The 123,903-nt window shown below is 38.4% G+C and overlaps 1 protein-coding gene, 1 long non-coding RNA gene and 1 pseudogene across 3 annotated transcripts; 2 read left to right on the forward strand and 1 right to left on the reverse strand.

The window, feature by feature from the left end:
- Window positions 1–3,921: 3,921 nt before the first annotated feature.
- LOC123616712 (uncharacterized) lies at window positions 3,922–71,197 on the reverse strand. The gene is made up of 3 exons (XR_006724717.2): window positions 70,969–71,197; window positions 28,617–28,716; window positions 3,922–3,970 (listed from the first exon to the last, which is right to left on the reverse strand). It is a non-coding gene; the product is annotated as an uncharacterized LOC123616712 (long non-coding RNA).
- Window positions 35,579–63,307, forward strand: LOC123616713 (uncharacterized). Of its 2 annotated transcripts, none has more exons than XM_074377897.1 (7): window positions 35,579–35,733; window positions 39,119–39,169; window positions 53,104–53,166; window positions 55,109–55,144; window positions 56,845–56,927; window positions 58,680–58,760; window positions 62,009–63,307. In XM_074377897.1, the coding sequence occupies exons 1-6, from the start codon at window positions 35,697–35,699 to the stop codon at window positions 58,719–58,721; spliced, it is 312 nt and encodes a 103-aa protein (XP_074233998.1). In that variant the 5' UTR covers window positions 35,579–35,696; the 3' UTR covers window positions 58,722–58,760; window positions 62,009–63,307. The 2 variants fall into 2 exon arrangements, with proteins under 2 accessions (XP_074233998.1, XP_074234007.1); XM_074377906.1 differs by having other exon boundaries at window positions 53,107–53,166.
- Window positions 71,198–106,688: 35,491 nt separating the features above from the next.
- Window positions 106,689–107,192, forward strand: LOC105068738 (retinol-binding protein 2 pseudogene; annotated as a pseudogene).
- The last annotated feature ends 16,711 nt before the right edge of the window (window positions 107,193–123,903 follow it).

Below are 123,903 nucleotides of genomic sequence, written 5' to 3' on the forward strand. Positions count from 1 at the left end.
CCCTTTCATTAGACACAGTCAGATTTACCACTACATTCTGGAAAGCACGGAAGAGAAACAGAGACTCCCAGCCTAGAAGTCAAGGGACACACAGACCATTCCTAGCCTACTGACTCAGTATTTAACTGGGGACAAGTGGCTTAACTGTACTCAGATTCCTCAACCCTAAATTCAGATGAAAATAGCAATTAACATGTTTTCATGCCTTAAGCATCTCATCTAATAAGTTAGTGTCTTTCTGACCTAGAGAAGTGAAGTGACTTGTCCAAAGTCAAAAGTTCCTTAATGCCCAGGCAGGGAAGGCTTCTCAGCGTTTCTGCCTTGTAGCGCGGTGCTCTGTTTACTGACTGTCACCACGGCACTGCCCTGGTTGGAGGACAAGTTTTGAAGGAGTTGAAGTTTGCTTTTGTTGAGTATTCAGCTCAGCATTTTATGAAGTTATAGACCAATGTTTCTTTTTAAGGCAAATGTTAAAAATATATAAATAAGCTGCTTCAGGCTTGCAAGTAAGCTTTGTAAACTTGAATTTCATCCTTGTTTAGAGGCTGACTCAGGCTGGATTTTATTCAAACTCCTGTTCTAGCGCCAAAGAAAAATGGCTCCCAAATGTTAGCCTCTCAACACTGGTGCTTCATCCTTGCCAAAAGGTCCTGAGATTTCAAAGATCCATTCAGCTCTGAAGCGGAGAACAGTGACCTAGATACAGGAAAGCTCATGTTAAGTTCTCAAAGCCCATTTGCCCCTTTGTTTGTAAATCTCTTTGGAAGTTCAAGCTGTCTAAAATAGGTTTAAGTGTGTAGCCATCGATGTATGTGTATTTCCACCAAACAGCAATAGGAATCTATCTTCAGCATCTTCAAGACCAAGTACACGTTTCTCCTCTTTGCTGCTACAGGATCTAGCAGGCATCAGTCTTTAAAAGTCTAGTATTGTCTACACTGACAATCGGGAAATCCACTCCTCCTGGTATTCTCCACAAGCTGGTAGGCAACACCTTGGCCACTTTGGTGTCTACACTGGTTGACTTGCCCCCCAGTGTTGTACAGAATCCAATCAGCACTCTCAACATGCTTGTTCCTTCAGTCTTGGACTCAATGCCTAGTCATCTCTCAAATTAATATTAGGCTCAGAGGTGTGTGCCACTGATAACTGATCTGTTGGCCACATGCTTCAAGTTTTCCGTATTTTTCCTCTGTAGTGAACATAATTGGCTGCGTCAACTCCCCACTTCTTCCTCCACAACAGAATCGTAATTGTCCCCAGCAATTCACCCCTATGTCATGTAGCCAAGTGTCTTCCAGGAAGATAACCCCTTGCCTCACCCCGCTACGCCAGTTTCAAGAATGGGACTGATTCATAAATTCAAACTCTCCAGTTGCAGTGGACCAATTCAGAAATACACGTGGACATAAAGCACACACCTTACAGGCCAATGGGTAGGTCAGAAGTCAAGAATTAAATACCTGCACAACTGCTAACAACAGGTGTTGATCAACATTAACACTCCATTCCTCTAGAGAGGCTTTTGTTCCTGACTTGAAAGGTCCTAAGAGGCCTCTACAGATTGTTCTCAGCCTGTCAGTAAATTTTTATGGGGAATTCAAAGAATTTTTATTCTTGGATAACTCACTTTGCCCAATTAGGTTTATATTTCATTTGTGAGCCGTGAAGAGGATGAAGATCTGAGCTGTTTGATGATACACGGTATGAGATCGGCAGGAGAGACTGCACTACAGATTCTGATACACTTCGAAAGGTAGGGGTTCCTGTACCTTAAAATTGCTGGAATCTGTCCAGGATATTGGGTCCATTAAATGGGAAAAAATGTACAAAATAAATTAAATTGTAGAAAATTTAAAAATAAAAATAAAGAAAGAGAGATAAAAATACCCATAGAAAGAGCCCAGTACAAACAGGAATAGTGATAGCAAAGCTATCAGAGAAGAGCAAGGTTTTTTTGTGTACTTGTTTTGTTTTGTTGCATGTTTGGTGGAATGACATTTAAATGTTAAATATATAAAAGAAAACTCCATTTAATAGTATTAAGTGTTCTTTTTCCCCTGACAGTATTCCCCTCACCCCTCTGGTCCTCCACCCCTTCCGGTTGTCCCGTTTGTCTGTAGGACTTTTTACCTCAGGGTAGGAATGTGACAACAAAAGGCAGAGTGTTCTTTTTGCCTCTTTCTGGCTTTTGAGTTTCAAAACACTCAGGCTTTCAGTGAATGGAAAGGACTCACGGAGTGGATAAAATATTTTGGAGACGACATCGTGAGTCAGAGCAAATATTCCTTGTCCCTTATTTCTCACCCCACCCTGGGCCTCAGACTGATGGCAAACAAAATCCTCAGGTGGAAAGGGAAAATGAGCATCAGAGATAAGCTGTGAGGAAAAGTTGGGTGGTTTTGAAACATGGCTCCAAAATTCTTCGACACTTCTCCCATGGACAGGTTGGGGTCTGTGTCTCCTTGCCTTGAGTCTGTATGGCCTCTGGTTTCTTTAACCAGCAGGGTAGGGCAGGAGTGACTTGTATGAGTTCTAAGACAGGCCATAAGAGGTAATGCAGCTTCTACTTTATTTTCTAGAACATTGACTCTTAGTGCCAGGAACTGCCATGTAAGAATTCTGGCTACCCTGAGGTGGCCATGCTCTGAGGAAGCCAAGCCACACAGAGAGGCCATGGTGGAAGCTCCAGTCAGAGGCTTTGTCTTTAAGTCAACCCAGCCTGGGCTCCAGACGGGAGTGAGTCTCCCCAGCTGAGGACCAGACAACATGGCGCAGAGCCAGCATACCTGCTGTGCCCTGTCTGAATTCCTGACCCACCAAATTCTGTGAGATAATAAAAGCTTGTTTCAGCTGCTAAATTTTAAGCAAATTTGATATGAAGCAATAGTAATTGGAACAGAGGAGGCTGCTTCCCTGTCTCCCCTATCTAGACTGTCCTTCCTCCTCTCACAATTGTACCCAGCACTTCTGGTCCTCCTAACAAAATCCGACTCATCTATCAAGACCCAGCACCCAAATTATCTCATCTGTGAAAGTTTTGCCATCATGCCCAGGCCAGACAGAGGTAGCTAGTTCCTATTCAGTGCCCCAATAGCATTGTTTTCATGCTTCAGTTCTAATATGTCTCATAAAGTGCTGTAATCATTTCTTGATATGCCTCTCAGAATTCTGAGCTCCTTCGGAGCAATACATCCATCCAGTGTGGTGTGGTGGTTGTTACAATACTAGTTATCAATGAATCATGCCTCTCCATCTCCATGATCATGGGCAGTTCTCCTGTAAGCTTGGCTATACGATTTGTTTGGGGTGATGGAACACTGGTAAATGTGATGCATGCAGAGGCTTTAAAAAGGCTTATGAAGTGGAGCTTGCCTTTCTTCTTGAAGAAGTCCAGGCTAGCATGCAGGAGACACGGGTCAGTGAGCCGTCAACACCAACTGTCAGACTTGTGAGAGAGGCCACCTGGTACTGGCCAGCTTCCACTGGACTTCCAGACTGACCCTGGAGACATGGATGAGCCTAGCCAGTGTCTCGAGGAGAAGAGAAGAGCCATCTTAGCTGAGCCCTGTCCAATGTGCCAACACCCAGAGTGGCCTTTGTCCTAAGACACTGACACAGCTGACTAATTGCTCCAACAAGCAGTTAATGCATCTTAGTGACCCAACACAGTGAAATTTACTTCTTGTTTAAGTCATAGTCCAATGTGGGCTGATGGTGATGGGAAGAATCTCCGTTCTACCCAGCCACTTGGGAACCCAGGCTCCCGTCTGCTTATGATTCCCCTCTCTCTGCTAGGTCCTTCGAGTCCCCTTCATTTATGTGGCAGATGGGAAAGAGAGAGATGTGGGAATCGTACAAGGGATATATTTATAGGGCAGGTCTGAAAGAGGCACATAACACTTACCCTTTCATTCTGTTGGCCAGGACGTGGTAACGGAGAGTGGAAAATGCAGTCTAGCTGTGTGCCCTGAACAAAGAGGAGAACACAAATATTGGTAAGGATTCATGGTCACTGACGCTGGCAGAAATGTTTTATTCCACTCTGTGTGTCCCTCAGTGCCTGGCACAATACCTGGCTTATAATAAATACTTCATAAACACCAACAGAATGAGTGGACAAATGAAATAGTCAGGGCTGCCGTAGTGCCTCACTTAGGACATGGACTGAGAATGATACGTGAAAGGAACGTCTGTCTCATTTGGGCCTACCTTCTCCTAAATCTTGGCATTCGTACCTGGTTTTATGCTAGAGCCTTCATCAACCTAAAAAGCACGGCAAGAAATGGATGTAGATGTGTTACTGTGGCTGGATTCCTAATACTGAGATGATGCCAGAATAGCCTTCTCTTATCCTGCAATTTGTAAGACTATCAAATTTAAAAGAACAAATGGAAAGTGTACTTCAAGTTAAGTCTCTGATTCCCCAAATCTCTATGTGTGTGTGCATCATTAGTATACTATTCAATCAAGCTACCAGTAACCTAAGCCCTTTTACGTGCAATAGGGTACAAATAATATAGTTTTTAAAATTTACACAATATAATTTTCGCTGTATTGTATGATACCATATAAACACACTGAACTGAAAAGCTAAAGAGAACTGCCTTCTAGTCTCTATTCTGTTATTAATCATTTAAATTTCTCTGGCTTAGTTCCTTGAGTCCCTACCAGCTATAAAATTCAAGAATTCTTTAAGTCTCTATCATAACACATATGTGAGAGGCACCCTTTATTTTTCTCTATACAGTGATCAAATCAAATAAATATAGATCAAGCTTCTTCAATCAAACTTCAAAGAAGAGTCCCTTTTTTGTTTTCTTTTACCTGAGAAATCAGAATGCAGGGAAATAGACTACAAGGTGTAATCTCTGAACACCAAGCATTCAGGTAGAGAAGATTAAATAGGCTCCAAGAAGCATTTAACAGATCATTAGGGCAGTTACTCAGTCACGGGGTGGGACATGAGAGGATAACTGGCCGTCTTCTTTTGCTCCTTAATATCATCTTCAATGGTTGCCAGTTACTACTCACTCAAGTGTTTTAAGGCATGGTCTTTTCAAGTGCTCTATTTTGAAATACACACCTTCAGAGGGCTTGACTTAATCATTACCACCTTGGCCTGAGCATCTTTAGATGATCAAGTCCACCAGCAGGGGCTTTAGAGAAAGTGACAGCAAGTGGGAAGGTTACTAACAGCGGTGGTTGTCTGCTTTGCAGCTAAGGGTCCTAAAGGGCCACCTGAGAGCTGGAGGCAGATCCTGGGTACCAAAACGATGGCACCAGGACCATGCTTCTGGCTGTGCTATCCTCCAGAGAAAATTAAAACAGCAAGGATCACTGAGGCAAGTAGGAAGACCACACAGGTCACAGGCGAGCTTACTGGGCAAGCGGAAGGCAGAATACGGAGGCTATGCTTTTGGTTGGAATAAGGTATCATGGAATAGAGAGCAGAAAAGAAACCAAGAGTGGTACAAAGTGTGAGTGAAGGTGGCTGGACTTATTCATTGATGCACTTGTCCTTCAGTGCATGTCCTAGATGTTTCCTCTTCAATGCTGCCCTTAAGCTATCTTAGAGCGCACTCTCTCAGCTTGCTTTTCAACACTATGACATTCACTTAGCAATTCAGTGGAAGGAGAGCGACCCAGTTAATTCAGGGAAAAGAATAATTTACAACATGGACGTGTGGTTTGTCTAAAGTTTTCACCTTTGGTGGGCTACTCTGATGTTGTTAGAGACAGGAGAATCCACCCCTGGGAATACGTGACGTTAGGGACTCTTTGGACCATGCTGGTATCACTCTGAAATGAGAGTTCTTCCCTCACTTCCTCACTACTCAATTGCTTTTCAAAAGAATGCTACAGAACAGATTAATGGTACATTGTTCTTCTGTAATTCTCTGGTTACTCTAACAGAGTCAGGGTAGATTTGAAGAGAAGAAATGCAAACCAGCTTGAGGCTGCACTGCCCAATTTGATCAAAACGAAATGCAACCATCGTGGGTTCGAGTTTGGTGGTCCAAAACACTGGAATGTTTCAAAGACATCTAAAATGCGATGCCAGTGTTGTTTTATTTGGTTTGGGGTTTGCTATCCCTTTATGTTAAACAGGAGTTTGGAAAAATTACACAAAAGACTCACTGTCTATTTTCATGCAGGCCTACATACTAAGTAGCCAGTGTAACTGATAAAGGAAAACATCAAATACGGTGAACAAAGTCTCCACTCACCTACCCCAGGAACTTAGAGGAAGCTGAAGATGAATCAGATCTGATCTTTATTTAGCAACCTACCTCACAGCAGCAACTCTCTCTGAGGCACTAGGTTCTGAGCCTTAGAACTGCACATAAAACAGATATTCGCCTGGACCTCCCTGCAGCGACCCAGGTAATACCTGTGTTGAGTCCTTTGTGCATCAAGGGAACTCTCTTTGAGACTGGACCAAGGGTTGAATAACACCGTCCCGATCTTCCTAAGGAAGATACAGGAACTAGACGCTGTCTTTGAACTCTGGAGAAATATTCCACTCTAATCCAGGTTTGGAGGAGGAGGAGAAGTTAAGTCCAGCATCTAGAGTGGCAAATTATACCTTTGTAATTCACCAAAACATATTCTTCTAAGAGACTATTTTAAAAAGTTTTGTTTTGTTTGTGTAGCCCAGAGAGCAAAATACAGCATTGTCAGTCAAGACAGACTTCAAACTGCCTGTGCCCGTTAGAAACGTTTCATTAATAACATGTGTTTACCATTGAGAGAAGTAGACTTTGTGTGCTAAGATTTTGTTTGTCAGTCATTCACTGGAACCCCACTGTTAATAGCATACAATGGTTTGTGGTTATGCCACAATTTAACCCAGGTTTAAAAATACAAACTAGAGCCCTGGTGGTCTAGAAGAAACAGGGAGTGAGTGAAGGTATTGGCTCAACCTGCTTTGTGGGCTGGTGGCTTGGAATGCTTTACAAACTAATCAAATTTATTGACTATGATCCTGAGTTAAAAAAAAAATCACATGCTGGGGTGTGCATCCTGGTTTGACTGCAGTTTGGTGAGGTTCTGAATGTCTGAAGGGGGAAACAAGGCAACTATTTGGCATTCCTTTCCCCAAAGACAAATTAGAAACAGATATCACAGAATATGAGAAGGTTTTTTTTTTTCCAGCAGTCTAATAAGAAAAAGAGATTTTGCTCTATAGTTTTAATTCTACTGTATGTTAAGGATAAGTAAACAGAATTAATATTGTACTAGGCTGAACAGGCAATGAAATTTCTATTAATTCAGTAGTTGGAGTGGCAAGTGATCTAAAGGCAGCCCAGGAAAAAAGAATGGACTTTACATGTGATTTCAGTTTACCTACCGAGGACTGGCTGCAGGTAAGCTGGGATTAAACACTGCTTGCTTCATATGCACTTACAGCAGATATATAACCCAAAGGGAGGAAATTTTACATTTTGCACAGATCTACGTGTAAAATGTCCATTTAAAATACAGCAAGACATAGCTATCTACAGTAATGGATAGAAAATGCCTTTGTGTTTAATGAGCCACCTCAGTTATGCAGAAGCACATGAACTATAAAGAGTTGTTACATGATGTGTTTATGAAATCTCATAGTCATGGAAATAGCACCATGATCCTAAACATTTGTGAAATCTTATATCACATGGGCTTAAAACCAATTTTCCAGTTGCTTACAATGTATCCTTTTAAAAATATTTGCATTTCAAAAATAAAACAAGATCACATTGAGAGAAAATTAAACCCATAAAAAAATTAGAGGAGGCCGTCCTTCAGTTATCTGTTTACACATTCTGAGAGGAGAGATTTGGTACTTTAAAACTTTTTAATGTCTTGAGTTTGTTTTCCTTTCTTTTATCACTTTTTTTTTAAAGAAAAAGAACATATCTAAAGGGAAGTTTTTACTACAAAAAGATTCATTTTCCAAGTTCCAAGTGCATAGAAAATGAAGAATAAGAGGCAACATCTATTAAACTCACACTTCACATTTTCAAAAACCGAAGTCCACAAGTACAGATAGCACATGTGCTACACGTGCAGCAATATTCTAGGAACAACGAAGGCCGGTCAAGATCAACACAACTGGATCTACGTTTAAGGAGCTGACGATTAGCCGAGGATACAAACACCTAATGGTTCATAAAACAAATCTTTCCCCGTCTGTCAGCGTAACACTGGGATCTCTTATTTTTACTCCTATAGGATTCTTGGAGGTATTTTCTTTGATAACGTGTTTGTTTATTTGTTTTTACAAACACTTTGTGTATAACAAAGTTTTTCTGTAATTAACTGTGACGGAAACACAAAAAGAGCACAAATAATGTTTAGGGTCATAAGCCCTTTCTCCAGGGACGCGAGGAGGCAGCAGGTACAGATGATGAAGCAGAGGTCTGCTCAGAGTGAAGCGCAATCTAGCTGCACGATCCCCAACATCAGACGGAAGGAACATCTTTTAGAAACCAAGTCCTCTGCCTAAACCCTGCCCAGACCACAATACAGTCAGCTTTCAGCCTAAAGCTGGTCTGCCAGGAAACAGCATTTTGAGGTTATAAAATGGTTAATAATATGAGAATAATCTATTCATACAACTCAATAGAAAAAACAAACAACCCAGTCAAAAAAAGGGCAGAAGACCTGAAAAGACATTTTTCCAAATAAGACATACAGATGGTTAATAGGCACATGAAAATATGCTCTACACTGGTAATTATTAGAGAAATGCTCCAAACAACAGTGAGATAATCACTTCACACTAGTCAGAATGGCCATCATCAAAAAGTCTACAAATAACAAATGTTGGTGAGGATGTGGAGAAAAAGGAACTCTTGTACATCATTGACAGGAATGTAAATTGGTGCAGCCATGGTGGAAAACAGTATAGAGGTTCCTCAAAAAACTAAAAACTACCACATAATCCAGCAATTCCACTCCTGGGCATATATCTAGAAAAATGAAAACACTCATTTGAAAAGATATATACACCCCCAATGTTCATAGCAGTGCTATTTATAATAGCCAAGATATGGAAGCAGCCTAAATGTCCAATGACAGATAACTGGATAAAGAAGATGTGGTGTATATACATATACAATGGGACATTACTCAGCCATAAAAAAGAATGAAATTCTGCCATTTGCAGCAACATGGATGGATCTACAAAAAATTATGCTTAGTGAATTAAGTCAGACAGAGAAAGACAAGTACTGTATGTTATCACTTAAATGTGGAACCTAAAAATTAAAACAAATAAATATATGTAGCAAAACAGAAACAGACTCACAGATATAGAAAACAAACTAGTGCCTACCAATGGGGAGAGAGAAGGGAAGAGGGGCAAGATAGGAGTGGGTGATTAAGAGTTACAAATTACTATGTATAAAATAGACAAGCCACAATGATCTACTGTACAACACAGGGAATTATAGCTATTTTTTGCAGAATGGAGAATAATCTATAAAATCTCTTTTAATGGAGAATAATCTATAAAAATATGGAATCACTCTGCTGTACACCTGAAATAAATATAATATTGCAAATCAACTATACTTCAATAAAAAATTTTAAAATCAAATTAAGAACTTCTGTTCCTCAGAAGACAACATTAAGATAGTGAAAGAGTGGGAGAAGATAATTATCTAGAGCATATAAAGAACTCCTAAAAATAAGTAAGAAAAATGCAGACAACTCAGTAGAGAAATGGCTTAAAAGACTTGAACAGGTACTTCATAAAGGGGGTATCAACATACTCAAACATGCTTTACTCATTAGTCACCAAGAAAATGAAAAGTAAACCACAACGTAATACCATTAAACACCCAACAGACTAAACTCTCTCTCTCTCTCTCTCAAAAACACATACTTGAATTTGCCGAAAGACTTAACTGGAATGTTCATAGCAGTGCTATTTGTAATAGCCCCAAACCAAACTGGATGTTATCCAGATGTCTATCAGCGGTAGAGTGTATACATAAATTGTGACATATTTACTCAATGGAATTTTATACAGCATTGAGAATGAACGGTCTACAGGTGTATGCAACAATAGGGTAAATCTTGCAAAAAAAAAACTCAGGAAAAATGCTGGATACAAAAAGTACCTACTGTACAATTCCATTTGTATAAATTACAAGAAGAGGGAAAAGTAAGCTATGCTGTTAGAATTCAGGATAGTGGTTAATCTCATGACTAGAAAGGAAGATGGGAGGGTTTCTAGGGTGGTGGCTAGGTTTGTTTTTGATCTGGGTGCTAGTTTAACAAGTCTGTTCAGTTTGTGAAAAATTCATCAAGGGATATGCATTAAGATAAACACACATTTCCCTATACGTATTTTATATCCATAAGAAGTTTTAGAAATAGCTCTGTCTTTTCAGTTCATGTTGCTTAGGAAAACGGTTTTGATACAGCTTCTATATTATCAAAGTAATAATCATGAAAGATAAGCCTGATGTTTGACAGAGTCAGACATACGGACTTCCGGTTCATTTCTTCCCTAACCAGCATCCTTCCTTCCTTCCTTCCTTCCTTCCTTCCTTCCTTTCTTCCCTCCTTCCTCCCTCCTTGTCTCCCTCCTTCCCTTCTTTCTTTCATTTATTTACTCAATGAGAGAGCAACAGTAAACAAATTTTGTCTAATTCTGGGAAACAACATTGCACCAGCTTCCTATGTAGCTCAGTGTAACTCATTAGTCTTTCATTTACTAGCTGCTGTTTTAAGCCATGAAGAAGCGAAGGTTAAGCCCTATGGTGAGCCATAGGACAGAGAAGCAGGGCTGGAGTATAAACATTTTCTGCCTGTCTCTACAACTCAGTGAGGAGACCAGGAGAATACCGTTGTCCCATAAGGAGCCCTCGACACATTAACGCAGGGAATCTACCAAGTTCATGCTTTCTTTCTCAACAGACCTACTTAATCTGCACAAAGATGAGTCATAATTCCTTTCAATGAAAGGCATGGCCTGAGTATCAGAAAATGAATACACTTCTTTTCAAGGTTTGTAACAAGTAGCCATGAAACAAACTGGACAGAGTGTCTACTACACTATCATTACTTAACCTGACAGCCTGGCTCTAGGGGGCACCCCGAATAGCTAAGCCCAGTGAGCTCAACCACATTTCAAGGAAAGGCGTTCCTATGTCCTTAATCCCTGAAAGCACAAGACATAATAGCAAGGGGGCAGAGTCAGTTTGGCCTGATTGGGGATTTCCTACTACCTGTAAAAGTTTTTACTCACAAATTCTTCCCACTTGGCTTTTTTGAGTGAGTAAGTAGGGACCAGTTTACACATACAAAAGGCAAAAGAGTTCTATTGATTTCTTTTGGGAGATTACTCTTTAAAGAGTTCTATAAAACTAGACATTGGAAATTTGAAAAATTAGAAATATCTTTGACATTTCCTCTAGTCCAAAATGACTGCAAAACTGTTTCAAGATTTCCATCAAATCCTTATTACCTAAAGTTTCACTCAGCTATTTACAAATACAGGTAATACAGATATGAAAGCAAACCCTAAATTCACAGTGATTTAATCTAACAGAAGTTTATTTTCACTCATTTGAAATGCTGGTGTTCCACCTTGGTGTAGTGGTGTCTTTCCTCCACACTGTGATTCAGAGACTCCAACTCCTTCCACCTTTTAGACCCACCACGCCCAGGACCTTATCACCATTACCCACACTGAGCTGAAGGAAAGGGGAGAAGTGTAGAAGGCATACCTGCTATTTAAAAAGCCAACTCTGTTTTGTTCCATTGTATATATATTACCACATCTTCTTTATCCAACCTGTCGACGGACGTTTAGATTGTTTCCATGTTTTCGCTGTTGTAAATAGTGCTTCTATGAACACTGGGGTGCATGTATCTTTTCCAATTAGAGTTTTCTCCAGATATATGCAGAACTACATTCAATATCTTGTAATAACCTATAATGGAAAAAAACTAAAAAGTATACACACACACACACACACACACACACAACTGAATCACTATGCTGTACACCAAAAACTAACACAAATTATAAATCAACTAAACTTTAACAACAACAAAAAAAGCCAACTCTGAAATAACTTCTGTTCATATTCCATCATTGGAAACAAATTGCATGGCTGCCCCAAGACGCAAGGAGAAAGTTTCAGGAACTAAAGTTCCTGACAGTTACCTCTGAGTGATCACGCCTCACTGTGGAAGAGGAAATGTGGGTTTTGGTGGCCACATGGCCACCTTCACCTCCATTGGTAGTGAACTGTACCATCAGACAGATGAAGAGTAAACTGAGGCTTGATTTTTCAGTTAAACTTGGAAGAGCAAGTAGAGTAGGGAAGGGTAGAGGTTAGAATAAGAGATTTGAGGCTGATCATGATTTTTCTTCTCTGCTTAAGAAATATTCATAACAATACACTTATTTATTCATTGACCAAACAAGTATGTATAGAACATCTCATAAGTTACAGATCTAGGTTCTATGGATCCAGCAGTAAACAAAACAAAGTTTCTGCCTCCCTGAAGCATACCTTCTAATGTAAGAGTCAAAAAAACAAGCAAATACTCAAATAGATACAGAATGTCTTGTTGGAATGAGTGCTGTGAAGGGAAGTTGGGGAGGTAAGGGGATTGAGGATGACAAAAGGGAAGATGTCTCTACGGAGGTGACAGCTGAGCAGAGGACAGAATGATGGGAGGAGGTGGCTGTTTAGGACACCTGAGCATAAAAAGCAAGCTTGACCTTTCCAAGGAACAGCAGAATAGCCACCTCCATTTCAGTGGTGCTGCATGGGTTTAATTTATGCCATTCATGATGGGCTGCTTAGGAAAGAAGTACTGAGGACTGGAAAGAAGATCAACCTTGGAGCAAAACAGCATGGTTCAGAAACGGAGTCTGCCACCTAGAGCTGGTATTATTTTTTTGCAAATCATTAATGTATTTGCTCCTCTGATTTTTTTTCACTAGCAAAACAATGAGACCTATCTCACTGAATTATGACAAGATATATGTACAAAATAATGCACATAAATTATTCCTGCTACACAGCACACTGCAAACATGCAGTAAATATTCATTACTCCTCCTTTCACATTGGACCTAGGGGTGGTGAGTGGGAGATGATCTCTTTCCCTTCTTTCCATTCTTCCTCAAGCTGGACAACTTTCACGCCTTGTCCGTTTCCTAAGTCCTGACATTCTTTTCTCGTCTCAGACAGCTGGCCTTGCTTTGCAAAGATGAGGATGAGGAGAAGGACAGAATGGCAGTCATTCTACAAGGAGACGGACATTGGCATAGTCATCCCTCCATCTGTGAACCCCTCCTCTATAATTCACATCATGTTTCTAGAGTTAAGGACTTGGTTGGGAGAAGCCAGACGTTCATGGCTCTGCACCACAGTGTGAAAGTAGAACTTCTAAGCAGGCCTCCTCCCCATTTTCACTCTGTGTTCATTATTCATTCATTTCATTTAAGCTCTGGGACAGGCTCTTGTCCTTTGGAAAAGTGTTGGGGAAAGATGAGACCAGTGTGGGTTTTTTTCCTCAGACTCATCTTTGTGGATTCTCCATCAGCCTTGTGAATTGATCATGGCCAAGAAGCATTCATTGTCACACTGATTTGGTTTGGTTTGACACAGATATGTATCTAGAAGTCCTACTGTGCTTCCACTGGAACAGGTGTGTATTAGACCACAAGCTACAGTCTGAATTACTCTGTAACGCATTGCTTTACATGCCATTTTGAGAGTACAGTCCCCCTCTTCTTTCCGAATGTGTTTATCATCACAGTGTATACTTGTACCTCTAAATTTGTCTCTTTGACTTAGTCGTTTGACAGCAATATCCTCCAGGCATTTCTCCCCCTCCCTTCCCACCAAACCAGTAAGTCTGCAGCTCCCTGGGGCAGATCTCAGGGCTCTCCATCTCCTAGGAAGCACCTCGTACGAGAGTACAATACACCACAGGTCGTTAAACATTTAACTATTTATTTGCAGTTGTGGCTACCGACACCCGAGAGTCCTGGTTGTGAAGCCCTTTTTCTCAGTTTTAGCTCAGTTCTCAAGCTTTACCACATGACTAGCACTTAAAGATATGTTTACAGAGCCCTTTTGACTAGATTTTGTAACCATTCTTTTCACTTGCTTGGAGTCAAATCAAGTCTTCCTTTTTCCTTGGACTGGCCTATCCTATCTCCAAGACTCCTCTATCTCAGATACTGGGAAATACTTCAGTCATTTCATTTTTTAGAACACTCACCAATTGAAACACACTGAATTGCAATCTCAGGACCTCAATGAGACCAACAGAACATCCAAAAGCATCATCATAATGGGGCTATGTGAACTCTGAAAATGTGAAAGAGTACTAGAACATCTCTGGCCTCTGTAACAGCAAGAGCCCATTCTCATGAAACAAGAAGGGCAGTCATTTCCTAGAGAACAGCTTACGTTACCGTAGCCGGGAAAGCCCGGCCCAGTGCCGTCCTCTCTGGCCCCTCCACCTCCCTCAGAGCTTCACCTCTTCTCTCAACATCTTGCTTCAAGTAAACCCACGCAAAGATGCTTTCAGAAACATCTGTACTCTCTCATGCGGGAAGACAAGCAGAGGGGATATCCTGCAGGAGGAAATACCAGTAAACAGTAACACACCAGGAAGGACGTTCGTGGGGGGTATCTGCAGACACTCCTCAGGACTAAACAAGTCCACAGATACGCCCCACTCCATGCAGCAAGCCATTGAAGCTTTGTAAATGCTGCAGAAAACATCTGTATTCCTTTACATCTCCAAATGCCAGCCTCTGGTGTGTCGGGGTAAGGATGCGATTTCATGGTGCAAGTGAAAAATACACATTTGCCTCAACTTTTCTTTCCAAAAAACACCTTCAAATCCTTCATGAATCTTGGACTGTGGTACAGTTGACTAGGAAAGCTCTGTGCCTTGTACTCATTAAGTTTTTTTAAATAAATAACTGCTAAAAATCAATGAATTGGAGGATGGGAAGTTCCCTTAGCGATTGTCTAGCCTAGGCACATGGTACCTTTGATAAAGTGGGAAAACTGAAAAGCAAAAACATCTTCATGGTCGTCAACATAGGAGCCACTTATTACATTTGAATTTCTACAGAATAGTCTAGGAAATACAGAGAGCTGTTCAATAAGAAATCAAAGTATAATCTCTTGATCCTAAGCTTAACTAATTGTACTAAATTAGAGGAATGAGTCAGTATTTTTTTCCTTTTAGTAAATAAATTGAGTTTTATTGGGACAACTTTGAGTCAATGTAAAAACATTAAAAGTTCAATATATTTTCTGAGGTTCTTTGGCATTTATGAAGAATCTAATGAATAAAATACATGCTAACTATAAACATTTTGTGTGATAACAAAGATGATAAGGAAGACAATAAAACTGTTGTAGTCTTGCAACAGAGATAGGCAGTTAATATTCTGATATCTCCATATTGTTGACTATCATTATTTGAATAATTAAGTCTCTTTAATAGTCTTTATTTCACTCAGTTATTTTACCATCAGCATTGTCCTACTGTGGTAGCCAGTGTCCAAGCCATCCTTCATTGATCCTTACCTCCTGCTATGCACACCTGGTGCAGTCCCTGCTCACTGCACCAAGACTGGACTGTGCCATCAACCTAAACAAGCAATTCTCCAGGGAATACATACAAATGATCAATAGGCACATGAAAAAATGCTCAATCACCAATTATCAGAGAAATGCAAATCAAAACTACAATGAGGTATCACCTCACACCAGTCAGAATGGTCATCATTCAAAAATCCACAAATGACAAATGCTGGAGAGGCTGTGGAGAAAAGGGAACACTCCTACACTGCTGGTGGGAATGCAGTTTGGTGCAGCCACTGTGGAAAACAGTGTGGAGATTCCTCAAAAGACTAGGAATAGACTTACCGTATGACCCAGGAATCCCACTCCTGGGCTTGTATCCAGAAGGAACCCTACTTCAGGATGACACCTGCACCCCAATGTTCATAGCAGCACTATTTACAATAGCCAAGACACAGAAACAGCCTAAATGTCCATCAACAGATGACTGGATAAAGAAGAGGTGGTATATTTATACAATGGAATACTACTCAGCCATAAAAACCGACAACATAATGCCATTTGCAGCAACATGGATGCTCCTGGAGAATGTCATTCTAAGTGAAGTAAGCCAGAAAGAGAAAGAAAAATACCATATGAGATCACTTGTATGTGGAATCTAAAAAAAAAAAAAAAAAAGCATAAATACAAAACAGAAATAGACTCATAGACATAGAATAAAACTTGTGGTTGCCAAGGGGGCAGAGGGTGGGAAGGGATAGATGGGATTTCAAAATTGTAGAATAGATAAACAAGATTATACTGTATAGCACAGGGACATATATACAAGATCTTGTGGTAGCTCACAGAGGAAAAAAATGTGACAATGAATATATGTATGTTCACGTATAACTGAAAAATTGTGCTCTACACTGGAATTTGACACAACATTGTAAAATGATTATAAATCAATAAAAAATGTGAAAAAAAGAAAGAAAACTATTTTTAAGGGCTACCTAATATTCTGTCCTATAAAATGTACCATGATTTAATTGACTACATTATTCTTGGATTTTCAGGTTGGTCTTAATTTTCTGCTCCTTTATTTATTGCAGTATCCATCTTTTTGCAATTGTCTGTATCTGTGATTAGTTTCTTAGCACAGACTCAGAAATAAAATAAATAAAACTATTAACATTTTCAACACTTTTGACATTTATATATTATTTTCCAAATTTATGGTACTGAGTAGTCTCATCAATTTAAATTTTTGACTCACAAAAGGCAGATCTGTGATGTGACTGAATTGTATCTGTTTCTAGCACCAAATATTTCTGATGTATATTTAGCTGTTTGCCGTTTATTTTAAATGCTAGTCTAGAAAAATTAAATCTTAATATCCATTTGCATTTTGATTATATCTGATGCTGCAACTATCCAATGCAAATACATCATCTTTCCCACCATACTTGTTCTCTTTCTGTTTTTTTTTTTCATCTCAAGGAATAGCTCCACCATCCTCATAGTCTACCAATCAGAAACCAGAGAGTCAGCTTAGTCTATTACCTGTATCTCATCCCTTCCATACACTCTGTCCCTTATTTTTATACCTCCCTCTCCTTCCAGCCCCACTGCTGCTGCCTCAGTGCAAACCTTATTCAGCTCTCTTCCAGACTGATCCTCCCCTTCGATTTTCAGTCTTCTCTTACCCATGGCTCTACTTTGTGATAATGAATTTGTTACTCTTGGAAGCACTAATGATAACTTGATGTTATTCAGCTATAATCTCCTACAATTATCTTCTATTTTTAGGACTGTATTCCAGCACACCAGGATGCTAGTATTTCATGTATAAAAGACTGTACCTGCTTTCATGAAAAGACACCTGAACAAATTATACCTGCTGACCGTAGCAAGGCATGGCTTTCAATGACCATGTCAGTGAATCGTCCCTGAGGATTTAAGGATTGCAGATGCAAGTCTCAGCAGCATCAAGGCAAAATCTACCCTGAGTGAGCATCATTCCTTTTTCCACCTCTCTCAGAACTTTCACTCTAGTTGGGGTTTTGTTGCACAACTGATTTGGCACAGACTGCAGGCAGCACCAGACAAAGTGTAGACAATGAGGAAACGTCACATGTTAAAGATGATGCATCATTTTCCCTGTGTCTTTCAACAGTTACCTACATTGGAGAATTTTCATGTTCAGAGGAAGAAAGATTGTAGTTCTTCCAAGTAATAAAGTTAATTTTTGTTAATTATCATAAAACTTTTCTCACAGAAAAAAAAAATGAATGCGGTATTAAATTTGGCTTTGGATTATCTGGTAATATTCTCATGTCAATTCTGGGCCATCTATTTTGTTGGCTGTAGTGACCAAAGAGATGGAGTAAACACAGATGGAGTACAAGTTTGGATGTACCTTACAGCTATTGACCAGAATGTGGGATTTTTCATGTAGTCCCTCTAGCTGACTAGTATATAATAGAGCATATTTTAAAATGACGCCTTAACCAGAGCTAAAAACAAGTGTGTGCTTTAATTTCTATGGGCACAGAGATAATTTCCATGGTTCAAGAGATGCATCTTCTAAGTTGAGGCGGTTTCTACTGAGACTAATGTAACTACAATTTGAAGAGACGTTCAAAGAATATATTTGAACGAGTCCCATTTTGTTTGGTTCCTGTTATCTAAGCAGTCATTTTTCACTTTCAGTTAAAATTAGCCCAGAACATTCTTCAGGACAGCCCCCTGCATTCCTGACATATTTCCGCAAAGGGCCCTTGGTTGGAGGCCCCTATCCCCACAATAGATTATTTTTGGTCAGTTTTTTATTAATAATATTATTCATAGTTGTAGCTACTTTTTATTTGACGAACCCAGTGCCAAAACCCATATGCACATTTCCTCATTTAATCCTCACACCAACACTGCAATGTATTTATTATTAATTTTTCCATCTTCTAAATGGAGAACCTGAAGCTCGGAGCTGAGCGCGTTGACCACAGTCACAGAGTTAGAGGCAGTCACAAGCCGGCCTGGTGCCAAAGCAAGTTGTCTCAGTCCTGACGCTGGTTCTCCTGGTGTGACTCGCTGCACGGTAACTTCATATCAGACTGACTTAGGACCTTGATTCTTCTAAGGTAACTCCTAAGACTTTGAACAAGTCACTGTACATTAGGGCCCTGATTTATGAAGAAACATCCCTGCAGGGTATTAACGTGGATTTAACAAATTCCAATTCCTTCCTGCTCACAGGAGAGGCCTGTATATATTCTGTGCTCTGCTGACTTACACACTTGAGTCCTATTTTTAGTGCCTCCTCGGGGGTACACAATAATATTTCTCCCAGGGCACTGCTTTCTCAGGGTCTAACTCTCAAGTGAGGTCAGCTTTTGCCGGGATGGACTTGTGACTCGGTCTGCACAATTTAAGCTTTTCCTACACACACAGGAACTTCCGGAAGGGTCCCCTGCTCCTAGAAAGTCTATCATGAGCCTAAAACAACTAGCCTTTCCCAGACCAGTTTAGTGATATCTAATTGTCAAATAAATGTGTCTTTAAAAATAAAATGACATTTTAAAATGGTTTTCCATTCTTTAGAGTAATTAGGATCACAGGCCGTATTCAATCAGCCCCATGGTAGAATGTCCCATGGCCCCTGTTTTCCATCTTGTCTTTCTCTTGTCCTTTTCCCTCCCACCCTATGTATTCTCTTACCGACCTTTGGAGTATTTTGGTGTTCAGAAGACGAGAGATGGTAGTTATTCCAAAAAAAATTAAGTTAGCTCTTTGTTAAATCATTATATGATTTTTCTTGGGAGGAAATGAATATTCTCTTCAATTTGGCTTTGGATTCTCTGGTAGAATTCCTGTATCAGTTCTGGGCCATTTATTTGTTGCCTCAAGTTCCCCAAAAGAACTAAGTGCACACTAAACACAGGTTAAAGGTAACATTAATAATGACTGATGTGTGATCAGCACTTTGTAGCTTACAAAGTACTTTTACAAATATTAAGTCATTTAACCCTACAACAACTTTCAATGAAAGGAAACAAAACTTTCCTTAAATGTTTATTACAAGCTAGGCATGTTAGTGTTTTATATTTAGATGCTCCTTTAATCTTCACAAAAGTCCTTCAAGGCATGTATTATCTCTGTTTTACTGACAATGAAACTGAGGTTCAGAGAGGTTAACTAACTTACCTAGCGTCAGACAGCTCTAGGATTCAAGCCAGGGTGTTGAGATGCAAAATCTGGTGCCTGCCCCTGTGCTGTTTCTGACATCCCAGCCTACTAAGGTGGTCCGCAGATTCATCCCAAAGGACACAATCAAAGCCATGGGAGCCACAGCGTCTACCATATGCCTCATTCCATAGTAACAATTTTTACTATGTTAAGTAGAGAGGCTTACATGTCTATCCACATCCCCATTAGAGCTCTAAATTCTCTTCTCTGATGTTTCTTCCGTAAACTTCTTAATTTCAGATAAGTAAATTAATTCCTTCCTGGCTTTCCTTCCTATGCCACGGGAAGGTAAAAGACTGGTACAGGACGAAGATATATGAGTTTTCATTCCACTTCTAAATGTTTCTCAAGTTCATGGGTAACTCAATTGTACCAAGTTCTCATGTGCATCACTGCCCAGATTATGTATGTCCACTAACCACCTCAGATGTGTACTCTGACTGGATCTGACTTACCCAAAAGAGGACTGAGCACTTCTGGATGACCAAACTCATACTTTTTGCTACTTGCCGGAAGAGTACTGAAATAGTAACCTGAAATGGCCTCAGAACACACTCTGCTAATGAGCTGGTATAACATCAATTTTCTGTTTTCTTTAATAGACAGAAGTCCTACTTTGTGATTTAGACAAAGGAGGGTGACTAGGTGAGTGAGGCACTTGGGTGGGATGAACTTTAAAATTGCTTGAATCCAGAAATCCCTGGAATAAATCCCACCTGATAGTGGTGTATGATCCTTTTTTTAAATAATAATAATAATAATAGTAAAATATATCACTCGAAAAGAAATTTTCTCTCTTAATACCTTCTAAGACAAATTTTAGAAACAATACATAACTGATTTTGTCCCAAATGATAAGTTTATACACACAAATGCATGTATATGTGTGTGATTGTGTATATATACTTCATTATCAAGTAAAATCGCCTTTATGATAATGAGGAAAATAGTCCCATAAGTCTGAAGTGTAATAAGAGTGAAATAAACTTAATGAGTGTTTTGAAGTATCTGAATCACTATAAATACAAATGCAAACCCAAGTTTCCAGTAGACTTTAGAATACATGGCCTATGAAATTCCATAAAAGACCAGCTTTCAGATATGAGATCTTCAATATGAGACTTTCTATATAAATATTTCCTTTAAGTTAACAGCTATTGCATGGTAATAGTTTCTAGGACAGCATGACCTGCAGTCGGTAGTTTTGCATTTAACTAAACTTTTCACACGAATCATACAGCAGGTTCCCGACAACATGTTTCCAAATGTGTCTCCTAAGATACAGTGGAAAATGTGACTTTTATTTACAACTTAATAAATAACTCAATGATGTGAAGTGTTTTAAGTACAGCAATGTGCTACTTTAAACAAAGTACTGAAAATATATAACTGACTGTGTCTCGTTGTTTTCACTTCTTTTAAGGTTTAGATTTCCTTTGCCCGCCTGTCTGATTTAACTTGAAAAAAAAAAAAAACTTATGGAAAGTGGGAACCTTGGATACTTCAAAGTTAACCAAGATCAAAGTCCAATGAGGTCCCCTGAAGAAGGAACAAACCAGCCTGAAAAATGTGTCGCGTTGATACTGGCTTGAAGTCTCTTAGTTTACAGTTTTGTACCAGAGCCTCGACCTTGGATTTATCAGTTATCTAAGCGCTGGGCTTTCTTATGGAAAAGAACGGTTGGCACAGTTTTCCCGGGAATTCAAGCACAGACTCATCCACATGAGCAGGTAACTAATTTCTCACTTGGTAAGTGAAACACTGACAAGGTGAGAGGCTTCTTACCTACTGCATCTTTGTCCACCATGGATAACTCCTGACAAATGGACACCTTCCACACACTGCACCTTGTTTAACCATGGAAACCTCGTCTTTTACTATGAATTCTGCCTTCCTGAAATGGGCCCACATAAGAACACTGAAATCAGTTACTCTACCTTACTCTCTCTGCTTGATGACCCTTAGGAGTGAGACAGTTTCCTTAAGGTTTTGCAGGATTCCAAAGTAGTTTCTCAATCTTCCCCGTCTCTCCATCATTTTAGGGTCTGGGGATTTGGGCTTTTGCTGAATTCAAAAAATGCAGAATCATTAACATGCGAAAAGGTAGTGTGGTCTGTTATTCAGAAGATGCCATGGGTGTTCTTGAATGTTCTGCTTCATTGAAGCCCTCCTACACCACACATGTTACCAGTAAAGGCACAACGTTTTTTCCTTGAAATGGTCCATGCTGTTTCATTTGAAACGGTGTGTGCTGCTGCTGGGTGTTCTGTGGTTCTGTCTCAACAGCAGCGCTCAGAACTCACATTCAGCAGGTATCAGCCAATAGGCCCTTTGGTATCAGAGGAGGAAATAAATCACATTCTCCAGAAACACCCATCTGTTTTGAATAGTCCCATAGATAGATGGCTGTCTGTTTCAAGGAATATTTAATGTTAAAAAAAAAAAAAAACTAGTCCAAACAGTTTACTCTCCTTAACTCTACGCAGCAAGAGGTCTTCCAGTAAATGCTTCAAAACTGCCTAACAGGAGAGGCCAGAAACATCCCTCTGTGATTCAAAATGAAAACGGAAAGCGAAACAAGTTACCAATAATCTTTATGACTTTGGTGACCTCTAGTGATCAAAACAGAGAACAAACGTACCAGCTTTGTTTTCCTTGTGGAGAAGAGGGGTCTTCCAAAGTCAGGAAGTGTAGATTCGTTTTCATTTTTCGACTCAGTCTTTAAATAATGGGTTTTTTATTAGTAAACAGAAATGTATTCTCATGGTAGAACATTTAATAAGCAAAAGGAGAAAAAAAATCTCAATATTTGAGAGTATTTTTTTCGGTCTTTTTTCTATATATTTACATACAGGTTCCCACCAACTCACAAAAATAGGTAATTCTCTACAAAAGGATCATACAGGACAATTATTTTGCAATGTATATTTTTTTACAGTATATGGAAATGTTAATATACTCTTTCAAATTGTAGTTTTAATAGTATGTTGTGACTGTCTTCCCATGTCATTAACTATCCTTCTACACATTATTTGTATTGATTATAGTATTTCATGATAATTTGTGTAAGCATTTCTCTATTACTGGCTATTTAAACTGGTTTTTTTTTTCTATTATCCCTGGAGCTAATTCTTTGCACTCTGCCAGCATTAGAGCATAAAGCCTTTTTTTCTTTCTTTTTTTTTATTTTTTAAAAACATTTTGTTATTGAAGTATAGTTGATATACAATGTTGTGTTAGTTTCTAGTGTACAGCAAAGTGATTCGGTTATACATGTATATATCCTTTTTCATACTCTCATTCATTATAGATTAGTACAAGATACTGAATGTAGTTCCTGGTGCTATACAGTAAGATCTTGTTTATTCATTTTATATAAGATAAAGTCTTAGAAATGAAGTCTCTGATTTTAAAAATGTGCAAACAGGTTTTTGACACATAATATCTAATTGCCAGATAATTCTAAGAAAGAAATGGTCACCTAGACACAATAATAGTGCCCTCCAATGGGAGCATGTGGTGAGCTGGGAACTCCTTGGCAGCCAGTCTGCATGCAGAGCTGCCACCCAAGCATGAAGGGCCTGTGGCTGAAGAAGAAACCAAGAATAAGCAAGATGCTGCGTGTGAGCTGTGGAACAGCACTTGCCCATCAATGCAAGGTTATGCCACTTGGAAAAAAAGGAATAAATAGAGACTTATCAGATTCCGAGGAACTCTGTTTTGTAAACACCTTTAAACATAGGGTTCCCACATCAGCAAAAATCCTCTAATTTGACACAAGGTATCCATTCACCAGCTATCAGCTGAAGGTTATATGTAGAAAGTGTTTGCTAAAGGCTTAATTTGTTTTCATGGTTTTTGCATTCACGGGGTAAATACAAAGTTCTCTTTTTCATCTCTATGGAGATGCATAGGTTAGGGAAATTTTGCCATATAGGGGTAAGTAGGGAGAACAGAGTATCTGAACAACTTTTTTGGCAATTATCAGAGTAAGGGTAGCACCCTGTGAAATATTTTCTAAATGTGTAAATTAAACTTGCTGACCATACTACTCTGAGTTTACAATGTCAAAGACACGTACTGTATTCAGCAACCACACTACATGTCATCTCCCTCCCAGGAGGACGTACTAGAATATCACAGCGCTGTGTCATTTTTAAAAACCATAGTCATGTCCCCTTACTATCAAAGACAGAGAGTAAGAAGCAGGCAAGTCTTCTGGGTTGGTTAGCACTGAGGGAAGATGGAAGGCATGGCCAGCATGAGCTGTAAAGTTCGAGAGGCCCTGCCTCAGAGCAAACGACGTGTACCAGGTCCCTGCGGTAGAAGCCTCATTTGGTGAAACTGAAGGATGTGTTACAAGATCCAGCCAACTTGCCCTTGCTCTCAAGCCACACCCTCGGGCCATGGCTGGTCTCCCACTTTGGCTTCTCCCTGAGATTAAATAACCGTAGCAGAAGCACAACCTCCACAAGAGAGGGGCTTCTCACGCTGGGCCCTTGACCTTCTCCCAGCATGAAGATACAGGTGCCACGAAGATGTCGATGCTTTTTGATTCCAGGCTAAATCTGTGCATCATGGGTCCCAGGCGTGGCATCGTCTCAGATTCTGAATTTCAGGCTACTTCTCTCTGATAATATATGCCTTCCTCTATTAGTTAGAGCTATATGAGTCCACGCAAAATAAATCAATGCTGGCTAATGGAGACCAGAATAAATGAAAAAAAACAAACAAAAAAAACCAAAGTGTAGCTCAGGGGATCCAGAAGAAAGGTACTAAAGGTAGTTTCTTCTGAGCCTGGTTAAGAAGAACCAGCGCAAACAACCCAAATGCCCATCAACAGATGCCTTGATAAAGAAGCTGTGGTATATTTATACTATGGAATACTATTCAGCCACAAAAAAAGAATAAAATAATGCCATTTGCAGCAACATGGATGGACCTGGAGATCAACATTCTAAGTGAAGTAAGCCAGAAATTGAAAGAAAAATACTATAAATCACTCATATGTGGAATCAAAAAAAGAAAAAAGAAGACACTAATAAACTTATGTACAAAACAGAAATAGACTCACCGATATAGAAAACAAACTTATGGTTACTGTGGGGGAAAGGAGGTGGGAAGGGATAAATTGGGACTTGTAGATTTACAAATATTAACTATTATTTATAAAATAAACAAGTTTCTTCTGTATAGCACAGGGAACTATATTCTATATCTTGTAGTAACCCATAATGAAAAAGAATATGGAAATGAATATATGTTTGTATATGAATGATTGAAACATTATGCTGTGTACCAGAAATTGACACACTGTAAACTGACTATACTTCAATAAAAAAAAAAAAAAAAAGAAGAAGAAGAACCAGCTCAAAGTATGTTCTGTATTTGAGTCCTTCTACTCAAAACACCCTAGGTATCTCCTCAACCGTGCTCACCCAAGGCAAAGACTCTACAAAGAGCCCAAGTCATCTTTCTTTACTGAATGATACATACTACCTGAGTGAGACATTTACTTTGTACTGTAAACAGTCTCCTCAGATAAGTAATGATGTCAAATGGGTGTCTCACTGACAGTCTTGCACCTTTTTAAGGAATTCCTCTTCGGTTATTTCTGGGTTCTAATTTTTATCTAGCTATGGCATTTTGCAGAATCATTATAATCTATAAAATTTAAACATAAATCTCTAAAATCACTACCAAAGCTATTGAGCTATTGCATTATTGAAACCTTTTTTCTTTCTTGAGACATGGCATTTTCTTGAATATTCTTTTAAACTCTAACCCCAGTCAAAAATTTCCTATTGAAGGCAGTGCATTAGAACCATCACGACCTGACTCCTTTGTTAAATCATACCAGCTGAGAGTACGTAAGTCTAGTCACAGACATTAGCAGAGTTTTTGAAAATACCTTCTTTCCTCATCTCTTCTTCTGAGACCATTTTTTGTCCTGTAAAGATACACATCCCAATTTTCCAGCAATTTCTTCTTCTTCCCCACTGTGTCCAGGATCTGAGTAGAACACCCAAATAAAAAAGATGCTGGCCTTCTGTCCGGCCACATTCTATGAGGTGGGAAATAAAAAACCAACCCTGGCGATTCGGCTGAACCACATAAATGAGAAACAGATTTATGCAATGTGTGTTTGCTCCAAGCCACAGAAGGCCAATACCATCCTCTGGCATATTTTGAAGGCTAAAGGGTAATTGGATCCTTTCTACACTAGACAGATAGTAAAAAAACCCAGCAGGGTTTGTCTGGGAGAGACAGTGCAGGCTCACATCTCACTCATGGGAGTGCCGTGACAGGACGAAGGGGCATGTTTAGATGGTGCTGCACAGCCCCACAGGATTAGCCAGCACACAAGGCCCCTCAGTCATCTGAAGCCCAGTGATCTGCAGTGACTTTCAGGAGTGCCGTCACCGCTGTCTTCCCTCCTGTCCTGGAGATTTATAAAGCCTCCTGTCTTGGTCCCTGGCCAGTCCAGCTGAGCCTCGGCCTTGGCTTCCTTCTGTTCATGATTCCCTAATTAGACACTTGAAGGCCTGTCCTAATTAAGAATCTTTTGGTTACAAGTGTCCCATACCCACTTCAAAATAGCTTCTCCTAAGACAAGAGAATTTATTGGAAGGATGCTGTGCTACCTCACAGACTCCAGGCGTCAGAAAGGGTGGGAACCCGGGCAGTTCAGTGGAGCTCAGGAAATTCTGGTTGGTATTCACCTGAGAAATCCATCATCAATGGAGCTTCGCTTCTAACTCCCAGTCCTCTGTGTTGTTCTATAAAATATTCTCCAGCGGGGGAATCAGAAGGGCTCAAGTTCTCATCAGCCATTGTCAAGATTAATGGTCCCGTAAGAAACTATTGTCTACTATGAGCTCACCTCTGAAGGGGAAGGAGGCACTCCAAGAAAATGGTGAATTCTGGACAGAGAGTATTTTTATAAGACTCCAGCTGGATGCTGGAACTGAGTTGAGATGATATGGCCTATGTCTCGTTCATGTCCCCAGGTCCCCAGGCTAGGCTTAGAGGCATTCTGGGAACTGTCCATCCAGCCTGAAGACATTACAAACTTTTACTTGTCTTCTGTCCATCAGTACCTCCATCCTCTCCATGGACAGGCTGATGACGGCCACGCCTCTATCTCCAGTCCAGATTCCTCTTCCGAATGCCAAATTCAATCATCCATCTTCCTACCTGAACTCTCCACGAGGGTCTTCCAGAGAAATCTCAAATTCAGTGCACCCAAATGAAACTCACACTCTTCCATCACAAACCTCATTTGCCTCCAGAGTTTCCTATCTCTGTAAACAGGACCACAATTTACCCAGTCGTGCAAGCTGCAAAGTTTGGAAACACCCTTTCATCTGCCTCTCTCATCCGCCTTATCCAATTAAACACAAGACCATTCCATGTGAAGTTCCAAAGTTGTTGAATCAGTTCAACTAATTCCGTAACAGCCACCTTATTTAGTCATCTGATTTAGCTCTCACTTCAGTGTCTGCTAAGGCCTTCTTACTGTTCTCCTTGTCAGCTGTGTTATGTTTCTAGAATCTGTTCTCCAGCCTGCGGACAATATGGCGTACTTGACTGCACAGCTTTAAGTGGCTTTGCCAATTGTCCATAGGACAGAACCCCAAACCCTGCCTGATATAGTTTATGATCCCACCAACCAGTCTTTGTTCATATCACCTGCTACCACCCTCACCTCTCACCCTCTATTCCCCAGTCATAAGGAGTCAAGTTCACTCCTCTGAACAGTACACACCTGCCTCAGGGCACAGAGAGAACTCTATTTAAAGCCTCTATACCTACTCCTGTGGGCAACTAGGAAACAATGTCCTTATCTTAGTATCTGAGTTGTCCCTGCCCCTCCAGACCAAGCTAACTGACTTTTCACTATGTGGTCTGGTGTAGCAGGAGGGAGTGTAATACTGAATATCAACCTGGGCCTTGGGGACATACTGCTTGGGTTCAAATCCTGGCTCTACCACATGCTAGGGGAATGGTGCTTACTTTGTAGAATCACGGTGAGGATTAATACATCACCCAAGAAAATGCCTGATACTTGGTTAGCAGTCAATAACTTCTCATTAATATTCTAGATTTGTCAGAAGCAAGAATAACAGAGCCAACAGAGTAACAATGTAATAGGCATCTCGTGGTATTATAAGCTGAAAAGAAATCTACTGTTTTGGGTTCAGGTGGCTCTCAGGGCCCAGAGAAGCTCACTTATATTTGCACCTACAGCAAACCACTCAATTTCTGTCTTCTGATCCCAAGAATACAGCCAAGAAAGAGAAAAATAGAAGAGATACTGGGATCTATAATCCCTGAATTTTATAAAATACCACCTGTTTGTATTTTATAAAATACCATCGTTTTTAAGAAATTGGAGGTCTGTCACTAAAAGTGATCCTTGACTGCTCACTGACACTTGAGACATATGATACAATTACTCTTCCAAATTTGGCACACTGGGGAAAAGATGGACATATCAGGAAAATTCTCTTGTTGGCATCATAATTGTGTTCAGATACGAGAGGTAAGAGGGGGCTACACAGTCACACAGAGGGGATCTTTTCTTTCGCTAGCAGAGTTTACCCATTTGTTGATTTCTTCCATGGGGACATTACGTTGTGAACAGGGGAGAAAAAAACTACCAGAGCTTTTGGTGGTTAATCAGAGCTGGCATAACAGATTAGAAACTAGATGAGCCCAACCACAAATCTGCTTTCTCTCACAGGACACTTGCTGAGTTCTAGAACGGCACAGGAGTCTGGGGAGTTAAGTTGGAAAAACAGAACAAAACCCTACCGGAGGGAAGGGGCTTGCAACAAACCATGATGAATCTCTTCCTCAAGACACCTCCACTGAAGCTACAGGGATGGGAAGCTTCAAAGTTAAGGTCAATGCCCTGCACAAAAGAAAAAAAAAATTATTAGGCGTGCAAAGAGGCAGGAAAATGTGGCAAATAATCAACATTTAAAAAAATAAGAGCTGATGGTTGTACAACAATGTGAATGCACCTAATTATGCCATTCAAATGTAAACTTAAAAATTACTAAAATGGTAAATTTTATGTTGTGCATATTTTATCATAATAAAAATAGGTAATGTCTAGATACTACAGTCAGCAGACAAGGACATTAGAATAACTATGATTAGTACATTCAAGAAATCAGAGTAAAAGGTACACAGGACACATGAAAATAAGCAGAATTTCAACTGTGAATTGGGATCTATAAAAGAATTAAACGTGCATTCTGAATTAAAAATGCAAAATCACCATCAAAGAACTCATGATACAGGACTATATATAGGACTAAAGTTAACAACAGATTAAACATAGCAGATGAAGGATTATCCAAGGTCATTAGATAGAATCCAATACTGAAGCATGGTACGAAAAAAGGGAATGGGGAAAAACTCACATGTGTGAGTAATAGTTTAAAAGTCTAATGTATGCATAATCAAAACCCTAGAGGGAACAGAGAAACAATATTTGAAAGATAATGGTCAGGATTTTCTGAAACTGCTAAAAATATCAACTGACAAATTTAAGAAGCTCGGATCCCTAAGAAAATCACAGAGACACATATAATAAAATTCTTGAAAATCTAACGCAAAGAGAAAACCTTTAAAGGAGCCAAAGGACAAAAACACACATTACCCTCAATAAAGAAACGCCAAGCTGAGAAAAAATGGTCTTTTCAATAAAGGGTGCTGAATCAGCTGGATAATCACAGTGCTATAGAAGATCTACTTTTCCATGCAAAATCAGCCTGAGTCAACCTTTCAGACTTCAGGTTAAAGGGGAAAATTCCAGACACAAAAGAGTTCATACTATGTCATTTAACTTCTATGAAGTGCAGGACCAGACGGAACTAATCAACAGTGTTAGAAATCAGGGGGAGGGTATAGCTCAGCGGTAGAGCGCATGCCTAGCACGCATGAGGTCCTGGATGGCATCCCCAGTGCCTCCATTAAAACAAACAAACAAATAAAATTTAAAAAAAAAACAGTGTTGGAAATCAGAGTAGTTGTTACCTCAACGCAGGATAGGTATTGACTGGAATAAGCAAGAAAGAAACAGTGGGAGTGTTGAAAAGTTTCCATGTCTTGAATTGAGTAGTGGTTACACACACGCACACACACACGTGTGTATGTGTGTGTGTGTGCGTGTATGTGTATAACTGTTCCATCAAACTGCACACTTCAAATGTATGTGTTACATTTCAATAAAAAATAAATGTAAGAGGATCACTGTTCTGTACATCAGAAACGAACACAACCCTGTAAATCAACTATACTTCAACTTTTTTAAATGTAAGAATTTACTGTATATTTATCCTTTATCTTTTGCGGATAAGCTACCCCCAGTATTTCTTCATGTAGAGAACCAGGGCCAACTGCATGTTTACAAAGGTAACGGGCAGAGTGAACCGACCTCCTAGACACTGCAAAGTGCAAACGTGCACATCGTGTGTCCTTAGAATTTCAAACAGTTGTGCAAACTACTACAGTGCTGTCTCTCAATTCCAGACCATTACTCCTGCTGCCTTCTCTGCCTGGAATGTGCCCTCTTCTCCCTTGACCTGGTTACTCACTCTCCAGGTCTCATTGCTCTCTCTGGAAAGCCTTTCCAGAACGCTGTATTTGAGTTAAGAGCCTCTCATGTACTCCCAGAGTGCCCTTTGCCCACTATCACACAGCCCTGGACACTCCATAGTGTCCAGAACTGCCTTCTTTCGTGTTTGTTTCCCAGGTAAGCTGTAAGTTCCTGCAGGGAAACTCGAACTTCGGAAGGTTGTATCCCCAGCACTTGGCAGGAGTTCACTAATCATTTGCTGCATCATTAAACGGATGCAGAACAAAATAGACCTGTTTAATCCTTAGCTGAAAGACGACACATGATTCCTGATTCCAGGAGGATAATACAATGGGCTTAGAGGCAGCCTGGAGCCGTTGTTCACTGCCTACTCACCACGTAGTGAGAGTTTCCAACTTCTTCAGTGTTATTTAGCATGCCTCCAAAACACAGCACATTATGTTAAAATTGTAAAGAAAGGAAACCAGGACCTGGGTGAAATCTCATAGCTAAAGGATCTTGAACAGTCTCCTAACTGTCTAAACTGGATTTGCAAGCCCAAATGCAGAAAGGAGCTAGACAGAGAGTATCAATGAATGTGGTTGATTGTATTACTGTTCTCAGTTATCACTGGCCCTCCTATAAGTGTTTTATACATCCTCACCATTGCCATACGACTTGCAGGCTTTTCCTTTGGAGGAGGTATACTTCCTTGCCCCATTGATGGCAGCTTGGCCTCTGATTTGCTGTGGCCAGTAGAACATGAGCAAAAGCGGCATATGCGGTGTCTGAGCATTAAAAGCCATTGTCCCATCCGGCCATTCTTCCTTTCCCTCAGCAACAAGGACAGCATATTCCACACAGGGGCTGCTCTTTCTTCCTGAGACCTGCAGCCATCGCACGCAAAAAGGACTGTGAGCAGGAAATGAGCCAATGCTGCTGCAAGACAGTGTGGTTCTGAGGTTTTGGCAGAGGATAACGTAGTCTAAGCTGTGTGCAGCAACCGCAGCAAGCATCAGGTGTAGGACTTTAATGAGAAAGCTTAACTGTCCCACAGGATGGCCAATCCCCAGCTCCAGTGGACCATCACCATGCAGAAATGCAAGCTCACTCTTGACAGATCTTCCTCTGGTTTAAGAGGGGCCAGATTTTTTAATCAAATCTCGTCCTGATGTTTAATTAAAATATATTTCCTTTTAAATATTGGCAACTAAATCAATACATTTAAAAAACACTTGGGGCCTCATCAAATCAATGAATATATTTGCCATTTCTCATCCACCCTTAGTTTTCTAACCTATCAGAGAAAAATGATAATATCATTCTGCCTCCCTAATAGGGTTGTTTTGAGGGTCAGATTTGTCTAAATTTATGTTTATTTTGTTTTAATTTTGAAATGATAAGATAACAAAAGAAGGTCAAGTTAAGAAGTTAAACCACCCTGGCGAAGTAGACTGGCGATTCCAAGGTGACAAGATACCAAAGGGGCCAACAGTGCAAGTACCATGTCTCAACTTTCCTGAGCCTCCATACGAAACGTGAAAAGCAGACTTCTCCACAGACTGACCAGACTAGCCTGCAACCATCTTCAGGAATAAGGTGATCCTAAACTAGATGGAGCATAAATAATTGACAAAAAGTAACAGCTCTGTCATGAAACAAGTCTGAGCGAGGCCGATAGATCAAGTTGACTTTCCTAGTTTGCAACATTTAATTCATTCTTCTCCTTGACCAATGGTGTCCTTCTCCTTGACAAATGACAATAAGAAAAAATTGCCTAAGAACATCCAGTACCAAGAATGGGATAAGGTTTTTATGTTTGAAGGCATAAAATCAAAATTCTCAAAAGATAGGTAGATTTGTCTGACACATTTGCATGATATATCTCACAGGTAGGATTTTATGGCAATCTTGAACATGTATCTTCAGTAAGAATATAAAGACTGGAGACATGCCTGAAAGGGAAAAGCATACTCCAATGTCTTACTACATTTTCGTTTCATTTTCAGGTTTCACATTTTTCCTTCCATTATGCAGATCCACCACTAGAGGGCACCATACAGTTCTGCTTCCACACACCCTGTGTGTAATGCTGGGTCTGACCTCCAGTTTCTATGCTCAGAGCCTTACAGATTTTGTCTGTCTAATCAGACCAGGTAGTGTCAACCTGAAGGGAGCTGCAAACCCATCCTTGATCCCAGGTCAGTTGCCACTCCCCAGGTATTAGGACCTACCTAGTCCTTCCAGGTAACCAAGAGCAAAGCCTCTCTTCCTTTCCTGTGGCCTCATTTTCACTTAGGGGTCATCCAGGGTACTCTGCCAGATGCTGGAACTAGAACAATGGACACAGGACCTACAGATCCAAGAAAAGGGACCGTGCAGGATAACAAATGAACCAGTGTGTGTAAATACTTCAGGAGCTTCAAGGATGATGAATGAAGAGATTGTCCAGGAAAGCACGAGGTGTCATGAAGAAAAGTGTTCTCAGAGGCTGATCAATTCAGGCTAAAGAGCATATGAAGCTGGATTTTAGGCTGAGTTTCCTTTTCTCCTTCCTGCCCTTAGCAAGGGACTTCCATACAGGGGGTAACCTGAAGCTAAGATATGATATAGGAGATTATCTATCTATCTATCTATCTATCTATCTATCTATCTATCTATCTATCTATCTATATCTAAAAAGTGGCTTCTGTTCCCCAAGACTGCCTGAGAGAGGTTACTTTCCTCTGCACTGCAATATTCACTTGGTACTTATTGATCTGACAAATATTTATTGTCAACCGTGCCCCAAGCACTCAGTGGCAAATGAGATAGCCACAGACAGGGCAGGCCTGCTTAGCACTTATAGTCCAGTGGGGACACAAAAATGACTGCAATGCAATATGCTAAGTCTTATGACAAGGGAGGAACAGTGTACACTGTGAGAGCAGAGCAGGGACCTCTGATGTAGATAGAGGAAGTCAGGGAAGGCTTCCTGGAGGAAGTACTATTAAACTGAGATCCTAAGCAGAATAGAAGTAGGCCACGTACTTCACACAAGTGTGTCCCAGGCAGTGGTAACACAGCACAGAGGAAAAAAGATTCAAACAGGAGTTCATTTTTGTATATACAATTTTGGAGCTTGCTGTTTTCCACTTACCTATTTTCTCCTGAGTCTCCATATCAACTCTTTTTGAAATCATGATTTTAATAGCTGCCTAAAAGTCCATTGTGAGGATAATGCCTAATTTATTTACCCATTTTCAAAGGGAAATTGCATTTTTAAGGCTCATGCTAGTTGCTGTCCCATTAAAATATAAAATCATGTGGAATATTCTTTATTGCTCATATTAATATCCCAAAGATCTCCTTTATTTGGCTATCTGTTGAGAAAAATGTCTGCAGCCCAAGCTGATATCCCCCTGCAGCAAATACTGAATTTAAGCAAGCTGTTGGTTTACTAAATATTGGTTAAATTTGACTATCTGTAAATTTTGCTACAGTTACCTTGCATGCATTGGCAGGACCTTCAGAGGGGCTCCAGGATTCTGAGGCTTGACGATCTTGCACTGTCTCTCAAAATGCCCCTCTGTGACCCCTCAGTCTCTTCCAAGTCTGCATCTCAGCTCCCCATCCAGCCTTCCATCTCAGGCCCCCCTTCTCTGACATGTTAACCAACATTTATCTCCATCTTTTCCCTAGTAAATTTTTTTTCCTCTGTGGCTCAACTTCCTAAAGCTGCAAAGATCATTTTCAGAAACGGTTCTTTTTAAAACCATATTTGGGTAAAAATATAAATACAGCATATTTCACAAATAAGCTAACATCGCAAATTGATTTTCTGGGCCAAGCAGGGAAGACTTTTAAAAACAAATCTTAGAAAAGTAAGAAGTTTTAGGTGGAGTAGCCAAACACCATTTGAGCTGTTTGAGGTAGAATTCAGTTGTTTTTCCTCTGCCTCCCTTTCAAACTGATCTTCCTCAGATGCCCATACCTCTCATCTTAACCTGCTTTGCAACAAAGTTTTGAGTTTGTCTGTCTGTTTGGTGTTTTGAGTGTTCACCTGTATTGCCTTGGCGTTCATTCCCACTTACGTAGTGAGGTGTGTTTGGAGAGAAACCACTCTGTAGCTGTGTGGGCACTAGCTTTTCAGTTCAAACTCTAACTTGGGTTAAAGATTTCTTGTGTCTCGTGAATTCTTACATCGCTGCATGACTTGCCATGAGGTGGAGAGTGTCTTCAGCCCTTAGAGCCCTCTGATGGTAATTACAGTTCTCACATACATTTATTTCTTATGGAGGAAGTCACGTTCACCCTGGCCAAGGATCTCCACGTGAAAAACGAGAAGGTTCCTAGTTCCGCAATAGCGCCCTCAGCCTGGCCCTCATCCCAGGCCTTCAGTCTGTCTCTTGGCTGTCCAGCCGGGCGGCTCCTGGCTGCTGCTGGGAGAGGTGATTAGACAGGCTGACTGGCCCTGGCTGGTTATCAACAAGGGAAAGAAGATGCCAGGCTGCTGAAAAACAGGACACTTCCTCTTATCCGGCAGCTGGCCCCTTGGTTCCCAGGACACAGCCATACAATAAGACGTTTTATCTTCCACAACTGCTGCATAATCCCAAGGACATACCCCAGTATCTCTTTCTTTCTTCTCTCTTTTCCCGCCAAAGTTTCTGTCTTAGGGCTGAGCTCCGTGGGAGGAAGAGCCCGTAGCAGAAGATGGCTGGCAGCATCAGAAGGGAGATCACAGTGTCAGAGCCTTCCAGTAAAAGAACCAACTGGGAGCTGGAGCTGTCTCAACCCGCTCCCTGGCTGATGGCTCCCTACTCGAGTGTTTTTGTTGTTTTGTTTTGTTGCTGTTTTTCCATCTCTTTCTGAGCAATAAAGCAGTTTTGTGTGTTTCTGTGTCCGTGTGTGTGTTTTCACTTTGTCCCTCTGCTTCTACTGAGAATTCCTTCTCAATCAGCAGGCAAGGACCCAGCTGTTTGGTGGGCTTTCCAATCTGAGGGTCCCTCTTTCTGCTAGCACTACTGCCTCACGATGCCCACTGAATTTATGCAAAGTAAATTTAACACGTAGCTGCCAGTTCCCTGAAGTGAAGACTGGACTGGACCCTTTCATAATCTTCGTTAAGCAGATACCCACGTATCTTTATTGACAGGCGTTTCACAATTTTGCATAATTCAAAAATGACGCCCAGCCTATCAGCTGATGCCTGGAGAAAGTGGACTGAAAGATAACAGCGTGCAGGCTGAGGTCACAGATGCCACTTCAGTCGTCCCTGGTGGTCTTCTGGCACTGACCTTAGCAAGCCAGTTCATGAGATCAGGATGCAGAGGAAAATAATCATTGCACTACTACTGTCAGGTAAGTGGAATTTTTTTTTAAACGTGATGCTGTTACATGGGATATAGGATTATAGGTCAAAAGAGCAACATTTTAGTCCTATCTAACTTAAATGAATGTATAAATGAGTAGTATCTCAGATCCCAGTTTGGTGGATGGATTTTTACTGGGACTCAGCTGGTAAAGTAGAGAAAATGACACAAGGGGGCCCAGTAACTGCGGCTGAATCACAATTTTCCAGTATGAGAAGCATGCTTCTGTTCCCCAGCTAGACTTAAAAGAATTTTATCAAATATTATGGGAAACATCTCTGCTGTGAAGGAATGTGTTGCTCTGTTGGTGTTTCAATGAGTTTAACTTGTAAATTAAAGAGTCATTAAGGAAGGTGATGGTGGATGTACAGTCCTCAGTTTTCAAGAAATTTCCCCCCCAAAATTATAATTTCCTCCTTCTCCTGCCAAAAATGTACAAGCCACAAGCATGAACTCTGAATCCACAGGGGGGTTGTTTCCCACTTTGTGGCCCACTTCGTGAGGTGTGATGCAGTGAAAAAGGAAGAAAGAAAGAAAGAGCTCTTATTGGCTTAGGTGTTATGTGGTTTGGGGAGAAATCGAAATCAATTCATTAAAATAAAGAAATAACACAGGTGCATTAAGAAGTTGTATCAGATTAGCATTATTCTTGACCTCTTCCTGAGAATGTCATGGTTAACGTCTTCTTAAATGCAGTGTTTATGTGTCAGAAATACTAGTGCCCAGCACGTAGATCAGGAGCAGGCCATTACTTGGAATGTCTCTAGCCCCGCAGACGTGGCTGTCACTCGAGTTAGAGCAAGTCTCAAGGATCTGCTGCTGGATGGGGGAGGGAGCCAGCATTTTCTAAGATACATGAGCGGGTAAAAAGAGTGTCATGGTTAAAGCACAGATGTGAAAGACAGGCAGAACTAGGGTCAAACCTGGCTTCACATCGGAGAGCCCGGGGAACAAGGAGGCAAACGACCTACCCTTTCTTTGCCTCAGTGTCCTTGTCTGTAAAATGCAGACCATGCTGGTACCTGCCTCCTAGGAATCACATAAAGACTAAAGAAAGTAATTACCGTAAAGTACTTACTCCAGCGCCCAGCACATAGTAAAGAGGTAAATGAGTATTTAGCTATGATAATAATTACAAACTAGGAAACAAACCTGGGTACGTGATGGTGACTTCTCAGAAGTCAGGGAGAATGGGAAATTACGGGAAAATAAAAAAGTTGCTCTAATTTTTTTTTTAAGTAGCAAAGTATGAAAACATTAAGTTGAAGAAAAGAAAACATGTGGAAGGAATGCAGCCTAGTATTTAAATATAATCAAATATCTGTAGAGCTGTCACACAGAAGAGACCAGAGGCATTCGCTGTTTTGTTCCAGAGGGCAAAGGGCAAATACTCTCTCATATTAGACACATTACCTATTGGTGGTGGGGGAAGCACGATATTTGGAAAGGACTCCTGGAAAAGAAAGAAATTCATGAAACCAGTGCTCAAGCTGATAGTGGATTAAGGCCTTAAATGAGACTCCACCAGAAGGTCGTCAAAACCAAGTGACTTTGAGGCCTGCCTTAGTCTCCAGTGCCACAGCTGTCATCATCCTTACATCTGAAATCCTCAAAGAAACCCTCTTAATGTGACTACTTTATAGAATAATAGAAAGATGTTGGGAAAGATGCCCCCCTCCCTACCCCGCCCCTTACTCATTAGTTGGGAGGAGAACCTGGAAAGAATGAGGAAGGAAAAAAAAAAGATTGTTTTCTTTCTCCAGTAATCCTTAAGGATAAAGCCACTATTTCTAATTCTACATGTATCAGATGTCATCCTCCCAATGGGCAGTAACGTTTTCGAAATGATTTGATTCCTGCTTCCTGAATTCATTCACTCACTGGTTCATTCAGTAACTATGTGTGGGGTGCCAAGCACAGAGGCCAGGGCAGTCAGACATGCGGGCTCCCGCTCAGGATGCAGGTGCCATCAGGGCAGGTGGGGGCAGGCAGTGCGAGGGAACACAGACGTTAAACAGGATTTTTTTTTAACAAAGGTAATAAATGCTGTTTATGACTTCTTTAAATTTACATAGTGATCCAACATATTAATAACTTCTGAACTTCAAAAAACCAAATCCATTTACATTTGGTGTAGTATCGGTCACCAAAATGACGGGGGAAGGAAACTTGATGACTGTCAGAATGTGCAGAGGTTTTCATTAAGGCAATATTGACGGAGACGACCATTTGACCAGGTGACCATCTGTCACCTCAAATGCCTCACAACTCTGGAACGCTCCTTGTGACAAACTGTCAGCGCACAGTGCTTCCTAAATTATTGATCATTAAAATGAGAACAGACAGTGAAAAATAACGCAAAGAAAATTAAACCAGGGAAGGCGATGAACATAAGGCAGGAGGCTGATGGAGAGAAGGGCGGCAGGAAATTTTTCTCTGAGTTAGTGCCAACGATGATGAGAGTTGAACAGTGAGAGGAGGCCAACCCTGTGAAATCAGGGGGAAGGGTGCTGGAGGGAGAGGGGAGGGAGAGGATGAAAGTTCTGAGACAGGAGAAAATATAGGGCGTTCAAGGAAAAGCCAAAGCTTTAATTTGAAAATCGGATTCTGATGCTAGGAAGTTCTTGGAGAGAGTTCTGCGTAGATAGACCATGAATTACCCTGGGGTTCTCACTACACACACCTGCAGGCACACCAGGCTGAACAGCACATGCTTAGAATGACTGAGAAAGTGGGCATCTCCTTTTTCTTCAGCGATCCAAGAAGAGAAGCTTTCTCTCCATTTAGCTGTTGCAGGAATGAGTTCTGAACTGGATTTCAGGGACCACGACACTCTAAATTTCTTAAAGTGAAACCCGTGTCTTCATGTATGCATCCCCTGCACTGCTGGGCACCTAGTCGGCACTCAATAACAGTTGCAGAAATGACCGATGACCAGAATTCTGCTGCAGACTAGTTTAACTGTGGGCAATTGACCCCCATGAGCCTCAGTTTCCTCCTGCCTATTTAATAAAACACAGAATAAATAGATGGCATCGAAAATCCCTTTCATCTCTAAACTTCAGTGACACCTCAAGGTCAGCCTGAGATGATCTGTAGATTAGTTACCACACCTATAAAGCTCTAGCTTAGGGTGAAATTGGATTTTTAGAGAGAAATGAACACTCCACTATGAACTCCTGGGGAAAAATTTCTAAGAGGGGAAAGAAGAGACTGTATCTCGAAATTGACTCACACTGATTTGAATTTGGGAAGTTGAATTTAACATTCTTGCCATGGATTTTTTTTCCTTTGCTTTCTAGAGGATTCTTGAAAACATCTATGAATCTACTGGAGATGCACATTTTAAATAATTTTCCTAAATGTCTTTATAGGTTATATTTTAACTGCATCTCCTCAAACGAGCCCTAACACTCAAAGTCCAGGTAAGTTACCAACAAAAGCAGATGGATACTAGATTTCCAGCCATTATTATCATATCCATATATTTAATAAGTACTTATCTGTGTGGTTTTCTGTGATAAATGAACTAAATCAAAACTAAAGCAAAAATACAGAAGAGAAACATCCCAGGGTTATCTCTCAGTGTTGGGATTGGAGGTAATTTTCTTCCCTGCTTTTTAATACTTTCTAAATTTTCTGTGAAAATAATCATAAAATATAATTGGGAAAAGTTTAAAAAATCTTTAAATTAAACATACACAATCTCTGCTTTCTAAGATGTCTCTATCATTAAGCAATGCTGACAAACATTAACAGAGGAAGACCTAGATTCCAGCATATTTATTGCATTGTGCTTATTACGACTCAAATAACTTGGTTGTGATATATACTGAAACTGATTTCAGGGACCTGATAGAGAAAAGAGAATTGATAGTAAACATATGAGATAACCCACAGTTTATATTTTCCCATTTTCTGTTTTTTTTAATTGAAATATAGTTGATTTAAAATATTATGTTACTTTCAAGTGTACAACATAGTGATTCAATATTTTTACAGATTTTACTCCATTTATAGTTATTATAAAATATTGGCTATATTCCCTGTCCTGTACAATATGTCCTTGTAGCTTATTTATTTCATACAGAGTAGTTCATACCTCTTAATCCCCTACCTGTATTTTGCCCCTCCCCACTTCCCTCTCCCTACTAGTAACCACTAGTTTGTTCTCTATATCTGTGAGCCTATTTCTGTTTTGTTTTATTCATTCATTTTATTTTTCAGATTCCACATATAAGGGATAACATACAGTATCTGTCTGTCCCTGTTTGACTTATTTCACTAAGCATACCCTTTAGGTCCCTTCACATTGTTGCAAATGACAGAGTTTCATTCTTTTTTATGACTGAGTAATATTCCAGTGTATGTATATATGTGTGTGTGTGTGTGTATCTCATCTTCTTTATCCAGTCATCTGTTGATGGACACTTAGATTGCTTCCACATCTTGGCAATTGTAAATAGTGCTGTTATGAACACTGAGGTGCATGTATCTTTTCAAATTTGTGTTTTCATTTTCTTTGGATATATACCCAGGAGTGGAATTGCTGGGTCATATGGCGATTCTATTCTTAGTTTATTAAGAAACTTCCATACTGTTTTCCACAATGGCTGCAGCACAAATTTACATTCCCACCAACGGTCTACAAGGGTTCTATTTTCTCCATAGCCTTATTAATATTTGTTATTTGGAGACTGTTTTTTTAGGAATTTTATTTTATTTTTTTAATTGAAGTATAGTCAGTTTACAATGTATCAATTTGTGGTGTGCAGCATAATGTTTCAGTCATACATATACATACATATATTCCTTTTCATATTCTTTTTCATTATATGTTACTATAAGATATTGAATATAGTTCTCTGTGCTATACAGAAGAAACTTGTTGTTTATCTACTTTATAAATAGTAGTTAATATATGCAAATCTCAAACTCCCAATTTATCCCTTCCTACCCCCTTTCCCCCCTGGTAACCATAAGTTTGTTTACTATGTCTGTGAGCCTGTTTCTGTTTTATAGATAAGTTCATTAGTGTCTTCTTTTTGCTTTTTTTGATTCCACATATGAGTGATATCATATGGTATTTTTCTTTCTTTTTCTGGCTTACTTCACTTAGAATGATGATCTCCAGGTCCATCCACACTGCTGCAAATGGCATTATTTTATTCTTTTTTATGGCTGAGTAGTATTCCATTATTTAAATATACCACAGCTTCTATATCCAGTCAACTGTTGATGGACATTTCAGTTGTTTCCATGTCTTGGCTATTGTATATAATGCTGCTATGAACATTGGGGTGCATGTATCTTTCAAATTAGAGTTCCCTCCAGATATATGCCCAGGAGTGGGATTGCTGGCTTATCATACAGTAAGTCTGTTTTTAGTTTTTTGAGGACTCTCCATACTGTTTTCCACATTCTTACAGATGTGAGGTAAAATCTCATTGTGGTTTTGATTTGCATGTCTTTCATGATTAGCAACGTTGAGCATCTTTTCATGTGCTTATTATTTCATGTGCCAACAGTATGTCTTCTTTGGGAAAGGCCCATTTTCCATCTTTTAGAGTACTTATTTCTGTTATGATACAGTAACTAACCCTCAAGTCCCCGGCTGCCACACTCAAGTAGCTAAGGGTATCAGAAAAGTGGCAGCATCTAGAACCTTAGGATGCTTTATTCACTGAGAGACTCCTATGACATCATGGGAGTCAGGCAGTGTTCGTCCTATACCTGTCTCAGAAAAGTAAATGACTCCAAAAACACTGCAAGCCCCAAACCATAAAACATTCTTCTGTCAGTCACCAAGCACCATACCAACTCTCAGTGCAAAAGTGCAGGAGGAGAGTTCTGACCTCATCTTGTCTAGAGCCTTGTCTCCCTTAATATTTTAGATCAGACAGTTCTTTCATCATTTAATGGTCTTGGCACCCATGCTAAAAATCAATTACCACAGATACAGGTTCATTTCTAGACTCTCAATTCTATTCCATTGATTCTTAGAGCAATACCACACTGTTTCGATTACCACTGCTTTGTAGTAAGTTTTGGAATTGTAAGGTGTAGATCATCCATCTTTGCACTTTTTAAGGTTATTTTGGCTATTCGGGGTCCCTAGCAATTCCATATGAATTTTAAGGTCAATTTTTCTCTTCGTGTAAACATTTATATAAATCAATCAATCAATCATTCATTTAACACGGTCAGTAACTCTGTAAGATAGACAATTATTATCCCCATTTTACGAATTATGAAACAAAGGTACAGAGGGAATAAGTAAACTGCCCAAGGTCTCAGCTCGTAGTTATGAAATTACTTTGAAGCCAGGCCGTCTGGCTCTGGAGTCCGTGCATTTCATCAACATGTTGTAATGCCTTATTTGTCCTACACGTTGATGTTCACAGCTTGGCACATCCTCTCTCTGCCAACATTGTCACTCAGCGTTCTGCTTGTGCTTTCACTAAAGTGAAGTCTGTAGTGAAGGCTGGTGGTCTGTCTTCTCCTTTTGGTGCAGCTAATGAACCCTAAATTTATGACTATTAAGTTAACTTTTTTGCTGTTTTTTTCTCTGGGCTAAATAACCTTTCATCAAGGGCTCTCCCTTTGATATAGCCACTCATTTCTCAGTCATGGTTGTGTTTAAAAATCAAAATGAAAGAAAAGAAACCCAAAGCACAAAACATGAATGCAGTGCCTCTATGGAAGGCAGGCGAGAAGACAGTTCGTGGCAGTGACATTGGGTCTTGCCAGGAAAAACACTGCACAAATTTGCCTTTCAGTGTCCTCCCTGTTCCATCAGGTACAGATCTCAAAACATCTTGTCAAGCAATTCAGCAACATCACTTCAAAATGAGTGTTTGGGAATGCTGGAACACATGATAAAGTTTATCCTCATTAATTTATTACCAAAAGAACTATACATCAATCACTTGTGATTGCAAAGCAGATACCTTTCAGATTCTAATTATTTTTTTTGCCTCCTTGATTTATCACAATTGGAGAAAACAGTTAAAACTTCTCACTGCTATTGTAATTCTGTCCATTTCTTCTTTTGCTTTATATTTCATGTTGCTCTACTATTGAGATATAATGGCTTGGTCAGTCCATAGTTATTTAAGAATTATTATGTCATGTATCCTTTAACAATATAAATTGAATTAATTGTCTGTCTTTTTATTGTCTTTGCCTTTAGTTCGACTTTGTCTAATATTAAAATTGTGATTTCTGGTTTTATTTATTTTTATTTTTCAAGTATACCTTGCACTCTTTTTTTAACATGTCACATTCTTTTGTTTTATTTGTACTCCTTGTGATCTAGTGTATTTTTGTTGGATTTTTTTTTTCCTGTCTGTTTTGACTCAATCTAAATGTCCTTATCCTTTAATACAGAAATTTAATCCATAGGCATTTATGGATTCACAACTGACATTTAGTTTATTTTCTGTTATTTTTATTCCATACTTTATTAAATTTCTTATTTCTGATCTTTTAATGTACATGCTATAGTTTATTTGCCTATATCCTCTTATATGTTTGGAAGGTATATATCATACTTGTAATTATCCCATTAGCTAACTTTATGCTTTTGAAAGCATTTGTTCTTAGAACTCCCAAACCATTTTAATGGCATTGCACACATAGAAATTCGAACTGCTTTTATAGACCCTGTATAAGCTGGAAAAGGCTACTGGAGTATGAAGCCAACTGGCCAACAGCTTGTGGGTGCCTTGAATGAATTTCAGTTGTGTCATGGGCTACTGATTCCCGCACCCCTCTGGAGGCCAGGTACTCAGGTAGGGTACAGCCATGGCTGTCAAGCAGCAGGACATTCAAGGATGGTTAAGGCATAGTGAGTGTACATTGCAATTCATTGCACAAAGACACAAACACACAAACAGACATATGTATGAGACAAAATTCCACAAAATAATAACTGTCCTTACTGTGTGTGATGCACTTTGATGTAGTCTCTTCTATCGTATACAATTTGATTTTTTAACACCAGTGACAACTGTGTAACTGATTTCATAGCCCATTAATGCAGGAACTCACTATCTTGACTACATGCTGGAATCATCTGAAGGACTCTAAAAAGTACTGATGACTGAGTTCCACATCCAGAGATTCCAAATATACCCAATCAGGGGCCAAATCCAACCTACCACCTGGCTTTGTATAGCCTGAAAATTAAGAATGCTTTTTACAATTCTAAGTGCGTAAAAAAATCAAAAGAGTAATAATGGTTTGTGACATGTGGATAGTCTATGAAATTAAAATTTGAGTGTCCATAAATAACTATTGGAATACAGCTGTACTCATTCACTAGTATGTTGGCTGACGTATTGTCTGTGGCTGCTGTGGCACTGTGACAATGGAATTAGAGAGCTGTAACAGAGACTGTCCTGCAAAGCCTAAATTTTTACTCATTCTCCCTTTCCAGAAAAAAAAAGTTGACCACTCTTGCACTAAGGGATCCCGAACCCAGATTTCCACCAGAGCCACTCCACTTTGTTTCATACACTGAGGAGCCCACCATTGGAAAGTGCATGGAGGGAAAACAAATGTGGGGGAGATGGGGCTTTCTAAGACAAAACCCCAAGAAATAGCATCATTTCGTATGGAAAATTGTGACTGTTATTATTTCTCAAGCAAATCAGGCTAATACCCATTTGTTTCATGAATAAGTTTCAACTCAAGGCAGGAAAATGAAGTTTCTACATGTTTATCTAGTCTGGAGCAATGGTTCTTGTTGCTGGCAGCACATTAGACACCAGTGTCTGGGAACTGCAGATGGTTCTAATGGGCAGTCAAGAGTGAGGACCCTGATTTAGCTTCTGTTGTTCCTATTTGTCATGGTCCAGCCAGTGATGGCAAGTATCAGTGGTGTGAGAACTTTGGGATAAAGCTTTCATTTTTAATTAGAATTTTTCTCATCCACTCTAACTTCCTTAACTCCAAATCTAATGTGTATAGGAAGTTTAGCTGCAGAAATGCCAATATCTTAAAATAAAGCCGGCACACCTAAAGTATGTGAAATCCCCTTTAGTTCTGAGGATTTATGGTAAGCAAGAGTAACTGGATTGGAAGATGCTTGGCTGGAAAAAGTGAGATTTCAGTTCACAAACTGTTACTAACCAGAAACATCTGTTCTTCCATAACCTAGATCTGACACTACAGGTCACTTTACCACTGTATGTTAGAGAAATAACCCTCTCATCATCAGGTTATGCACAAGATGGATTATTATTTTTGCATCTCTGCAGTTAGCCAAAATTCCTGTTAGTGAAGGCTTGCTTGAGAGTTAGTTTCATAATTTGGTGAGAATTTAATCTCTTAGTGAAACTTACTTGATGCTCTCAATCTTTTTATTCTGCATAGATTGTGGTAGGACTTGACAGACAATTCTGCAGTCAGAGAGATGGGAATTCAGAATCCAGCTATGCCATTTATCAGCTGCGTGATCTTAGGCAAGTGAGGCAATGTTTCTCATCTTTGTTTTTCACATGATAATTAATATTTAATAATATTCCCTTGGGTAACTGTTTTGAAGGTGTCAAGAGAGAATGCCTAGAGTTAGTAAATACACACGTTAACTAGGAATATTATTACCTTCAACATAGAAATGGCTATGATTTGGGGAGAGTAAGTACCTTAGAGGACATCTGCTCCATTACTCTCATATTAGAAGCAAGAAACTTCTAATGACTTATTCAGATTCCTAACCAGTTAGTGGCAAAACCAGGACTAGAACTCTGATCACCTTTCTCATTGGAACAATAAACAACAATATCCCTTGCTTTCCATCTGTCCAGGCTGAAGAATGCAGTGGCTGGGGTTATGGGCTGGTTCTTCTCTCTCTTACTGCTGGCTCAGTGATGGTTTGGATGAGGATGACTGGAAGCTGGGCAGTACAGAGCCAGGCTATAAAGTTCAGGGTTCCATGTCCTTCTAGGCCAAAGCAGCTCCAAAGCAGACTCATCAAGGAGCGGTTCTCTACCAAGTTAAGGAAGGCAGAGGTGTGACCAACTGGCTGCTGGGAACTGCCGAAGCATGCAACTTGTGAGCAGAAACGGGTCATCACATTTGACATCTGGCCCACGAACTGCACCAGCTAACATGCTGTGTCCTTCTTTAAGAGCTATTGATGGGACTTCACACAAAGTGTTGAGGGCTATTCAAAACACTAAACTCAAATGTTATCCCATAAACTGCTTTATCCTTAGAAAGTTCAACTTTTCTAAATTGCAACTGGCTACTCTGGCTTACTAAAACCTTCCCAAAAAGGAAAAGTGAATGACAACAGATGGGATGGACATCGAACTATACTATTATAACTTGACCCAGATGGAATCTGTGAGTCTTTTGGTTCAAGGGCAAAACTGAGTATTTCTTTAAATGTATTGCTTTTTAACAGTAACTTTCTCTAAACATCTTTTGGAATAGGCAAGAGCCCTGTTTATACAGTCATTCTGTAGAAAACAATACAGTCTGACAGAAAAGAAATTGAGTTGGAAGTCAGCATATGTGAGGTTTTTCCCAGTTTTCCCACAAATTAGCAGTGCAGAACTTCCACACATGCATTTATTGATCAGTTTTCACTGGTCATCACAATGCCAAAAAACTATTGCACTTATCTGTGAAATTCCTTCTATTTTAAAGAATGGTCTTGCCAGATAGAAACTAAAAGAGTTCAGCAATAGTAAACCTATGCTAAAAGAAATATTGAAAGATCTGTTCTAAATAGACAAGAAGCAGAGAGCTATACAAATGAGAAGACCATAAGTGGAAATGGGATAACTATAATGAGTTACAAGAGAATAAACATGAAGATGTTAAAAAAAAAAAAGGACATCAAAATTATAAAAGGTGAGACAGGGGAGCAAGAAAATACAGATTTTTTTCCTCTCTCTTCTTTTTTTTTCTTTTTTCTTTCTTTTCTTTTCTTTTTTTTTTCCTCATTCTTTTTAGGATGTGTTTGAGCCTACATGACTACCAGTCTAAAGCAAACAGATATAGTAAGGGGTTAACATACCTGAAAAACAAGGTAACCACAAATCAAAAGCACACAGTAGAGTCACAAAAAAACAAAAAGAAACCAAGCTAATACAAAAGAAAACTATCAAACCAGAAAAATACCATATGATATCACCTATATGTGGAATCTTAAAAAAAAAAAAAAAAGACAAACAAATTTATTTACAAAACAGAAACAGACTCACAGACAAAGAAAACAAACTTATGGTTACCAGGGGTGGGGAAGGGAGTGGGAAGGGATAAATTGGGAGTTCAAGATTTGCAGATATTAATTAACATATATAAAATAGGTAAACAACAAGCTCATACTGTATAGCACAGGGAACAATATTCAATATCTTGTAGTAACCTATGGTGAAAAAGAATATGAAAATGAATATATGTATGCTCATGTATGACTGAAGAATTGTGCTGTACACCAGAAATTGACACAGCATTGTAAACTGACTCTAGCTCAATAAAAATATATATTTAAGAGTTAAAAAAAAACAATTTACACTTAGAAAATTTAGTTTTCTGACCTGGAAACTATGAAGGCTTTTCCTATGCAGAGTGTACCCTCGTAAGAGTTTGCTTTTGTAAGATAAGACTTCTATCAACTGCAAGTCAGGAGGGAACCAAACTGAAACTCACAGCTGCGTGAGCTGACCTTATCACAGCGTGACAGGAGCTCGGCTAATGGAAATTTGGGCAATTTCCAAAAACTGCAGGGTATTTGTCCAACACTGCATCTTGCATTCATCCTAACGACACTCCCCATGAGAAATGCCAGCTGTTTGGGAGAGCCGTGTGGTTTAGCGGCTAGAGCACAGAGGAGAGTGCTAGGAGACTGGACCTCTACTCCCTATCATGTCCTCACCCACAAGTCACCCCGCCTCCTCCGAACACCGGGAACAGCGGCAGGGGCCCTGTTGTGCTCCCTCTTACAACGCCCAGGCATCTCAGGCTGGTAGCGTTTCCGTGAGCACCTGTGAGATCAGAGCAGTGAGGATGAGAGACCAAAGAGGTGAATGTTCTGAAACAATTCATGTTACACAAGTATGAGATGATACCACCATGCAAATTTGGAATATTTAATATTCTGGGCGGTGTATTGACTAATTTGTTCCCTCTTCCCAAATCTAAAACTATGGGATTCAGTTCAAGTCACAAATATGTACTTGCCAAGTACCAAAGCAAATGCCATTTCAGTATCTTGGGACTGAAAAAAATTTTTTAACCAGGAGTCTGAGGCCTTCCCAAACCTTCCCTTCCATTCCATTTGGTGTTAATTTGCCACCTGAACATTAAACTCTTATCAGTTAGCTGCCCCTCAGCCTCCACATAAATGCACACTCTCTTTCTCTGTATTTTATCCCATGCTATTCCTTTACCTTAATTCCTCCTCCTCCACATTTCCACCAAAAACTCTACCTATCCTTCAAGTTTCAGCCAGTGATTCACCGCAAGAAGGTGTGGGGTAGGGACTCCAGTGTAAGTTTTCAGAGCCCAGTGCAGCTAAGGAAATGTGCAGGGTTGGCTCAAGGCCCATCTCTGTTCCGGGCTGGTCAGATGCTGGATACATCTTCCATGATATCTCAAGTTAAATGTGTGTCTCTTGGGCAGAGAGGTGGAATTTTTCAGGTATAGTCTGGATGTGTTCCCACAAAAGAAGTGGGGAATTAAGAAAAGGACCCTCATATCAGTATTGCTAGAGCAGAAAACAGTTTTTCTCAGTGGTTACAGGAAGAAGACACTGAGGGCTAAGAGATAATGGAAGAACTGCAATAAATTGTAAAAATTTGTGTAAAAAGTCATCAAAATGAAGACTGCATTATTATTATAAAAATTCTAGTACACAGGATGTTTGGGAATCTCAAGGAATTTAGTTGTCTTTTTTGTGTGTACCATGCACCCTTATGTTCACCAACTAATATGCTAAAACATGAAGGAAATCTTGCTGACAAGATCTCAACCAGGCAGAGACTTAGGAAGTGGGCATATTATTGCAAGGCAGCAGAATTAGGTTTCAGTTCTGTCCCATACCAACTGTGTTAAACTGAGCGAATCATCCAATTTTCACGATATCAAATTTCTTCTTTGTAAAGTAAGAAAGTTGGAGTAGATGTTCCAAGAGACCTTGTATGGTAATATGTAAAAGTACATTTTGAATTAATTGGGATAATATTTAGATTGACCTTTACTCAGGGAACAATGCAGACAAGTCGAAAGCTGATTAAGCAACAGAAAGGGAGGGGCCCAGAGTATAAGAGGACAAAAAGCAGAAGAGAAACCCCTCTGTAATCCAGGCCCTAAGAGGTTCAGGAAAACTGCGTCCATTGCTTAATGGTAACATATTTGCTCAGATAGCCCAGTGGAAGATTCTGTTGTAAAAAGCCCTGTTTAAAATAAGCTTAGTCACAGAAATTTTGCAACTCTGCATTACTGAACATGTCCCCAGATGTCTATTAGCTGATTAGGGTCTTAGGAACCTGGGAGCGTCAGATAGACATGAGGGCTATCAATGTAGCATCAGAACATTCTTGGTGCTTGCTGGGGATATGTTTTGTGGAGCTTGGGGTTCCTTACCTTGGATTTTGAAAGTAGCTTAAGCATCTGAGGATGTAGAAAGAGACATTTCTTTTGTTTTTCCTGAGTGACATCTTCCAACCAGGGGTTGGTTTATTTAATTTGAGGTGCTCGATAAACTTCTTTAAATTCTTTAATTGTGAATCTATTTTAGAATAACCAGCATGTTCTTTAAATGCAATTAAATCCTAGAAAATATAAAAGCTTATCTGTGTGATCAGAGCCTGTGTCCTTTCAAACTGACACTGGGAACTCTGAAGCCTCTGAGCGTTCCTCATACCACTCACCAAGCACAGGTATTAATCCCTATTGAAATACTTATACAAGGTTATCTGTTTTTTCAGAATATGGAAGAAAAACTAACTATGACAAAGGTCATTTTACAGATCAGCTACCGAAATTAGATGGTTAAGGAAATGATGTTAAAAATATTTTTTATCAAGTTATTCTTAGATCATTTACTTACTATAAATAAGTATTTATTTACTTACTGTGCTGGTGGTTTTAGGTGACCGTGTTATGATATTGTATCAGACAATTAAATCTGGAGAATTAAAGCAAGTATTTCTAAGATCATAAGTGGAAAATTTCAGCCTCAAATCAGTTTGGCAACCAACCAGTTTTTACAGAATATGCCGCTCACAGATGGGACTTGGCTAAAGTCTGCACAATTTGTTTGAAATTGAAAGGACTGTGACTGTGTTACTCTAAACAACGTATTGCCTTCAATATTAGATATTCCTGAGTTCTGACTTCAATTTAGAGCCTTGGGACTTCTGCCTCTACTTCTTCGGAACAAAATTCCCACTAAATGCTCCTCCCCACTGAGGAATAGTGGCTGGAAAAGAAAGAATTCTATCTGTTTGCTAGAGGGTTAGAATTATTTTGATAAAGTTCGAAACTCTTTTTAATGAGCTCTCTCTACCTAAGCATTTTCTCCTTTCGATAGCAAAAAAGTTACATAGATTTTGCTTATCCCTTGAAAATACTGTTTTTCCCCTTCTCTGACCTTGTTTGAAATTAAAAGCATTAAAGTGCCAGTTTCAAGAGATGTTAGATCCTACTGCTGGGTCTTTGCCATCTTTTTTACAACTTGCTATAATTTTCTGTCCCTTTAAGCCCTTAACCTACAGGCCTTCTGCACCAAAGGCAAGGCCTACAAGTGATAAGGACTCTCTGAGGAGCGCCTCCTGTGCCAAAGGACTGCTTATCTTGGTCTCTGTCGAACACAAGATGGGATCCTCTTATAAAGAGTTCTGGGCACGTCTCCCCCACCCCCCCCACATCATCCTTCATGCTATTGACAGTGATCTTCCCAAAATGAAAATCTGGTTCAAACCCTTCATTGTCCTTCTGCCACCTTAAAGTCCAAAGTCCATACCATGGCCCCAACACACATCATTTCACTGCTTCCTCTGCTTCTCACATCACATGCTGCAACCACGTAGATAGTTGCAACTCCCTCAACTTGTGATGATGTCTCAAGTTCCAGGACATCCCTGACCCTGCTGACTCTGTACCTAAATGTCCGCAGAGTTGGTGGGATGAAATCCTAGACTTCTTTCAAGGTGAGTTCAGAGAACCCCTCCATGAGGTCTTTCCACCTCCTTCTTTTTCAGATAGAATTGACCATTGTCTCCTCTGTGCCCCTGCTCCCCTAAAATACTTCATTACACTTAGATTACATTTTGTCCCTCTTTACTAAGGTGGAATTTCCTCGATGGAAAGACCATGAATTATTTATTAATTCATTGTATTCCTAGTACAAAGTAGACATGTCAAAACACTCTTGTAAATGAACACACAAGTGAATAAATACCCAAGGTGCCAAGTAACCATCAAGGCCTACAGAACACATCTGGATTCTAAATGGTCAGTCATTAAGATTTCACTGAGACTTTGCCACTATGCCAAGCACTGGGGACTCTGTGGAGTGTTTAGTCTAAATCTAAGTTAGGGAGGTGAGAGACGACCTCCCAACTAAAATGGCTTTGAACTGAGACCTAAATAGCAGACAGTGAGGCAAGATGGGGCCACAGGAGGATATTCCTGCCTAAACAATTCAAGGGTAAACTGAGTAGGTGACAGCTGGTAGAAAGACACAGGTCTCAGTACACTGTCCTTAAGTAGACTGATCAGATGTGCCCAAGACATTTTCCATTCTTTGTGGATTCTCCAGGAAACCGTGAGTGTTTAGCTGAGGAGTCAAGGTTACGCTGTCCCTGGGAAGTGTCTGCAGGTGCCCTTCTACCCTCATGCCATCATACTGGGATACCAGTTCCTTTACTAGAAAGTCTCAAAGGAATAAGCAGACACACATCCAGAGAGTTTAGTGCACTGATGTTTATGTCAGAATGGTTTATAACTCTCATAAGAGTAAAAGTAACATGAATGCTGAAGAGGTTGATAAACTACAATATTCATATAATGGAATACTATGCAGCCATCAAAAATCTTGTAATAGAAGAGTATTCAAAATATAGGATGTATGTTCATGGTGTATATTTTTAAATACTATTTACATATTGATACATATTTAAACACAATGATTCCATATTTAGATGCAACAGCTAAAAGTTCAGATGGCTATATACCAAAATGTTTAAAGTGTCTGTCTCTGAAGGGGGTGGGTCTAGCTCAGTGGTAGAGTGCATATCTAGCATGCACAAGGTCCTAAGTTCAATCCCCAGTACTTACATTAAAAAAATTAAAAAAAAATCTAAGGAATATATTCTACAATGTCTTTCTCTGGGTAGTGGAATGAAAATGGTTTTTATATTTTTATTTGACCTTTCTTATATTTCCCAATTTTAATTTGTTGAATCTATATTGCTTTCACAATTAAAAAATCTTATTTAGTTGATAAAATTTTATAAAGTAATTTATAAATTTTAAATGTATAAAACTTATTTAAAAATAAATACATAATTGCTTAATCATAAAAATCAATATATTATATATTGAGATTTTTTTAAATACAAGAGAATACATATCCAGTATTCATATTTGTGTGCATATATATTTGTGGTAAAGAATAATTACGACCTAGAATTCATTACATCACTTGCTTATCTGGATCCTCAGCCAGTAATCAGAGACCGGAGCCAGCATTTCCTACAATTCTATTACAACTCTGAAATTCTACTTTTGAAAGAGAGAAAAGAAGTACACTGGGGGAACCTTAGAATTGACTCACCCTCTATCCAGCTAGATGAAAACTGACTCTAATAGTGTCTTTGTTTTCATTTTTCCTGTGGAAGTAAGACTGTACCCAGGAGGTGGAGGCAGGGAGGCATGGGGCAGAACTTTAGTCTTTGTGTAATGGCTGTGAGTTTCCATCTTTCTTTAACATGGACAGTTTTCCAGTTATATAAAATGCAATGCAAATACAGCTTCAGGTCTCCCCCTTTATGCAAATGACTACAGCCAACATGAATGTAATGTTCATTACATGCCAAGTACTATACTAACTGGAATGTGTGTGGGTGAATGTATCCACACATGTATATTTATTAAACTCATTCAGTCCTCACAGTGACATTTTGAGGCAGGTATTATCTTTTTATAAATGAGGAAATCAAGGCCCACTTTCCTCATCTGTCAGGCCCTGCAATGTAGAATTTCTGGACCTGCCACTGGAAGAGAGGTGAGATCACTGTGTCTTTTGTTAGATGCTCTATTGTCCACTCATCACCTCATTCTTAATCCCTTTCTTAATTTCTCTTTTATACCATTTCGCTTTCCGGGAACTTCTCAGCAGCAACCACTCCTAGTAGAGGTCCTGCAGCTACAACTCCAGGCCCGACACAAGGGTACCAAGGTTTGTTCAAATTTTAAAATAGTTCCTCTGGAGTCATTGTTATGATGCAAATCTATTGAATGCGACCTGTCACTGTTGGGAAACTGTGACAAAGACTGAGAAATGGAAGTGAAGTAGACAAGAGTCCCTCCTCTAGAGGAACTCTCACTTCTGGAAAGGCTCACAGAAATAATATTATAGGTTAAAGAAATTAAAGCAATCCAGCAGGCCACAAAAATGATGAATGTGACCATGAAATGGTGGGCCAGATAAAAGGGAACTGGTAGAGCAGTGGTGAGGAGAGCCTGTGGTCAAATCCAGCTGGACTCAGCCCTGGGCTTAGCCCTGCCCCCGCTGCTGACTCTGCATGAGCTGAACCCTCAGTTCCCCAAAGGGCCTGTCTTCTTAATTTGAAAATGGGGCTCATTATACTTATCCCGCAGTGTTTCTCTAAAGATTAAATGAGAAAATGTGTGTAAAATTGCTTGGCTCCAAGCCTGACACATCAGAAGTGCCTATTAAAGTACAAGCCAAGCTGAGTGCTGAGATAAGGGTGGTCAGGCAGCATCTCTTTCTCTGGTTATTTTTCTAGGGAGAAAAAGATGGCTTTATTAGAGCTGCTTAAATGTAGAAAGGGAGAGGGTCTTTTGTCAGTGGGGTTTAAGTGGAAGGATCCTCCGGATTTAAAATAAAGCCTCAAAGAAGACTAAGCATGACTACTGGATCATTAGCTAATAGAAACACTGAGAAAATGCCCTGAGGTAAATGGAAGCGATGGATTTTAAGAACAGAGACCAAGGGAGGGAAATCAGGCTAAGTGCTTAGAACTCATTATTAGGCTTCTGGGTCCGATTACACAATCTAATTTTCAAAGTGATTTCAGTGTGAAGCCGACATGACAGTGTCAAACCAGAAAGCATTTAAGGGGCCAACTACAAACACACATGCCCTGAATCCCATAAATGATCACGGGCATGGTGGACCACTGTAGTAAGTGTTTTCATGCATTATTGAATTTTATCCTCATAGAGACAGAATCATCTTCATTTGCCCAAGAGAATACTAAAGCACAGAGAAATTAAGTCACTTGTCCAAGACCACACAACTAGTAAGAGGCAGACACGTGACTGAAGCCGATTCTGTCTTGATCCAGAGCTCGTACACCAGCCACAACTATCACCTGCCACAAAGATCAAGAAGACAAGCCCAATTCACGTCTGTGCATAACTGTTGAAGAACGACCAAACATAACGGAGTCCTTGACTGTGTCATGCAATATACTGTAACATGTTATTTGTAATCATTAAATTCAAGAAAATTGTGTAGCAATAGTAGTAACGGGGCTTCTTGACATAAATGGCATTCAAAGACAGCAGAAAAAGAAATGTAAGATGTGAAACTGGTAAGGGAGAGGTTAACTCTAGCAGAGCATTAAGGCAATGGTACTAGAAACTTCTGCAGGACGGGAACCTAGTGGGACTGCTGGCAAACACTCCGCTAAGACACAGTGAGGGTTTGAATTCTGATAGTGGCTGTGGCATAAATCTGGAAAATTGACAGCAACAGGACCTCTTTTGGGGTTCACTGATGTCCATGTGGAGTGATGGCTCAGTCTGTCTCCTTTCTGCTCACCATTTTACATTTTTGAAAAAATGCACAGCTTCTAGTGGAAGTCAACAGCTCTTCCAACCTTCTCATACCCTTCCCTTTAGTTAGTGAGATGGTTTGCTAATTTCTGATTCATGAGAACTCACTGGATAGTTGAAAGTAGATACTGGAATTACTAAAGTTAAGACTGACACCTTCCCCCATAATTTTTACTGGCTAACTGTTGAATGCTGAACAGCAGCGCTCCAAACACACTTAAGGAAAAGAAACCCACTGAGCAGTCTAATGCCAAAACGGTATTTTTAAAAACATGACTTATGTTTTCTGACTTTATTTTGAAATTTTGTCTTTTTAGAAGTGCCACAATATGAACCCCCATTCTCAGCACCAGGTATGTTAGTATTTGACATGGAATGATGATCATTGCATTTTAAATTGCGTATTGCTAGTTTCAAATGCCTATGTAAAGAAGAAGCACCAATTTTATTTTTTATGTTTATTTTCTTTCTTTTTTTGCTGTTTTTTTTTCCATTTTTATTGAGGTATAGTTAATGTGTAATATTATATAATGTACAATATTATATAAGTTACAATATTATATATAGTGAGTCACAAATTTAAAGGTTATACTCCATTTATAGTTTTTGTGAAATATTGGCTAATTCCCATGCTGTACAATATATCCTTGTAGTCTCTTTCACACAAAATAGTTTGTACCTCTTATCCCCTAGCCCTATATTACACCCCTCTTCCTTCTCCCCACTGGTAACCACCAGTTTATTTTAAAAACAAAAGAGTACATGTTATTGACTTTTGTCATACAAAATTATAAAAGTAAACAAAATATGTTCTTTTTAAAATTAAAATAGGTATTTCTAATTTCCTTAAACATTTTGAAAACACCAACACATAACTTAATTCTCATTTTTAAAAAAATTAGATATTTTTTAGCTTGCTAACCAACCGTGGGTACATGGGAAAAGTCTAAGAGCTTATAAAACAATTGAACTTCTCCCTTCCCTACTATAAAGAAAGCAATTAATTGGCAGCACATCCAGAATAAATATAGACCATTCATGCCTCAATCCAGATTCATTTTTGGCCCCATACTATCACTTTGGGGCTACCTTCTCAACCTGCTATAACTGGGGACTGTGGCTCCCTTCTTAGGTGTTGCGCTGGTTCATTTACACGCTTCTTTACTCTTCCATGTTTCTAAGCCTCCCCTCACACTTGGCCTGTGCCCATACTTCACACCATAAAAAACGAATTGTACAACTGAATCATTATCTCACAAATTAAAGCTAAGTGGAGAGAAAGGTTGGGCAATACGAGTGAGAGGAAAAGCTACTTTTACTTTTTTGTATCAGTAAATAGGCTTTTAAATATATATCAGTCAAATAAATATGCTACTAATATGCGAAAGGGTCTCTAATTTAAATTGTGTTTCACTCCCAACATGGAAAAGATTTTTAGTGATTTTATTATAGACTATGTGTAAGGATACTGTGGAAGGAGCAGAGGCTTAGACTACAGGTGACCTGGACAGTAGTTACCAATGTGCTTCTAACTAGTTGTCCCACCTCGGATAAGTAACTCAAACTCATTAGGCTTCCTCATTTCTGAACTGCTTATACCAATTTCCTTCCAAATTTCTGATTCTACGATCTGTCCAATACCCCTCTACACATCAAGACATTATTTTCTTCCATACCTTTGAAACACTGAAAGAGTTTGTGGTTTTTCTCATGTTGGCGTAAAAGGTCCACACAGCTCTCATCCGTAATTACACTTGGGAGACCCTGTAAAGAACACTGGGGTTGGAGTTGAAGCCCCTGGGTCTTGGTTCTGTCATTAGTTTTGTAGCCTTGGACAAAAGATTTTACCACTTTAAGTTCCAGTTTCCCACATGGTTACTGTGAAAAATCTAATTTTTAAAAAGATAAAATATACATAAAAGTTTACTAATGTACTTTCTATTAAAAAGGCAAAGCGGTATTACCCTGACTTTGCCTGCTTTATTTGCCAACTGTTATGCGGTCCTTTATTTCACATTTTTATATTTTGCTGTTTTCTTTTTCTCTCGCCCAGTAATAACAGTCATTGTTTTTGCGGTGATGGCTGGTATCATTGGAATTATCCTCCTAAGTTATTACTTATCGGTAAACATAAAGGTGAGGATTCAGCTTTTAATTCTGCTGTAAGTACTGATGTGAATAGCTCTAGGAGGGTTTGCTCCTCTGGGTTTAACTCAACTCAAACAGAAACAAAACTGCATGAAACTTCATCATTGTCCATGAGCCCATGGCATATGCAGAGATGCTTAAACATTTCAGGGCTGGTTTCTCTGTTCGTATCCAATTCTGGTGCCTAGGAACAGGGACCCGTGCTGAGGCCCAAGGACAAAAACCCCCCTTCCTGTAAGGAAGGGGCAGGTCTGACCCTGAAGCCCAGTAAGGGACAATCTTAGGCTTTTTGTTTTTCTTGCTTTTATTCCCCATTTTTTGTTGGCCTTGTGCTGGGTTTGTTTACAAAAGATGTATTTTGTTTAACCAAATATGAAAAATGTAAAATTCTGTTCATAAAAACAAACCTTCAATCTTTTTCAGCTGGACACACAGAAGTGACTGAGTTACTCCAGCAGAAATTTTTCTTTTTATCATTTGCCCTATTAAAAAACCACAAATATAAATCTATCCCCATTTTCCAGTGAAAGGTCCTTCAAAAGTTTTAATTTAATATTTTTTGATGGATATGGATGAAATAGCCAAGTTTCTAGTTATAGTATCTAGTTTATGTATGTGAAAAATATTTAAAATAACATGATATGTTTATGCATGTTTAAAACATTTGCTTTTTTTATTCTCGTATTTCCTGAGACAAATTTTTCAAACTCCACCTATGAACTTTCCAGCATGAGTGATTTTTTTTAATCACTAAAGCTAATTTCAAGTCTGTATGATAGCATTCCAAAGCACACAACCTTCACTATAACCTATTTAAGACAATTCAGATGCCACATTTGTGTGTTTATAATGCTAATAATTGGAACTATAGTCATAGATCATTAGGTACCTCGTCTCAAAAGAATGGTACAGTTCTCACCCACCCTCTACTGTTTCTCTCTCTTTGTGCTCTCCACATTGTAACCACTGTATATATTCTTTTAAAAAGGCTTGTTTAGACAGGCAACAACACTGTAATGGCAGGTCTATAACAAGTTGATAGTAAATCTACGTTAAGTTCTTCTGTCCTTTTCTTTTTTAACTATTTCTATTAGGTGAGTTTTATGAACATCCAAATCTATGTTTGGTTAGCATTACTCCATGTAAATGTATTTTCTCTAAGTAATACTTTCTTAATAAAAGTAATTGACAGTGTCTGCTCTAATATGAGAGATTTTTTAAGGACTTGAATAAAAGATGACTCCTCTTGTTGGCAATTTGAACACTGGGGGAAAAGTTATCTCCTTGTATTTGGTATAGACGGCAAACTGTTGTCTTCTCCCTTGGTTGATGACCTGAAATCTAAAAAAGTCAATGATATCTCTTGGTAAAAGTCAGAGAAAATCTTCTATATGGACATAGAAGAATTGGGTCATGGTCAATATGACTAAGAAAATGTATCTTTAAAAAAAAAAATTCTATTTGAGCTTTCCACTACAGCAGGGAAATATGACAGAGTCAATGTCTAGGGGAATAATATACCTATGGAAATAAGAAATACTATTAGAAATACAAATAAAAGTTTAAATTAAAATTTGTAAATATCTATGAAATAGTAATTTCTTCCACAAAAGACCTCTGCAAAGTGAATTTTAATCAAAACAAACTTTAGCCAAAAAGAATTTTTTTAATTTGAGGAATTTTTATTTACTAAGTATAGAAAATTGTGGCATTAACATTTTTTCTGGTTTTAATTCGTAGCGAAGAGCATCTGTCAAACCATCTCAACCCTCCCGGATATAGGTGTGCTTCTTTTAACTTCTGTAGAAACAGACAGACCAGGTCAGTGCTAATATTTTTACTGCCTTTTGCCTTTTTGGAAGGGAAATAAATTAACGATTTATTTCTTTCTGAGTTGGGAAGGGTGCACCCAGTTAGAATTCATTTACATTCTATTTCATCAATGCCTCCTCTGTAAGATTTTATCCTTTATATGAATGTTTATCTGCAGCATAATGAAACTCCCCCTTAGGCATAAAGTATCTTTTAAAAAAGAAAAAGTAAAACAAATACCATAAGTAAAGCAAAAACTAAGTTCTTTTATGTACTTCTTATTTTCCCAAGTGCAAAGTTGCATCATAGGAGACCCTACAGTGGATAGAGTTTAACAGCCCTAGATCTGGAGCTAGACCCGGATTTGAATCCACACTCCAACACTTAGCAGCTGTGTAACTTGACCAGCTCTTCTTGTGGCGATAACAGTGGTTAATGTGGAGGGAATTTCATGTGGACACGATGATGGTGTTCACCTCATCGAGTTTCATGAGGATTAAATGAAGCGCCAGCATCTAGAGCAGTTTCATCCCATAGCAAGTGCTCCTGCCTGACAGCTGTCACAGACACGACAGGCCCTGCACAAACGGCCAGTTGCTTGGCTCCGTTTTCGCTTCCTCTCCCAGGCGCGAAGTGGATGAGACAACATGGGGAAAACAGCAGATACGTTCTGTTCATCAAAAATAGAACCGACTCACTATTTTTCAAAAAGAGCACTCACTGCCACCTTGAAGTGAGAGGTTTTTTTTTACATTTAAAAACATCCGGATGTTAGGGCTCTCTTGCAGAAAACAAATGTAAACTCTAACAATGCTGCATCGCAACCGCTAGCATGACTGCAATTCATAAGAGCTAGTAGCAGTTGCTGTCTCTGCTATGTGCTTAAATACCTAGCCAATTTCACTACCTATGGCCTCTGGTATAATCTCACTGATCAAGTACACAGTTCCTTTAAACTCTGCCTGAGGCATAAAACCCAAGTGACGTCTAATTTGGGAGATGTCCGCCAAGAACAAGTCTCTGTGGAATGGGCTTTAAATGCTCAAGCAAAATGGAACTGATCCTGCCTTGTACAAAATCGATTAAAGTTCTTCCCATGGTCATCAAAAATCATGACAGATCTCAGGTGCTGTAAATTTCCATATTCCAGTTTTAACCCTAGACCTAGCACCCATCTTCAAAGGACTTGCTAGGTTTTTTAGACTTTGGGGTCACAAAAAATAGAGTTTCAAAAATCCGCCTCGGGTACATAAGCTATCTACGTAGAACTAGCCCATCACAGTATCTTGTGGGTTCTTAAATCTCAATGATGATGATTCTGTAATTGTTTAGTCCTAGGAAGTAAATGCTCTATAGAGTGAATGGCATACATGTCATTCTCAGCTAAAGGGATTAATAAAACTCAATCTGCAGATACTTAAAACAACAAAAGTTTTGAGTCATTTACCAGACTCACTTCACTTACTAAAGTTACCTTGACATAGGACTTGCAGCTGGAATATCTGTTAAGTATTTATCTACATTCTGCATCATTGCAAAAAAAAATATGTGTTGAAGCTGTTTTTAAAATGGAGCAATTACCAGCTGAAGCCTAATTTTTTTGCTACTTAAATTTCTATATGCTTTTAACTACTGATTTATTTTGATGACAAATTTAGTGCTTAGTTTGGTTTTTTTTTTTTTTTATACAATCTTGAGCCTCTCTGTGGAATAACCCACAAAAGTTTGAGACAATTTAATCCATCAAAAGTGACTTAAAATATCCTTGTTAGTTGAAGTACAACAAACATTTACCAAATGCTTACTTTAGGCTGGGTACCACACTCACATTAGATACACCGATCAGAATCTCTGTCCTTTAGAAGCTGAGAGCCTAATCGCGGAACAGACAGACTGTGGTCATTGCAGGGAACAAGTTTCAAGGTAGTAGAGACATCTGCATCTGAAAAAGACTGGGGCAGGTAGCAAAGGCTTCTGGAGATGAAATCACCGGAGGTCAGTCTTACAGGACAGATGGAGGTTTCTGGGGGCAAGCCAGTTCCAGGCAAAAGAGCAGCTTGAACAAAGGATAAAAGAAGACAAAATACGGTGCACTCAAGAAACTGGGTGCATTTCCACATTCACAAGATTAATGCCTCAGTTCTCTGTTCACATCTCAAATATATGTCAAGGCAGTGAAAAGTCAGATGAACCAAATTTTAGGCTCATTTCATGTCTCCATATTTGTGCCAATGAAGTTATTATATGTGACTTAGTAAATTAGTGAAATGGGTTATAAAATCTGGCCCCACCTCACAGGAAATTTTGGGAAACACATGATTACTATAACATGCTTTAGCCCTAGTTTTGTAGAATACTGCTCTAAAGTAATTTACAAGTCAAAAGCAGTCAGAGATTAGAATGATCTGCCCCTTCAACAAGAACCAGAGATGTGAGGGTATAAAGAACGGATCGCTTTAACCTCCTTGAACCTGCACATGATTCATAGTTGGGGGGAAATGAGAAAAAGGGGGTCTGAATCAGTTGTCCACAGTGGCAGCCACATGTGACCCCTGCCAGCCCACTTCTTATGGGAGAATTTGAGGATGCACGGTTCCTGTAATTCCCCAGCAGAAGAATGCCGTGGGGAATGTTCTGCTTCTATAACAGCAAAGGCTCTCCCCATCCCTTCACGCACCCTCGGCAGTAATATAAACCTAACCTACCGGCCAAGAAAGGTAGAGCATCGGATTTGGTCGGAAAGACCAGCCCCTGCCCTTCCATCCCACGCTAGAATCAGAGAGGACTCACGCAGGGAGTTTCTGCACAGACTTGCCCTTGCTTATGTCCAAGGGAAAAAAAAAGTGATTCCTGAAAGAGATTACGGACTAAGAAGCTTGTCTTAAATTCAAACACACATATGTAATAACTCAACTGACTTATCACTGACTGCCTCCCCATGACAGTCCACCCCTACAGAATTCTCTGTTAGTTTCTCATGTTTGCAGAAACTAGAAACAGAGGAATTATGTTTGTTCCCTACCTAAGGCTTTTGGAATAGATTTCTAAGACATTTTTTTGTTACACATAACTCTAATAGAGCTAATCTGAAAAGAAATTCCTTTCAGTTCCTAATAATTGTATTCAAGGACAACTCTTAAGAATGTAGAATCCTGAAATTTATTTTATGCATTAATTTCCTGTGGTATTTAAATATAACTATGTTTTACACTACAGTTTTGTATTTTTTTCTCTCTCTCTCTATAATCCTTCTACAGAATTGATGAGAATCTGCTCACCAAACCAAGTTTTGGAAAAACTCAAAGACAAAAGACTTCAGTCAAATATGTGAAATTCAGTCAAGTGAAAAATGAACACATAAAAAACCAACAAATTGTTTACTTTCCTACGTTGTATGAGTTCAGGATAAAAATTTCATCATAATGAGTCTGGTGATAAATACTTCCTTTTACGCTTACTTTTGTGTGTTAGCATAATTTTCATAATCCATTGATTTAGAATTCTGATCCAAAACTTTAGTTGGCTTCATCTGCCATTCTTTAAGACTGACTTATTCTACTGTATTTTAATGATTCTGCTGTCAAATGAAAGGCTTATAATATCTACATAAAATCTAAGTTCTCTTCTCGTTCTAAACTTCTGAGTCTATTTTCACTGTTTTGATTAAATTAGGAGCACAGCAAAATGCTATTATTTCCCTCATTGCTGAAAAGGCAAGGTATGGTATTACATGAATGATGACGATGTTTTAGTCACACTAATAAAGCTTGTGCTTGGAAATGCCTTGCATACATACATACATATGTACACATACATACATACATGTATGTGTACATATATGTAAAGACTAGGACATAGATATAAATATATAAAATGATACCCACATTCATACTTTAATGCATAAATCAAGTTTTTCGCATTAAAAAAGTGAGATGTTACGTACGTATAAATGGCTCATTTAAATGAACCTATCTAACAGAAGGGCATTAACTCGCCAAGGGCACTGACCGATGCACTGTATTCCACTGGAAGAGTTATTTATGTCAGTAGGCAGAGTATCCTGAGAAAGAATTGATAACTTTTCCTTGCGAAAGAAACTTCTTCATAACTTTGTTAATGCAACAAGATGTGCAAATTTGCCATGCAGGTAAATATGTTAAAAGGCTACTCTGCATTCTCAATTAAATTCTTTAATCCGTTCAGTTCTTGTTTCTCTTATTAATAAAGTTTTGGAAATTGGTTTAAATAATCCAAAACTCTGGATACAAGACACTAAGGGTTTGTGACTATACAGTTATCACTCATTTATAGTAAAACTTGAAAAGCAATATAAAAACAAACAACCTTCTTGCGATGTTCTATTTCCAAATGAATAAAAATCCATATGGCTTTCCATTGCTGTGTGATAAGTAAGTAACGATGTGTACATAATGGGCTTGGCAATTTAAATTTATTTTTAATAAATATTTTAAAAATCTAAACTTTAACTTACTTGTATGTTCAGAGTATTCTTGTACTAAACTGATTATTTAAAAGTAAAGAATAAGAACAATATACTTCTGTTTGTATATATTTTTTAAAAGTAGCTTTAACAGTATTATTGGGTTAATTTAATCAAATGAATAACCCAAGCATCAAGGCAATTTTAAATGTACTTTTTCAATAGAAATAAAAGATTGAACCAAGAGAGAAGATGAGACAAGCTTTGTCTCCAAAGTAATTTACAAGTCAAAAACAGTAAGCGATTAGAGTGACTGTCTCATCTCTACCAAAGCAAGAGAGGTCAGAGAATAACTAAAATATGAATGGCTTTAACCTCCCTGAACTTGTCCTCAATTTCTCTGTACTTCTATCAATGGACTTTTCACATTTAAATTTAATGTTTGTGGGAAGAATGGATCTTCACTCTTAACATTTTTACAATTAAATCATCATAAGATCATAGTAAAGAAATCTTACCGATGAGGCCAACATGACCCTATGAATGGTTCACTTTGAATTTCTTAAACTTTTGGACTGGAGCAGGGAGTTAGGAGCAAAGCTGATTAGAAAATATGTTTGTGTAGGTGTGAGCAAAGGGTCTACACCTGGAAGAAAATGATGGTGGCAGGGGAGAGACATGCGAAGGGAGAACGTGGGGAGGCAAGGAAGGACGCGGTGAGAGGGGTACTTTAGTGATATCCATAATAGTATCTGAGGGAGAACTTCCGATTTATTAGAAACATTTGTCTTAGCAAATGTCACAAATTTCACACAAGAAACTCCTAAGAGCCTAAGGTCATTTAAGCAAAGATCAGTACAAAACTCTACCCAACATCATGCATAGACCTTTCACTGTGTCAACCCACTTCTAACATGTTTGCGCCCTCAGCTGTATTTAGCTGGAATACGTCCACTGGCAACTGATAAAGAGATTTTCAGTCTCCAGCCTTAAACAAGTCCTCTGATTCTCACAGCGCTGGTACACAATTTCTTGCGTGTACTATGACCTGAGTTCCATCCCCGCCTTAACAGTGATTCACTAAGAGCAGGGACTTCCATTCACTTTTGTAATTCCTACGAGGCTCTGCAAAACCTGCTTCTTACTTCATGAAGCTTTTCTTCACATTTAACATGACATTATACAGTGATGTCATAAAGCTTTCACGTGGCATGGGATGGAAAGAGAATCAATTCTGGAGCCAGAGTCTGAACCCTTGCTTATTTATTCACATAACTGCAGTTTCCTTATCTGTAATATGAGGATGAGAATAACTACCTTGTGAAAATGTCTTGAGATTTATTCGAAATGAGGTATGAGGGGTGCCCAGCACCAAGAGAGTGTTTGAAAAATGGAAGCTCTGATTAATATCACCTGTGACAGTCTTCTTCCTTGCTATCAGCAAGGCAGCAGAGTTCTGTAGCCAATCTGCTTTAAACATTCTGTGGAAATGTTTAGACTTTAAAGTAAAGGCTGTTCCTAGGTTTCTTTCTGCCATCTCATGTTTTGTTGTGCAAAGCAGAAAAGCCAATATTCCTTATCTTTTGTACCTGGAATATTACAATATGCTTTTTCACTAAGTAGATGTACAAAAAAAGTCAGTTCCTTTTCAACATTTCAGTTCTCATTAGTAGCTTTCAAATGTCCTTGAGATTAAACTGGAAAAGCAAGTCTGTTCTGAAGACAATACGGTTAGAAAAATTTGATCTCAATGACAAAAGGAAGTAATCTACTGATTTTCATCCTTTTTTTTTTTTTTAAATATCCAACACAATGACTCATTGTGGGTACTTGTAGTTTGAAAAAGGCCCACCCCTTTCATAATTCTGACTTGCCCTCTTTCCTCTCAGACAATTAGTTAGCAAACATTTTGGAGATTCGGGGTGTTATAAAAGAAATTCTTGCCATTTGTACTTAACAGCTAATAATGGAACCAATGTACAAATTAAGTATCGTGTAACTTTTAAGTGCCAGCTAAGAAGTATACAATCTACTGGAGAAATTTTCTTTAAAGTAAGACATCACTTTTTTTTTTCAATATCAAACACTTTTAACCAACAGAAGTAATATAGCCTCTCTTCAGAATCACTAATTCCACTGACTTTTAAACCCAGAAAGTTTTGACCATTCTATGACATCTTCTCTTCAAAAAGTTTTTCTCTAATTCCAGGTGCTTTCTGGAGTCATAAACCTTCCGAGACTGTCTCTTCTACTTAAGTGGTGTGGCTGTGATTGTAACAATTGTCTCATATTGTTGCCTGTATAAGTGTAGATATCAGCATTATGCCTTCGATTTTACTGTCTTAGCAGAAACAAGGTTGAAATTTTCTTTTTTATTACTACAGCACCATAGGACAATTATGCATTCAATGAGTACTTTACTATTTAAATTTATTTTAAGCACAAATATCATGGATAATGATATGTTAATATGACATTTATTGAGCAATTACCACATGTCAGACATTGTTTTAAATGCTTTATCTTCACAAAACTCTTAAAAGGTAGGTACTAGTTTATTCTTATATTAAGCTGAAGAAACTAACGGACGGAGGGAATAAATGGCATTCCCAGCAGAATTCAGCATGTGAGTGGTAGAGGAAGTCTGGACCCAGGGGACCAGCCCTGGAGTCCATTTTCCTAACTATGCAATGCTGCCTCTTAGGACTACTACTTCTGGAAACCGTGAGAATCCTGCTTCAGGTGAACTCTCTCTAGGGAAGACAGATAAAAGATTTGTTTTAATCTGATTGAAGGCATCAGAGAATTATCAAGGCAGTGATGACTTAAGGATCCAAAGTCCCAAAAAGAAAAGAGGCTCTGAAATCTGAGACCTATGTTCAACATGATGTTTTCCCTCCATGCATTTGCCAATCCCAAAGTAGGATGTGAAATGCTAAGAAACTAAGCAGAACTTGTTGGTCTCCTGGGATCAGAGGTACAAACATTGCAATTCAAGACCCATCAAAGAGGGCCCTGGTCAACACAGGCTTTCTGTTATAGTCCCCAATTTATAGCCTAAGAGTAGGACAAACCAGAAGTAGACAAACCCTGACAAAGACTGATGGTTTGCTTTGCATCATCTCAACCCCAGATAAACTGAAGGTTATCTTCCTCACCTTAATTACCTGATAAACACTAATGTAAATCTTTTCTAGAGGACAATAACAAAATGCAGATCCTCAAATTATCTTCATGATTTTCACACACAATGCCCAACACTTAGTATTAAGAATAACCAGGTGTACAAAAAAGATAGAAAAGGATTGAAGACCCAGACAAAAGCAAAACATAGATACGAGGCCATTGGAGATCTAGATATTAGAGTTCTCAGAAGACTTTAAAATAACTCTGACTGACTTATTCAAGAAGTCACATAACAAGATGGAGACTTTCAGAAGAGATCTTTAATATATATTTTTAAAATCAAATGGAAATTTCAGAACTAAAAAAGTAATTAACTGAAATGATTAACTTGATAGAAAGGTTTAGTAGCATATTAGCCTCAGCTGAATAGAGAAAACAGAAAACTGGAGGGTAGACAAAAAGAAAATACTCGGACTGGAGTGCAGAGAGGCCAAAGTATGCAAGATGCAGGAAGGAATATAAGGAGCAGACAGCACACAGAGAAAACATCTCACGTACGTATAGCAGGAATCCTCGGAGGACTGGAGAGTGATAATGGGCAGAATTAATACTTAAATAGATAAAGGCTGAGAATTTTTTCAAAACTCTCAAGAGACATCAAGCCACACTTTCATGAAGTGCTATATCCACAAGAAGAAAAAATGCAATTATAAAAAAAATGAGAAACAAGAAGAAAAGTCTTAATAGTAGTCAGCAGGGGAAAAAAATACACTACCTCTTACATGATCCTCATGCCAGTCAGGTACAAACTTGACATACTCTTCGATATCAGTATATACTTAAATCTGAATAATGTCTGGTTTATTTATTAGTTATTGTAATGCGTAGTCTCTGATACTCTCCATAACCATTTCTCTTGCACTAAAGCCTCTGGGTTTTTTTCTTCTGTATAGAAACTAACTCTAGGTTAACACATAAGGATTTTTTTTTGATGGAATAAATAATGTTGCAATAGCAGATCACTCAAACATGATTGTGTACATAGGTATTATCATATGCTTTTATATGAGCAAAGAGGCAGCCTTTCAGAACTAGTCCTAATTTATCTTCTCAAAATGTAAAATATGTCATGTTGAAATTTGTATAATACAGAAGAGGAAAGATAAAGAGACCATCATAACTATATTTTATAGGTTTATCTGCAAGGTAATATATTACTTATGTGCAAAAGACATAGCAGGTCCTGAAAATAGAAAATAAATCCAATTATGGGAAAAATAAATATAGTTAAATTTTTGTACCCTAGGTTATGATTATTAAATTTTACCAATATATGTATTATTTCCCAGTAACTTTTTTATGCTTGAAAAGAAATTAACAATAAAGAAGAAGATTTCTTCTTCAATCTGCACTTACAAGGTTAAAGAATAGGGGACCTTAAAATTGACAACTGGCTGAGTGGTCTTGAGTGAGATAAGAATGGTATAAAATGGTTGTGCACTGGGATCACAGCCAGGGAAGGAGTGAGAAGGAACGGAATGGGGCTAAGCTGGGAGTGACTGTGACATTAAACATGCACACAGACCTAAGAAGAAGCACTGGAAAGTGATATGGACCATCTAGCAGATGGAAAGCAGGCTAGCCTGGATGCACTGGGAGGCCCCATAATAAACATAAAGCCAACACAAGGACAGCTGGAGAGAGAGAGACAGTGAGGAAGCCTAGGTCCTGATGAGCTCTGAATCCAGCTATGTCTAAGCCAACACCATCCCTTCTTAGTAATGTGAGTTAAGCAATCAACTTTTTGCTTAAGCTAGTTTTGTATCGGGGTTTTCATCATTTATAATAGAAAGAGTCTTAGCTGACTAACAGAATATTAAAATAGATGATTAGACTGACACCCTAAACCAACAAAGACCATAATCTGGGCTGACGTATGAGGCTTCAAACAGAATTTGCAAAGGAGACACCTTAAGATTACACGATTCTAAAGCTCTCAATGACAGCCAAGGGATAAAAGTGTGAGGAGGTGATTAAAGAGAATGGAGTGTAGAAAAGAGCTGTGGGCATGTCATCAACCCGACTCCTAAGGAGAAGGGGTGGGGAGTCTCTCCCTCCACTTCAAGTCAAGAGCTCCAGAGGGTCTTGAGAGAGCTGGGATATGCCCTCGGAACATTACAGAAGTCTGACTCTCCCTTGGGAAATCCAAACAACAGATGCCCCCAGTCCTGCTCGGACAGTGCAGCAAGGAGAGGCAGTGAAGTGGGGACGACAAACATTCCTAGAGTTGGTGGGGAGGGGGCAATGGGAGAATAGTAGGTGAGGGCAAGTTTTGCAGAAGCCACAAAAGCACCTCCAAGAAAAAGATCCAAAGAGAAATCTCTGCCAAGAGTAGAATGCTTGGCCACTGCGAAGATGCTGGTCTAGTCAGAACTCTCCTACTCCCTTACCTAATTTTTCCCTGCCCGTGTTCCAGTGCGAGAGGGGTCAGAAATACTGGGCAGCAAGATGGAGGAAGAGGAGTAAAGCTCGAGGTGGGGTGGGGGAAAGGAGCTGACCGTCCCTTTTTCCTGATCCTAGGTGGGAGGAAGAGTAAAACCACCAATTTAAAATCAGAATAGAAATTTTGATTATTGCACTGGTATCGAAATTTTAACTACTAACTGGAGGACAGTTTGTATTATCTAATAGTGACCAGAAAGGTAATGGCGTCTACCCAGATTTTGACAGAGGAACAGTGGAAGAACCAGTTTCATAGAATACACTTTAAAGGATACAGGAGAAATAACCAACCTTATTTTTAATTGTATCCTGTGAGTCTTGGTCATTCAATATGACCATTTTACTGACAGAATTATTAACGTGGCAAAGCCATTTGTTGATGAAAAGCAGATAAGGCATAATGAAAAAAAAAACCACATACATTGTCAGTTACTCTGTAAATTGACTCAGAAACAGTAGAAAAATGTATCTCCAAATTTACAAATTTGCCCATACATTTTGTTTCAGTATGTCCATTTTGAAGAAAGTACTCCAATAAAAAAAAAAACTCAACCATAAAAAAGAATGGAATAATGCCATTCGCAGCAACATGGATAGACCTAGAGATTACCATACTAGTGAAGCAAAGTAAGTTAGACAGAAAAAGACAAATGTATCATATGATATCATTTATATGTGGAATCTAAAAACAAGACTATACAAATGAACTTATTTACAAAACAGAAAGAGACTCACAGACACAGAAAACAAACATACAGTTACCAAAGGGGAAAAGGAGGAGGGATAAATTAAGAGTTTGAGATTAACAGATATACACTACTATATATAACATAGATAAACAACGAGGCCCTACTGTATAGCATGGGGAACTATATTCAATATCTTAGTAATAACCTATAATGAAAAATAATCTGAAAAAATATATATGTATAACTTTGCTGTACACTTGAACCTAACACAACACTGTAAATCAATCATACTTCAATAAATAAACCAAAAAAAAGAGGAATCCATAATTTATTATTTTATAATTTATTTTATATACTCACAGCAGTGGCTAATAACAGAAAGAAAAAAGAAACTAAATGTCCAACAACTCAATATTGTCTATGTGTCAGTTATAATTTACTTGTTAATATAGTAACAAAATAGACTGTCACATAGTCATGAAAAATTACAAGTATGTGGACTTTGTTCAACATGTCAAAATGTGTGTATAAATTACTTTTAAGTTAAAAGGTAGAAAACATAGCATGTTTAAACTAAACAAAAGTATAAGTACATAAATTAACAAGTTCAGAAAAAAATAGGCAGCAACGTTAAATAGTTTCTTCCCTCTTCTTGTTGATTAAGAACCAATGCCGCTAATTTAAAATGAAGTGGTACCAACACTACAGGTTCCTGCTGAGTATCTCTAAGCTAGAGCTCAATTTCAAAACTGAACACCAGAGACATTTTGGTACACATTCATTATCCATATCTCATGAAACAGGTTTTTGGGGTGTGTTCAAAATGTACCATAACTGTAAAAACAGTCCTTGAAAGCTGAAGGATAAATGCTTCAAAGAAAAGGCAAAACAGAAAGACTTCTATTTCCCAATTCATCAGTAACTTAGCCTTTACACCTCAGGAGGAAGGTGATCTTATTTTTTTAATATGCTGTAGTCTTAAAAACTTTTTTTTTTCACATTAAGACATATTACCAGTTTGTTGTAATGTTAGCAGCAGGTGTGTGTATGACCTTTCATCAGCTCAACAAATTTTATATCATTCAAATCTTAGTTTAAAAGAATCAGGCTAATTTTCCCTCTTAGAAACAACAGCAATGTCCCCCAGCAGCAGAAAGCAGAAAGTTGGGCGTCTTCAAACAAATCTGCTCCAGAACAGTGTTTATTTCTAGGTATCTAATGGCTACCTTGTATAGCAGTGATCATGGTTCTCACAGAGGCTTATAAAGAAAACCCAAAAGGAAAGCAAATGAAGCCCTCATCTCTCTCCTGGAACAAAAGGTATAGGAGTTTCCACTGTCCATTCCTCCTGAGATGTATTAGTTCCTGTTCACATCTAAAGCTAAACATGATCTCCTAAGAAGTAATAACCATGTAATAATTTTTAAAACCCTTTAATAATTTATTTTGATCTACTTACCTCGAGGTTTTCACAAAACTTCCAATATACTGGAGGCACCCGTTCCCAGCGTTCTTCCCTTCCTCCTGTGTAAAACAGCTAGATGGCATGACGCTCCAGCATCCTGTGATTTGTCTCCATTCTCTTTCCGGTGTGCCAAGAGTGTCAAGGCCATGACAGAGCATCTTCACAAGCTCAGTCCTTCATTGTGCCTAGAACAGAGCCCACCAAAATGACACGTTATGACATAGATGCCTCGTACCTCTTCTTGAAATCAAAACTAGAACAGATCAGGAGCTCACGTATTTTTTTTCCTCAAGAATTCTACAGGGAGAAAGGGAAGTGAAAATAGTACTGTTTCCTGGTAGTTTAAAAACATCTCTTAAAGCAAAGTGATCAATGTTGATTGATAAAAATGGCTTTTCCCACAATTCCTCTACCAGGAATGGAAAATGAACTTGAATCCTAACTCTTTCTTTTGGTTTCTGACCCCATGGATAGCCCTCTTCTTGTGACTAGATGCATCTCTGTATCCTCAGGCCCTGATGTCATCATGATTCCAAACCAACCTAGCCTGTTCGCTGCCACCCATCTGAGTTTGAGTATTGTCACTGCTTGAGATTACTGCCACATTAGCCCATCCACTTGATCATACATGGTATTAATTAGTGCAGCTTAAGACCCAAAGTGTAATGATGCTAACACACAGGAAGTGTATTTATTACTCAGGTAATGGTACAGAAATACTCCAGGTCTGTGGGGGAACAGAGCTTATCCTTCACACAGTCATTCTGAAACGGAGCAGGACTCTACGGGGCCTTCCCAGGACGGACCCTCCCACCTCCACCATGTCCTCCACCTGACTCCTGTCTGTAGAAAAACTTCAGTCAAAGAATAAATTTAATCAGAGAAATAAGAAGATACAGAAACAAAGGGAAATAGTCAAGCAAAACAAAATAATAATAGTTTGATCAGTAAGCAAAGCCAAAGACCTTTAGTTACTCCTCAAGGGCTATAGATAATATTCTGAGCCATATCCTGAGCTGTCCTATAGATACCGAAACCCCCACCAGGTGCAAGAAGTCAACTACATGATGGCCAGACTGCAGCCATGACATGAGCTGCCACGATTCCAAGAACTGGCAGCAAAGAAATGAAAACAAACGGGTCCTGGAACTGAAGATTAACTGTACTTAAAACAATCAAGATGATGCTGATCAGGTCGTTGCATGAGCAATTTCAAGGTGACTGTGAGAGCTAACTGTGCTGTTCTGCATGTAGCCCCCTCCCTCTGCCTGTGCACCCCTGAAACTACCCCTTAAAAGCTCTTGCCCACTGAGCAGCAGTGGTGCAGGGGGGAGGTAGTTAGCCTTTGGACAGGAGTCCGCCCCCACCCTTCTTCTCACCCCTGGTTGCTGGCCTCCGAATAAAGCAAACTTTCCTTCCTACCAGCATGTACCTCTCTTTGTGTTGGCTTTCGAGCAGCGAGCAGCTGGAACTGTGGTTTCAGTAACAATTCATGAATCTAAGCCAAAAGCACCTTTGTCACCTTCAACACATGGTTTTCAAAGTTGCCCTGGGCATCACTAGTCTAGTCCACCAGAAGAGGGAAACAGTAAAAAGGACCACACGTGGGAAGTTTAATCAGTAAGAACTAAAAGGGGGGGGGGGACATATCATCCCCACTCACATTCTGTTGATCAGTACTCACACGGCTCACTTAACTGCAAGGGAGTCTGGGCAAAGCCCAGTGCCCAGGACTAAGGGTACAATGGATTTTACTGGACAGCTGACAGTCTCTGCCACAACCTCAGGCTTCTGGCCACGAGAACGCATGTACATCCTTATTCCCACACACAGAGCACACTTTCCTCTTCTCCACATTGTCACTGCATGTAGCTCAGTTTCCTCACCAAGTTGAAATATAGTTCTTCACGGTCAGACAATCAAGGAACTAAGAAGACAAGTTACCTGCCCCTGCCGTGCCCCATACATGATGGTGGAGCTGGGCTAGGATATTAGCAATAAAAACCACCATCCAAAAAAGAAAAGAGATGAATGTGAAACAAATGTCAGTCACTGGTCCACAGCAATGAGAAATTGATGGGCAAGGACTGTGAAGTCCAGGCCGGAGAACACATGTCCGTTGTTCTCTGTGTACCTGGCTTTGCACTTGGAAAGGTTCTTCCTGGTGATGACATACCACAGCCACATTTGACGTGAGCACTGAGATGTGTGCCCTCCTTGAGAGCTATGCAGACTTTGTAACACATTTTCTAATGGTGCCGGGTTGTTTCATAGAGGAAACGGGCAAATGCTTTTTCAAGCCAGGCTCAGGGTTACTTTGGTAACAAAAACCCCTTAGAAACTTAAGTGACTTGTAGTTAATGCACTTTCAGTCAGCTCCATTTGTAACTGCACCCAAAGTTATTTCTGAGACACGATTCTAAATTTCTTAATTTCTTTGTGTACTTGCATTAATCCTTGCCTCTAACTTAGTGACAGCTCCTCTGAGATATCTTAAATCATGGGCTAAGATGAACAATACTCTTGATATAATCTTAGCCATAGGGCTGGATCCTTTTGGCTAATGAGAAGCATTGAGATGTCTTTTTCTTCTTTTTCAGTCTTATCTCCTATTGTTTCAGGTCCAGAAGCATCTGGTTTCTCCAACACCCGGAGATCCTTAATTTCTTCTTAGAAATAAGCCAGTTCTTTCCTGAACTTATTCTTTTCTTATAATACATTGCTAAAAGCAATGTTTGATGGCAGAGGGAACAAAAAGTGCCCACTGAGCTGAGAAGGCATCTTGAGACCGAAAAATGAGGCAGGCAGCTCCGTAGAATCAATGGATCAGTTTGTCACAGGGTTACTTACTCACGGGGTAGGACCAGGTGGACAACGATCTAGAATTGTTCGCAGCTGCACTCCACACTGCTGAGGGGCCATGGGGACAATTTACAGTTAACCTAGGGTATAGGGGGCAGGTGCTTGGAAACAGGATGTGAATTACTTAGTCAAGATTCATGAATGGGTAACTAGTCTTGTGGGAACCAGGAACAAGTCAGCAAAGGTTCTCATCATTGGGGACTAACAGAGTACAGAGGCCAGTTGATCCTAAGGATTACTGACCAGTATCCATTAACCACAAGGCATTTGATGATAGAGAACTGATTTACCACACAGTACAGCTCTGGGGGAGGTCAGCAGAAGGACAGGAGAAACTGTAAGGGCTCGAGATGGCATCAGTTATGCTAAGAGCCATGCAAGCAGTAACAAACGGCAAATATCAAAACTTGGGCTCCTTCTAAACTACAGGTGCAGAAGGCACATTCCCTCTAAGTTTCTGTAGACAACACTCACCAAATAATCATCTCCTGACAAGTAAACACTAACCCAATGCCATTTATTTCAGAGTTTTGCTATGGTAGCATCCCTACTTCTGTATTAGATAGCCTTAATGCTATAGCAGATGAGCCCAAAATTGAAGGGTTCAGCACTATTAAAGTTGTCAGTTTTGCTCATAGAAGTGTCCAGTGTGCTTTGGGGAGGGGAGAGGAGAGATTTCTGTTCCACACAGTCATGCAGGGATCTAGGCTTTATAGTGCCTCCTCAGTCTGCAAAGTCATCTTTCCAATCACCTGGTGGCCAGGAAAAAGAATGGAGAGATGTTCATATGAAGTTTTTTGGGCCAGACTGGCAAATGGTACAAGGGGTAACCTTCACACACATGTCATTGGCCAGACTTAGTTGCATGACCACAGCTAAATGCCAGAGACTAAGGCCTGTTGTTTTAGCCACTATGTCCAGTAATACAGCATCTAATGCCAGTGATGGTTTGCATTCTTCTTGCTCCTTTTCTTAAAGGGACTATGTCTGAACTAAACTGTCTCCATTAAGAATGATGTTTCATTTCCTGTAAAGTTTTAGTCTATAACCATCATTGTTTAAGAAAGCTCTTTTCTAGCTGTTACAAGATTTTTTTTCATCATCAGTAGTTACTGAATCCTACCAAGTGCTTTTTCTTTTTCTGTGGCTCTTGAGAATTTGTAAATTTAAATCTTCCTTTCTCTTGGAATTATTATTTGAATACAACTGTACTTGATTTCAAGCCCAAGTTTCTTCCACTACAAAAGGACCTGCCAACTACTAAGAAGAAGCTTCTGTGCAACAAAGAAATGAGATTATGAATAGGAATGATTACACTAAAAGAGAAACCATGATGCACAGCACTAGTGAAGTACCACAAGTATTCCAGGAATTGAGACAGGGGAGAGCGATCATGTTCACTGCTGGGTTTCAGGGAAGACTCAAATGGTCAGAGATGAGACACCAAGTCAGGAAAACATGAGGCATACACACACAAAAATAAGTTAGAACATATGGAGCATAAAATCAGGAGCCCAGGTTGGGAAAGTAGGCTGGGGTCAGATCACAAGGCACACCTGACGAACCCTAATGCAAATCACACTTTCCAGGGCTAGAGTAAAAGTAGCCTTAGAGTTCAAGAAGGCATGATGAACATGTGAGTTGATATTTTCTCCATCTGATAACAGTAAGGGATAAAAAACAAAATGAAAAGAACAGAAAAAAGAGTAACAATAATGGTAACAACAGATGGATATGTCAATAAGGATCTAGAAAATGGAAAGCAAATTAGAGTGTTGACCCATGAAGTACAAAGGAGGGGGAATGTGATCAGCGCAGTAGGGTTGCCCCCCCCCTTCCCTAGAGTGAATGAGCTATGTGGGGGGATACCAAGACTGCCTGTGAGTGCCGTTTCCTAGGCCCAGAGATGAGCAGCGGGGAGAGGCTGGGAGAACTGCTGCAGAAGAAAGAGCACAGTGGTTAAAAGCACAGGTCTACTGGCCAGGGCACATGGGTTTAAATCCAAGTTCTGCCACTTACCAGTTGTGAGGCCTTGGATATGTTCTTCAACGTCTCTGGGACTCAGTTGTTCTTTTTCACAAAATGGGTTGATAATAAGAGGAGTATCTCCTCAAAAGACTGAGGTGAGGAATGGATGAGTTAATACATAGGAAACATTTTGAAGAGTGCCAGGTGCAATGTTTGTGATCAACTAATGTTGGCTGCCATGAAAAAACATTTGACTTCAAAAATTTTACATGTATTACCATGATGATTTGCTCTTTTCAGCCTTTTTTTTTTTTTTTAATGTCAAACCCATTGCAGTGGGATAGTTGAGACAGAATGAAGGTCTGAACATAGCCAAGAGCAGAGAATTTGCAAAAGGGGAATGACGACTTCAGGCTGGACTCTGGATGGCCGCCTAGAGGCAAATGAAATCACATACGAGGGGATGCAAATGAAATGTTGGAGAAAAACTAAGATTCACTCAGGAGGTGGGAAGGAATAAACTGGGAGTTCGAGATTTGCAGACGCTAACTACTATATATAAGATAGACAACAAGTTTCTACTGTACAGCACAGGGAATTATATTCAGTATCTTTTAGTAACCTATAATGAAAAGGAATATATGTATGTTCATGTATGACTGAAGCATTATGCTGTACACCAGAAACTGGCACATTGTAAACTGACTATACTTCAATCAAAAAAAATAAAAAATAAAAAAAGTTACCACAGAGGGAAAAAAAAAAAAAAGATTCAAATACCCCAGGTGCCTAGTGGCTAAAACTGCCCTGTGACTTAAAACAAGCAAAAGAGGAAGTTTTTCTACTGTGATCTCTTTGAGAGCAGGGACTGAGTTTAACTCAGATCTTTGTCTCTAACCAGGGTTTCTGACGGGCTTCCATTGGTATGAGTGGATCTCGATTATAAAGCACCTGCCAGGAGTGCAGAGTCTTCCAACAGTGAAGAGAATGGCAGGCAGAGGGGTGGGCACACACAGAGAAGGGCCTGACTTTCCAGTGACCTCCGGGGATGATGGCATGTCCTGCTGAGAACGCTGGGTCACAAATCTCCCAAGGACGCCATGAGGCCCATACTCGCAGGAAGGAAAGTCAAAACCACAGGCTCTAGTGTCACCATGTGCAGAACGCCCTCCCACCCCACACACCAGCCGCCATGACTGCCTTACTGAGGAGCTGGGGGAGGGGCGTCCCAGGCTTCTTCTCCCCTGTCCTGAAAGGCAAGGGGTGGCAGGCCCTGGCCACCGGCCACGTGCCTTTCTTTGATTAAGGGGAAGACCGTCACAAATCTCTGTTGTTCAGCATCAGCATACGAATAACTGTATACATACTGTGACCTTCCCAAGTGACCACCTCAAATGTCTAAAATCCAGAGTACACTGGAAGCCTCAGGACGCTGCTTAACAGTCACATTATGCTGTGATCTGTCAGGTTTAGTAACAAGGAATGGTGTTTGTTGTTATGTTTAAAAGATTACAGATGGACCCCATGATAAGAGCTCCTGGTGTGTGTGTCTGTCTGTCTGTCTAGATGAAGGTATCATAACTAATTTTAGTTGTCTTCTTTTCACATTTTCCTACCTTCTAAGTTTTCTATAATAAGCCTGTATTATATTTTTAAAGAAAAAGATACAATAAAAAGTCATTAACTTTTTCAAATTAAAAAAAAAAAATCAGGAGAGGGTATAGCTAAAGTGGCAGACTGCATGCCTAGCATGCATGAGGTCCTGGGTTCAATCCTCAGTACCTCCATGAAAAAAATAAATAAGTGAACCTAATTACCCACCTCTGCAAAAAAAAAAAAAAAGAAAAGAAAAAAAATCATGTCAAGACTGATGCTAAAACACATTTCCCTAGTGGAGAGAATACATTAATCTACATGGGGTTTTACTTATGATTGATAAAAACAGTCATCCAAATCTACAAGTTCGTTCACTCTGTTGCATATCTAACATGTTTCAGAGACTGTTTAATTGTGTCTTACTGAGAACTGTGACTCCCAGTTCAAATCAGAGACAAGAATTTCACTTCCACAGCAGGGATCCAAAAAGTTCTTCCCTACAGATGGGTTTGGGAATAGAATTTGAGATGATGAACTTTGTTGAGTGGTTCCTATTTTTCTGAGCTTGGCTTTGAACTTATCTGTCCCTTACAGTCATTCTTAGAATTGATCTCACGCTTAGGTCAATCATTCTGCGATGAAGAATACAATTTCCCAAAGTCCATTTTTCCAAGTTTTATGACCTGAGTTCAACTTGAGTTCACATTATTAGTTGATGAACATCTCTCAATGAAGCTTATTAACTAGAACTGCTGTCTCAGTTTGGGTCTCTTCCAAATGGTTTTGCCAAATGCTATCAGGGCACCATATGTTGGGGAATTTGTTATTCCAGCCTCTACTTAAGTTACTCAGAGGACGTCCTTGACCTTTCTCATGGCTCTTCTCTCTTGCGGGTGATGTGCTCTGAGGAAAACAAAGTAATTTTTAGACCTTTTCTTTCAACTGAAGTTGAGTAATTATTTCAAATATTGCCAACCATATGAAAATTAGTTCCATTCTCAGCTAAAAGATATTATCTTTAAATCAAAAGCAATCAGTTTAATGTCTTACTTAACCTTAATCAATTAAATTATTTCTAGTTCTACTAAAGAGTAAAGGTGCTTAATATTTTAATTTCCTTATGTCAAAGTACCCCCATCCCTAGGCATTTTGAAATTAAAGAAAAGGGGCACTGAAAAGTGACCACCATCATTTATAACTAACTGAAAAGCATATGTGAGATTATCTGTATCAGCCTCATCTTTTGTCTTCCAGCCTCTACTCACATTTCTTGTACTCTCTCCATCACAAAGCAATGAGAGTAATCTTTCTAAAACATAAGTTAGATCATATACTCTCCCTACTTAAAATCTCCAATGGGCCTCCCATCACACCAGAGTAAAACCCCCACTTCTTAGCACGCTCTTCAAGGACCTAACCTGTCTACATGGCCAGCCTTACCTTCCCTCCCCCACCCACTCTCCAACCCTCTTTCTTGTTTATGAGGCTCCAGCCAAATCCTGTTCCTGAACTCCAACACACTTCACTTGCTCCTTTCTCAGGAACTTTATTCTTTTTTTTTTTCTCCTTTTTCTCTCTTACCTTTGTTGGGCTGCCCTCTTATAATCATTCCTGTCTCACATCTTCAAAGAAGATTGTTGGTGATTTTGTTTGTTTGTTTGCTTTGTTTACAACGATATCCCCAAACCTGAACACAGTGAGTGGAATATGGAAAAACTCAGTAAAATGTTGTTGAATGAAATAGGTCTCCCAGCCTAGCCGAGGTAAAGCAGTTTCCTCTCTCTCCCGGACTCCACTCAACTCCATCTCATTTCTTTCCTTTATTTTCTTCCTAGCACTCAGTTCCTAGGACTATGCTCTTCATTTGTTAACTGGTTACTGAGAAGTCTCACTTCAATAGGGTAAAAAAGATTCCATCTTTTATTCACATACACTATATGGAATATGCCTTTCTTATTCCTTAATGTCATCACAGAGAGATAAACGTTCTAGTCTCTTGCTATTAAAACTCTTCCAGTTTCAAAATGCTAATCTTGTTCCTAATTCAAAGCTCTGTGGCTACCCTCCTCCTTCTAGGCTTTAGCTCCTCTGGGGTTGGAAGTAGAGAACAGAAAGCAGGAAGAGGACATCTTTTGACTTAAAGTAGGTGGTCGTGGTCATGTGCTTAATGGTGGCAATGGCTGAGCTGGCTTACACAGTCTGGCCACCAGTGGACTCTGGGAGTCAAAGTACAATTCTGGGCTTCTCAAAGTCAGAGAGGGGGATTCATGCCAGCTTTGCCTCTTCTATTCTTGTTCAATTCTCATCACCAAGTTCTTAAACCAAGGCTCTTACTCTTGGTGTCCCCTGGCTTGGAGGCAGGCTTCTTGTGTAAGGTACTAGCAGGGTAATTCTTCAGCCACTTTCCACTTGATATTTTGGATATTCTAGCATCTTTACACACCAAATGAATGGTGTTCAGATGCTCAACTACTGCCCTTCTCTGACCCCACTGTTCAGCCTCAATTCTCCTCCCCCACTCAGGTAGGAATAGGAGCACACTGGTGAAATGCTGCCCAAACAGCCTTCCAGCGTTAAACAGAATGTTAGTCTCACCCACATTTTTGCAAGCATCCCCAATTTTCTTTCAGTTTCCCTTTCTCTTTTCCCACTTAGATTTCTGCAAATGGAGAGCACCCTTCTCCCATTCACCATGGGGTGAAGTGGGAATCACGGCTGGCCATACATTCCCACCAGGTCCCTGACAAGGAAGTGCTAGTGAATCTCTCCCAGCCACTTTCCTCACTTGTACACCCCGATCTGGCAGAAGGTCTGGTTCTACAAATGCTATGAAAGCCCTGAGAGGAGGTCCAGCACCAACAGTGAGCAGCAACTCAATAGTTCTCTGAAGAGTGAGGTGGTCCTCAGTCTTTCTTACTCTTGGTTGTGGATCTGAGTGCACAACTACAAGAAAATAGGGGTAGTCTCAGCAAACCCCTTAGCATTAGCTTACCCACTTATTACATGCCACTTACACACCCACAGATACCAGCATGTACGCTTTTGAGGGAAATTACTCTGGGGGCCTCTATGTGCCTAGAAGAATGAGACAGAGGGAGATATCACTTAAAAATATCTGTAGCATGACTGACAGACTGACTAGAAAGTTTCAAATACTTTCTTAAGACATATAAAATGTGCTAGAGCAATGATCACTTCTTATAAAAACATTTAATACTTCAATGTTGTTTTTCAAAGCATCTAAATTGGCCAAAACTCATTATACCTTCTGACCAACAAACTTCTATTCAAATTTTTAGGCACATATATTTCAAAATTGCACTAATTTACTTTCAGCCTCATTCATGTTTTAAAATGCAAATGAAAACAACAGTATCATCCAGATGCTCCAAAACGCCCATTCATTTATCCTTTTTATAAATTCTAATAAGTATTAAAACCTTAAAAGGCAGACATATGCTGTTATATACTGATTACTTCTTCTTATCTTATACCCTACACACACATCTGTAGGAACTTTTTTCTGTAAGACTGATATATTTCCTCTATCATTTATACTGTTTATACTAGTATCATTTATACAAGAGAATTGCAGACAAGCTGGAAATAAAGTTACACAAAGAAAAGCAAGGAAAACATTTGGGTAGGTCAATGGTAGAATAAAAGAAAATAAATGACTGCAGACAATACGAAGAAAAATTACTAAGAACAAAATGACACTGAAAGACAATTTCTAAAGGGATGAGTAGCAAGACCTCAGTGTTTGCCTGTGCCATCCCACCACAGGAGCACTGATTAAAGCAATTGATGGGAGGTGGAGATGGAGTTTTATGGCAGATAGACAGGACCACATGGTGCACATACTGTCCCCAAGCAAGAAAGCATCAGCCTAACAGATTCATCCTCCTCAGATACCATGAAATGTTTAGTGATTTATCCTATCACCTTCAAAAGTGTGAAAAAAAAAAGGCAATTAGTGTGTTTATATATCAAGTACATGGGCCTGTTTGCTAGAGGCAACCACAGTTCTTCTTTTTTTGTAAAGAGCTATTTCTATGTCTCTGAGTCTGTTTTTGTTTTGTAAATAATTCAATAGTATTATTTTTTAGATTCCACAGGCAAGTGGTATTGTATAATATGTCTTTCTCTGTCTGAATTACTTTACTTAGTAAGATATTCTCTAGGTCCATCCATGTTGCAGCAAATGAACTATATATAAAGTAAATGAACAATAAGGACCTGCTGTACAGCACAGGGAACTATAGTCAATATCTTGTAATAACCTATAATGGAAAAGAATCTGAAAAAATATACATATGTATAACTGAATCACTCTGCTATATACCTGAAACTAACACAATATTGTAAATCAACTATACTTCAATTTAAAAAAAGAGCTATGTGCAGTTTAGTGAAAGGAGGGGAATGGCGGTTATTAATCCACTTTACTTGTTTAGTGGTAAATACTAAAGAAAATGCCATGAGGTTGTAAGAAGTCCAAACAATTGCATAAAAGGTAAAAATCACAGTCCATTTTGTATCAGTTCCTGGTTGATTTCCAACAAAACAGTTGCTCCCAATCCCAAATTCACTATTCACATCACTCACCTAATAAAAAGGGATAAAATGATACATCATTTGGAAACACCACACATTAGCAGACTATTTAAAAACAGGTGAACAAAAAGAATAATTTTAAGGAGTTCTTCAAAAAGTCGAGCATGTCAAGAGAAGTTGGCAGTTTAAGAAAACATTCACAAATTCCTTCTATTTGAAATATGTTTAGATGAACCAAAAGAATAAATAAAAGTATTTTTTAAAAGTTAATAGCATCCTAAATTAGGAAATAACCCCAATTTCACACTAGAAATCTGTAGAATATCTGCTTTGGACCAAATGGAGAGAGGGCACTGGAGCTGGCATAACATATCTATGTAAGGGCACAGGGCAGAGCTGCAAGAAGTACACAGAGGAATTTGGAAGGGTCCTACTTCTATTTTTTATTCACTTGTGCTGTTTAAGAAAGAAGCATGACCTTGTGAAGAAAACTGTGAAGCTACTGAGGAATCTAGAGGAGAGCTCTTAAATCATGGCAGGTCCTTGGAAAGGAGGCTGTAATGTCATAAAGAGATCGATTCTCCTCCAGATCAACCTATAAATGCAATGCAGTTAAAATATCAGTGATATTAGGAGGGAAGGGTATAAATAGCTCAGTGGTAGAGCCCATGCTTAGCATGCATGAGGTCCCCTAGGTTCAATTCCCAGTACCTCCATTAAATAAATAAATAAATAACCCTAATTACCTCCTTCTTCCCCCTAAAAATTAATGATATATTTTGGAACACGACAAGCAATAACCATTGACATTTGTTGAAAACTACTATATGCCAGGCAGGGTTCTGTGCATTTTACAAAACAATTCAATTAATTCTCACAAGAACTCTGTCAGGTATATTAATTCCCATTTTACAGATGACAAAACAGAGGCACATGGAGCCTACGTAATTTTCCAAGAGTATAAGTATGCAGCAGAGTCAGAATTTAAACCCAGAGCAGCCTGACTCCACAGCCTGCACAGATAACCACTGTGTTCTACTGTCCCTCTGACAAAATTATTATAAAGTTTAGTAGGCAGTGGTTCTCAAAGAGGCCAATTTCCCCCCAGCCCTAGAGACTTTCAGCAGTGTTTGAAGACATTCTTGGTTGTCTCAGCTGATGGGGTGGTGTTACTGGCATTTAGTGGGTCGAGGTCAAGGATGCTGCTAAACATCTACAGTGCACAGGACGGGCCCCCACAACAAATAATCATCCAGCCCAAAATGCCAGCATTTGGTAAGGTAAGAAACCCTGAGGGTAAGAAACCCTGATCTAGAAGAATGAATGTGTGCAAGTAGCCAGGAAAATCCTGAAAATGAAGACTAACGAATGGGAACTTCTCTGGCCAGGTATTATAACATAATAAAAAGCTTTGTTAATTAAATGTTAATCAAAAGAGCATAGTGTAGGTAAAGAAACAGATATTCAGATAAACAGAATGTGACAGAGACTGTAACTCATGTATACGCCCGAATGTATGTAATAATTCAGTGCATAAGGAGAATGGCTTTCAACAATAAGAGACAGATTGTTTTTTATATTCAGAAAACTTGTTAGAATCCCCAAGAAGGAAAATAATGGATATCTATTAATTATTCTTTACCACATAATACATTTAATATGATTAAGATGTAAAAAGGAAACCAGAAAAATACTAAAATAAAATACGGATTAAGTCTTTCAGTATGAGCAGTTAAAGACACCGTTTTGCAGACACACAGAAATTCTCAATAAATATAGCAAACCTACTTTTACTGGGGTTGGGGGAGACTAAGGATGGAGGACGTTGATACCTAGTGACTTAGATTTTAATATAACTTTATATAAATAAATACATTTTATTTGTTGAATATAAATATATATATACTATAACTTTGGAAAATGTCACATACTGTTTAAAAGAAAAATCTTTCAAACAAAAGGACATAAAGAAGTTGAAAGTAAAGGGACACTAAAAGGTGTACACAGAAAATACCAACTGAAAAAAAAGCTGGTGACTCTCTGGGACACTGGAAAATTCTCTCTTGATCCAGGTGGTGGGCACATACATGGTGGCTGTGTACTTAAGAAAAATTTCACTGAGCTCAATCCTTAAGATTAGCACCCTCCAGGCTCTTTGCTGTATGTATATTAAATCTCAATAAAAAAGTAAACAGACTGTAAAAAATATAAAAAGTTGGTGTAGCTGTATCAATATCAGACAAAATCAACTTGCATATAAAGCTTTTTCAGAGATAAAGAAGACCATCATATGATGATAAAATGGATTCTGTAGGAAGTCGTAACAATGATTAAATAGCTTCCTAGAATATAAAGCAACAAATAGGAAAACATTAAACACTTGAAAACATTCGTCACTTTAGAGAGACTAAAAGTTAACTAAATATGAGCTCAAGAAAGTTAGAAAAACAGAAAGAAAAAGCAAAAGAAAGTAGAAGGAAGAAATAATAAAGAGCAGAACTTGTTAAATAGAAGGTGAAGTGAGCTGCCTAGATCACACAGCTGGAGGGAAGACCGAGAAACAGAGGTGAGATTTGTTCTCCTACATGAAACAACAATACTAAATAAACAAGCCAACAAACAAAATATAGGAAACAATGAGTTTCAGACCCTGGACACAGGGTGGCATCAAGATAGTGACCCCCAAGCGAGAGGAAACCTGAAGAGCTTCCAGACATCCTGCAGGGTCTCCCAGAGATTAGGAGACAGAGCTGAGTCCAAGGAAAGCTGAGGGGGCTGGAGCTCTCAGGGCAGAGGGTCTTGAAGAAAAACCTGCACAAAGAGCTCTAGAAATGTGCAGAGTGGTCTTCATTTGAGCACTGATCAGCACGTGCATTTGAGAACACCGTGCGTATGTTCAAAACTTGTCTAACATAATGACCAATTTAATTTTTTCATTTAGAATATAAGGTGGGAGTGGGGTGACTCTAAGTGTCAGCACTAAAATGCTATGACCTTTCTGGAAGCTGTTTCTTTAAATGGATCCCTTTTTGTCCTTTGTGGGGGGGATATACATTAATATTTTTTGCTCCTAATTCGGGTGAAAGAAGTAGAAGCTCAGCCTCTCCCAGGATGCCTTTCATGGCCATCCTGCAGCTCCCTCCACCACCATAGGTAATTCTGGATACCATTAAATTCTTCCAGTCCTGAGAGGAAAAGTGAGCCTTAGCAGAGCATTGGCAAAGCTTTGTTTCTCCTGGAAACAAAAGTGTTTAAACTTAAAAGCAGGAGGCATAAATGAAAGGGCACAATAAACGTAGACAGCATTTCCAATAACTTAACTTTCTTTTGCCCTGTTTTTCACTCAGAGCAATAAACCCAGAGGTCACAATGCAGACATTTTCTAAGTATTTTTCTTCAGAAAAGTAAGAAAACACAGGAACAAGGGAGAAATTTTAGATGGTAAGATACTAATTCATTTTGCCTTTAATTAATTTTGTCACTATCATCAGTGGCAAATGTGAAAATCTCAAGAATACATGAGAATATGGATGAAGAAAAACTCAAGAGTTTTATTTCATTTTCCTGACTCTGATTTCCAGCCTGTTTAAAAGTGACCCTATCAAAGAAAAGGAAAAGTTGTTCATGTAGATACAGTATTTTTATAGATGAAACTTTGAAAAAATTGCTGTGAACATCAAGAATAGACAAAACTTTAGAAAGATCTCTTTAGAAAGCTGACTTTTTGAGTGCATTTTTATATTTCAAATACCACCCCTAAGTCAAGGGATGGAAATGAAAGTAGGGAAGCCAGCAGAATTTCCATTTTCCTGCCCACAATGACACATTACTGTTTATATCCCAGTATTCTTGGAACAGTGTTAACCAAAAAAGAGTGGAATTGCGTCTAAAGAACATGTAGAGTCAAGCCTGCTTTAGAGGCAGCTTTTTAAGTAAGTAATCTTGGGGAGAAGGGACAGAGATGGACTTGAGAACTGAAGCAGTGCCTTAGCTCAGGATCTGTGATGCGAGAGGAAAGAGCCGTGCCCTCCCAGGTGACGAGTCAGCCCCTTCAGAGAGTCCCCATTGTTACATCTCAAACTTGCAGCTGCTCTCATCAAAGATCACTCTGTGGGGCAGGTTTCACCTGTATCTCTTTTATGCTCAGAGCCCGTCTTTAGCCAAGAAAACCTCTCCCATGACTGATTTGCCATAGAAATGTGTGTTTTCTGCTTAGGAGGCTGATTTTTGATTTTTGTAGACCCTCCTAGATTTAACCCATCTTACAATTGAAAAGGTCGCTGAACGCAACGAGCCTTCCTTTGCAGAATCACCTAACTTAGCTCACCTGTTTTGACCAGCTGAGTTCTAAACACATCGCCATTCCACCCCAATTCAAATTGCGCTCCATTTTGACTTTGCTTCACATACCCACCCTTCCCCATCTATCTAGTTTCGTGATGGACTGGTTTAGTGACTTTGCTTTCACACTTTCTTTCCCTGTGCTTTGACTACACCAGACCGCAGCTTACACTGTATTTTAGTAGCCTGTTTTATTTGCCAGTCTCCTCAACTCAACAGCTTTCAAACCAGAGACTGATTCACCTTCTCACCACTGTATGCACAGCATCTCCCACAGTAATGGGCATACATTGGGCACTTACAAATACTCACTGTGTGACTGAATGAATATATGAATTGGTTAATTAGTTAATTAATACTGTAGTAAAATCTTATGAAAGACATTTGTATTGCTTTCTAAAAGTAAAGCTTGCAGTTACCTAGTGAAAAATATTATTGCTATCATTATTACTAATTATGATAACTGTAAGTGGAAAAGCAATAAATGGGCATAGGAATTAACTGAGAATAATCTAAACATGAAGGCCCAAATTCTTTCCCCCAGGAATACTCTTCCCCCAGATATGTACTTGGTTTCTCCTCCATGTTTTCAAATGAACCCTCAGCAAATATTCCATGATTACCTTTAAAGAACACAGAACAAGAGAATCAATTGATTTTTCACTGAATGTTTTCAATCAATCCATGTCAGCTGGTAACTTGAAAGGGCTGCTGAGTAATAATCACCAAAAAATATACTGAAATTGAATGAGTGGGATATGGTCTGACAGATTATTAAGTTAATATAACCAATCTCTAAAGTAGCCCTATAAGTAACTGAAATTCTAGAATGCTTGAAATAAAAAGATTTTGAAAGGACTTTCAATATCCAGGCAAAACCATACCTAAATCAAGCTAGTGGTATGGGCTGCTTATTAATTTGGGCCAGGGATAATATTCAAAACATTTAATTACTGGGACCACACAGTACCGATCAATCAGAATGAATACTGGCCAACAACGTAACAGTGCAGGCCCGCTAAGTATCAACACTGGTTCTAGATAAAATCATAAAATGAGTTAGACAGTAAGAGGCCATTTTCTTATCTTCCCCCCAAAACCCTAACTATAAATGCTTGAAAAGGCAAGATCACATGTTCTTTAACTGGTCACACTGAGTAATGTTCTAATATCAACGCTGTAAACCACTGGGGCATTTCTGGTCTGAGGGCAAGTTTTGCTTGGACTGAACAGCATCTGTTTAATGTGAAGTAACTGACAATTTTGCAATAAGTAGACTTCACGGAAAATGATTTGGTTTCTCCTGAGATATCAAAGATCTATAAATAACAACCCCACAACCCCTCTGGACAACAATGATGAGCAGCTGCTCCCTTCAGAAAGGGCATCCTCCCATGTGGATGCGGTCAGCACTAGCTTTGGTTTACACTTTTAAGTAACCTGCTCTGTGCCTTGAGTTTGACACTTGAGTCTGGAAGCTGTTTAGAGTTCAGTTAGCCAAACAGCAGAGAGCAGCCTCAAGCTTCCTGTGAGTCTTAGTCACCTAATTAGAGTTCCTCTACCCTATGTTTCCTGCCACAAAGCAAACAAATGGTTGTCATAAGAACAGTTTCAAAGATAAATGACTTGGAAATGAATATAAATAGTATGGACAGGCTGTCCACAAAAGTGGGATAGAGAGTACTGTATAATTTTACCAAAGAATAATGTTTTCTGTGTCATCTCCTTACAATTTATCACAACACCTTTTTGCAAGGAGTTATTATTCCAAACATAGTACCCTTAAATTGCAGTAAGAATTGGGTTTCAGATGAACGGTTTCATGTCTCCTAAAATTTCAATAAAAATTCAGGCTTGTTTTATCTTGTTAATAAAGACCTTGGTTTAGCTGTATTTAACTAGAGTGTTACAGAGACAAAGCAATTAGTGTGCTTTGAATCTTTTTTTTGTCTCAGAGACACACATTTGTAATATCCTCAAACTATAATCCAAACTATTTCTCTCAACAGTAAGTTTAAAAAACTCCAACTGCAAGTGCTTAATCACAGTCGATTAATATTGACCAAAGAATGTACGGAAGAGGAATGCAAAGTCAAGTCAATAACTAGTCACGTCAAATAAAACTCATTTTCTTTTTTCCAATAGGATCACGAGGTTGGTGGATCAGGGGAACGTGACCACAAAGTGCATCTATGAATAACAGGTCTTTTTTCCTTTATCTTCTTGTAGACAGATGGAGGAATATGGGCTAAACAAAATCACTGTTAGAAGGATTTTTATCTTTTTCTTAAAACTGGCTCTTTCTCCAGGGATTTCTTTCTTATTTTGTCGTACCATCATTTACCACCAAACATCCAAGCTAGAAATCTTGGCGTCATCCTGATTCCTTTTTCTCCTTCTTCACCCACATTCAGTATTCTGCTGTTTCTCAAACCCAATCTCTTTTCCTCATCCTCATTGCTGCTTCTCTGACAAGTCCTCCTACTGTAATAGCTTTCTAAGTGTTCTTGCCCTCCAAACTCTTCCTTTTAAATCCATCCCTACAAGGCCACCAGTTTGATTATTTAAAATAACAGTCACACCATGGCACTACTCCACATAAAACTCACTGATGACTCCCCATCCGAAGCCCTCACGATCTAAGGCTGTAATATAATGAAATTCAAGATCTAGGATGTAGGCAGTGAAAGTGTCACTCTGTTCTTCAGGGAAAGATCACACCAAGATATGGGAAAACCAGACAGAAACTAGAATCACCAAGAACCACACAACCCATTCATATGAATCTGGAGATGTTTTATGTGGAAAAGTCTCTGTATTGAGCAATATGGAAATAATCAGAAGACTGTAGATTTGTTCTTCAAGGCTGAAGAAATGGAAATGAAGATCCATATATAGTAGAGAATCAAATTTTGATAATTACAAGAAACAACTTTTAATGCTTTGAATTAAACAAGATTATGCAAAGAAAGTGATGCATTTCCCACCCCTGAAAGTATTCCAACGTAGACTGGACAATTTACTTGCCTGATCACGGTATTGTAAAAACTGTCCATGTCTCTAATAATTCAGCTATATGAACTTTAAAGTCCTTCAAATCCCAATATGCTGTGATTAACTTTCCAAAATTATAAGGTAAGAAAATACTTTTCTATTATAAGATTTACTGTATCAAAATACTGGCAACCACTGGCTTACCTGTAATAAAACAATTTCTCTCTGATCCTTTTTGGCCAACCACACCCATCTTCCAATTACCTGCATCAATATTTTTAACAATCTTTTTTTTTCTTTTGTCAAAGTATAACTGACATACAATATTATATTATTTTCAGGTGTACAACATAGTGATTCGACATTTATATACAGTCTAGTAACCATCTGTCACCAAAGTTATTACAGTATTGTTTGGCAATATTCCGTACGTTGTAGGTTACATCCCCATGACTTACTTACTTTATAACTGGAAGTTTGTCCCTATTAATCACTTTCACCTATTTTGTCTGATCCCCAATTCCCCTCCCTTTGTCTATCACCACCTTGTTCTCTGTAACTGAAGGTCTGTTTCTGTTTTGTTTTGCTTGTTCATTTGTTTCTGTTTTTTTTTTTCAGGTTCCACATGTAAGTGAAATCATACAGTATTTGTCTTTCTCTGATTTATTTCATTTAACATAATACTCTCTAGATCCATCCATGTTGTTGTAAATGGCAAGATTTTATTCTTTTTTATGACAATATTCCACTCTCTATATATACATATACCTCTCACATCTTCTTTGTCCATTCATTTATCAATGGACACTTGGGTTGCTTCTGTATCTTGCCAATTGTAAATAATACTGCTACGAAGCTAGATGTGTATATATCTTTTGGAATTAATGTTTTCATTTTCTTCAGATAAATACTCAGAGTGGAATTACTGGATTATATGGTAGTTCTATTTTTAATTTTTTGAGGAACCTCCATATTGTTTTCCATAGTAGCTGTACCAATTTACATTCCCACTAACACTGTTTGAGGGTTCCCTTTCCTCCACATCTCCCCAACACTTACTTGTCTTTTTGATAACGGCCATTCAGACAGATGTGAGGTGGTATCTCATTGTCGTTTTGATCTGTATTTCCCTGGTGGTTAGTGATGGTTGAGCCCCTTTTCACGTGCCTGTTGGCCATCTGTATCTCTTCCTTGGAAAAAGGTCTATTCAGTTTCTTTGCGTATTTTTTTAATCAAATTGCTTTTTTGATATTGAATTGCATGAGCCTTCACTTCAGAAATTTAGACAGAGGGGAGTTTCTTCTCACTACACCTAAGGATGAAATATCAATAAATTACCCTCAGTGTTTTTCCCAAAACACTCGATTACATATGGACTCTAATGGAATGTTAATATCAGGTAAAATCAGGGGAAAAAAGTTCAGTGATGGTCACAGAGCATAAAGAAATATCATTAATCCATTCTCCACTCTAAGTTCTGTTAATCAGCTTCCCTTGAGTCTTGGATGCATAATAACTGTCATTTCCACCTCTTCTGGAAATGGCTAGGTATGTTTTAAAATTGTATGGCTCATTTCGTGGTCTTTCTAACAGCAGTGACAATATTCTGTGGAATATCACAGTGTTCACTGAAACCCTTTAGTGATTATGCCCATCAGTTATAAATGAAATACCCTACTAGGCACCCCAACTGTGTAAGGCCACTAAAGCTTCTCCAGCCAGCCCCACAAGAAAGCTCTCCCTCTCAGAGTGGAGGGTAAGTTTGAGTACCTTTCTTGAGGCCTTTGGAAGAAGCTGTACCTGGCAAACTGAAAAGAAAAAAAAAAAAAACCGATTGTATCATTTGTTTTTAAATACTGATGTCCCGAGGGGTTAAAAAATACCAGTCTCCAAGCCACATTTTCCCTGCGGTAAATTTTATCTACTGCCATGCAGAGTTCTCTCCTCTTGCTAATGAATCACTTTAAATAACTCTTCCACAGCTCACAGCTTGTTGAGGCCATGCTTTTAAGCCATCTGTTTTTCCATTGTAGATGGACTCTTGTGATTATTTAAAATTAGTTTAAATATTATACTTTCAATAGCATTTATAGAGACCCAGGATTAGAAGAATTCATTTCTGTCTTGTTCCTCTTGCCTACATCCGACATTATTCACCCTGAACAGATGTAGCAGGAGGCAGAGCAGGAAAGCAGAAGGAGAATCTGCAGTTCCCTTGAGCCAAGCCATCCATGGGTAAAAAGCACCTGGTTTTGATTCTCCACTAGGACAAGCTGCCTGACAATCATTCTCATTCTCACTTTCTACCTCTGATTCTATTCCACAGTTTCTGTACTTTCTGGAAAAACAACCCACAAAAGAAATTTGCCCAAACCTAACATGTTTTCAGTGTCCACAAGCTGGAGTTCTGTGCTCAAGTCACCACCACAGGTTTTCTCTCAGACACTGACCTCAGAGGACAGGGCCTGGGTCTACCTCATCCATCACCATCTCCCGGTTATTACTTAACTACAGACACAAATGCTTCCAAACTGCAATTTCCCTTTTATGTTTTTTTTTTTTCATTTTAATTCTCTGTTCTTGTTACTTCTATTCTAAACGGGAACCCAGTGGCCAAAAATAATAAAATTTAATTTTAAAATGAAATAATTTTTTAAATCAAAAGTTATAAAAAGAAAAAAAGAAAGAAAAGAAGTAACAATTGACATCAAGGAAGACTTCTTAAGCACCTCTAAGCGCTTCAGGAATTCTAAAGAAGGTCAGTATATATGCAAATGTCTGGCTCATTAACAAGAAGGCACAGGAGTAGCAAAACCAAGAAGTTGACCTATGAGTGAAGCAGTGGGCAGTGGTTGGCTATTCTGATCACTCTACTAAATTCTCAAGAAATCCACCGCATCCTCGTTCATCGGCATGGCACGTATCTGTCCTGGACCAATGGCCACAGCTCCGGAAAGCCAGCCAAAACTTTTTAAATTCTGAGACCTCTGATAAAACTGTGACCAGATAGTATTTTTAAGATTCAACCTATGTTTATTTTTCTCCCTTCCATTCAGGCAGACATGCATGCAGTCATGTATTTCTTGCCTCCAAGGAGTAAACTAACAGAAAAAAAGAGCAGAATTTAACCCAAATTTCTCTGTCCTTTGGATTCCAAACATACCAGTTCCAGGGAAGGAAGGCTACATCATGCCAATAAAATATTTTTAAGAAGCAGGAGGGAGAGTGCCAACAGCCCCATCAGAAAAGTTCTCCAAGGCTGCAGGAAGTGAGAAGATGGGGACTGCAGCTTGCTTTCTGCAGACAAGGAAGTGGGGAGATCACAGGGGAAATGGCTCTGGTGCACCTTGGAAACTGAGACCACGTCATGGGTGTAGCAGAGAGCCAGCGCACCTTGAGGGCTGTGCTGAGACACAGATGAGGTGTCTAACTGCTCGCCCGTGTGGGTAAACAACTCAATGACCAGATGCCATGCCCTGAATTCTTAGCGCTGTACCAGTTTTTTACAACTGTGACATGAATTCCTGGGAGATAGGAAAACCATTCAAAGACTACCATTAAAACTTCCTGCCTTCCTGAATGTACAGAGGCCCAAATAAGACTCATGCTGAGTTACAGAAAAATAAAGAAGCTCTTCCTCTCCACCTGCAGTGTTCCTCAAGCCACGGTAGATGGGGATTCGTGATTTCGCTTTAAATAGCACATAGCCATGTGAGGTTGCACCACAGTTCCTGAAGTTTCAAGACCAAATTGCTCCCCAGGTGAAAATCCATCCCAGCCACTCACGTTTCTCCCTACCTCCACAAAGAATAGAGGCAATTCTACATTTCTCAGCTATTTAATCACAAGGCACCTATTCCATTTGGGATTTGCAAACACTTAACCTGTTTTAATGAGACCTTTTGGACAACAATCCCCATCTCAGCTGTGGGGCCTTGATTTTTTCCTTAGAATGTGATTCCTGCAAAACACACAGCAAGCTACTTCCATTATCCTCTATTTTATACCCTTCACACTCCCACATGCTTCACAAATTACTGTCCGAACTACATCTGCAACTTTGAATAGGTGAGAAAAATATCTTCTAAGGCAAGTTCTCTGTAGACATTTCTGTACAGCAACCAGAGGTTAATTTCAGCATGTGACTTAGCCACATGAGTGAGTGACTACAGCATAAAGAGAATTAATCTCAGTCTGCTTTTATTGTTTGAGAGCAAGGCTGGTCAATACCTACTGTAGAGTTTCATGGGTTCAATCAATGTCTCCATGTTTTCCTCTCCCTCTTACAATAGGACCTGATGTTTTTACTTTATCAATAACTGAACAAATTCTGACAACAAGGAATTTTATTCCAAACCACAACTGACCATTCATTTTAGTTCTTCCCCCACTCAGAGACGCAGAGCAAGTGAAGATCACTGCCTCTTGCCTGTGCCATTGCCTTGTTGATGGCATCTTCACAATGGAAAGTCGTCTACTTGCCTGGCACACAGTATGTGCTCCATAAATGTGCATTAATAACAGTAGGCTTTGTTGGCATGAGAGTAATGGAAAGTCAGAACAAGGGTAGAAGGGTTGATCTCAGAGTCTGGGTCAGGAAATAGATTGCCTCCATGAGGCAAGACAAGACAAAGACGAGATGAGACGGCATAGATTCTGCAGAAGTAAATGGCAGGATGGAAAGGAAAAGCTGGCGAAAGGAAGGGAGCCAGATACACAAGGACAGGAGCTCCCAGGAGAAGATCTAGAGGGGAATAAAGATCCCCTGCATACAGCAAATATGTAGAAGGGGACAAATCTAAAAAGAAGAAATGGGAGCGATGAAATTAAACAAAAAGCAGAGAGCAGGGGGCGCAGGAAGCTCAGCATTGCTTTAGCTGGTGTATTGGTTTCAGAGGAAATTATCATCTATTATTTCTGCCCTTTGAAACTTTAATCTGTTAACCAATTATTCAGTTTTTATTTTTGTGAAGTCTTAAGTGGGTCCACACTGAAGGCATAATGGCTTCCCATTGGTGGAGAGAGGAAGGGAAATAGTTACTTCCTGACTGGCAGAAGTGGCGAAGGCAATGCTGTCTCCCAGACCACCTATTGCAGCTGAAAATTGCATCTGGTAGCCAAATAGTTCCTCACCCTCTGTGTTAATCTTTTGAACAAGTTCAACTCAAAGACTGAATTATGCTACCCCTAGGAGTGTTAAAAAGATTAATGACCTTAATATCTGTAAAGTTCTTTGAAGGTTAAAAAGTACAAGTACAGTTTTTTAAAGCCTGCATTTAATTTGTGTAACTAAAATATATTGTAATGTTTCATTTAGACAAGTCTTTGAGGAAGAAAGAAACATGCACAAATTACATTGATTTATGTCCCTGTGCTGCTCCTGATTGGGAAAGTGATTTGTTACATGACCTTGAAAAGATAGAAGACGCCAGAAAGGGGGTGGTGAGGAGAGAGAGCAAGTAAGGAAAGTGACCTATTTTGAAATCACAGCTCTCCCAGGAGCACAGCCAGGGGCTGTAAGACTGGGATACGGACAACTTGCCTCTGTGAACACTTTCACCTCTTTTTAAGGCATCACATCCTCACGTACCCCCATCCCCTGGCAGCCTGGAAACACTCCAATTTCTGTACCCCAGACCCTGGGTCAACTATCTGGAGCTGCTCCAACTCCAACTCCTTAAAATTCAAAAGTCCCACTTTTTACCAACACCTCCTGTCCTGCCATTTCTTTCTTCCCCTTCCTGCCATCGTATCTGTTCTTCCACCAGGGAGATGTTTGCTTTCTCTCTGTCTGCCCTCCTGGTATCAACTCCTTCCCTCCTGCCTGGTCATTCAACCTCTTCAACTGCACCGTAAGCTCCCGCACCTTCTCCCCCTCTCTGCCCTCATCCAGTCAACCCAGTCCTGGGTCAATCTAGTCACTTCTTAGTCTGCATCCACAAGACACCCCACTTTGCTTCTACCAATTAAATCAAATAAGATAAAGTGAAATAAAATAAGCAAGATAGCATAAGATAAAACAGAATAGGACGAAGTAAAATAGCACTGTATTTATTGGCCTCGACTATAAATAGTGGCTTCAATTGGACTCTTGGTCTAATTGTACCTAGAACTCTCTCCGTCTGGCTGACATTTGTATTCTTTGGGTTAGCGGTTCCAACACCTCACCCCTCTCAAATTCTCTACTCCATTCCCACTTTTAATTTTCCTCCAATGATCTTGCTCACACTTCACACAAAAAAGAGAGACCAGGAGTCAAGCCCTTCTCCAATTTCTCTTTCCTTCTCCTCTAGATTTAACGTATACAGATTCATGACCTTTTCTCTTAAAGACAAAGTGGCTCTCCCACTTCCTAGACTATCCACATGATTTAATCCTACGTCTATATTTCTGACTTCACGATACTACGAGCTCTTCTTTCCCTGGGTAATATTGACCCTTCTCTCTTTTTGCGAAAAAAAATGGCACTGGAACACCACTGACTAAATCATATTACCAAGAAGGGAAAACACATCACGGGGAATTTTTTTAAAATATGAGATCTACTGTACTTTAAGAATAACAGCCAGCATTTGCTGAGCAGTTACTATGTTTCTGGTAGTCTAGTAAGTGCTTTATATTCATATCTCAGTTGATCCCCCCATAACTCTTTCCAGAAAAATTCTGTTAATACTATTATTTAAAAATGATTTAGTAATGAACAACCACAACAATATCTGGGGGACTATTGCTGCAAAGTGATAATGTCAGGTCGATAGCATTGGAATTATCTCCAAAGTATACATACTCATTAATCATATCTTCATCCAGTCATTGGTTAAACTGCAAGGCCAAAAAGCATATGTGAGTATATTTTAGGTGTTCACTTCCACTGTTTTAAAAATATTAAATAGATTACTAATTCTGATATTGTCTGTACAGATCTATACTGGACAGAAGAACTCTGAAAATATCTAGAGACAGAAGGCTCTCTCTGAAAGCTACATTGTAAGTCCTAGGAGCTTGTCACAGAGAAGCTTCCTATCTTGCTGGCTATGGTGGGACAGGGACTTGCATCTTGATGGTGTCCTTTTGACACGTGGTGTACAAGTCAAAAAGTTATCTGAAATATCTCACTTATCCACACAAAAGCAATCTCTTTTTCATATAGAATGAGGAGTTGGGAGGATTTCTGCAGTTTCCCTGTTCTAATAAACCTGAAAAGTTCTAAAAAGAGCCACGTTGTATTTGGGTGTTGTTATGGATTGAAGTGTATCCCGTCACCCAAATTCCTATGTTGAAGCCCCTACTCCCAGTATCTTAGAATGTGATCTCATCTAGAAATAAGGTTATTGCAGATGCAGTTAGTTAAAATAAGGGCACAGTGGAGTAGGATGGGCACCATCCAACATGAACTGAGTCTTTATAAGACTTGGACACAGGCAGCAGAAACACACAGGGAGAACACATGTGAAGGTGAAAGTAGAGATTCTGGTCACACAGCAGAAGCCAAGGAACACCAGAGATGGCCAACAGATCACCAGAAGCTAGGAGAGAGGCATGGAATAGATTCTCCCTCATATGCCTCAGAGTAACCAACCTTGATCTTAGACTTCAAGCCTCCAGAACTGTGAGACAATAGATCTCTGTTGTCTAAACCACTTGGTCTGTGGTAACTCATTACAGCAGCTCTAGTAAATAGATACAGGTGTCTTTAAGGGTCAAAGATACCTGTCGATGCAAAGAGCTTCAATATCCAAAGGGGAATGCTTCTTAAAAATGAAGTAGAGAAAACATAAAGATGTCTTCCCTAAAGTTTCTTTCTTTCATTGTAGTTTCTGTTCTTCTTTCATATTTTTTTTTCAAAATACTTAATATGTAGCCTCTTTCAGATTACTCCACTATCTGCCGCTCTTGGAGTGCTTTTCTAAGAGGAAATATTTGTGTGCTTGCTGATTCTTCCTTCTGGTGTTTTTTTCACTGTCTGGTTCATAATTTTTTTTATGAGTTCATGTCCAGTGGGTTTATGTTGGTCTCCAGGAATCCAGTTTGCCCAGAGATGTGGAAGTTTTCCTGCAAAAAGTCTCTTTCAGAGCCCATCCTGACTCTGAGTTCCTTCTATGCTTATGGCATCCAAGGATTTCTCTTTCTTTTTGTCAAGTTTGTCCATGATCATTTTTGTTGATGTTGTTTGCTATTTTATCCAGTATTTTCAAATGTCTTCAGCAGGTGTGGGCCCCTTCTGCATCAGCTTATTCGGCCAATTGCCCAGAATTTCAATTTCATAGACTCTCAAGAACATGCAGATAATAATATTAATAAAAATAATAAAAGAATAATCATTTGTCTTCCATTTTATCACTTACCCCAAATATTTTTGTCTCTTTCTCTCACCTACCAAAAGTAAAGTGACAGAAGCTCTTTGACACTTCAACTGGACCAAGCCTTTTGTATCTCTTGATATCATAAAAAAAAAACAGAAAATTATACAGCAGTTCCTGAAAATCATTCTAGAAAAATTCATGTATTTATAAGTTTGCTAAAATGCAAACTTTGCAAGACCAAAAAAGGGGACTGTAGTAGTGCCAGATGCTTTGAAACACTTGTCATATATTTCCAGTTCAGACTTCCAAGACTGAAGGAAACTCTTGCCTTTCATTTGTCCTACTGAGTGTCAAGAAGATTAGAGATCACTATTTTGACAAAGGCTTGTGTAACAGGAACGCTAGTTTGAAACTGGACAGTGATATCTGCTCCTGACACAAGGCTGTGTTCACTGTTGGCCTTCAGGATTGGCTTTAGTCACACAGAGCAAACAGTCAGCTGTTTGAAACAAAAAAATTTGCAAAAGCTTATTTGTATAAGGAGTTTGATTTTGGATAAAAGAAGAAGGTGAAGATTTTAGAAAAGGACTGGAAATGCAAGCAGGGGAAATAGAAGGAGATGCTGCTGAGACTGACTGGAAGGACTATGTGCGAGTCAGGGTATAAGCTTAGTTAGGTTCCCAAGGGATACAGTGGGAAACCCAATCGAGGAGGTAAAACAAGCACCTGCGCACCTTGAGGGCTGATGGCTTTGGGAACCTCAGACAACAGTCTGCATAGTGCTGATCCTGTCATTCCAAGGCGAGCACAGGAAACACAGCAGCAATGAGGCATCATGCAGTTTCTCAGCCAGAGCATCAGCAAGGAGGTGGAAGCAAAGATTGGGGCAAACAAACCACCTATGGTGACCGAGGCTGGCAGACCAGTTTGTGCTAGAGGACTCTCTTGGTGACACTGTATCCCCTCCTTCTGAGTGAGGCCTTATTCTCAGACCAAGAGTATGTGCCTATAGCTTCTTTTAAAATAAACCCTTTCTCAGGAGACCTCTCATCCTTCAAGAAGATAGTAGATCATCTCCTCCAGACTATGTCTGCATCCTGAGATAAGCACAGCTTCAACTCAAGCTGAAATCACATCATTTATATTTAATCTATATTTCCTTATAATTAATGTTCCACATCTTTCTAGACTCTGTTACAAAAATCATATTCAGGAATTCCTAGGAATGGGAACCAAAGAATTCAACAATTCTGTCCTAGGCCCTAGTAAAGGGTTGGTGGCTCTGGACATCAGCATTTATGACCCAGCCAGGGATGAGAAAAATCACAAAATTCCTAGGTCTTACTTTTCCCTGAGGAGAAAGACTGTTCTGAGCTTGCTGAAGTCTCCCTTGACTACTTTCACCTCCACCCTAGACATTACTCCTCCCAACATTAACTATTTCCAGGAAAACTTTTCCCTAAGCCTCTCAGACCAGTCACACTATGCCCCAGCCCCACAACCTTGGCCTTCTGCCTAAAATACTAACAGTATAAGGATCTGCCTGATTTGGATCAGTTTTGCCTTCTTCTGACAGACAAGGTACCTAGGAAAGCCTGGAGAACCATCCAGTGCATTCCAACCTTTCCTTAGCTCTCACTTTCTGAGCTAGACTGTGGGAAACAAAAAAAGCAGAGGAGTCTGGCCTCAATGCCACGCGTCACTTACCCAAGATACAGAGATAAGATACGTACAATGGGGAGATTTTCTTGAGGTTGTCACCTCCCTGCAGCCCAAATCACCTCCTTCACCTCTGACTGGTCCCCAAGAGAGACTTTCCTGTGGCTGCAGGTTTAACACAGGCACTGGCACGGCAGCCCTCTCATTTGTGCTTTTGTATTAAGCCTCTGAAAGCATCTTTCCTGACAATGAAAGCTAAAATTTCCTTTTTGTTTGCTTTGTTACCAGTAAGTGTTTGATGTAAGATGAAAGATGCTGAAAAGCTAGAAGGACTTGGTCGATGCTTTCAAGGAAAGACCAAGGAAAAATTTCTTTTCTTGATAGGGTGACGTTTACATAATGAAGAATGTAGTCTGTGAAGTTGTTCTGGGACCAGGTGACATCAGTAGCTGCATCCAAACCACATTTCAACATCCTAGTGAAAGACATGGTCTCCCGTTGCTACAGGTAGTCTTGACTTATTAGATTTGAAGGTAATAAACTGTATAATAAATCCACAAAAAGCCTCATGACCTTATACCAAATATGCAAATTCTGTAATATAAACGTTAGACTCTTAACGCTTATAAAATCGTTAAGTGTAAGGGTGTAAAGGAATATTCAACAACTGGAACATTGAAAAATACTCTTTACAAAGAGAGTTTTAAATTTTAGGTAAGAAAATATAAAGAAGGAATCATACATATAAAAACCTGAGTGACTACTACATGGCTCATTTTACAATATTAAAGGTAGTTCTGTTTAATATATTAGAGTTGGAGTAAAGAGGTATTTTTCTTTTAGTAGTCAGATTAAATATCGTAATACAGAAATGGTGCAATGCAGCTATTCCTCACAGTTCACAAATGATTACTGTGACATTCTGAAAAGCTGTACCTGCAAAAATTACTCAGGTAACAAAAAACCTGACTTTCTTGCTTAGGATAAAGTGATGGATTCCGATAAGAACCAGGAATCCTTGTGTTTCCTAGTATTTAAACATATTCTTTTAACTATAGTGGAAATAAACTGAGGATTCTTGAGTCCGTCCTGTGGGTAAAAAAAACCTCAATAGTGAATACACAGAGGCTGTGGTATTTCAATTGTCTACAGTTTCACAAAACAAATAATAAAATATGAAATACGTAAAAAATATTTATCTCAATATGAAATGCTTTTAGCACACCACTCATCACATAACAGAAATTCAATAAATATTCCTCCTTTCCTTCATTTCTATTTTTATTCCTCAGATGTTCTAGTATTAGGAAAAATCAAAGATATCATTTCAACCCAAAGGATAAAATAAGAAATTCAACAAAGCAGGATAAGGAAATGACCAGCATTTTTCCACTACCTGGAATAGATTTGTGCAGACCAATCCTCCCATGGAAAACAACTATAAAATCAGATACTCCATTAGGAATATCCATGTGAAAGCATCAGAGAATTAATAGGGCAGCAGGACTGTGGGGCCAAGATCCTGGAAGAAAAGGGGTACAGAGAGGTGAGGCTGACATTTAACTCCACTTTTCCTTAAGGCATTTTCCAGCTCCTAAAGAGCAGACTAAAGATGAAGACACTGAGCAAATATTCTAGGAGTTTTATGGGGCTGGGGAATAAAACTGAAGTCAGGCACAATATGAAGCAGACAAAATATCCCAGGATGTCCACTGGAACCTGAATGAGTTTCATCTTAGGAGTAAAGAGTGAACCAGAAACAAAATGACTGTCAAAAAGATTCAAGCCCTTCTGATCAATTCAATTCCAGATTGGATTACATTATCTGCCCCTACCCTTTCAACTAGAAGAAAATTAAACCCTCTAGAAGTAACACCATTTAGAGCCTGAAAGTATCTCTAAAATATTTCACACACATTATGCTGAATTCAATTAAAAAAAAATGGTCAGGCAAATCAAAAAACAAAACCAAATCCCACCCCTCTCCAAAAAAAATTCAAACAAAAGAAACAACCTATAGGAGATCTAGATCTTGAAAAAATCAGACAGGGACTTTTAAATTACCATGATTAATATGCTCAAGAACTTGGTAGATAGCATGAAAAATTTGAGGGGAACTGAATATTTTAGAAAAGAATCAAACAGAACTGAAAATTATAATAAGTGCAATTTAGACATCAATAGATGGGATTAACAGCTGAGGAGGAGGTTAGAAAATAAATTAGAAAAAAATATTCCAGAATAAAGTACAAGAAGAAAACAAACAAACAAAAAGATGAGAAATCACAGAATATAGCATACAGGATATTGTGAAAAGATCTAAAGTACATGTACTTGGAGTCCCAGAAGGACAGATAATAGAGAATGGAGCAAAAGCAGTATGTAAAGAGATAGTAGCTGAAAAATTTTCCAAAATGATAAATAAAAGACACCAAGTCACAGATTCATGAAATGTTATAGTGCCCAACTAGGATAACATCAAAGAAAACCACATTTAGATATATAAAAGGGAAGATACTGAAGAAGACAAAGAAATAATAGACAGTGGAAGGAAAGGCAAACATTACTTTTAAGGGAATAATAATGAGACTGACAGTTGATTTCACAATGGAAATACTGGAAGCAAGATGACAACAAATGATATTCTCAAAATGATAAAAAAAAAAAAAAAACTGGTAGCCTAGAAGTCTGTATCTGACAAAAATATTCCCCAAAACAAAGGTTAAATTAAAACATTTTCATACAAGCAAAAACTAAGAGTATGTTACCAGTAGGTCTGCACCAAAAGAAATGCTAAAAGTTCTTTAAGCAGAAAAAATGACTCCAAACAAAAGCATGGGAATACAAAATGAATAAATAAATGCACAAATAGCAATAGAAAGAATTAATCTAGATAAACAGTAAGTGTACAAAATGATAATATATTAAGGAATTTGTAGAACAAAATACATACAAGACTAACACATATGACAACAATAGAAGAAAAATGGACAGGAGGTAGAAAACTAAGTTAAATCTTTCTACATTCCTTAGATTGTCCAAAATTAGTAAAATCACTGATTTATTTTAGACATCAATAAGCCAGGAATGCATGTATAATTTCTGGGGTAATAACTAAAATAATAATAAAAGAATGTTTAGGAAAAAGAAAAGAAAAATACATAAGCTAAAAGAAGGCAAGAAAGGAGAGAAAAAGATAAATATAATGACAAATTTTGAAGGATTGAAATGGGCAAAATCAGTTAGAAACCAATAAAAAATATAATTTGAAAATCTCTCAAGTATTTATAAATTAAGCAATATTCTTCTAAAAATCCCAGAGCTAAAGGAAGAAATTCCAGTGAATGTTAGGAAATATATTGAACTGAATGATAATAAAAGAACTACATATCTAAACTTGTAAAATGCAACTACAGATGTGCTTTGAAGGAAAACAATAACCTTTAATGTATACAAGAAAAAAAAAAGGCTGAAAATAAATGATTTACATACCTATCTAAAGGTTAAAAAAAAATAGTAAATTAGACCCCAATAAATTAGAAAGAAAGAATAACAAAGGCAAAAAGAGAAATTAATGAACTGAAAAAAAAATGCAATAAAATCCAAAATTGTTCCTTGAAAATACAAATAAAATGTATAACCCTTGGCAAAATTCATTTTAAAAACCCAGGAATGGTACAGATTATCTATACAAAGAATAATAAAGGAACACTTCTATAAATTCTACACATATTAAAAAGATAAAGAAGAGCTGATGAACAATTTTGTGCTAATAAATTTGGAAACTTTAATAAAATGGATCAATTACTAGAAAAATACATCTTATCAAAACTGACCCATACAAAGAATAGATAATTGGAATAATCCTACACTATTAATGATTTTGAATTTGTAGTTAAAATTTTGCCACAAAGAAAACTCCAGGGCCATATATGTTCACCAGTGAATTTTTCCCAAGATTAAAGACAGAAATAACACCAAATGTACACAATCTGTTCCAAAGAGTAGAAGAGGGAATCATTTTATGAATCCGAGACACTGATGAGTATGTTATGAAACAGGAAACTTTTACTCAAATGTTCTAAACAAGTATTAGCAACCTACTCCATTGATACATAAAAAGAATAATTTGTCACAACCAAGAAGGTTTTAGTCTACATATAGAACTTCAAATTTCAATCAATATATATTATTCACTATATTTACAAAGTAAAGGGTAAAATACCATTATCTCAACAGATGCAGAAAAAAATTTTTGATGATTCAACAAACATTTTTGATAAAAATAACTCCTAACTAGTAGTAGAAAGGAACTTCATTCATATGATATAGTCTTTTTAAAAACCTATGACAAACATGTTTAATGGTGAAATATTGAAAGCTTTCTCCCTGACATCGGAAAAGAGATAGATGCTCTTTATCAAGACTTTTATTTAACATTAACAGGAAGTAGATCCCAACAAGTGTAATATGACAAGAAAAACAAAATTTATAAGAATTAGGAAGAAAAGGTGTCATTCTTCAGAGATTGTATTATCAACCAATGCAAATTAATCTCTAGATAAATATTGGAATTAATAAGTGAATTTAGAAAAGTCACAGAGTTTAAGTTCTAAACATAAAAATCTATTGCACATCTTTATGCCAACAATAAGCAATTAAAAATGAAAATTTTCAATTATACCATTAAATATCTAACAATAAATTAATAAACATGTGTAAACCTCTACACAGAAAACTATGAAACATTATTTAGAGAAATTTTAAAAGACCTAAATAAATGGTGGGCATGTAATATTATAAAGATGTCCGTTATCTTTCAATTGCTTCATAGAATCCATGCAATCCCGATTATAATCCCGGGAGGATTTTTCATAGAAATCAATAAATTGACTATAAAATTTAAATAAAAATTCAAATAGCCAAAAACAAACCAGACAATAATGAAGGAAAAAAACAAACTCAGAGGACCTACATTACCAGATATCAAGATGTACCATAAAGGTACAGTAATTAAGACAGTGTGGAATCAAAGTAAAGAAGGACAAGTAAACCAATGTATTAGAAAAGAATTCAGAAACAGACTCATACATATAAGAACATTTGATTTATGGAAAGGTACTACTCTAAGCAATGGAAAAATGGAGCAACTGGAACTCTCATTCATTGCTAATGGGAATATAAATTGGTAGAATCACTTCAGACAATTGTTTGCCAGTATCTACTAATGCTGTACATGTGTGTATCTTACAGCAATTCCATTTGCAGATATAAACCTAACAAAAGTACTTACAGCTGTGAACCAAAGGACACTTACAAGAATGCTTATAACAGTATTATTCTCGATAGTTCCAAGCTGAGGACAATCCAACTGTCTATCAGTACAGTACATAAATTGTGGTATATTTATTCAATGAAATACTATATGGCAACGAAAATTAATGGCTTACTTACTATTACACACAATATGGATGAATCTCTCAAAAGTATTAAATTAAAGAAGCCAGAAACAAAAGAATATATTCCATTCCAGTTAAGATTCCATTTATTAGAAAGTATAAAGTCAAAAGTAATTTATAGAGATAAACCTCAAGAGAAGGGTCACTCTGGGTGAAGGAAGGAGCACTAACTGGCAGGAGGCATGAGGAGGTTTCCAGGGGTGTGTGAATGTTTTTGTCCTGAGTGATGGTTATACAGGTGTGTACATTCTGCATTAATGCAGTGATTTGTACAACTGGGACTTTTGCACTTTACTGCATGTAGATTATACTTCAATAAAACAATATTAGTAAAAAATAAAAAGAAATGACTCACACAGAAGGTATAACATAAAGTCTTTTAAATAATCAGGTTACTAAGATAAACTTAATATTTTATTCACTTTTGAAAAGTTTTCCAACATGAGCTAGAACTTTTGTACTGACTCAGTTGTGGCTTTATATTAGAGCATTACACTAGAGCATCGTTTCACTGCTTCTTTGCTATCCCCAAGGAAACAGGAATGTGGAGTTATAGAACAAACTGCACTCATCAGCCAACAAACTGTTTCAGTGTTTTTTAGTGCAGTTAGGGCACAAATGGACTCACATATTCCCTGTTGTTTTTTCATTTTCCATGGATGGAATTTGTCAAGAAATTTCTTCTGTTCTCTAATGCTAGCCAGAAAATGCAGCCATTGTAATGGTGGTCAGAATTTTAAAAGAATGTGCTCAGAAATATACAGATTTTTCAAAAGGACAAGTCAATATTAAGGAAGTATAATTTGAAAAATTGTTTTGGAAAGACACTGTGGATAAATTTTCTAAAACCTTTCAGGATTTTTTAAAGTTAAGGTGGAGAAATTGAATACATTCTAAATTATTCCCTGGAACAGATGAATTATTTGTGGGGGAAAAAACAAGCACACACAAAAACCACCATGTCATCCCTTCAGTTTTATTCTACACCTGAAACAGGGTAGTCATCAGTTAGATCCATTAAACTTTAACTTGCTTATTAAATAATGAACTGTAACTTGCCTTCACTGATCAAACTCAAGCTTGTTTTGTTTTCACAAAAACTTACATGTCCTCCAAGCATCAGGTAGCCTGAAACAATAAATACGTTTGCCCCAGTAATTCTTCAGAAACTTGGAGAAAACTGTGTTCAGTTTGAGCCCAAGCCAGTTAAGACTGGTGAGGACCACTGACCCTCCCACTAGGCATGCGCAGTCCGATTGGTGACCTTTTGACATCAGAGGGTCCAAAACTCTATGCTGGTGCCGCCATTTTCTAAACACACGTATAGCTTAGTTGCGCCTGCACACAACAACCATGACATCACCTTTTTCTTATTTCCAATCACCATTCCCCACGCTCCCTACACCTCAGACCACTCTGCTTTCTTATCCCATAAATATCTCAGCCTCTCGCCTTCCAGGAGGTGGATTTAATACTTGTTCTCCCTTCTTGCTTTGGCTGCCTCCTGAATAAATCTTTACTCTGCTGCAAACCTAGGCATCTCAGGGTTTGACAAATGAACCCGGTTTGGTAACAGACCTACTTTGGTGCTTAATTTTTTTTTTATTATTAAAAAAAATTTTTTTTAATTTAATGCCAGCTTCCAAGGAAGTAAGAATATGTGTGTCACTGTTACACACTGGTTCTGTTTAAAACCCTTCCAGATGGGCGCTTAGCTGACTGATTTATCTCAGATCCAAGCTTCCTGAGAGGCCCACATGCTCACTTCTTCGTGTGGCCTCCAGAAAACTTCCTGCAGCCTAGAAAGATTGATTTGTGGCTGATGAGCTTTCCCATTCTTAAGAGTCACCTGACGGATTCCACAGTTAGGTGAATAAATTCAGAAGTGGAGATATCCAGGCACCTGAGAAAACGGTACATCCAGCCTGCTGCTTGCCATCCAAGCCCACACCCACGCTAACCAGAAGCCACCACCATGGCGAGGGACCAGAATGCAACCTGGGAGATGGGGAGTCACGACAACTTTGAAGGCTACATGAAGCCCTGGGTACTGATTTTGCCACCCACAAGATCGCCGTCCGTCTGACTCGGACGAAGATCACCGAGCCAGACCGCGGTAAGTTCAAGGCGAAAACCAACAGCACGTTCTGCAACTATGACTTGTATTTCACGGCCAGGGTGGAGTTTGGCAAGTACACAAAGGGCCTGGACAACCGGAATGTTAAGACGCTGGGCATCCGGGAAGGTGATGCCCTCGTGTGCGCGCAGAAGGGGGAAAGGAGAGCCGCGGGGGGCAAGCAGCGGGTCGCGCGGGACAAGCCGTACCTGGAGCAGACGTGTGGCAGAGGTCCGTCAGGTGTTCAAGAAGCAATGGCGGCGAGGGCGCCTACTGAGCATGCGCCGCGCACTCCACGCCAGGCGTTCGCTGGCTTTGCGACGCCGCCGCCGGGACCCCCCAGCTCCTGACAAAGCCCGTTAAGGCATCCGGGTGGGTTTTAAACCGAACGGGTGAGTAACAGTGACATAGTCTTCCTTCCTTGGAAGCTGACATTGAACAAAAAAACCCAAAATGTTTTAAAATTTATTTTTAAAGGGCAGTTTGTAATGTTTATAGAATTATTCATTTAGCAGTTGCAAAATCAGGTACGATAGAATCAACTAAAGGCATAGTAAATGTATTCTCAGCCTGTCAGTATATGAAGTCTGTTAGTTTTTTTTACTTCAGCTAGGTTTTGGGGGACACATATTTTATGTAGCCTCGCTCACAGGAGTCTCCTGGAGCTAAAATATATAATGATTTGTGACCTTTTCCGTTGGTTTGTGGAACAAGATTACGAAGCCAACTCTTCAGAATTTTTTGTCAGCACAAGTCAGTTCTATGTTAGAAAAACATAATGGATTCAATTCCTTTCACTATCGCAATGAAGGAAAATTAACAGAGTGTAAACGTGATTGTCTACCCGACACAAATAGAAGAAAACCCTCTTTGACCGCTTTCTTGAGTCTCCCGTCAAAATAGCTTTAAATGTTACACAAAGCTGCAAGAATTGATGCTCCCAGGACTCTATAATCCTGTCGGAGTCATTGTTTCTTTACAGAGGGTTCAGGAAAGTAAAGATGGTTGAATTTCCACCGCAGGCCCTACCCATCTCTTTACTCTTCGTTTGCTGTGTGTCTGAATTTGCCCTTGAACCCAGGGCTGCTCTGTCACAGCACCTGGGCTGGAGCCAGAAGGTCTTCCCCGGTTATTTCAAATTTTCTGCATACTTTGTTGGAGTTAATGATAACCACAGATATCATCGTAGTCCTAAGAAGCTGCTTCTTACTGTATTTACACATGAACCCAGCTCATGGAGACTCGGAAGAACTGCTTAATATCCTTAAGCCTCAGTTTCCTCCTCTATAATATGGGCATAATATTACATATTTCATAATGCCGGAGAATTAAATGAGCTAATGCTATACTTATTACACCCCTTTGTCTCAATAGTTCAATAAAGTAAATGTTCAAAGAATTGAAAACTGCTTCCCTAAAAGACTACAGTTCTCCCACTATGGAATTTTTTTTTTCAGTGACTTTCTAGGACGCTGCCAATTAGTGTGTCCTTTGTCACATGACCATTTTGTTTCCAATTCTCTAGTTGTTGTCCGTACAAAATCCTGAATTTCCAAAGCTTCAGAAGTATAGTGTTGAGATGATTGGAGTGATTATGAAAAGAGAGTTACAGGGCCACTAATAAAAAGTTCAAAATAAATAACTAGAAAAAAAAGGTACATAATTAGAATTTTCCTCTTTCTCCTAACCTGTATTTCTAACTTCTAGATATTCCCTTTTAGTTATCATACTGTTAATGGAGTGAACTTTCGGATAATCAGAGTTTACCTCATTTTACAAAAAATAAATTTTAATAAAAATGACAAACTATTTTGCTGTTAGGAATCATTTACATATTAATTAGCAAGTATTATATTCAAGTCTTTTGCCATTATTCATGCTACAAAATATTTTTAACTCAATGCACACGATGATTACAACGCTTTACAATAATTCTCCAATTTTAATAGGAAATAAATGATGTGTATGTTTCTGAACTATTACCCTTAAAGCAAAACTGTATCAATAGCCAAACTATGCAAGAGTTAGCTCAGCTTCAACACTGCACCCACTGACTGTGGTGGTTTTAAGAAGAGATTCAGACAGTGAGCTAATTTCACTCTTCACCTCAGTGTCACCTGATTGGTCCCAAGCTTGCCTAATTAATGATAACTCACACTGAATCCCATCGCTCATTCGGGACCCTTCATTAACTTCAATCTCCTATTCAACCTCAACTTCTTTTGGTTTTCTCTATATAATTTCTTCATCATCTACTTTCCTAATCCCTCTCCCATTTTTTCATCAGCTGCACGTTTTCCATGGAAAGGACCTAATTTCCCTTGCATTCAAATTCTCTTCAAAAGGCCCCAAAGAACCAGTATTCCCTGTCTCATTCTTGAAGTTTCATGTGGATCACTGGACAATAGAACTCTGAGGCTGGAGCATTCATAATCCTAGTTGTTCTTGCAGAATGACTAAGGTGTGTGATACTCGTGGAGGAGGATCCTTTTATTTTTTCAGAGTTTTCAGAAAAGACCATCTAGCAATATCAGTACCAAATTGATATTTTGGAATGTGATAGTTGAAATAAAAGCATCTCTGCTGCTAGAGACACTAGTTTGAATCCTCACTTGGCCATTGGTTATTTTATTTTTCAGATTTTAGTTGCCCTATTTGTAAAGTAAGGAAACTAGAATATGTGGTCTCTTTTAGCTTTAAAATTCTGTGCTCAAAGTTTGAATTTATGGATTGACTATAAATCAAAATGATTTAATGTTTTAAATATTATTCAAGCCCTGTTAAATTTCTCAAAGGCTTTATTCTTTTATTAATCCCATCTCTGCCCATATCAATATGGAAAAGCCATGCCTACACTGGATGTATAATTTCATCATGCCTATTTCAAAACATATTTCTCCTACACAAGTCAGAGCACACAATATTCAGTCTGAATTCCTGGTTCACAGAGCACATACTGTAGTCATTTCATAGTCTTTTAAAATAATTGTGCTCTGAAACAATCAAGCACAGCCATGGCAAGGTTAACCTAAAATCTTAAAGCAAAACAGCCCATTTCCTTTGTAAATAAGTCTATTGTGGAATTGGTAGTCAAATCAGGGAAGTGTGAAGATTGATTTAGGTGTTTCCCAGGCCAGCGGTTTGCTAAGTGTAATCAATAATCAACCAGTATATACTTCTAAATATTCTTCAAGCAATAGGTTTACAAGCACCTGCCAAGAGGCAAAACTGGAGTTAAATTTTCACTCCTATCAAAGATGTAAAACCAAAAGCCTCACAATAAGATCTGACTTATAGTCTGAAATCAGTAACACCAGAATACCATGTTTGACATTTAGGTAAAGTAAGATTCTAGGTTGGCTAAGAAGACAATGAACATACAGAGAAGAAAATGTGCATTAAAATAATACTTGTTTTTTGTTTGAAATGGTGAGATCCTGTGGTTCTTAGATGAGATTAAGAATTTATCTTTGCATCTCAAACTCTAAGTCTGTTTCCTAGACGGTCTTAACTTTAAGGAAACATCTCCTGTTGTAAGGAAACAAATTTGTAGTGAGAAGCCACAATTTATAAAGTTCCAAACTTTAGGCAAAACCATGGAGACAGTGAAAAGATGAATGGTTGCCAGGGGTCAAAGGGGAGGAAGCAGTGGAGCACAGTTTTAGGGCAGTATAACTAACTACTCTGTAGGATACTATAATGGTGGATCCATGTCATTATACATTTGCCCAAACCCACAGAACTTAAAACGCAAAGACCAAATCCTAATGTAAACTGTGGTCTGTGGGTGATAATAATGTCTCAATGTAGGCTCATCAGGTGTAGCAAATATAGCAAATTCTGGTGGAGGATATTGATAATGGGGGAGGCTATGTGCCTTGGCATATATCTCTGTACCTTCCTCTCAATTTTACTGTGAACCTAAAACTGCTCTGAAAATTAAAGTCTATTAAAAATAAAAAATAAAAATTCAAACTTAAATCACTTTAACAAAACCTCTGAACTTCTTTATCTCACTCTCTTGAGCTGGTAAGTGACTTGATTGCATTAAAAACATATATAACAACTGAAATTTTAATGCAGAGCAACCAATATAGCTAAAGAATGAGTTTTATTAATTGGTGTGGCTTCCTTTGTGTGACATTATAACCGTAAATAAAGATATCTTCAGATGTAAGTAAAATCTTTATAAGTATTAAAATATTAAATATAAAAAGGAAAATAAGATAAACGTTACTCCTTCAAAAAATTTTAAACTGCAATTTTAATTCTTCTTGGTGAGTAACCCTCTAGAATCATCAAATTAATTTCAGATACATTCAATGCTTGATAGATTGTATTTGACAGTTTATTCAGAGAAAGTCAAGGTCTTGACATTTCAGTGTTTTATCCATTTACATACAGCCTGAAATGGTCTTTTTAGAGTGAAACATTGATTAAAAATAACCAAAGCGTAAAGATTCAATTCCATTCATTCATATCGAGAGCTACAGCTTCTCTCATTTGTAAAATTAAGTCAGGCACTCAGTAGATCCATTTGGCTTGCATTGTATGTAACATCGTGAGCACAATGTAAGAATGTGTTCATTAACTGGCTCTTTCAAATATTTAATTCTCTGAGCAGAGAAGGATTCTACATCATGTCTTCCAAGAACACTAGAAGAAAAGATGTATGCTAATAAATAAGTAATAGCAAAACGTCAAGATACACTTAAAAGTCAAATACAAGTAAAACTTTCTGAACAGGTAGAGAATTGCCAAAGACCAAAGTCCTGTCATAGCAAATGGATAATTGTCCATATTGGCTGAAATCTCATACTACATAATTGGCCCTTTGGGAATTCTATTCATGCTGTTTTGTTGTCTTGCTTTTGACGTCATGTCCAAGAAATCATTGACAAATCATTGTCAAACTTCACAAATACTGTGAAATTTTTTTCCTTGTTTTCTTCTAGGAGTTTTATAGTTTTAGGTTTTACATTTAGGTCTTTCATCCATTTTGAGGTAATTTTTGTAAATGGTGTCAGTTTTGTTATTTTGCATGTAGGTAAGTGTTGGTGAGGATGTGGAGAAATTGGAACTCTGTGCACTGTTGATGGAAAAGGAAAATGGTGCAGTCACTGTGGAAAACAGTATTGAGGTTCCTCAAAAAATAAAAAATAGAATTAGCATATGATCCAGCAATTCCACTTCTGGGTATTTATCCGAAAGAATTGAAAGCAAGGCCTCAAAGAAATACACACTCAAGTTCATAGCAGCGCTATTCATAATAGCTAAGAAGTAGAAGCAACCCAGGTGCCCATCAACAAAGGAATAAATACACAAAATGTGGTGCATACATACAATGGGATATATTCAGCCTTAATAGGGAAAGAAATATTGTCACTTGCTACAACATGGTTAAACCTTGAGGTGAAATAAATCAGTTACAAAAAGACAAATACTGTGTGACTCTACTTACATGTGGTGTATAAAGTAGCCATATTCACTGAGACGGAAAATAGATTGCTTATTGCCAGGGGCTGAGGAGGGATGGGAGAAATGGGAATTTTGTTTGTTTGTTTGTTTAATAAGTATAGAATTTAATATAGTTTTGCAAGATGATGTACTAGAGGTCTGTTGCACAACAGTGTGAATAAACCTAACTACTGTACCCTTTAAATGGTTAAGATGGTAAATTTTATATTATATGTTTTTTACAACAATTAAAATTAATTTTAAATGTATCATATAGAAATACAAGTAATTGTGTAATGTAGCTACTCAAATTTTAAAAGATCAAAACAATACTTATTACCATAATGTATCAATTTGTGATTTTTGAAATGGAAGAGTAAATTTTAGAAAATTTAGTAAGGAATAAAGAAAAAGTTCTGTCACTTTACAAGATTTAGAAACTCAAACTTTTCTTGAATCTCCCTGAATTGTCTGTTTCAAATTGTGTGCTACCATCTATTTCAGTCACTAACAAAGTAATAGTATGATGTTAATGATGCACTGGGTAGCTTTTAGAAAGATCTTATTCTTCCATACAGCATATTAAACATTTGATAATTATTTCACTGGATTTCTTTATACAAGAATAAACCAGAATCATACTAGCTTCTAGGAATCGTCAGGCTAATTTTTCTGGTTCAAAGTCATGGATGCTGGCCTTGGATAGCCTGGGTTAGGGTCCCTCCTCCATCATTTCTAGTGGTAAGATTTTAAGTATATTAATTTTGCTTCACCTCACCTTCACTATCTGTACAGGGGGATAGCTTTCTTAGTATTAAAGTAAATAAGATAATGCATGGGATGCTCTTAGCAGAGTGATTTGGATTATATTAAGAGATATTCTGGGAAATGGGAAATTACTGGCTGAAACTGATGGGTTTCAGATACACACTTGCATGAATGGCAGATAATAAGCACCCGCAAGTATAGCAACACGACGGTGATTCAACTGTAATTGACTTTTAGGGGGGCTGCTTTCAACTGTGCCTTAAAACATGGTGGTCATCTACAGCCATGAGATCACAAAGGAAAGCTTGATACAGAAGAACTCTCAAAACCGAGGTTGTATTATTAGTGAGGACATGTGAGGTTCTGAATTCCCAGTGAGATGATTGTTTCTCCCGATTTGGTCGATTTTGTCATGTAGATGTAACAGGCATCAGGATGTAACAGGAGGTTGATATGGTTTGGGAAAATTGCGTTCAAAGTGTTATTTTCATATAAAATGATGACAAATATTAGATGCTAATGTAACCTTAAATGTCTTTTGGAATCTAAGTGTCTGCTTTTACATGCCCTTCAAATTGGGTAGAGGGGGTTGCATTTTTGCAGGATTTTATTTCTCTGATGGGAGAGAAAGTATAAAACTGGGTTGCTTTGTGGTGTGAAACTCACCCAGGTGGGTGAGGGTGGGAATAGTCAGTTAAGTGCTTACACTAGTTTGCTGCTCTTTACTGAAATGGCAGTCAATGAGGATATTGGTGGAAAGAACTAAGTTCACTGCTGTATGTCACAGGAATTTTTTTAAATGTATTGTTAACATATATATTTAAGCAGTATTCCCAGCAGGATAGTGATAAAAGCAATGTAGTTCCTTTGACTTTGCTCTAAAGAGGATCTATATCCAAGGATTACAGGAACTGATGTATCTGGGATTTGGGGCATTCCCTCAGTCCATATCAATTGTTTTACCATGATCAGAAGGCCAGATATAAAATACACATCATGATTTTGAGCCTTTGCATAATTTATTTTTCTGGTGAATGTGATTTTATTTCTACAGCATAGAGATTTAAATACTCTATGACATCCATCATTTGATCTTCCATTATCATTATAATTTATTATTTTTAAAGTCATGAGGTAGTCAGTGGCGAGTCACTTTTCAAAGTGATGAATGTGAACTTCCAGTTCTTTGGGTTATTTTGAAACTTTAGGTCTTTATACATTGTTAATTCAAAAACCATGGGTTGAATTAGAAAAACAGATGACTCGGCAAAGCTGATTTTTTCTGACCTTGTTCACTCAGTCGATCAATGTTTGCGAAGTACACCTACACTCACACTCTCCCTTAAAGGTCTCTGTGTCCTCATCCCTAGGATCTGTGACTATGTTATGCGACGTGGCAGAGGGGAAAAGGTTGCATGATGGAATGAAGTGAGCTGATTCTAAGGTGGGAAGATCAGCCTGGATTACCAGGTAAGCCCAATATCATCACAAGGGTCCTTAAACGGGGACGAGGGAGGCAGAAGAGGGAGAACCAGAGAGACAGCTGCATGAGAAGAACTTGGCTTAAATGATGGAAGGGGCCGCAAGCCAAGTGATGTGAGTGGTCTCCAAAACCTACAAAGGCAAGGAAATTAATCTCCCCTAGATCCGCCAGAAGGAGTCCTGCCAACACCTTAATTTCAGCACAGGGAGACCCATTTTGGATTTCTGGCCTCCAGATATGTAAGATAATAAATTCGCACATTTTGTTTGTGTTAATCTGTTACAGCAAAAGGAGAAAATGAGTACAGTCAACAAATATTTATTGAGCACCTGCTATGGACGCAGGGAGGTAGGGTCAGCCCCTTGGTGTCTCAGCAAAAACAGTAGGGGCTGTTTTCAGAGTGGGATCTTTCAGGAGGGGCTGAGGAGACTGAGAGGAAATGTGAGGCATCTCTAGGGGATACCAAGTAGGTCTGGGACCCAGTGTCTTTAAGTTCCTTTCCATCTCCTTTTATCTTCCTCGCACTTTCAGGAGTTGCTTTTCTTTCTCAGGAAACTGGCATTTTCTGCTGAGAAATGTGTTTCTTGGAAATAGTTGTCTTTACAAAAGTAAATGAAGTCAAAAGTAAGGAATGTAGGCATCCGAGTGATTAGATGTGGTCTTCGGTTGTCTAGCATCTTTTAAATAAATGGAAAATGGATTTCCTGTCATTCGATAGCATTTTGTTTTTACTCTGAAGGATCAGAGAAAGTGTGTTCCACGGACTTTTACTCAAGCTGCTCCGTGGGAATATGAGATGGACCTGTCTGACTGCTCGTAGGTCCCCCAGTGAATAAGGAATGCTCCCGCGCTTAGCCAAGGAAAATGTTTGTGGAAACTGCAAGAAAGACTGAAGGTTCGCTGGAAGCTCCCTGAAACGGGACCTTATAAAATAGACGACAAGGGAAAGCTGAAAACCACCTTCTACTCATCACACAACACCATCCGTCACACTCTTCCATAAGCTGTATCTTTATGTCCTACTATAAACCTAGCTTTACACGCCTTTATTTATGGTTATCCTTGTCTGCAACTTCAAGTTTTGGGTTGACTAGTTTGTTTTTCTTTTTCTGTCCTTTTGGGGTTTGTTTTTAAAGGGTAGAACTCATAGTGATTTTTTGTTTGGGTTTTTTTTTTTTTTTTGGTCTCCTACCTTTTTTTTTTATTGAAGTATAGTTGATTTACAATGTTGTGTTAGTTCCAAGTGTACAGCAGAGTGATTCAGTTATATATATATAACTTTTCATATTCTTTTCCATTATAGGTTATTACAAGATGTTGAATATAGTCCCATGTGCTATACAGTAGGTCCTTGTTGTTTATCTGTTTTATATGAAACAATCTTATGCACAATGTAAAAAGATATAAATCTCTCCCTCTGCTGTAGGGCACTAATTTTTCTTGTGTATGCATGTGTGTGTGTTCCCATTAGTCTTCCTTTAGCTTCTGTTAAATGCTGATATAAATGTGTCTTCCAATTTGTGGTGACAGCATTAATCCAGATTTCCTCTTTCGTGGCTCTGAAAAGGAGTTAGGTCTTGCTTTTTCACTTAATGCAAAGTAAAACTTAAGTATTGAGCAGTAATTCTTTATTTTTCTCATCCTCCTTCTGGGAAAATAGGAAATTAAGGGTATCCCAGTAGAGCAACTTGGTACTGATGAGTGGCACTTTGTCTTATCAAGAGGTAGTTTGAGGCTCACTTGATTTTACTCGAGGACCACAGCTGATGAACTGAAGGTAAATGCCAGCACATCCATAGGCTGCTGTTCAGAAACATGACCAGGATACCTTGCTGCTTCTCAGATGCCTTAAGGAGATGAACCACAGGCCTGTGACGCCTTCATCATTTATACTGAGAATATGTCAAGCCTTATCTGCAACTGCCAGCCTGTTTCCTTGTTTTAAATCAAGCTCTCAGGCCTTTGGGGAAAACATTCAACCTTGACATACCTGGCCTGAAGAATTGTCACTTCCATTTTAACAGCCAGACTGCTTTTTGTAGTTTGTGTGTATTCTCAATATCTGCTTTGAGTGAAAAAAGAGAAATGGGGCCTTTATTTAAGAGATAAACAAACATAGTTCATTTGGGTCAGAATGTTGTTTTAAGAACAACTGCCCTTGCAACATGATTCCACAAAACTGCCCAAACCACGGCATTCAACCCCAGAAAGGAAGTGTGTCCTGCTGATGCATTACATATAAACCTGTAGATAAAGAAACGCATCTCAAACAGCAAGGACCTACTATGCAGCACTATATTCAATATCTTGTAATAATCTGTAATGGAAAAGAATCTGAAAATATGTGTATGTATAACTGAATCATTTTGCTGTACACCTGAAACTAACACAATATTGTAAATGGACCATACTTCAATTTAAAAAAGAAAAAAGAACTCATCTCAGTTTCGGACTGCACATAAAACCTGCCTGTGGTTTCTCTGCATGCCCTACTGCAACAACCAGCCTGAAAACAGAAGGCAGCAACAGAACGCAGTAACATTTTTAAGGGAAGTTTGCAATTTGGGGGAAAAATTAGGATAAGTAAAGCTTAAGGACAAAGTCAGAGGAATTGGGAGAAACGTTGCAACATCACCTATACTAGACGTGAACCCTCAGGCCCCTTCAAATTCCAGCCTTGCACAAATGCTCGCACTGTGATTCAATATGCATTCAGTTGCTTTAAACTTCAATTTCACAGCCCATAGAAGCTGCCGTGTCAATCTGTGAACTTTGGCATAACTAGAGGGAGGCTTCTGAGCTCTGCCCAGCTCCCCCACTTTTCACTCCTGCCCTATGTCACTCCTTACACTGCCACCTTCCACACTCCCACCTCCCTCTCTCCTACCCCATTGGTCAGGCGGTCTTAGGAAAATTCACTGTAGGCTCCCAGGGCCACAGAAATCCCTACTTCAATGTAGAGTGACCAGTGCTATTTACAAGAGCCAAGACATGGAAGCAACCTAAATGTCCATCACTACTCAGCCATAAAAAAGAATAAAGATAATGCCATTTGCAGCAATATGGATGGATCTGGAGATGATCATACTAAGTGAAGTAAGTCAGACAGAGAAAGACAAATGTCATAGATATCACTTATATGTGAATCTAAAAAAAAAGATACAAATGAACTTATTTATGAAACAGAAACAGACTCACAGACATAGAAAACAAACTCATGGTTACCAGGGGGTAAGCGGGGAGGGATAGATTGGGAGTTTGGGATTAGCAGATACACACTACTATATAAAAAATAGATAAACAACAAGATCCTGCTGTGAAGCACAGGGAACTATATTCAGTATCTTGTAACAACCTATAATAAATAAAAAAGAACCTGAAAAAGAATATATATATAAATGTATAACTGAACCACTATGCTGTACACAAGAAACTAACCCAACTTTGTAAATCAATTATACTTCAATTTAAAAAAAAAAAAACAGAGTGACCAGAGCTTATCATTCATTTATTCAACAAATATTTGTCAAGAGTCTGCTTTGTGGAAGGCCCTATTTCAGATTCTGGGGATCCAGAAATTTTAAAAGTTAGACAAAAATTCTTCCCTTTCAGAGTTTACATCTAGTGAGGTAGACTGTATATACTATGTTCGTTGGTCATGAGTGCACCAGAAAATAGTAAGAGAAGTGAGAAAAAGGTTGTCTTGGGCTGGTTACAATTAAAATGTTACTGAAAGAGTGATGTTTGATGTCTTAAAATAGGCATAAACCAACAAATTATGGAGGGAGAAAGCTTTCCAGGTGGAATGAGCATCAAGGTGCAAAGATTCTGAGGTCTGACTTGTTTAAGGAGCAGCAAAAAGGTAGAATGAGTGCAGGGAGGAGTTGAAGAAACAAGATCAAAGAGGTAAGAAGGACTGATCATGTGGGTTCTTGTTGGCTGGTTTTCTTAGTAAGATGGATAACTATTAAAGGACTCCAGGCAAAGAACTGTTTTTTTTTTTAACTGAAGTATACAAATATGGTTTACAATGTTGTGTTAATTTCTGGTGTACAGCATAGTGACTCAGTTACACATATACATACATATATTTACTGACTGAGTATATACTTGGGTCTGTTTTTTCATTTGTTTGTGTGCTTTCAAAGCAACCAATTTGATCTGATTGATACTTAGAAAACACTAGACAGTGATTGCAGAAGACATTTTCTACATGTATACATGCAACATTTGCCAAAATGGAGCATATACTGACCATATGATTAATCTTAATAAATTAAAAAAAAATCAATATCTAAGAAAATTAAAAGGCAAACCACAGAAACCAAGAAAATTAAAAGGCAAAGCAGTGGAAATAAATGCCACTTGGCATAACTAAACTAGTGCAAAGTGGACACTGCTAAGGAAGAGGATTCAGGGAAGGAAAGAGATGTGGCAGGAGACATATGTATCTATATATCTATGTATCTATTATGTCCTTATATACAAATATGTAATTATGTTATTTTATGTATATTATTTTGATAAAGATCAAAGTTAAATATAAACTATATCAAAAGTAAAATCTATTAATATGTTTTAAGAAAGTAGGAAAATATAACTCTCAATCAATACTAGTATCTTCTGCTTCAAAAATAATCTTTTTTCCCCCTACTTTGGCAATTCTTTTTTTTTTTTATTCAGTTGTAGTCAGTTTACAATGCTGTGTCAATTTCTGGTGTACAGCATAATTTTTTAGTCATACATGAATATACATATATTCATTTTCATATTCTTTTTCACTGTGAGCTACTACAAGATATTGAATATATTTCCCTGTGCTATACAGTTGTAAACTTCTTTATTTATTTTATACATACCTGTCAGTATCTGCAAATCTCAAACTCCCAGTTTATCCCTTTCTACCCTCCTCCCCCCTGGCAACCACAAGTCTGTATTCTATGTCTGTGGGTCTGTTTCTGTTTTATATATAAGTTCATTTGTCTTTTTTTTTTTTTTAGATTCCACATATGAGTGATATCATATGGTATTTTTCTTTCTCTTTCTGGCTTACTTCACTTAAAATGACATTCTCCAGGGACATTCATATTGCTGCAAATAGCATTATGCTGTCATTTTTATGGCCAAGTAGTATTCCATTGTATAAATATACCACCTCTTCTTTGTCCAGTCATCTGTCGATGGACATTTAGGTTGTTTCCATGTCTTGGCTATTGTAAATAGTGCTGATGTGAACATTGGGGTGCAGGTGTCTTTTTGAATTAGAGTTCCTTCTGGGTATATGCCCAGGAGTGGGATTGCTGGGTTATATGGTAAGTCTGTTTTTAGTCGTTTGAGGAATCGCCATACTGTTTTCCACAATGACTGCACCAAACTGCATTCCCACCAACGATGTAGGAGGGCTCCCTTTTCTCTACACCCTCTCCAGCATTTATCATTTGTGGGCTTTTGAATGATGGCCATTCTGACTGGTGTGAGGTGATACTTCATAGTATTGATTTGCATTTCTCTGATAATTAGTGATATTAAGCATTTTTTCATGTGCCTATTGTCATTCGTATGTCTTCATTGGAGAATTGCTTGTTTAGGTCTTCTGCCCATTTTTGGATTGGGTTGTGTGTTTTTTTCTTATTAAGTTGTACGAGCTGTTTATATATTCTGGAGATCAAGCACTTGTCAGTTTCATCTTTTTCAAAATTTTCTCCCATTCCGCAGATTGTCATTTTGTTTTGCTTATGGTTTCCTTTGCTGTGCAAAAGCTTATAAGTTTAATTAGGCACCATTTATTTTTGCTTTTATTTCTGTTACTTGGGTAGACTGCCGTAGGAGAATATTGCAGAGATGTATGTCAGATAATGTTTTGCCTGTTTTCTTTTAAGAGGTTTATTGTGTCTTGCCTTATGTTTAAGTCTTTAATCCATTTTGAGTTGATTTTTGTATATGATATGAGGGAGTGTTCTAACTTCATTGATTCACATGCTGCTGTCCAGTTTTCCCAAGACAATTTGCTGAAGACACTGTCTTTATTCCATTGTAATAATCTTAATAAATTAGAGAAGAAAACACATCAAGTTGTTAAAGAATCTTTACATTACTTTAAGCATTGACACTGTGCTTCAAGTTAAAAATGTTAGAAGCAGTATTATTAAAGCAAGATACTATATCCACTATCATTAATATTTAACATTGTTCTATAAATTCTAACTAATGTTCTATGGAGATAAAATATAAAAGAAACATGCATAATTCTCATTATTTTAGTTGATATAATCATCTGCATGCAAAATTAACAATCTTAAATGAAAATTCGCAGTTTTAAGATTTCTCTGAAGGTAAGAGTACAGATTTTTTTTAAACTTTTGGTATCTGTATTCTAAATGTTTTTAATGAAAAGCATCCTTGTATAATTTAAAGTATGTTAAAAATATAAATATCAAATATTTGCCTGAAGCACAAAAGTGAGAACATCTCTGTGTATATATTTAGAATTTAAATTTTTTCATATTTTACTCAAGTGTAAGTTCTAAGGATCAAAATGTTAAAGAAATATTTACCAGAAGTATGTGTTTTACCCATTTTCTGGAGCAAAACAACTGTTACATACATAAATATTTAATTCCACTCATAAGTTGAAATCTGATTGTAATTTTAGAGAATCTCCCCATAAGGGCAAAACACTAAAATATAAATTATTCATACATAAATGAAGATAATCACCTTATATTTTAAGGACACAATCAGTCTTAAAAGATTACAGAGGTAAGATGCTCCAAGTATATCCTAAGTTCAGTGAATTTTGCCTCTGTAGTTCAGTGTATGTTATTCTGCATTCCTTCAAAATTCATCCTCACTTAGACATCTGAATTAATGTGAGTAAAAGAGACATTTGTTATTCTGATTCCTTCTATTTCTCTTTCACCCCAGGAACATAATGTAACCATCTTTCATTCCCTTCAGACAAAGTAGTTTAACAAATTAATGATGTGTCCTTAGTGACATCAAATTTAAAGTAGTTGGCAGTACTTGAGGAACTTAGAGCCAGTGTGGCAAGGCTAATGAGTGATGCCATGCTGGTGTTCAGTGACATCTTTTATCTGTAATAATTAGTCTGTCAGGGCATACCATGACCTTTATAATTCTACCCCTTGAAAGTAAATCAGACTATTGTTCAATTTAGAAAAATCTATGAAAAGTTTCATAGAAGTGTATCTTGTAAGGTGGTGGTATAGTGGTGAGATTAGCTGCCTTCCAAGTATATCTTGCCACTATAATAGTGATCAATTGTATTTTAAAAACAATATTCAAGAAACAAATTAAATGACCAGCTATGTAATATTTCTCTAGAAACTGGAGATCAGGTTTCAAGACATGGATGTTTTGTCTCTGGATCAATTTTTTTTAACCTTTTTAAAATCTTCCATTAGAAAATCGTTAATGGAATTTTTTTTCCTGTTAGTCCATTTCAAATCCTCTCTGTAACTCAAATGATTACCATTTAGTTATTGAGCTGTATGGTAACTTCTAACACAGGACTATTGTCTTATTCTTTGTAATGCATCTTTCTGAAACAAACAGAAATTTACACAAGCCTTCAGTAAGCTTTTATTAAAGTCTTTTTTCATATATTTATTATTTATTTTTAATTTTAAAACACCATATTGATAATAAGGCTAACCATTAGAAAAACTCTTACACAAGTATTTTATAGCATTTCCCTTCAAACCTTATGTCTCCACTCCGTAGACCTCGGGTCTTTTAGTGTAGATTCATAGATATACCTCAGAAGGCTCAAGATCACTCTGAAAATTTGGAGCAGTAGGCATATTTATGAACAAAAGAGTCCCTAATTTTCCTCAGTTCTAAAAATACCATTGATCTTGAAATGTGAAGATACAATTTTTTTGCCAAAGGGATGGGCTTTATTTTTATTTATTCTGTATTGACATTTTCTGACTGCCTAGAATTATAATTTTGATCATTTCTATAATTTTACTATTATTCTTTTACAAGGACAATTTGATTGTATGCTCAGTAATTTCCTATAATGTATGATGGTCTTTTAGATAAAATGACGTAGTGTTTTTATGACTCTTTCTTTACAACTGTAAAACTGTTTGTTTATATTTATCTGTATTTACATGAGACTTTATAATTAAGCAAAACTTTTGGTTATTACCATGTACAACACATATGAATTCAAATCATAGTGTGTTACAATGGTTAGTAGTTTTAGTAGACATTGGTTTGTACCTTTCATTCAAAGCATGAATACTGCTCATATCACCCTTGAAAGATGATCATTTTTAACCTCTATCTAGATGTTTCTAGTGGAGGGAACTCCTACATTTTAAATTGATCCAATATATTGTTGGTAGCTTTAGTTATTAGGAAGTTATCCCCTCTATAGAATTCATATTAAGGAATTTAAATTTTATCCTAAGAGTGAAAGGAAAGCATTAAAAGGATTTGTGTTTTAAAATACACACTAAAGTGCAAAGAATGAAATAGAGCTTTAAAAAATCAGTTAAGAAGCTGTTACAGATACTCAGAGAAAATTTCTTGATGGTGAGCTAGATAAGGTTGGCACAGAAATAAAAATTTTAGAGGTTTTTTAGGAGGTAAAAAGAAATAGTACTTAGTGGCTCTTTGGATTAGAGGGAAAGAGAGATGAGAAGAATGACACCCAGGCTTCCGACTGGACAGTGAGACCTTTCAATGAAATAAGAACTCAGAAAGATGAATACATTTGGAGGATCCCGTTGCATTTATGGTAGCTTTAGAGCACTATGAAGCTCAGGCAAGAAATCCAGACTAAAAGATATATTTTCAGACTCTTGAGAATAAAGCTGTATTATAAGAATACAAATAAAAAGCCATAAAAATGGATGAGATTGTCAAAAACATAAGGACAAGTGACCCAACTTTAAAAAGGATGAAGAACATGAATAGGCATTTCCCCAAAGATGAAAGACAAATGACCAATAGGCACATGAAAAGATGTTCAATATCGTTAGCCATCAGGAAAAAGCAAATCAAAGTGACAAAGAGATACCATTTCACACTCACTAAGCTGGTTATAATCATAAAGACAGATAATAACAAGTGTTGGGAAGAGTGTAGAGGAATTGGACTCCTTGTACACTACCAGTGAAATTGTACAGCCTCTTTGGAAAACAGTTTTGGCCGGGCCTCAAAAAGTCAAACAGATTTACCATAGAGCATAGCAATGCCACTTCTAGATATGTACTCAAGAGAAACAATAATATGCCAACACAAAAACGTATACACCAGGGTTCATAGCAGCATTATTCCTAATAGCCAAAAAGTAGAAACAACCTGACGAAGGGATAAATAAAATGTGGCACA

Source organism: Camelus bactrianus, chromosome 2 (genome assembly GCF_048773025.1).
Source record: "Camelus bactrianus isolate YW-2024 breed Bactrian camel chromosome 2, ASM4877302v1, whole genome shotgun sequence".
Taxonomy (NCBI): Eukaryota; Metazoa; Chordata; class Mammalia; order Artiodactyla; family Camelidae; genus Camelus; species Camelus bactrianus.

Excerpts from the sequence above, each read along its gene's own strand:
- LOC123616713 (XM_074377897.1), top strand. The coding sequence starts at position 35,697 with ATGCAGAGGAAAATAATCATTGCACTACTACTGTCAG. Across the intron at positions 35,734-39,118 it reads CATTGCACTACTACTGTCAG|GTTATATTTTAACTGCATCT; the intron begins GTAAGTGGAATT and ends ATGTCTTTATAG. Across the intron at positions 56,928-58,679 it reads ACTTATCGGTAAACATAAAG|CGAAGAGCATCTGTCAAACC; the intron begins GTGAGGATTCAG and ends TTTAATTCGTAG.